At 40.0% G+C, this 121,896-nt stretch overlaps 1 protein-coding gene across 10 annotated transcripts; it reads right to left on the bottom strand.

The window, feature by feature from the left end:
- Nucleotides 1-555: 555 nt before the first annotated feature.
- Nucleotides 556-107,292, bottom strand: ADD3 (adducin 3). 10 transcript variants are annotated; one of them, XM_060274727.1, is made up of 18 exons: nucleotides 104,501-104,916; nucleotides 73,749-73,815; nucleotides 67,098-67,135; nucleotides 60,690-60,714; nucleotides 29,980-30,200; nucleotides 23,724-23,862; nucleotides 22,681-22,832; nucleotides 22,462-22,542; nucleotides 19,895-20,044; nucleotides 17,699-17,842; nucleotides 17,517-17,615; nucleotides 16,954-17,133; nucleotides 15,884-16,141; nucleotides 14,498-14,617; nucleotides 13,005-13,094; nucleotides 11,622-11,745; nucleotides 9,899-9,994; nucleotides 556-4,083 (listed from the first exon to the last, which is right to left on the bottom strand). In XM_060274727.1, exons 5-18 carry the CDS (start codon nucleotides 30,172-30,174, stop codon nucleotides 3,791-3,793), a joined length of 2,121 nt encoding a protein of 706 aa, XP_060130710.1. In that variant the 5' UTR covers nucleotides 30,175-30,200; nucleotides 60,690-60,714; nucleotides 67,098-67,135; nucleotides 73,749-73,815; nucleotides 104,501-104,916; the 3' UTR covers nucleotides 556-3,790. The 10 variants fall into 10 exon arrangements, with proteins under 10 accessions (XP_060130710.1, XP_034990052.1, XP_034990049.1 ...); XM_035134161.2 differs by lacking the exons at nucleotides 73,749-73,815; nucleotides 104,501-104,916 and adding an exon at nucleotides 107,171-107,292; XM_035134158.2 differs by lacking the exons at nucleotides 60,690-60,714; nucleotides 104,501-104,916 and adding an exon at nucleotides 107,171-107,280.
- Nucleotides 107,293-121,896: the final 14,604 nt, after the last annotated feature.

Below are 121,896 nucleotides of genomic sequence, written 5' to 3'. Positions count from 1 at the left end.
AGGGGTCCCCAGACTTACCGTGCGGCGGGCTGGAGGGCAGGGGAGTGCGCGCCCATGCGCATGCGCACACGGGCGGGAAAAAATCGCCGAAAATCGCTTGTGCGCATGCGTATGGGCCTCCCCCGACCCGGAAGTGCACCAGAAATGACCTCTTCCGGGTCGGGAGAGGCCCATACGCATGCGCACAAAGGATTTTCGGCGATTTTTTGTCGATTTTTTAGATCGTCGCTGCGCCGCGCGCCGTGAGAGCGGGCGGCGGCAGCGGGCGGCGGGGGTCGTCGCGGGCCGGATTGGAAGGCCGATTGGGCCGCATCCGGCCCGGGGGCCGTAGTTTGGGAACCCCTGTTCTAGACCTTCTGAGGATAAAACTAAGTATAGAAAAATCACATATTTGTGTTTGCCATATGGTAATTTTGGAGTTCATTTTCTATTTTAAAAATAGAAGTTATTACTCTTAAACTATACAACTCCTGTCTTCTGCTACATATGATTGCTTTAAGCCTACAGGTTATGAAAGTTGAGGAATGCTGTAAATAAGTTAGTTTCCAAAATCCATGTATTTAAAATACTGTTTATTTGTGATTTAACATTAATTAGCATTACATCTATGAGCAATTTCCAACAACATTTATATTTTTTTCCACAGGACACAGAGTTGGCTGGCTCATTCTTTATGCCAAAGCAAGTAAATAGAGGCATTAGCAAAAAAAAAGGTGCAAATAGTTCACGGTTGAATTTTTAAAAAAATATTTACGCACATTGCATTCATTTAGATATATTTTTTTAAAGTTATGAAAAGCATAGTTCACAGGTTACTGTTTCTACATATGTTGTAATACAACACAAAAATGTAGAACATAAACAAAGTTAAGCAACTTATAGATTTCCACTATTTTTTTAAAAAAGAACACACTGATTCGAGTATTTTGAGATATCTAGAACAGGGGTTCCCAACAAAATTTTCTCAAGGACCCCTCATCGAGCCGCTATTGTGACAAGGACCCCCATTAATTCCTAATCCTAAAATTAAAAAGTGAGAGCCAAATTAAGAGTCTTTTTATATTTATACGTTTTTTACAGTTCTTCCTCTTCATCTGTAGGCCTTTGTCGTTTTAACGAACCACTTTTAAACCAATGGTCCATTTTTAACTACGCGAACTGTAGCTTCCGCAAAAAATGCTTTGTTTACAAACACTACTGTTTTGCAAAGAGTAGTACTGTTTTGCAAAAAGTATGCCGTTAGGTGGCGCTTTACAAACACTACTGTTTTGCAAAGAGTAGTACTGTTTTGCAAAAAGTATGCCATTAGGTGGCGCTTTACAAACACTACTGTTTTGCAAAGAGGCAGCGCGGCCAGGGAGGAGGGAGGGGAATGGAGAAGACAGGGTACCTGTGCAGTAGCGCACAAATGAAGCCGACGCGCGCAAAGCATCTTGGGGAGGTGAGCGTTAGTAGAATGCGCGCACTGCCTCTTTGCAAAACAGTAGTGTTTGTAAAGCGCCACCTAACGGCATACAGCAGAACTACTGCCTCTATCTAATTCTAGTTTTGCGCTAGACTCTGCTCATGGAGGAAGCGGCCAAAACAAAAAATCTGTTATCATACAAAATATATTTAATATATTTTTTATTCTAATAGCATATTGCGGACCCCTCTGGCATAGCTCGCGGACCCCTGGGGGTCCCCGGACCACCTGTTGGGAACCACTGATCTAGAATATCGTTTCCAGAGTCACTCCAGCGCTGCATTTTCACACTTACACAGTCAAAGCTAACCAGCCCTGCAACATGCTATAGTCAATTTTTTCATGCCAAACCACAACCCAGCCATATTTTAACAATCTATATACGGTATATATTTCAACTGGCAATCTGGGAGTCACATTGATATTTTGAGGTGTAGTTGCTCTTGTGGCTACTGATGAACAAAGGCTAGTTTAAAGGCCCTAGGCAAATTTCCATGTTAAGCATGTATTTACAGGTTTGAATTTTTCTTTCTTAAGTTTCAAAGCAAAATAAAGCTACCAGCAAAAAGGAGCAAGTGGCAGGATCAGCACCTATAGCGCTTGACTAATTGGTTCTCCTTGAGAAGGCAAAACTCAGATTAAAATTATCCCATTAAAATCAATGATAGCAAGGGGTGAACGTGTGGCGCCCCATATGAAAGCCTATACATTTTATATGAAACGGCTGTTCCATTAATTTAATAAAAAATACCCCCAAATCCATACCATATATTTTATGAAAAATAATCCACAAGCTACTATTCTCTTTACCTCCAACCCCTTATTCTTCCCATTTCACTTTCCCTTTTTCGGTTTTGTCTCCTTCATTTGGTTGTGGGCTTTTCCAGAGGATCAGTTGATAGTGCAACATAGATGCAGTTGCTTCTAAGCTGTTGCATGGAATCTAGACTCCATCCCTTGTGGAAGCACTTTTGCCATGGGCATTTTGCATTTTCCTGCACCTGGATGGCAATGTTCACTCGAACAAAGCAATCTTTGCCATTGGAGTGCTTTCGGAATGTAGCTGCATGAGTTTTACACTCTTCACCCGATGGCCTTGATATTCTGTCAACATGGTACCAGCACTCTATATCTGCAAAGAGGGAGCTCACAGAGGACTTGCAACTGAGTGTCTCAAGGCAAAGAGGGAAAGAAACCCCTTGTGGCTTTATCTTGACCAACAAGTAAGTCCTCAAGACTTTGCCCTGAGAATTTAGTTGGACGTGCTGCAGAAGTAACGCAGAATGGCTAAGGGACATACTTGGAACTGATCTCCTGGATAGGCCATATGTTAACAAGTTTATTTTTCTTCATTCAACAGCAATACCATGAGGAAAAAAATACAGTAAGATTTAAACCTGAATCCAGTTAAGTTTATACGCTTTCAACACCCAATAATCAGAGGTTCTGGATTCCTGAATTATATTTAAGTATACTCTACACCAAGCATCCTTAAATACATTCTATTGTTAAATGCTTGGTTTACATGCCTATAATACTTTATACTGAGTGGTATACAAAAAATTCAACGTATAAAATTCTTTTTCTGTTTTTGCCATAGTTAATCAATGTTAAGCGTATAAAATCCCCTTTATTGAAAAATAAGGGCTTTCTCCCTGCCCCCCCAACTGATAGAATAAAAAAAGTTTTCAAAAATTATATCTTACTAAAATTAAGTATTTGGCAAAAGTTATTATTGATGAATGCAATTTTTACAGAGTCTGTAAAATTCCAAATGCAATTCCTTTTGCAGTTTTCCCCTCTTAATATTATGTGCCAGTGTATCATAAATGACCTATGGTTGAAAAGGTGAGGTGAACAGCACCCTGTGAGGCAGGAGTAAAACAACTGCTATGGTCAAAATCACAATACTAAGAAATATCATCCAATTACAGAGCGAGGCAGTAGATTTAAAAAACAACATTATCTGATAACTCAACAGCTACCTTAGTGACACTGTGCTGAAGGTCTACTAATTGAGAAAACTCTCCATGTGTAACCATAAGGGTATTTGAAATTACAATAGTGCTATATTGGAACACCTGCCAGTGTTAGTTTGTGGTGGACCTATTAAGTATTTCAAACCCTCATAGTAATTCTTACACAAACTAATTAAGAGATGAATTCTTTGCTTCATTAAAATAACATTGTTTCTATTTAATTTTACTTTCCAGTTCTGCTTTTAGGTTAAGGCCCATTTTTCTGCACAACCCTACCTAACGTGACTAAAACGTGAACTAAAGCATGGGTTTGAAATGTGCAATGTAGCCTCGGAATGAACTGCACTCAGGCTTCCACCTTCTCCTTCTTTTTGTTCTTTTTTAGGAAAGATGGAGTACGGAACTTCTTCTTCTTCTTTGATGGTGATTTCGAAGGAGAGCCCTCAGGGGAAAGGGTCTCCTCAATTTTTTCAGAGGCCTTAATGGTGATCTCCACATTCTCTACAGTACTAGTGGTTAACTGGCTGACTCTGTGTGCAAGATCCTCGTCCACATCATGTGAATCTTCTTTGCCATTCATTATAACAGCCGGAATCTCCAGAGAGACGAGGTTAGCATCCTGTTGGTAATCATCATTTTCTGCAAAAAAGAGAGAAAGCAAACGGAGGCATTTTACTCTTTGTTATACTGATGGTTATGCAGCAATCCTGCACAGGTCTAAAATGCAAGCAGCATATTGGGACACTGAGAGAATAACTAGTAAAGCTCTCCTCCTTCCTCTACCAGCATCTTATTTTTGTTTAGGTATTTATATCCCACTTTCCCAGGCAAAATAATCTACAAAGTGATGTTTTCCTCTTGCCCCATGTTTTATTTGAACAAACAAGCCAGTATGTAATTCATTAGCTATATTAATTGTAGGATATGTGGAATCTGTGGGATGGAACACTGGGGCAGACAAGTCACAACAGTTCCTAGAGTGTCCACTAACAGGAACTCACCTGGAGGGACACCTGACTACAGGTCAGTTCCTGTTCCCTCAGACATGCAAATGAGTTGGATTAGACAAAAGCCCTAGCCTGCAATCACTCTCTCTCTTAGCTACTTCCTTCCTCGATGAGAACACATCTCCAGAGAATCTCCAGTTAGCATGGTTCTCACTCTAGGCCTGCAGCCAAGAGTGAGACCAAATGGAGTCTTACTTTACTAAGTAGTCTCTAGATGTATATATACTTGTAACTTTTCTAAGCAAGCCTGCCTTTCTGAGATTATGCTGTAACTCAGGATGAAACTGTAAGTAAACTCTATCTTATTTTATAAACACTGTGTTGTGTATTTCTTTTAAGAGGGACAAAGGGGACCTTTGCCAGGAAGTGTAATATTGAACTATAAAGTGTAATATTGTTATAGAGATTCTAGCGAATCTAACGCACATGCTTTGCTGCGCACAAAAGGGGAATGTCACTCTGCTGATATTGGAAGCTTGCTAACACAAGCTTGGATAGGATCTATCTAATAATATATCCTAATCCACATCCCTAACATTCCCATAAAGGGTTATTACGGCCCAGGACTGCGTATTTTTGTGTATTTTTGAAGGATTGCTTTGGATTGTGATTTTGAACTGAGTAGGATTTTTTCAGTTAGAACTTCCTGGTAAGCACATGGTCTATTGTTCTCCAGTGTGCCTAGGGGATTAGCTACCCCTCCCCTCCCTCAGAGTTTACAGCACTGAGAACTCAGAGGCAGTGAAGATTATTTTGCATTTTGAGATATTTTTAGAGATTTTGATTTTGGAATTTTTGGCAAATTTTTGAATTTTGAGAAATTTTTAGAATTTTGAGATTCCAAGATGGCTTTTGCAGATTTTGATAGTGGAGTTAAGCCAGGATTCATGGCTCTAGATGATGACAATTATGTATTTTGGAAACAACGCCTGATAGCATTTTTAGATGCAAGGAATGTTTTGGATGCCATTGAAAAACCTATGCCTACTGGCACAACAGCAGAGGATTTAGCCAAGATAGCAAATTGGAAACGCATGAACAGCGAGGCCAGATACATAATTTTGAGTGGACTTCGCAACAGGCATCTAACATCAGTTAATAGCAAAGATGATGCAGCTAAAATCTTAAAAGATATTGAGCGCAGGTATGGAGCATCTACTAAGAACTCCTACAGGAATTTGATGAGCAAATTAACTGCGCTGAGGATGAATTCAAGAGAAGAATTCACTGACCATATCAGCAAATTTAGTGAAATTGTTCAGAGGATTGATCTTACTCCTAAAGCCCTTGATGAAGAAACAAAGGTTTCATTTTTGATAGCATCTCTAGGACCAAGCTTCAGTTCATTCAAGAGTTGCATGGATCACAAAAAGGACCTGACTTTTGAAGAACTGATTGATCATTTGAGAGAGGAATGCAGAGATTACCTTGATTCTTTAGAAAGGAATACAGGGAGAAAGGACACTAATTATGCTTCCAAGCATTTCCAAAGGTCCAGACAAACGCCAAAGGAAATAATTTGCTTTAACTGCAGTTTAAAAGGGCACATGGCGAAGGAATGCCGGGCACCTAGGAATAAATCCCGCCCCTTTCCACCAAAAGGCGAAAAGAAGGGGGGTCGTGGGCGTGCAATGATATTGCAAGAAAGAAATGTAGCTTTGAAGGAAAGCGCAATAAGTGGCTTCTGGACAGTGCAGCAAGCAGCCACTTCTGTTATAAAAGGGAATATTTCAATGAAATAGACAATAATAAACAGTCTGAGATTGAAATTGCTGATGGAAATGTTATAAAGTCAATAGGTGCAGGATCTTTGAACTTGAATTTCAAAGTGAACAATGAGTCTTTTGATACTACAGTGAGTAATGTTAAGTATGCACCAAAGCTGAACTGTAATCTAATAAGTGTGTCTAGCTTGGACAAGAAAGGTTTTGAAATTATATTTAAAAATGGACAATGCAATGTGATAAAAGATGGTGAAGTGTTTATTCAAGCCAAACTAATCAATGATGTGTATGAGATTGATATTTCAGAGAATGAGTCTGCAAGGGTTGCACAACCCAGCAGAAAGGATCAACCAGATCTGGAACTCTGGCACAAAAGGCTTGGACACAGGGATACCAACCTTATCCTGAAAATGCAGAAGGAAAATCTGGTAAAAGGTCTACAGGTAAAGAATTGCAGTACACCAATGCCAAACTGTACAACTTGCATAACTGAAAAGGCAGTCAAGCCTTCCTTCCCACGTTGTACAGAGAAGAGAAGCACAAAAGTCATGGACACTGTTCATACTGACCTATGTGGTCCGCTGAATGTACCTTCCCTAGGAAACAATAAGTACATTCTGATATTTATAGATGACTTCTCAAGATATTGTGTTGGATATTTTCTAGAAGAAAAGAGTCAGACACCGGAATTGTTCAAACTGTACTTAAACATGGTGAAGAACAAATTCCAGAGAGCTCCTTCCACCTTAATTTCGGATAATGGTGGAGAGTTTTGCTCACGGCAGATGAAGGCCATCATGGCACAAGAAGGCATAGCACATGTAACTACAGTTGCTTACACGCCTCAACAGAACTCCATTGCTGAGAGAAAGTTTAGGTCTATTATGGAGATGACAAGGTGCATGTTAAAAGAGGCCAACTTGTCACAGAAGCTATGGGGTGAAGCGGCGAATACGGCGATTTATTTGCAAAACAGATTGCCTACAAAGGGTGCAGAACGCACACCATTTGAACTTTGGCACGGGAGAGTCCCAAGTCTGCAGCACATACGTGTGTTTGGAAGTGTCTGTTATTACCACGTGCCCAAAGAGCGCAGACACAAGCTTGACTCCAGAGCAAAAGCAGGTATCCTGGTTGGATATGCTCCTGGAGGAAAGGGATATAGAGTTCTAGATCCAAAGAGTGGCAGAGTAGACCCATACCATGTGGTTCATTTTGATGAACTAGGAAAGTTTGATACAAAGAACACTGTTATTGACTGTTCTAGAGAGTCACCAGATGAAGAGTTTATAAGTTTTCCTTTAGCACAAGGAACTAATATACCTTCTAGTGTCACAACACCCCCTACAGGCGACACCCCAGAAGACGCAGAGGTCCAGACCCCTGGCGGCACCAGAGACGAAGAGGAGGAGCTGTACGTGGACATGCCAGCGTTGGAGGAGGATGAGGATGCTGATGCGGTTGCACAACCAGAGGTCAGATGCTCATCCAGAACCAACAAGGGCGTTCCGCCACTACGACTGTCCTACTTTGCAGGGTCGGCGTCTCCACCAGAACCTTCCACTTGGGAAGAGGTAGAGCAGATGCCAGCCACCGAAGCCAGTCTCTGGAGGAAAGCCGCGCAGGAGGAGATTGACGCACTGCACAAGAACAAGACCTGGACACTCACAGAATTACCTGCTGGTAAGAAAGCAATTGGGAGCAAATGGGTGTTCAAGGTTAAAAGGGGTTCAGAAGGGGAGGTGCAACGTTACAAAGCAAGACTAGTGGCACAAGGTTTTTCACAGCAATATGGCCACGACTATGACCAAGTCTTTGCACCGACAGTAAGATACAGTAGCGTAAGATTACTTTTAAGCATCGCAGCATCAAAAGGGATGGAGGTGAAACACATCGATATAGCTACTGCGTTTTTGCATGGGGAAATTTCTGAAGAAATTTACATGAAGCAGCCTAAAGGTTTTATAAAGCCAAATGAGGCACATTTGGTTTGCAAGCTTCAAAAGGGACTGTATGGTTTAAAACAAGCAGCCAGAGCCTGGAACTTGAAATTGCATGGAATGCTGGTGAAACTTGGGTACAAGCAAGGTGAAGCTGACAAGTGTTTGTACACTAAGCAGAGTAATGGACAATTTTCTTATATTCTTGCCTTCGTTGACGACCTTTTAATCGCAACGTCAAATGACAGGGATTATAAAAATGTAGTCCAGCACCTCAACAAGGAAGTGCAAGTGAAGGAATTAGGACCAGTTGAGTATTACCTTGGGATTCAAGTGGAAAGAGAACAGGATGGTTCATTTCTACTTAATCAGAAGCAAAAGATAATTGAACTGTTGGAGAGTATGCAATTGCAGGATGCAAAACCCGTCGACACCCCGATGGCTACAGACTTCTTAAAGAACCAAGAGGATTCGAAGCTGCTGCCAAACAACACCGAGTATCGTTCAGCGATTGGTAAACTTTTGTATTTAGTTACCACGTGCAGACCTGATTTAGCCAATGCAGTAGGGATTCTCAGCAGGAAAGTGAGTAGTCCCACTGAGCATGATTGGGTTGGTGTGAAGAGGGTGGTTCGATATCTTAAGGGTACAATGGATTGTAAATTAAAGTTACCAGCTGTCAGTGACCCTAAGCTCATTGGGTACACTGATGCTGACTGGGCGGGTGATAATTCTGATTATAAATCCACAAGCGGGCATGTCTTTATGTATGGGGGCGGAGCTATCACATGGGGCAGTTATAAACAGAAATGTATAGCTTTATCGTCTACAGAATCGGAATATGTTGCGGCTACAGAAGCGTGCAGAGAGATTTCCTGGCTGGACCAACTCCTAACAGACTTTGGCGTGGAGAGAAAGGAACCTATAAGCCTGCTGGAGGACAACCAAAGCTGTCTAAAGCTGGCGCAGAATGAGAAGTTCCTAGCACGCTCAAAACACATTGGGGTCAGGTACCACTACGTTCGCCAGATGATACAAGATGGACTTGTCGAACTGTCGTACTGCTGCACATCGGAGATGACAGCAGACATCCTAACAAAACCCCTGCCAAGACAGAGTTTCCAGAACCTGCGTGTCAAGCTGGGACTCTTGGGTGGTTGAATAAAGTTGCTTATGTTTTGTTTTGTATGTAATGAATGTTGTGAATTGCCTGAGAAGGGGTTTGTGGGATGGAACACTTGGATAGGATCTATCTAATAATATATCCTAATCCACATCCCTAACATTCCCATAGAATCAAGGTTTCCAGCTATGTCCTAGCCACAACTGGACACTTACAGACAGTGTATCTGAATAGAATGTGATGCAGTGACAATTCCAACAGAGCAACAGCATAGACTGTTATGTTAGCCTTGTATTATGAGCCAATGCACACATATAACCCTGGGAAAGAAATGCGAGTGCTTTCTCCAAATGATATGAACACAAATTGTTGCAGGAACAGGAGATCAACATGGTGTTGAAACTGTTCTGAAGTGACCTGTTCTGAAGAATGAATGAGATTATAGGTAAACCTACCCTATTTAGAGAGAAGATATTGGATTTTTAACTTTTGATAAATCCGGTAGGATTCTTAAAAGATGTAGCTCAAGAAAATAAATCATAGTCTTCACATATTGGCAAGATGACTATATTTTCATTTCCTGATCTAAGTAATTAAAAGTAATTGGCAAGGAAGCGTGTAACAGGCTTACGATACTGCATAGGACATTACATTGTATACCTTCTACTTTTTCAGGGACATTTTGTGGGGACTGAGTTTGAGAATTAATTTGTGAAACAGATGACCCATCATCTGAGAATAATTCCTGATCAGCATCTGTAGGACAAGAGCTTGAATTAGTAAAAGCCATGCCAAAATGAAATAAATGCAAAGAGATCAGTGTACGTTAGTGCATACAAAACACAAGCAACTTCACTAGCACTGACCTGATTAGTATAATTATATGTGTTAACATTAGTATAATTTCATCCTATTAATAACCCAAACTTAGTATATTATAACACACTCTATATGGTCCCAATTATTTAGAAGTTTTCCATGCAAACATATGTTGGTTACTATACAAAATAGACAGAACAAACTATGCAACGTTAGTGTTGAAAATGCTAGTGTTAGACAACAGCAAATTAGCAATTAAAGTTCCTTATCAGATGCTTTGAATGAAGATGGGTGGAAAAGTTTTTGTAATGCAATATTTTTACCTTTGAATCTTTATGCTTTCAAAAATAAGAAATGGGCAAGTTAGAAGTTTGCTAGCAATAATATCAAGATTGAAGACAAGAGAAAATACTACTGTCAGACTGTTTTAGCTTGAGAAATTATGATTTAAAGATACTTACCTTTAACCCTGCTGATTGTACTACTTTATTGACCTGATACTAATTTCTAAGGCAAGGAGACAATCCTTTGTTTTCAGATGCCGACATAACAGCAACATGAGAAAGCAATACAACTGTGTAACAGATGCCACCCTTCCTTTCTATATAAGCCCTTTTATAGGACTATGAAATTTAACAAGGGTCCAGTTTTAAAATTTACCTAAGACTACTAGAAGTAGTGAGAGTAAAATTAGGGCTGCCATACGTCCGGTTTTTTTCTGGACACTACCAGGATTTCAAAGGTGGAATTAACATCCGGGGGGAATTTCCGAAAGGCAGCACTTTCTGGTGGATCTTAGGCAATTCTGAGAAAAGCTCAACAACTTTCGGGGTGTCCTGGTTTTTACTTTTTGAAATATGGGAATCTTAGTAAAATAGCATGTTTAAAGGGTTTGGTGGCGAAGGGTAAAAAAAGATGGCCGTCCAGTCCTAAAGAAACTGCCCTGGTCCCCTTGGATTGGAGCAACTATTGGCCAGTTGTAAATACTCTCCTCCTTGGGGAAGGTGGTTGAGAGTGCAGTGGCTGGGAAAACTGCAAGCATTCTTGGAGGACAGGTTATTCACATCCATTCCAATCCGGGTCCAGGCTTGGCCATAGGACTGAGTTGTCTTTGGCCACCCTGATGGACAGTAAGCAAAGGGGAGTGCAATCTTGCTCCTTCATCTCTCTGTGACTTTCAATACTACTGAGCACAGTATCCTCCTGGATTGGCTCCATGGAATGGAGTGAACCCTGATCAAGTCAAGATTAGATTCCCTTAGAACTACAAATCACATAGATCAATGGATATTAAAACACAAAATGAATCAAAGTAAGGGGCAGCATAACATTCAAGATTTTACTGGTCACAACACAGCATAGCACTACAGAGAAGAAAGTTGTGAGAAACAAATTCTTGCCAGAAGAGATTCAGGCCTTTAAAAAGTGGAGTTATTGAAGCTTCCATTGATATTATTGAATGTAATGGCTCTTAGTTTAAAAATTTAAATCATTTTTGGTGAATTTAAACTTCACTAAATCTTTACCTGAATATTCTCCATCACCACTTTATCAGAACACTCACCATCTACTCCTTGTTGCTTGCGTTCGATTGTCCGCTTGTACTCTTCCAGTTCCTTTTCAGTGAGATGACTGAATGGGTTGGGAGGGGCTGGTGGGGCATGCTCATCTTCTTCAAACTGCATTGGCTGGAAGAAAAAAAAATAAAATAAATTAAAGGGGATAAAGTCAATAAAAAAACAAGCACATTAAACAATTACAAATGAGCCTTTTGCTGGTAATAGGATCCTTCAAAATAAGAATCTGAAAGAAGTGCAGCATTTTTTAAAACCATCAGCAGAACAGAGAATTGTAGAGTTAGAAGGTACCATGAGGGTCATCTAGTCCAACCCCCTGCAATGCAGGAATATTTTGCCCAACATGGGGCTCGAACCCATGGCCCTGAGATCAAAATCTCATGCTCTACCAACTGAGCTACCATATTTTTCTGTGTATAAGACTAGGTTTTTACCCTAAAAATAATGTCAAAAATTTGGGGCGTCTTATACACGGATACATCTCCCCCCATTTTCTTAAATTGGAGTCCCCCAAAATCTTATACATGGGGGCATCTTATAGACGGAAAAATATGGTAATTGCTTCAATTACTAGGTTAGTGAACTTACAGAAAGCGGCTTTAATCAATACCAGGTTCCAGTCAAAACAAACTTTAAAGACTTGTAGAAAGCTTGCCCAGCATTGTTGTTTCAAGAATCCTACAATTTTCATAGCAGTTGTCCACCTGATCTCATAATACATCTACCTCATGTTGCGTACAAGATCCGTTCCGGAGCCCCGTATGCAACATGAGAAGTCCTGAACATGAAGCGCCACGTCTGCGCATGTGCACGGCATGATTTGGCGCTTCTGCGCATTACATCAATCGTCGCATCTGTGCATGCGCAAACTGCCGAACCTGGAAGTAACCCGTTCCGGTACTTCCGGGTTCGGCGCATACGTATCCCATGTCGTACGCAACCTGAAGCATATGTAACTAGAGGTATGACTGTATGTATTATGGTTAAGATGAAAACGGGGGCACAATCCTATCTTCAGTGAAAAATCAAATCACATAAATTATTGCTTCTCTAAAAACTCTTTACAAATATTTTAAATAGGACTGGTGGTTTTAAAATCTGCTTCTGCTTTGTATGAAGAGTATTACAAAAGCAAGGAGAGAATCATATAAAATGTGGAGAATCATATAAATGCTGAACATGCTTTAGATCAGGCTTCCTCAACCTCAGCCCTCCAGATGTTTTTGGCCTACAACTCCCACGATCCCTAGCTAGCAGGACCAGTGGTCAGGGATGATGGGAATTGTAGTCTCAAAACATCTGAAGGGCCAAGGTTGAGGAAGCCTGCTTTAGATGTTATATGCTTAACTCAGACAATGGATAACACTTACAACACTGGGCTTTTTATCCACTACGATTCCAGCAAGCAACTGAGACTGTGGACCTGCAGTTTTTAAGTCATACCGATTTTGCTCCCGAATCTGGAAGGGGGGAAAGCAGAAGGGTTTTGAAAAGCCTTTTCACAAGCACACTGATGTATCAGGAACCTCAAACTTCATATGGGTCACAGAAAACAGATACTATAGTTAATCTATTACTTTACTGTTATTTGTTTTCATTCTAGTCAATCTGCTCTAAAATGGTTACATAGTCATTTTAGAAAAAGCCAATGCCAAGTGTATTTACATTTTTGCTTCAACACGCATGAAATATTATCTATATCCAAATTGCATGCTATTATTAACCCGGCGTTTTAGTCTTCCTTTCCATATAGTTAGATTTAGGAATCAAGAGTAGAAAGTTTGATTAAAAAGCAGGGAGTTCTCAGGCAAGACATATACATTTACAACGTTGAATTTTTACTAAGTTGGCAAATTATCAGTCTGCTCTTCTTTTGTTCCAGAATATCTATTATGACCCAGCTTCAATGTCATGCCATGGCACTGCTGTAGTCTAACATTATTTCTCCTCCTGCTGCTGCTTATGTTGTCAGTAGAGTACGTGTAAATCGAGATAGAACCTCTGTGATTATTCTCTGTCTCCTGTTGCACCAGCTGCCCTGACAATACAGCTCCATGGTGCACAGCTAGGGACACAATGAAAGTTAACTGAAACATAGCCTCCCACTTTGACACTCCTCTACCTCAAGTTTGCCAGAGAAAGTTGCATGCCTAGAACAGATAATTCCTTTTTAAGCCAATGTCTGAGTGACACTGCCATACTGATCTTTTCCAAGAAAAAAGTGATCTCTTCTGAACTAAGTTGACTTGCTCAGGATAGTGGCAAACTCTTTTGATTACAAGCAGATGTGAAGTAAGAAATTCCCAGAACTTCTGCACGAAACATTTTGTGTCTGGCAGGACAATAATTTCCCAGGGTGGAGCTTGAATTAGTATGAAAACAGAAAAATGAATTGGGGAGTGAAAGCAGCCAACAGTCTGCATTTACAAAGAGCCTCTTGTCATTATTCCTCATTGCCATTGTTAAATGCATTGGCTCACTGGGAAATAAGCAGGCAGAAGAGTGTGAGGTTTCTGGCTACCACAGCAGGCTCTTTCTAAAAACTTATAAAGAAGGAATCTCCAAAATAGTGTAATGTTAAAAATAGCACAGAAGAAAATCCCACCTTAAACATTTTTCTTCTGATCAAAATATGGTTTTTGATGGGCATTTAAAAGCAATTTTTCAGAACCAAACTAAGGACAATTTTAGCAAGTTCCTGTTCCACTTAAAGCTACCTTTAAGCTACCAGTAATATTGCATTATATTTTAGATGTTACTGAAAAGTTTTGTAATGCTTCTCAAACAAGCAGAGTAAGTTAGGTACTGATTATTTTCAAGAAGCAAATAAGCTTATGTCTTCAAGAAACCTGCCTTGCCTTACCTTATTCCTCTTTTCCAGTACATCACTTGGATTTGTATTCATTGGAACAAACTGGTTTGGATCCTCAATTTTGATTGGAGTTCCTCCACTAAGCTTAGATGAATCTTCAGCTTTTATCCACTTGGAAAGAAAAAGAGAAATAAGGAAGAATGTTATTGGAAGCGAGGATATTGCAATTTAGTAGTTGGTAAAGGCTAGGGGACATTTCAGGGCAATGGGGTTTATATTAAATTATCCAAGTGACCTAATAATAATCCATTGCCATGCCACTTAGCTTTTCAGTATATCATTTCATCAGGATATTTATATGTGTAATGGTCCTCTAGCTTGAATAGCATTTAGGTATTTTTAATTAAGTACCTGAAAAGGACTGACATTTGAATACTGACGTAGCAAGGATACTTGCTACAGTACTTCCGCTGCCAAAAATACTATAATGAAGGACTGAACATCCACTTTATTTCTTAATTACCTGGATAACTATCCCTCCTAACCAGGGATTTTTATCATTCCTTTCAAGCAGTACTTCTCATAATGAAAATTGCTGATAGAAACTACAAGGCATTGTTGCATTTGTTAAGCCACCACTGGGTGGAGCTGATCTTTTAAAGTTGAATTTATGTTGTGGTCAGATGCCTTGCATAATACTTGTTTTTCATACATGCGCTCTGGAAATTATTCATTTTATTAAATTTATATCCTGTCTTTCCTCCCAAGGACCCCAGGGTTAGAAACAATGAAAACAACTTTTTAAAAAATCCAATATGGATACAGACTGGGGAAGGCTCATTGAAGAAGGAAAGTCTTCAGCAAGTGCTAAAAACACAGCAGAGATGGCTTCTGTGCAATGTTCACAGGGAGGGAATTCCAAAAGGTGTAGGTGCTGTCACACCAAAGGCCTAATTCCTGCTTTGTGCAGGACGGAGATCCAGTGATAATGGTATCTGCAATAGGCTTCACCTGCAGAGCACAGGGTTAAGACCATCTTTCATGTATCCTGGTCTCCAGCTATATAGGGCTTTATGCATCAAAACCAGCACCCTGAACTTGGCAGGGAATTGAAGAGAATAAAATACCATATTTGGGACAGTGCACAGGAATACTATTCTTTTTACCACAACACAGAATCATAGAACTGGAAAGGTTCCTCTTTTTGAAGATGGAGACAACATTTGCCCGCCTGATTATTGGCAGAACTGCTGTCAAAATATGCCATCCACACTTACTGCTCCTTGTTTATCAAAGTAGGCTGGCTCTTTCAAAATTGTAGCTCATTCATGGAATCCACCACAGAATCATAACTTCTATCATACAGGTCACTGTATGGGCCTATTCCCACCCACCCCTTTTGGTATATTCCATCCCCATCACTAGGGAGCTGCTTACTGTGGTTTTAGTCCGGGGACTTGTTTCCCCATTCCGGGATTCTTCGGGAACATCTACTTTCAAATATGTATTTGGAGAATTCAACCATCTTGTCTTCTCCCGCTGCTGCTTTTGTGCTAGGAATTTGAGAGGGGAAATTGGAACTGAATCGTCATCAAAGGAAAAGGCAGTCACGGTGGCTGGGATCTCAACATCACTCTTGTGCCTGGGCTTCTCCCTCACAAGAGGCTGTCGATAAGCATAGCCTGTTCTGTAACCCTGTGCAAGAGGGGGAAAGTTTTATACACTGCGCCTGGACAATAAAATCTTTGGCATAAAATTAATCCTAAATCATAATTAATTTTCAGGTGGTAATTTCAACCTCACCCCCATCCCAACTCAAACTGTGACAATATATGTTAACAGTTTCAACACCTTTGTATCCTAACACTAAATGCCAAACAATTATTTAAAGACTGCAGAACAAGTATGGTATGGCAGCACAGTAGCTCTACATCATAGGCCCCACAGAAAGCGAGTAACTCCTTATACAGAGATAGCAGAGTCCAATAAATAAAAAGTGGGTAGGAGATCAGAGATTCTCTATTATGGACCAAACCACTACCTCACTACCTTAGCCAATCTAGTGTGTCCTAGTTCACATATAATGCTAAACAAAACTATGGCTAAGCATGGACATACAAGTGTATGATACTCTCTGGAAAACTCATTGCCACTTAGCTCCTCCTCAGTCCTGCTGCCACTGGGCTACTCGGAGCTCAACCATGGTTTAGCTTAGTGTTACATCTGAACCCAAGCTCCTGGTTTGTGTCACTCCAGAGAAACCAGAAGCTGTAGCTAAGGTTTGGACTCTGCTTACCTCCTGTGGTTTGTCTGGGAGGAGTTTGTCATGAGCATGGATATAAATTGAACTTGAATGTTGACTTATAAACCTACTTCATGTTGCTATTTCTTTTTCAGGTGTCTTATTTACAGGAAAAAAGTGACAGCATAATTTCTTATGGAACAATCCCATGGGGAGCAACTTGTTCAAAGTACTGAGAACTTGTAGATTAGACAGATGAACGCACCAGGTTGTCCAGCATTCTCATCAGTGCTTCAAACTCCTGTTCTCCAACTTTCCACTTGAACTGAGAGGCCATATTAACTCCTCCTCCTCCAGATGCTACCAGATTGTGTGTGAAAGGTTTATACTTCTGTAAGTCTAGGATAAGAAGATTGTCTACGCCGCCTGCAGCCAGTGCATGTACCTGTGACATAAAGGACTCAGTTATTACAAATTTTTCCAAGTACTATTTGAAGGGTGAATATATAGCCTTCTTGAATTTTCTGGAAAGAAAATGCATGCTAATATTCTTCTTTTCAATATGTTAACATGTACAAACATGATAGCTATCTTGCAAAGTGCATTACCCACTACTAGATACTAGGACAAGGGCTGTGTAGCTTCTGTGTACAGCTCACTGTTGGTGTTCCTAGTATATGTTAAACATAGATTTCATTTTCTCTCCTGGATTTCCAGTAAGTAGCTGTTAGTAGCAAGCATCCTATTAAAACACACACAAACAATATTTTTTAGAAGCCAGCATTTATATAGCATTTAAAATGCTTCACATCTCTCTGTCTCTCTCACCTGTGTTTCACAAGCTATTTGCACATTATAGATGTAGTGGAAAGCTTCCTCTAAAGTCTCTCCGAGTGCTACTACCCCATGGTTTCTCAAGACCAGCACCTAAGGAATGGAGACACTTGTAAGTGACAGAAACTGAGTAAGGTTAGAAACCTTGAACAAAAACATTAACTAGAGTGGAATACCTTACAGCTTGGCCCAAGAACTTTCTGGAGTTGAAGTCTTTCTTCTGCTTCATCCAGAGATCCTTGATAATTGTAGTATGCAATATCTCCTAGAATGAGAGCCTCCTGAGAGATAGGAAGTATACCACACTTCATGGAAGAAACCTGTTTCAAAGAAATAACGCTTGTAACATGGAACAAATGTGAAAACTCTTTAATTTTCAAGTGACACTGAAAGTACCTGTTTAATAACTTTAGTTCACCACTATCTGAAAATTAGGAGAACAAGGATTCCTACCTAGTTGATAGCAGACTATCAATAGTTTGTGGGAGTTTTATGGATGGATTGCCATCATATGGATTTTGAAGCAAATGTGGACAAGGCAGATGGTTTCAGAATTATATAGTTCAAGTAAATGGGGAGTTCTAAAAAAAAAGACTAAGGGTTGTATCTAATGGTGTCCCTCTGCTCATGTAAAGCTCTTTGATCCAACAGATGTTTCTGCCAATGAAGGATGTGTGTGTGATTGTTGCGTATTCATACTCCACCCATAGGACTGATCATTCTCATCCCTAAACCTGTTCTTGAGGGTCAAAGGATACTTCAGAACAGAATAGAAGGTGGCATAGAAGAGAATGAATCCAAAAAATACCCTCCATCTCTATTCTGCATATAGGAACCTCTTTGGCAGTGAAAAGAAAACACTGGATACTAGTTATGACCAATCCTGAACTAAGATAACTTGCTCTCAGTTGTCAATGCTCTAATCACCTCCTATCTGGACTAGTGGGGCTGCTTTTGAAGGCTGTGTGGAAACCGCAGCTAGCGTAGTTCGCAGCTGCAAGACTGGTTAAGTGGGGCAGCCTGATGGGACAATGTGTCACCAGTCCCAAAAGTGCTGCACTGGTTGTCAGTGAGTGGCCCGGGCCCAATTCAAGGTGTTAGTACTAGCATACAAGGCTCTAAATGATCAACTATATTGGGGCTTTGTTGGTGCTGCTTCTGTGTACTGCTGTTAACATTCAGGAGGAATTTTTAAACATTCCCATTTACCTAGGCATTGGATGGCTGAAATACATTGTACCTGGCAACCTTGAAATTATTAGCTGTGGTTGTTTTCAAACATTTTAATTTTATTATTACGGTAATAGTATTGTTTTGTTGTTTGAATGTCTGGAAAACTTTGTACTTTTCAGCTATGCTGTACATTCAGCTATTTGTTAATTGGATGCTTCTATAATAATGTAGTTGTTTCATCCAAATACTGCAGGGGTCAGCAAACTTTTTCAGCAGGGGGCCGGTCCATTGTCCCTCAGACCGTGTGGGGGGCCGGACTATATTTTGAAAGAAGAATGAATTCCTATGCCCCACAAATAACCCAGAGATGCATTTTAAATAAAAGGACACATTCTACTCATGTAAAAACATGCTGATTCCTGGACCGTCCGCAGGCCAGATTTAGAAGGCAATTGGGCCGCATCCGGCCCCCGGGCCTTAGCTGAAATACTGAGTCTGGGTGAGCCTAAGTGATTATTAATACATGTATTAATTAATTTATATCAATCTGATGGGTCATTTTAAGTTAAAATTTTGTACTACCGGTATTAACGTCTTCTTTACTGCCTTGCTTTTGAACGGCTATGCATAGCATAACAGCTGAAGTGTCAAACTTAACAAAGGTTAATAATGCAAAACATGAAAATACAGATTATTGCTATATTTACTGCTTTGATCCTATGCAGGAACAGCTTTCATCTTTAATCTCTAGAGTGTGCAGTGTTGGTGTGTATCTGAAGTAGACAAAGACTTGATTTTGATGGTATTGTATGCATATTGTATACATTTTGATGTATTGTACACATTATAGTTAATAGGAATAAAGCTACTTTGATAGGAAAAGCAGACTCAAGAATTTGAGAAATAAAAGAGCACTAAGTATAGCACTTCTATATAACTTGTGTTATTCTCAAGATGAATTAATCAAATGTCAACAACAGGCTGTTTTTGTGCCTGTTTAAATTTGTAAGCATCTGAGAATTACCTTGCTTGCAAAGAGCAGTTGATCCATACCTTGAAGAGCAACAACGTATTAATAGACTTGCTGGAGCTTTGAAGATTCTCAACACAAATCAATCCTGAGCTTCAGTCAATCCTGTAATGGTGTACTATTGGAACATTTTCCTCCTTATGCCACATTAAGAAGAGAACAGACTTACAGCTGCTGTTGCTGGAGTGTGTATGTGGATCACACATCGAACATCAGGGCGCATGGAGTAGATGGCTGCATGAGGGCTGAATCCTGAACTGTCAATGCTGAGATTGGTGCTTCCCTGGTCAACCACGTCTCCCAGTATGTTTACTTTTACCTGAAAAGCCAAGTCAGAGAAACAACACTAATTATATTTCAGTCTTGACTGAGAGTAACCAAAGAACATAGAATTGGCTTTTATAGCTCCTCAACTTTCAGGAGAAACATGGAGTATAGTGTTAGAATTACTACAATATTTAAATGAGTGTGATATGGTATTTTTAAAGCCATTTCAGTCGGCTCTGTTGAACTTCAGCTCTAGGTAAAGGGTAAAGGGACCCCTGACCATTAGGTCCAGTCGTGACCAACTCTGGGGTTGCACGCTCATCTCGCATTAGGCGTACAGCTTCCAGGAGCCGGCGTACAGCTTCCAGGTCATGTGGCCAGCATGACAAAGCTGCTTCTGGCGAACCAGAGCAGCACATGGAAACGCCGTTTACCTTCCCGCTGTAGCGGTACCTATTTATCTACTTGCACTTTGACATGCTTTCGAACTGCTAGGTTGGCAGGAGCTAGGACCAAGCAACGGGAGCTCACCCTGTCACAGGGATTCGAACCGCCGACCTTCTGATCAGTAAGCCCTAGGCTCAGTGGTTTAACCCACAGCGCCACCTGAGTCCCCCACAGCGCCACCTGGGTCCAAAGATATGGTATTTTTAAAGCCATTTCAGTCGGCTCTGTTGTACTTCAGCTCTAAGTTGTCTACTAAACATTGAAGAAAAAAGTACAAACCCTCAGGAGATGCTGCTGTAGTTAGTAAATTACCTTGCTTGCAAATATGGATTTGACAAGCTCTTAATACTCCTTTATAGGTATTAATATTCCTTTATTGAGGTATTTGATTAGGTAACGAGTAAAGGTAAAGGGACCCCAGAACATTAGGTCCAGTCATGACCGACTCTGGGGTTGCGGCACTCATCTCACATTATTGGCCGAGGGAGCCTGTGTACAGCTTCTAGGTTGGCAGGAGCTGGGACCGAACAATGGGACTCAACAATGGGGATTCGAACTGCCAACCTTCTGATCAGCAACCCTAGGCTCTGTGGTTAACCCACAGCGCCACCTGCGTCCCTTTAATACTCCTTTATATTATGAAGCAAATACTGTGCCTATTAAAGTAGTTCTTATAGCTCAGATTACTACCAAGCCTTAAGTGTCAAGCACCTGTGCTTCCCTGTAACCTTGCATGCTGCATACACAGTCTCAGGCTATTTCCTTCCAGGACAATATTCAGGAGCTCCAGGACATGTTGTTTCCAGGACACATGACATCAAAACAATGGACTTAGGCACCGACTTTCACACTTGGTTTGCTGCCATCGCAGCATGTAAAATGCCAGATAGTGAATGTAGCCTCCATGAGACTTCTCTGCTGTTACAGCCACCAAATAAGTAGGAAGGGAAGCAAACAGCTGCAATGAGGGAAGCCATTAAGATTCCCATCACATTTCTGATTATGTCACTCTCAGTGTGATGCATGTTGAATTTCCTAACAGTGGCTTAAGGGAGGAAAAAGACAATTTCCCAATAAAACGGATGGAATTGTTCAGTGTGCCAACTCCAAGCTCAAATTGTGGGGCAGGGATAGGTGTGCTACACTTTTTCTAAAGGAGACTATCTCAAATAGGATAGGAGTTGTTTTGCTTAATGAAGTGTTTCTTTAGGTACAGGGAGGCTTTCTGGCTCACTCCATCCATGTTCTCCCACTATATGCACCTGGATACAAACAGCCAAGTTTAATTTAAGGTACTTAAGAGGCACAGGATCAGGCATAAACATGAGTGGGAGAGACAACAGAGAACAAGGAGGAGGATCATATGGTAAGAAGCAGCAGATAAATTTTGGCAGAGGACTAGTTAAAAATGCAAGTGCTTGTTCAGCAGAAAGCTGCAGGTGAAAGGTAATATAAACCTGAATAGAAACCTGAAGATTGACACTTGCAATAAAGTAGCTGCGTTTTAGCAACTGGGGGAAAAATGTAACCTTTGTTTTGGTTGTTTGCTCAAAGAAAAGCATTAGGCACATACAGGCATCAACCCACATGCAGGGGCTACGTTCCAGGCCCCTGGGCGCTTAAGTGAAATCATGTAAAGTGTGAAACCCCCTTTAAAGAGACACTAAATGCCTATTCTCCGTGCTCTCCAGCTCTCTCTCCAATCCAGTTGAATCTCTGGGGCTGGCTGGAGGATGAGCGGTAAAGGGGCTGCTACTGCTGCATTACCCCCCCCCCCCACATCAGCTGTTGGCTAGGGAGGCTCTCTCCTGCCATTTCCTTGTACGATTCCTTCCTTCCTTCCTTCTTTCTATCATTTCCTGGCTCCATGCATATATGTGTGAATATAACACGCCTAAGTGGGGGGATGCCTGTATGTCCTAAAGGTTCTGAAATGTCTTTTGGGGTCAACAGTAAATGAAACAGAACAACATTCTCAACATAATTAAGTGTATAACATTATTCCCTATGTTAAGTACATACCAAATTGGAGGCAGAAGCTTCAGAAAATGATAGGCCTCTTGGAATGATAAGAATATGATCATGTTCTTTGCTTACTCTTACCTGGAAATTGAGAGGAAAAGGTTACTGTGATGCTAACAAAACTGTATGTTTAATCCTGGGGTAATATGCAATTTATAGGGCAGATATATCTTCCAATATGCAAAGAAGTAATAGAAATGCTGACTTCAGGGTACTTACTGTGATATATGAATTGGGCAGGTGTGCCCATCCAAACAGATCTGTCAGCCTATACAAACTGGCTAATTTACAACGAGTAAGTTTTTCGCCCTTTACATATGTAGTGGTATCTATCCCAGGAAGGTCATTGATAGGTGTAACCAATCCAGAGCCTAAATTATATTATAAAAAAAATCATTAGAACATTCTCTTCAAAGCAACCATATAGTAACATTTTAGACTGAACTGGAAACTGCTAACATTGTGGTTATTTCCATTACCTTCCCAACAACCTTTAGTATTTAAACTACTGAACTTTGCACCTGAGAAATGTTCATTTTCTGACTTTCAAAAGAGAAGGCAGAACCAAGTTGGTGACACAGGCAGGTACTTGAAACACCACCTGAAGCAGAATTTCGCAACAAAATGTCACTTTTTATATTTTCCTGCTACCTCAATTAACAATTAAATAAAAAAGCTAGCTATTAACATAGCAGTTCTTTTTTAGAAGAAAGCATTATATTTGCCATATATAAACTAGAGGTTAAAGCAGGTATAGGCAACGTGGCCCTCTAGATCAGGCATCCCCAAACTTCGGCCCTCCAGATGTTTTGGCCTACAACTCCCATGATCCCTAGCTAACAGGACCAGTGGTTGGAGAAGATGGGAATTGTAGTCCAAAACATCTGGAGGGCCGAAGTTTGGGGATGCCTGCTCTAGATGCTGCTAGACTACAACTCCCACCATGCTTGACCACTGCCATTGTGGCTGGGGCTGATAGGAGTGGTAGTTCAATAGCGTCTGGAGGGCAGCACATTGGCTATCTGGGTTATAGGGAGTGGTATTGCTTGTATGCAGCAGAACACTGGATCGTTTTGATATCTCATATATACATGTATATGTAATCACAAACAGAAATCAGTAGAAGCAAAAGTGAATCTATCAGCAGTTTATCAAGGTCAGGTTTTCCATAAGGTAATCCAGGAACAAGGATAGGCATTCTCTATAAAGGTCATTTTAGTTATTAGAAAGGATTAATATTAATTGTACATCCTTTTACTTACTTAGAGGAGATGAAGAAAATCCTGCAAAAGAGCTTGCCATAATGTAGTCAGCAATTTGCTGTAAGGCAAGCAACCCAGTTGGGTTATTGCCTTTCTTCATTTGCTCTTGAATAAGTGATTCCAGGTCTTCCCGAAAAGCCTGTGAAGATATAAAACAAGAAGAATCAGCAGCTAGTTGTTGTTGTTACCATCCAAGATAGTTACTTATTAAAGAGCAGTTCATTTTTTAAAACTTAAGTTTGAAATATTTTGGAACTGGAATCTCTGTACTGAACTTCAGAACAACTACATCAATTTAGCATAAATAGCCCATAGCAGAAATAACCCTGAGTTGCACTTTCTCTAGTGCCTGTTTGTGGATTTTTTAGAGCTAGGAAATGAAAGGAGCATGCATGCATGCATGCATGTGTGTGTGCACATGCGCGCGCACCCACCCACCCACCATTCCCCCATCTTCTCCCACTAATGTCACTCCCCCACAAGCTTGCTTCTTGCCTTGATGTGTCCCACTCTGACATGCAACACATTTACTTCAAAATTATTTTAATCAAGTATTGGTAACCATTCGTGCAAACCCAACAGCAGCTGATGAAATACTGGGGACATTCCTACCTGAAGCCATTTCTTAGAAAAACAACTTTTTCAAACAGGAAGACTAATCGGATGTTTGACCCAACTGAGCTAAATTCCATGGTGTGTGTGTGTTTTCCAACTCACTATGGATTTTACTAATTAACATCTTATTTTGTTACATATTATAGCATATAGTATAGAATGTCTGAATGTCTGATCGTCTTTGAAGTCGACCGTGGCAGGACATTCTACAAAGCTTTCTAAGCTGAACACTACTGTGTCATAATACATACGCTAAGAGGTGCAATATAAGGCCAGGAAGTTATTTTTATTCTTTATATAAGCATTTCTGGAAGCAGCGGACATCACCCTAGTCTCTCACTCTAGACTTGACTCAATTACAAAATGCCTTGAGGAAACCAGAGCTGACAGCAACCAGGTGATCAGATTTCCCCCAATAAGGAATAATGTTTTATACATCAACAACCAAAAAGTGCAACCCAACAGTGGATGAAACTATATATTAGATATTGTGATACATCTGGATTTAGTTTTTTAAAATTACACAATGTCTCTATAACTGGCTATACTGTATTATTACATAAAACTATGGGGAAACCACAAATAAGGGATGGTAAGTGGAAAATGCTGAAGGAATTAATGGTTTGGGGTCTTAATTTATCTGCACTGCAATACCATTAAAACTGCTAGACTATTATAAATGTGGGGAAGGTGAGGTTAGGAACATGGGGGGGTGGGGGAAGCCCAGTGAATTCTTGCCAATAGTGTACCACTATATTAGCAATACTAGCCTCAAGCTCTGCATGTCTGGAAACTGCTGATAAGCAGCTCCCACTAGCCAATATAAAATTAGAGCTAACTGAAAGTTCTTTACTCAGTATTTCATGCAACACACACAAACACACAAATAGACCTTAACTGACATGAAAAAAGCTAACAGGAACATTAACTACTTACAGATGTAAACAATTTGCTATTTCCTTACCTTACCCTGAAATGTTTTTAATCTGTCTATTCACACATTGACCCGGGCAGAAGTATCTGTCCCACCCCAGGAAGTCTCTTTCTGCTCTACTACATTTGTGCGTATGATACAGTTATGCAATGATGTGGCTTACTTCTGCTATCTCTGACTCAATAGTTCTATGCAACAGTACCTCAACACACAGCTATCATTCTCTCGGTGCTTCAGAAAGACTCCTCTCGATGGTTCAAACGCCTGTTTTGTATTTTTACCCAGAGCTTTCTGGCATTGTGCGCTGCCTAAAGCAGCATCTGTTTCCCCATAATACGATGTAAACAAAACGCAATGCTATTCATAGCTGCAGAAACGATTCTGATATGATCAAAAGGGGACAAAAAATGAGGTGCTATGGTCACCATGACAAGGCTAAGAGGAAACTCTCCAACACCAAATACCAAAAGGAACAACACAAACTGCTGAACAAATTTCACCAAGATCAGGAACACCCAGGAGCCCTGATCAGGGATTTGCTACGAGGCACCAAACAACCAGGAATGCCATTTGACCTGTCAATTATTGTTAAACAGTGGTCAAGTGTCAGAACAATAAAAGTACATTTTATCTTATAGCATTTTAATACTATTATTGTGAAGCATTTAAATTTATTTCTGTGTGTGTGTGTGTGTGTGTTAATATGAATATTAACTTCTAACAGTTAGGTAGCCGTGTTGGTCTGGATCGAAGTAAAATAAAAAAATTCCTTCAGTAGCACCTTAAAGACCAACTAAGTTTTTATTTTGGTATGAGCTTTCGTGTGCATGCACACTTCTTCAGAAGTGTGCATGCACACGAAAGCTCATACCAAAATAAAAACTTAGTTGGTCTTTAAGGTGCTACTGAAGGAATTTTTTTATTTAACTTCTAACAGTGTTTGGTGCTGTTTCTATAAATGTGAATGTTTCTTTTCTCTGGCTTTTATCTAGAATACTAGGATCAACCATTGCTATTTTTCTAGAAAATGTTTGCCCTGTTCTCTTAAAATGGCAATGGTGCCCACCTGAGAGGTGACGGAACAGACTATTCAACAAAATTTGATCAATGTTAAACAATAGGTGGTCAACTGAACAGTGTGCTAAGCCTATTACAAAGCAGCGATTCTACTGCCCTGGTCACTCATGCACTCACTGTGGAGTTTTCTAATTACCGTATATGCTGGCGTATAAGGCGACTGGGCGTATAAGATGACCCCTTACTTTTCAAGTTAAAATATAGAATTTGGGATGTACTCCAGCCCTTTTTTGGCGGGGAGGGGAGGGGAGGGGAGGGGAGGCTGTCTTCTCCAGCACTCAAGTCTGCAGCCGGGGAAATGGTGGTTTGTTTGTTTGCTTAGTTATTGAGAGGGGGAAAGAAGCCAGAGAGAGGAGAGATAGAGAAGCAGAGAAATCGAGCAAAAGGGGGGAAAGAAACCATAGAGAGGATAGCGATAGAGGGGCAGAGACATCGGAGGCTCACACAGCCAGCGAAAGACGCTGAGCAGCAGTGAAAGAGAGAGCGGAGAGAGAGACAACGAGGCTGGCTCAGTGAGCAAAAGGGGAATAGAAGCCAGGGAGAGGGAGAGGGAGAGGGAGAGGGAGGCAGAGAAATCGAGCAAAAGGGGGGAAAGAAACCATAGAGAGGATAGCGATAGAGGGGCAGAGACATCGGAGGCTCACACAGCCAGCGAAAGACGCTGAGCAGCAATGAAAGAGAGAGCGGAGAGAGAGAGAGAGAGAGACGGAGAGATCCCTTTGCTTTGCGCTGACAAAAAGAGAAGAGGCAGCAGCTTGACACCAATGAAATACACAAAACTGTATCTCTGCGCTGATCCAGGTGACAAAGCCATGAGGGAGCCATTCTCCCTGGCGGGGAGCAGCCCCCTCACGAGCACGCTTCTTTGCGTTCATATGGTCACTGCATACAGTGGGGATGCAGCAGTTTTTGAGCTCCCCCCACCGTATGCGGTGACCGCAGATTCTTGGACCCGGCGTATAAGACGGGCCCCCAACTTTTGAAAAAAATTTCCTGGGTTCAAAAGCCGTCTAATACGCCAGTATATACGGTATGTGGATTCTGCCCTCAGGAGTTATGCCAGAAGGTCCTGCAACCTTCCAGCAGTTTGACTTCACCCTGAAAGGCGCATTCCTCCCAAGACAGACGCTAACCAACAGAGTACCATTATTATGGACACCTGGTAAAGTAGCACCTTTGAAATTAGCAGCACAGATACTACTAATTAAACATGTACTTATTTATACACAACAGTGTAGACAGTACAGTAAGCCCACAACTTGCAAACACTTAACTTGTGAGATTAATGTGCATGGCAATTAAAAATAAATAAATAGAAAAGAGGTGGGGTTCTGGGAAGTATGAGTTTGGCAATCCCAACCACCTTTAAACCCAATGGGTTTTGATGATACACAATTTTGGCTTTAGGCGTGATCCCCTGCATAAGTTGTGGGTCTACTTTACTGTATAATACAAAAACCACAGTTCCTTCTCTTGTTTAAAAACCAGCACAACTATCCTATTAGAGCAAGTTGCTTGCTGTAGTGATAGTTTGCATTTTAGTGAGCATGCCTGAAATACTATATGAAATAAACTATGTAACACACAAGCTGTATAAACAGCATGTATTTTCCTAGTGCAGCATTATAGAACTGAAGTTGACTCAAGATAGGGGCTACCTATTTATTTATTTGTATATTTAGCAAGCACATGACATGTATATGCTATGTCTTACACAGGATTTCTGTTCCACAGTGACAGAACTAGTAATGTCATATGTTTACTGAATTCACAAAGTACAATATTGGCTCCAGGCTGACACTGTATATGGATTAGCTTAGGGTCAGTTTTGGTCGCATGAAACTATTCTTGAATGATATTTTTACAGTATTGACAGACACTTCACATAAAGGTAGAAAAAAGCAATACAGAAAAAACAGAATGTGACAGTTTCACAGGAAGGCAACACTTAAAATGGAAAATGTAGAATCACATCTGAAATAGGTGCCCATGCTTTTAAACATGAAGGATTTCTTTCAGGTAGACAAATTCTATTAAAAAAAAATGTAGAATTTTGCTACGACCAATTAAATGTAAGAGTCCTCACTGAATAGCACAATACATTTACTTTAGCTTTACAGTATCTAATAACAAGTATTTGACTAAAAAAAGTAGTGTATACATTTCAGATATAGTGCAAACCATAAAATTCCACTGTAAGTGCCCACTGTTCACACTAACCCATACTGTGTGTAACTCAAATATCATCACCTTCCTCTGGACCACTATTCTGCCTTTGAAGTACACAGCCTACCAAACACAGCTTCCCAATTAGCCCATATGCAAGCAACTTTGTATGTGTTGTCTTCAGTCTCTGTTCACTAGGAGCTCTTCTAAGCTGTATACAGCCTTTAAAAATGCCTCTTCTAGCATGCTGAGTTCCTCTGAATTACAGGCTTGGAGCAGGATGAATCTGTTACAGAATTAATCCATGGTAGGTTTAATCCACTAGTTGTTTTATTTGGAACTTGCAATGAGGAGCACATAGCAAAGTCACCCTTTTAGTAATTTATTTGGAGCCATGATAGCCAGAAACTTACAACTAATAGATGGTTTGAATAATATAGAAACTGGAGGAAGCAGAACATATGCCTTTCAATTGTCATTCAGGCATAAATCCTACACCAACCTTCCATAAAGGATTAACTTGTATTACTAGCTTTAGACGTTTTCATACTGAAGTTAAAAGGGGCACAGACACACCTACACCTATCCTCTAGCTCAGGACAGAAGTTTCATTTTTAAAATGTCCACATAGAGATGCTACCTGAATATTCTAAACACATTTACACATAAGCCAGTCTCATGGAGTCACACTGTCCATTTAGGATGCAATCCGATGAATATGGGTTTACTGCCTAAACAGATTGTGCACTGCTTTCTTGTAGACTGGCCCTGTTTCCTTGGCACGCAGACCTATGAGCAGACATGGATTATAAAAAGCAAAACTAGCTCTATTCTGGGTTGTTTTTGGACAAATTACAATCTCCCTTGGACTCATGAAGAAGTTTGACAGTTTTAACTACATAACTACTATTATGAGATGCACTGAACTCACAAACAAGTGTATGCTAAGCTGGTGTTCTAAAACATTATTTTATGTAAAATACAGTTTACCTTTTCCAACAAACCAAATCACATGGAGGCATTCGAGGCAGCTTTTAAGTACAGAATTCAAAATAAGAGCGGAATGCCGATCTGCATGTAAATGTCCCAATAGTTTGTATCTGGGCAGTGACTTCCCCTTTCTTCCCTGTGTCTAAGCAGCAATCAAATGCCATGTAGCTGGGAAGCTACTTTTGTGCAGTGTTAATGAAGCATAGCATTAAAAAAAAAAGGGGGGGGGAGAGAGCCAAACTCCACATAAAGGGCTGTTTGTTCGCACAAGAAACAAATACTGTACAAACCACCCATCGATGATTTTCATGAAATGTTACGCACTCCTGAGTTATTCTTTATCGCAATCTTGTAGTCCAAGAGTTTCTCTCCCATGTCCATTATTTTTAAATGAAGACATAACAACACAAGTCTCTGCAAATGAAGAAACACAGTTTTGTCTCCCCACAACCCCACCCCCTGAATCCTACTCACAGGACTTTGTAGTATCTGGGTGACTCTTTTCCTTTGTTCCATCATGTTGAAGTCTTGCCTGAGGTCAGGAGACATGTTTCTTTCGCGGATGTAGTCAGGGTCATTTTCATTGATGCGGTCAAAATATCTCTCTTTGTGAGGCATGCTGGGGGGTGGAGGGGTTGTGATTACCCCCTGGTTGGTCTCAGCACTCATGCTTCAATCTGGATTATTCTCTTCACCTGGAACAATAAGAAGCCAGGAGAGATTTAATGGCATTTAAGAACAAGCCATCAAATTGACCTTACAAGGATGGACAATTACAGAGAAGACGTGGATTTAGAATCCTGTGACATGACAAAGAGCAATCAAGGGTGGGGGACAGTTGTACAATATGCACATTTTCATGCCTTTTAAAAGGATTATTAGCTTTTCAGTTTTTGTTTTTATTTATTTAATGTGATTTCTTTAGGACATCAATCACTTAAAAGTCTACATCCATATAATCACATAAAATTAATCAAGATTTAAGATTTAGATGAACTTTTTTTCAGCCTCTAGTCTTTTTTTTTTTTGGTATGTTATACTTATTGTCATTGCTTTATTGTTGGTCTTAATTGCATCTTGGGATTTCTGTAAATCTTACGTTCATTTTAATCAAACCACTTGGAGAGCATGCCAGATGAAAAATGTTCAAAAAATAAAACAACAATTTATGACAATCCATTCACTTTCTACTTGCAGTATGGTCAGAATATAAATGACGTAGGTATACCAAATGTCGAACTTTTTTTGGCTGTCTGAAATACCTACTGCAAATTAGCAATCACTGAGAAGGGCCACCTCAGCCAATCTTGTCCTAAGTATCTTTCACATCTGTTTGGGTCTCAATCTAAAATCTGCATTTCAGTGACAATCAGCTTTCTCCCCTCTGGTGACCACAACTGGCCTGGCACAAAATTCCCATAAGTTCTTTATGTATTGCAAAAAAAAACTCTGTAAGGAAGATCTTTGTGCTAGGTAAGCTCAGCACAAACTGAGAAAAGACCTTCTAATTCTTCAAGCACTCTGTATGTAACCACAGAATTTAGGGGAAGACTAGGAGATTGCCTAGTGAGGAAGAGTCATACTACTTTTGCCTCTCTATAAAGCAGCGTTTCTCAAACTTGGGACCCCAGCTGTTGTTGGGAGTACCAATTCCCACCATCCCTAGCTAACAGGATCAGAGGTCAGAAATAACAGGAGTTGTAGTCCAACAACAGCTAGAGGTCCAAGTTTGAGAAACACTGCTCTAAAGCCTAGTGCTAAGTGAAAGACCAACTCCACCACATCTCAAAGTTCCCTGTGTTTTTGACGAGTGAGAAGGAGGGGATTGGTCATCTGCAATCACAATTAATAGTTGGCTAGTAAATCAAGGCAACATTGGGGGACCATCAATGTACCGTATTTTTTGTCTATAAGGCGCCCCCATGTATAAGACGCCCCCTATTTAAGAAAATGGGGGGAGATACTATCCGTGTATAAGATGAGCCCAGATTTTGAATATTATTTTAGAGTAAAAAAAAACCATAGTCTTATACACGGAAAAGTACGGTAATATGTAATTTCTAATTGCATGTTGCAAGGTATACACTTGTATAAGAATCATCACTTCTGAGTCAGATGTTAGCTTGGGTTGGTAACACTTTAGTTGCTTCTAGTAGATCTCAATAGACCACCAGGTGGTGTCTAAATCCTGAAGTGGTCTTAAACTGAAAACAGTTCAGAGGGCCACATGATTAGTTTCCCTGGACTGTAAATAGATTTCTTAGAATATCTTCATACTGCAGTTTCTTCCCCAGCTATGTATTTGTGACACAGGTATTAAATATGCCCCCCCCCCGATGAAACAAAAAACATAGCTTGAATTTTAAATAACCTATTGAGAAAGTGAGACACAATATTATCAATACTGTTAAAGAACATTGCTCTGAACAAGAAAATGTGTTTCAAAATTCATTTAAGTCTTGTTCACATACTATTTATTTTCAGCTTGTGACTAAATACCACACTGGATACAATTTATAATGGTCACCTTGCAGTTTGTACACAAACAAGATCAAAGTGATTTTCTATACAAGACCCTGCCTGTAAAGTATTGCTGCACTCTATGCGCTGCCTAGGGGAATTGGAAAAGCGACCACTTTCCAGTGGCCCAATACCATTTCTAACATATCCGCATAATACACAAAGCTATCTCCCCTTCCATGGCTGAAAATGGGAAAACTCCGTTTGAATGTGTGGGACTGTCTTACTGGATTGCAGCCAATCTATGGTGGCGTAAACTCCCTTGTAAACAAGAGGGTGGACACAAAGGCTTGAATACTAATACTTAACTGCTTTTTCTCTGTTACATAAATAGGCAGTTTTTACATGGTGGTCTTGTCTTCAGGGTTAATACTTTGCCCTCCTGCAGCTGGCTGACCTACAAACATCAATAAATGGATAAACAAATAACTTTAGGGACTCCCCAACCTGGTAGGAAGTAGAAAACAACTTGGCCAGATTTGGATCCATAACCCTTACAATCTGCCTACTTCTGGTTATTTGACTCCCGATATGGGTAAGTTTCTTTAGAGCACCATATGCCACAGCAGGGTCCCCAAACTAAGGCCCGGGGGCCGGATGCGGCCCAATCACCTTTTAAATCCGGCCCACGGACGGTCTGGAAATCAGCATGTTTTTACATGAGTAAAATTTGTCCTTTTATTTAAAATGCATCTCTGGGTTATTTGTGTGTTTTTACATGAGTAGAATGTGTCCTTTTATTTAAATGCATCTCTGGGTTAATTGTTGGGCATAGGAATTCGTTCATATTTTTTTCAAAATATAGTCCGGCCCCCCACAAGGTCTGAGGGACCGTGGACCGGCCCCCTGCTGAAAATGTTTGCTGACCCCTGTCACAGCATATTAGTGGAATGGGAGAAATGGAATATTCCTTAAAGCCCAAAGCACCCAAAGAAACCAGTCTGTGTTTCTGCATGGAGGGGGATGGATTTACCTCTTCCTACCCTACCCCAAGCTCTGAACTGAAGTGAAATAATTTTTTTAATGCTTGCTGTTTTGAACACCGCAGCCAGCCAAGTTTTCATCCTTAACAGCATAGCAGCAAAGAACAATATTTTGTGAACAGGAATGATGTTCTCCTTTTGGCAGTATATATTCCTTTTACTCTGCCCGCCCTTGCCATCTGTGCTTCTTGCTTCAGAATGCAACTGGTTATGATGAAAGTCACTGGTTACTAAAAGCTCCAGTGAAGTTCAGGGACCGGACAAATTGCACGGCATTGAAAAGAGGAGGGGGAATTGGAAGCAGTTGATAAAACATGCATACTATTTGCAAAAGCATGCTTGGATGCCAAATCATAGCAGGAAGAGATGTTCCACTAATTCTACATTTATATTTTGGATTTGTTACAAATTGATGCTGCTTGAGAAACTAAGACTACGTACTAGAAACTATAATTTGGAATTTTAAAAGCATGCTTTTCATAATTGAATAATTACTTTCCTTAACCTTTTAGAATATAATATTCTAAAACTTACATTCTCAATAGTCAACCAAGACTATTGGAATGTTGCAATTTCTTAAAACCTCAGACTCACAGCTCACAGACCTAGTTACAGGTAGGTAGCCGTGTTGGTCTGAGTCGAAGCAAAATAAAAAAAATCCTTCAGTAGCACCTTAAAGACCAACTAAGTTTTTATTTTGGTATGAGCTTTCGTGTGGATGCACACGAAAGAAGAAGTATGCATGCACACGAAAGCTCATACCAAAATAAAAACTTAGTTGGTCTTTAAGGTGCTACTGAAGGAATTTTTTTTTATTTTGCTCACAGACCTATTACTGTAGTTGTAACTTCATTGCAGAAGAACAAAGGTGCTTGTGGCAGCAGGGGACATAAAATTGTGCAAAAAAAGAAAGAGTATCTGAGTATCTAACAAAACCAGAGCTTATGCAATATTAATTCTTTTACAGCAGCACATAAACTGAACATTGTCAGTGATAGGTCCTTTCCCCCCCCCCCCCACCACCTCTTACATTTTTTCCTTCACCAACTTCCCTCCAGGGTAAAAATTTCCCTTTAAGCTTTGGTGCCTGCTGAGCAAACAAAAGCAGGCAAACATTTCCAACAATCAGGACTGCAGCACATACTGTTACAAAACAGCCATTAATCAGGTGAGGAGCTTTCAGGAACTCTGTTCCAGCATCAACCATCAAAGTACTTTGCTCTCTTCCCAACTACTTCATGAAACTGTTCACAGAGACAGGTTAAGCAAAGAAGGGATGTGTCAGCAGGGAGGTTTTGTTCTCTGGTAACCTCCTGCTTCCCTCATCTCCAGCTGGCACCCAAATAATAGAGATTCTTGATTTCCTGCATAATGGAACTTGAGTCTTACTATTTATATTTGGCTTCAGCCAACTAATCCCAACAAGAATCAATCGCCTCCCTAGCTCTACTACTACAAAGGTGTTCCATGTTAGCTGCTCTGCAAACACATACAGAACTACTTCATAAATCCTGAAAGCACTTGTTGCCTGATAAAAAATAAAGTGGCTATTCAATTCCCTTCAAGTACACTCTACACAGTAGATGGAGGTTTATAAATAAGTCCTTTAAGATGCTATAGAAATGCTGCAGTCCTAAGCACGGTTACTAGGAAGCAACTCCTTCACTGGAACTTACTACTTATCAAACATGCATGTGTAATAGCAAACAAAAATAGTTTATTCTATTTTACACATGGAAAACCATGATAGACCACATGGACTTCATACTTTTTACTTAATTAGATTACCTGTGCTAGAAGAGAGATTGGGCAGTGAGACCTTATTGATTCTCCTGGCCCTCTCAACAGTCATTGCTACCATAGATCTTACTATCCTCCTGGACTGGCTAGATTAATTGAGGCATGGTAATAGTTACGAGTCTGCTCCTCGTTGTATGGCTAGTCCCAAAGGGTAGTTTTTTGGGAGGTTAGTGTGCCAACCTACAGCACTTATATTATGAGGTCCCAAAGGGTTCCCTCTTGCACACAATATTATTTTATTATTTATTAAATTCATATCCTTGCCTCCCTCTTGCACACAATATTATTTTATTATTTATTAAATTCATATCCTTGCCTCCCTTCCAAAGCAGTCATGGGCGGCAAAAACATCAATATTTTTAATTGTAAATTTTTAAACTGCATTTAGTTGCATTTTAAATTGTTGTAACCTATCCTAGAACCTTAAGGTGAAGGGCAGGTAACAAACTGAAATAATAATAATAATAATAATAGGCAGATCATAACAAAGGTACGTATGGTATGTATGGTCATGGTGCAAAGCTACCCATTCACTCCCCCAACTGAATTATTTCAGAGTTGACACTGTTATTGAGCTTGATCTTCTAGCTGGCGTTTTTGGTTATTTGTTCATTTGCATTCTCCTAGAACAAAACAAACAGATTGAGCAAAAGAACAGGAATCCATTTATATATTATTTTACCATTTATTTAAAGAACTTGTGAACCAGTCACAATTCAAACATATTGCAGTGGTGTACAAAAAAGAGAGAAATAAATACCATTACAATACAAAATCTGAACACTATGAATACATTAAAGCCATCTGTAAAAATAGATGGAACCATATGGAACTGAAGTAAACACTACCTTCCTTTTCTGCTGATCTGAACAAAAAATGGCTTTAAACATCAGGCATAATTTCACCCCTTTTTAACACCCCCAATAAGGCTAGCACAGACATCCTGGGCGAGAAAATCATGAGGGCAGTGCTATAGATCAACAAAGGGCTCAAACTTATTTTACAAACAACAACATGGCAACCAAATCTGTGATGTGAGAGCAATATGAGGCATCTGAAGATTCAAGAATGCTTATTTTGAAGGAAAAAACCAGTTTGAAAAGCTTTTCACAGATGACAGCATTTTTCTGTGCTTGGTCTGAAAGATTTTGCTGCAGTCTTGGCAGTCTAGGTACTGCTGCACTGAAACTGGCAATTTCAATTTTGGTTTTCATGACTTAGCTTATCTTCACTATACTTAATTCAGCTTGGACGAAGCAAACGTCAGCTGAAAAGAAAGAGAAAAAAATGGACTGGGTCGCCCCCTCCTTAGCAAGTGGGTAAAATCCCATGGTGGTTCAAAATGTTACCAACTTTCTGCATACCATATTCGATAACATTTAGAACTTAAAACTGAAATATTCACATTGTTGTAGTACTGTACTTGACATATATTTTAAAAAATACCAGTTTCTAATCTGACAGTATTGTGAAATTTCTCATTATTACAAAGCAACATAACTGGCCAGGGATATTCTTTATTTACTATAAGCTGGCAGTTGTGTGTAATTTATTGTATTCACTGTGGATCAACTTGTAGTCATGGAACTATTTTCTTCACTTTTTATGAGCTGTAAACTGTTTCTATGGTTCCACTGAGATAACCATGACAAGTAAAAGAAACAATTGTACAATACATTTGGTTTTAATCATACAAAGTGTTCTTAAGTGCCAAGAGCTTGTAATTTTGTAAATATTTCCTCTCTTGCAGCACCTCCTAGGCTCCCAACTTCTTTTGCACAACCAAAATTTGTTCTTTTGGTTCACTCCAAAGTTTCCTCATGCAGCAGGAGAAAAAGTTAAATTTTGTTGTTGAGATACAAAAATGATAGACTACTGTAAATACTAGCTGAAGGGAGTCAATCAGGAATTTCGTTTTTCTTTTGCACATACACCTCTCTTTCTACTGGGAATACCTCCGAAGATCATGATTTCTCTGATGACTTTTAGCAGTATGGAACCACACACTGTATTCATATCATATCATAAGTCATTCTTGATTTATGGCAGTTTTGCCCATCCTTAAAAATGTCAAGAGGAGAAACAGCTGCCACTTTGCTCTGAGTGTAGGTTCAAAAGTTGGGAAGGCGAGCAACTCAAGTGACAGACGGGCAGCAACTGGTAGATTTTACAAATGTTTACATGAACAACTGATCTTGCACCACACTGCTGTAGTATGTGCCCAACCCTTTTCCTAGTGCAAGCCATTGCAGCTCCTCCTCTTTGTCCACATTCTATCAAGGCTAACCTTTAATTCTTACAAGTCAACAATGCTATTATCAAGAAGTCAAAAGGTTATCAAGTTGTCTGAAATTCTGCCAACTGGTGAGCACTTCCCATTATCAGTCTATTCCATCTTGAAGGTCAGACATATGCTCTGGTGAGAAAAATGGAACTGAAGATCAGTAGCAGAGACAGAAGTTCACAAAGTTTTAGACAGCACCCTGAGAAGAACTAGCCAAAAACATTAAAGCCCAGCATGAAGGAACTGCCTTATATTATTCTAAAATCCGCATTAGGCAAAACCTTTATTAGGTGAACAAAAGTGTCACAAAATAGTGTGCAAGATTTCAAATTCTCCAGAACTCTGTAGAAGATCACAAGAAGACCCCTGCTGGGTCATATAAAAGGCATCCTGCTCTTAGAATGGCTAACCAGATATCTATGAGAAGACAGCAAGAAGGACCCAAATGCATCAGTAGTCTCCTCAATTCTGATTCCCATACAACTTCTGACAGTGAAGGGCTATCCCTTCATAGCCATAGTGGTCTAGTACATAGCTGCCAAGTTTTCCCTTTTCTCGCGAGGAAGCCTATTCAGCATAAGGGAATTTCCCTTTAAAAAACGGATAACTTGGCAGCTATGGTCTAGTAGCAACTGATAGACATAGCCTCCATGAATCTGTCTAATGCTTTTAAAAAACCATCCATTTTGAAAGCCATCATGACATCTTGTGGTGGGAGTGAATTCCATAGTTTAACTATGCAACTGTGTTTAGTACTCTGTCCTGAATCTTCCAAAATGCAGTTTTGTTGGATAGCCCAACTTGTTGGCTCTAGTGTTACAGAAGAGGAAGAAAAACTGCTATTTACAGTACTTTCCCCACACCATGCATAATTCTATATAGCTCTTACTCCATTTTCTCCATAAAAAGTTCCCAATGTTTTAACTTTTCCTCATATGGGAATTGCTCCAACCCCTTGATCATTTTTGTTGCCCTTTTCTGAATTTTTTTTCTAGCTCTGGAATATTCTTTTTGAGGTGAGCTTACCAGAAGTGTGGTTGAAAGTGTGGTTGCATCATAGATGCGTATAGTGGTATTATGACACTGGCAGTTTTATTTTCACTCTTTCCTAATGATTCCAAACATCAACCTTTTTCACAGCTGCTTCATAATGGATTGGCTATTTACTAATGCTGCAGGGTCTCGTTCCTGGTCAGTCACTAGCATATATGTGAAATTTCTTGCTACAATGTGCAAGCACTGTAAATTTCACATTAATAGGGACATTATGTAAAATTTTGCTTGGGGGCCTCAAGTAATGATAATAAATAGGTAATCGTGTCATTAAAATGCACCAAACTGACAGTTTCCAAAGAACCAAGGTCCATCCAAAATTCATGTGACAATAAAGTGATGGGTCACCATACTAAGTAAATTTGAACTTGTGGCTCACCATAGCAAAAAGGTTGGGAACCTCTGCTTTAAGCCTTTGTGGCACCCAACTGCTGGCATTATGTCATTTCCCTTTCCATTGCTCAGCTGAGAGAGAGAGAGAAATGTGAACATCATCTTTGATGTTCTTTGATGTCCCCAAAGAAAACAATATCCATTCTCCTTTATAGCTTCAATAATAATAATAATAATAATAATAATAATAATAATAATAATTTATTATTTGTACCCTGCCCATCCGGCTGGGTTTCCCCAGCCACTCTGGACGGCTTCCAACAAAGATTAAAATACCATTAAAATGTTACACATTAAAAACTTCCTTAAACAGGGCTGCCTTCAGATGTCTTCTAAAAGTCTGGTAGTTGTTTTTCTCTTTGACATCTGATGGGAGGGCGTTCCACAGGGCGGGCGTCACTACCGAGAAGGCCCTCTGCCTGGTTCCCTGGTTCGTAGTGAGGCAACTGCCAGAAGGCCCTTGGCGCTGGACCTCAGTGTCCGGGCAGAATGATGGGGGTGGAGACGCTCCTTCAGGTATACTGGGCCAAGGCCGTTTAGGGCTTTAAAGATAAGCACCAACACTTTGAATTGTGCTTGGAAACATACTGAGAGCCAATGTAGGTCTTTCAGGATTGATGTTATATGGTCTTGGCGGCAGCTCCCAGTCACCAGTCTAGCTGCCACATTCTGGGTTAGTTGTAGTTTCTGAGTCACCTTCAAAGGTAGCCCTACGTAGAGCGCATTGCAGTAGTCCAAGCGGGAGATAACTAGAGCATGCACCACTCTGGCAAGACAGTCGGCGGGTAGGTAGGGTATCAGCCTGCATACCAGATGGAGCTGGTAAACAGCTCCCCTGGATACAGAACTGACCTGCGCCTCCATGGACAGCTGTGAGCCCAAAATGACTCCCAGGCTGCGCACCTGGTTCTTCAGGGGCACAGTTACCCCATTCAGGACCTAGAAGTCCTCCACACCAGTCCGCCCCCTGTCCCCCAAGAACAGTACTTCTGTCTTGTCAGGATTCAACCTCAACCCATTAGCCGTCATCCATCCTCCAACCGCCTCCAGGCACTCACACAGGACCTTCACTGTTTCCGATTTAAAAGAGAGGTTATTTAGTAAGATTTTAGTTATTTAACTCTTTTCTTCCACTCCTCCACTCCACATCCACTCGTTTTTTACTTCCCCCTCCTCCAAAACTATCAGTCAATACTGTGAATTTATCCTTTGATTCTAGGAAGCATAATGTATATTGCAGGCACCACCACCTATGCTGTTAAGTAGTAGCTTCATCTGTTAAATAGTTATAATCCTCAGTTAGGAACATAACTCCACTAGAAATGCCCTTCTATTTCTGTATTTTATTTCTGGACTTTGTTATTAAAAGTGTAAAATTATTCCTGCTGTGAGATGGACAAACTTGGGAGAAAGTGCATTTCAACACCACCCCTTCCTTTCCATGTCTTTACTCCACAACCCATCCATGCAACCCTTAATTTTTCTATTTCTATGTGATAAAATGCAAGTCTGTTCCAGCTGCGCAAACCTGTCTGGTAAAATCCCAACCACATTAAACTCTGCAGCAGTGTGTTTATCCATCTGCTTTAACCCACCCCACAAACAGCACAAATATAAAACAAACCTCTCTCTCTCTCAAAAAAAGCTTGAAAATTACAGAAAACAAATGCAGCCTAAAATCCTTACATATAAGCAAGAGAAGGTGTGCATGTGTGCTTGTCAAGCAGGTGTGCTGCAAAATCTGCAAGTCTGACATATCAGCAACATCAGCTTCAGGAAAAGTGCCAGCAAGAATAGCTAAGTGTGGCTTCTGTTTCCAGCTGCTCTTGCCTAGCAACTCCACTACCTTGTGGGAGGGGTGATAAAACAAACCACACTTAAACCATAGTTAAAGAAAAAGCCTGTCTATGCATCTAACACCAAACCACACGTAAGATCACGAAGCCAACAACAGACCTAGTTCCACAAACAAACCATAGGGTACTGTGTTGGCTCAGGCATAAGGTTTATTTAAACTGTGGTTTAATTGTTGCAAGGCAGTAACAACAAAAATTCTAAGAAAAATAAAATTTCTTTTGAGGACAATGAAGTAATGCAAAGCCTAGAATTTGCTTGTGCTCTTTGTAATTTGCTTGGACTCACCACAAAATTGAATAAAAGTTGAAGGACTTTTTTACTGAAAGATGTTTACTCGTTTAATTTTGATGATCAAACTTGAGGAGAGCAATTACACTGTATAAGTGATCTTCATTAGATTTAAACTGCATGATTTCAAGGCATACTGATCTTGTTTACAATTTAAAGTTGATTTCCAGATAAATGTAGGAGGATGACTACTAGCTTCACTGAAAATAAATGTCCATGAAGTGATGGAAATAGAGATTTAAATGTGAATGAGTGTAAATATGAGATAAGTCACTAAACTGGTTAACATCTGTATTATACATGGAGCCAGGAAACTGCTCATATCTCACTTGGCAAACATAAATTGCCTGAGAGGTCACTACATCTTAATTTATTCATCTAATCTTTCATTGGATGCGATACATAAAAAGCCTGTCTCCTAGAATGAAGAAGGGGTGAAGACTATTTTGTAGTGAATGCCTCTAGAATTCTTTAGAAGCCTTTTGTTTTAAGCCAGTTTCCAATTGTACAATCAGGGTTTTTTTTTTAAGAGAGAGACAAAAGATAGACAAAACCCCTTTATATTTGTTGAAATGGATAAAGTAAGTGCTTGTCCATGACTCTTAGCTTGCTGCAGAGACAATTAGGATTAAACGTTACACAGAGACAATATTCGTGGGGTGGGGATGTTATCACCTCACCAACTGATTAAAGTGGTCAAGAACAAAAAGAGTGGGTCCAGAAACCATAGCAGTGTTACCATATTCTGCAGAACAGTCCAGACCATAATTGTTTACTTTTTTAACTGCAGGATGCAACATTTCAGCCTTGGAATAGGATGCAACTGTGGTAAAGTTAGTTCAAAAGGTACACACCCCACCAACTTTGAAGACCCACCCAGAGGGCTTATGGGTTCCTGGCGAAGGTGTGATGTTGGGTGCCCTGCTACTGCTCTCAGCAAGGACCCATGCACATGTGTACAAAACTGAGGGTTAAATGTGAGAATTACTGTATGCACAGACTATGAATTCTTGCCTGTAGCTCCTCTTTGCCCTGGGATCAAGTAAAATGATAGATGTGCTTCCTTTTTTCTTATATAGGGAAAAGGGAATAGAGATGTGGTCGCACTTTCCTGGAGTGCCTCCACTAAATTCCCTTTCTGTCAGAGCTTCTTTTTAGCTTCCTGGGGCCCAGTTTCAAAGGTCTTCTGGTTGTGGCCTCCTGCTGGCAGTGATGTCATTGTCATGTGGCATGGGTGGCTCTCAAATGATGACTCTCATGGTGTGGTAGGCCAATATTATTTATGTTCAGCACACATACAGAGTGGTTCCTGTTGCAAGCACTCCTCCCAGAGCAGTATCACACCCCAATCAGCTACAAGTAGTAGTCACTCTGTTGGAGTGGCATAGTCATACAGGGACAGTATCAACCTATACTATGGTCTCCAAGGCTAGAGTTTCTATAGCAGGGGTCAGCAAACTTTTTCAGCAGGGGGCCGGTCCGCTGTCCCTCAGACCTTGTTGGGGGGGGGATATATCTATATCTATAAATATATATCTTTTGGGGGGGGGAACGAATTCCTATGCCCCACAAATAACCCAGAGATGCATTTTAAATAAAATGATACATTCTACTCATGTAAAAACACGCTGATTCACGTCCGTGGACCAGATTTAGAAGGCGATTGGGCCGGCCCCGGCTCCCGGGCCTTAATTTGCCTACCCATGTTCTATAGTCTTCTTCCCTTGCTTTTTTTTTTACTTTGAAAGTTACCATTGCCACCACATATAGAGCTGTAGTAATCAAGTGACCAAGCCTAGCAGCTACCATATAACTTTTTGTTGTTTTTTAGCCGTTTCAGTTTTGCTGCAGAACATTCAACATCCTGGCAGCTCTGTATCAGTGGAAGCACGGAAAATTTGTAGTCTGGTAGATTTACAGTTGCCTTCACAAAACAACTCTTCAGTATTTTTTTCATGGTTGCCACTTTCCTTGGCACCCTGTTGCTTTCACACATGCCTCTGTTGGCCTCCAACTTTCTGCACTCTTCCTTTCCTAGGCTGTGCTTATCTTCTATTTGCTGCTTTGTGCACACCTCACCTCTTGTTCTCTCTCTCATCTTCACATCCATGACATTCCATTCCAATTGCATGCCACCTATCAAATCCTTCCCCCCAGTTCCCAGCCCTGCATTTCCATTTCCTCTCAAGCCTTCTGTGATATAATAATAACCACTCAATTACTGAAAAGGGGGGGGGTGAATTAAAAGGCTCAGGTACCGCGAGTGAACAAAAGATTTCTGTCTAGACGAATCATGAAACAGCTTTGAACTTTTTTAAGTATCTCCAGATATGCATGGGTTTAACTTTTTTTCAGAAAATCAATTCATGCATTGCTGATAGTTGAAGAGAAACATGATTTTATGCCTGTGATAATAGTTTGAAATGCATGCAAAAGATTACAGAAGTTGCTGCATGTAAGATCCACAAAATATCACTTAACTTGGCACTTTCAGGATCATCATTAACATATTGTTTACCATCTGAAGTTGCTCAACAGGAACTTTTATCTTGGCGTGATAATAGTGGCATGGACTTAAGGCTCATGAAAGGAAGGTGTGGGAAGTTACTAAAATGATTATCTACTCAGCTGAAAAATACTCTTGTTTTTCTTGCATTACAGTTTATCCACCCAGGCATACCGATGGTGAGCTTGGCTATGAGGTAAGGAGAAAAATCCTGTTATGTAGAATCAGAAGTACAAACTTTGCAACACTGTGAGAACAGAGAACTTTCGCCATTATGAAATCATGCCTTCTGCCTGTTCACATTAGTTTACAAAGCTGCTATGGAAACTGGTTGCAAACATATGAGTTTTCTAGCTATGTTAGATTCTGAACAGAAATTCTTTTGTGAGAACCCATGAGGATCAACAGCCAGTGCCAGCCACGTAATGAAATTCTAATTACTTCCATCGTGTCCAACACAGTGAAGGCCTGCCAGTCACTCATCTTCCTCAGCAACAAAAAAGATTTTAAAGAGAAATGTTTTTAACTTCAACACTTATACATCACTAGCTAGTCATGGCAAGCAAATTAACTCAACAGATTGATTTGAACAGCCTTTGAATTAGGTTCAATAACAGAAGGGTATTCAAAGGGTCACTTTGCGCAATACATGTTTTTCATCTATGCAAGCAGTCCTGAGCAAACTGGTGTGTATGTTCATACAGACAAATATTCCAGTGCCTTTAAGTTGGTGACGGTATCACCTTAAAGTCACTGGGATCACTACCAGTGATATCCAAGCCTACACAGCTCACATAGTCAAAATTCCTGCAAAATGTGACATGTGGTATAACCTGGAGCTTATTGACAATTATGCATACTACTCAGACATATGTCTAGGTCTGATTCACATATGCATCTACATCGCTTTAGAAAACACCACTATATTATTGAAAAATTAATGTCTAGAAGCAGTATTTGGGAAAACACTCCAGTGGAAAGTATTACACTGTTAACATCAGATATTATAATAAAATATGAAACATGAAAGTTATCTGTAATTCATACATACAAGTCATTAAGTAATGAAAATGCATGTATCAAGCAAAGTTTAACAGAAAAAGACAGACACAAGTCCCTATCCAAATCTAAAATCTGAGGCAGAGTTGGGAACTGGTAGCCTGAACGTGGCCCACAATACATTTGGGATGAGGTCACCCACCTCTCCTTTGCCCAAGCAGAACTGCAAAAGTGCTCTCTTCCGCAACCACAACTTCAAGCAGTAGCTGAAGAAGGTGGGGAGAGTTTTGCTTCCCTCACCTTTCCTGTTGCATGTATGTGCATGATGAGTGTATGCGTAAATGTAGAGTGGTTGTGCATGCTGTACATGTGCACTGTTTGCATGTACAGTGTGTGCTGAGAGTGTGTGTGGTGTAGCCCCACCTATTGTCTGTGCTGGCTATGCCCACTTTGGTTTTGACCACACCCACCATTGGCACATGGCCCTGGAAGGTTGGCCTTAAAAAAATATGGCCCTCTGAGTAAAGAAAGGTTTCCCAGACATGGTCCAAGGTAAGATTAGGTTAAGGAGAAAGGACTAGCCTGACACCAGGGTTTATCTTTTTTTTAAATGATAATATGTACAAAATGGTGGCAAACATGTAAGTACTTCTTTTAGAGCTATTATAATGTTAGGAGGCACATTATATGTTCTGAATGGTTTAATTGCTAGAGTTTAACTATGACACATGTATATTGCAGTAAAATACAATTTTAATACTGTACTTTGAAATTGACGGAAATTATACCCTTATGGAATAGTAGCTATTACCCAGAACACCACCTCAGAATTACATTTTTAGGTTTTTCAATAGGCACTCAGAGTGCCAAGTTTTCAAGAGAAGTGATTTTAGCATTCTGAATATGAAGTACCATTAAAACTAGTACATTTATTTTTGTCTCTTTTACTACAGGAAACAGTGGCAGGAAGCTCTGCAGGTTAAGTACAGCACTAGGCTTTTGGCTAAAATAAAAAATAAAAAAAATCAGAAAATAGCCAGACCCTAAGTTCAATACAACTGCCAATTACTTAACCCATTCTAAAAACCAGCCAATACTTTCTTTTAGGACAGTACTGTGAACAAAATAAATATTGGCTTAGTTATGACACTTGTTATTTTTAAGCTTTAATAGCCTATTGTTCACTCATGGTTGCCTCAACAAGATAAAACACTGAAAACAGCATTTCCTGACAGGAAGTGAATTCCCACTGTGTATCACAGGATTTCAGCCAAGCTCTCAGTTCTAGAAAAGGAATGGGACTCCAAGTCCAAACCATTGACAATTGACACAATTTCTCTCTTTCTCCTCCACCTTTCTTTTAAAAAGGTGATTTATTTTATTTTAATTTTTGCCACTATCTTGCAATGAGATCCCATCTCATCACAATAATGCTCTTAACAAGCACACAATGGCACTGGATGCAACTTTACCCTCTCCACCGATTGCCAAGAAACTGATCAGCAGTCTGGAAGAAGGCTGGAGGTTTTTGGCCACTGTATTCCTAAGGTGCCTGGCTGTGCAAAAGTCAGAAGAGCAAACTCCCTATGACAGAAGGAGATGGGCAGCTTCCTTTGTTACTGGGGAACCAAAGCACCTGGAATGTTGCAGCTGAAAGGGCAAGCTTCCTTGTGTCTTCCTTTCTCACAGAAATATGAGCCGTCAGAGAAAGGGATGCAGAGGTTCTCTCTTACAATAAATGTGGGGCAGGTGACCACGATTTTTCTGCTACAAAAGATTTATATCCCAGGATTCCAAAATAGCTTGGCTGCTAGCACATAATTTGCAGTCACCTGGAACAATTAGTCAACTGTGTATTTGACCACATACCAGGATCATAGCTGATAAAAACTATGCAGAAGCCCTTCATTCTGGGCACCTCTTTTTGGCAATCATACGTAATCAAATGGGACGCGGGTGGTGCTGTGGGTTAAACCACAGAGCCTAGGGCTTGCCAATCGGAAGGTTGGCGGTTTGAATCCCCGCGATGGGGTGAGCTCCCGTTGTTCGGTCCCAGCTCCTGCCAACCTAGCAGTTTGAAAGCACATCAAAGTGCAAGTAGATAAATAGGTACCACTACAGTGGGAAGGTAAATGGCATTTCCGTGCGCTGCTCTGGTTCGCCAGAAGCGGCTTTGTCATGCTGGCCACATGACCTGGAAGCTGTACACCGGCTCCCTCGGCCAATAACGCGAGATGAGCGCCACAACCCCAGTCGGTCACGACTGGACCTAATGGTCGGAGTCCCGTTACCTTATCAAATACCTCAATATACGTAGTCCAGTTTTTTTGTTTTGTTTTTTTAAATACTATCCTATCCTTAACATTAAGTGAATTTCTGCTTCTACAGCAATGGACATTTGCTGGCAGGATGGCAGATTAAAGTTCATCTCTCATTCTGTTTCCTAGACATCACATAGAATTGTATGTCAGGTCAATATATGTCATTTTCAGTATTCAATGAAGCAAGGAATAGGATTATAGGACTAAAATGTGGAAAGAGCACAAGAAAACATGCAAATTTTCAGCATCAATTGTCAATGCTTTGTTTTATATCAAAACTGAGATGTAGGTACTTTCAGATATCAAAATTTAAAAAATGTGTGTTAGAAACAAGGTAGATTTAATAAAACTTGCCAAAATGTAAGTGAATATAAACAGAAAAGATCCTAAAGATTTTAAGCATATGTTGCTTTTATAAGGTTGAAAAGATACTTAGGCTGCAATGCAATCCTGCTGATCTGAAAGTAAGCTCTACTGAACTCAGTGGGACTTATTTTTGGGTAGGCATGCATATGATTGTACTGTTAAGAGTCATTCAACTCTGGCAATATCAGAGACTTAGCTCACCACTTTTTCATCTTTGGATAAAGGACCATGTTAACAATTATAGGGTTATAATCTTTAATATGTGAAGCTCACAATTCTCCATGGAAGCACAGTGTATCTATCCTAAAATAATTAGCAAGGAGGTACAACTGAAATGATTTCGGGATTACCTCTGAAATTTTGAAATCAGTGTTCTTTCAGCTGTCCAGAAAGTATAGTGATAAGATAGCACGTCACAGCCAGGCACTTTATGACTCCAGTGTGCAAAGCCCATGCACAAATGCCTAACAGAATTTTCAGGCAAGATCTGAACATGATGCCAGAATCTGCTTAGAAGTCAGAAGTATTCACTTTACAGATCTGGATTAATTTGTGCCTATTTCTAGTTTTAGACATGCTTCATTTTCTTCTTACTATGTACCTTTAGATTTAATGATTTATCATTTGTATGCCCTTAATATTCAGAAGAAACCATAGTGTAATTTATGTGAGGGGGAAATTAGAAAACTTACTGTTGAAAACACAGAATTGAAGACACAAGATTTTTAATTGGGTTAGGGTTAGGGTTAGGATTACATACCAGAAGTTAAAACTTGCTCCTAGTCCAACCACATCAAACTCTTGGCTAACTGCAAACACTTCAAAATTGAAAGATCTAATATCCCCCCAAGAACCCACTATGAACAATAATATAGAAGGAAAAAACAATTTGCAAGAGAAGAGATTTGCATGGATAGGAACCCTGCCTGCAGAGGAAATAGAATAATTCACACAAGTTTAAACTCACCATTCACATTGCTAAACCAAAGATGAAGGCAAAGTTCTTAGCATAAGAGCATTGAAATATGCTTCAAAACAGTCTTTGGCTGTGTCTCTCCCCAATTGGTCCGCCAAATACACAGCAGCTACAGCACAAAGCATCTTTATGGGTGGAATAAAAGGCTCTTTAAATGCTCCTTTTTTATTGAATGAACCCACTCTTACACAAAGTTCATGCCACGATGTCTCGAAGAGCAGAATTACCAGATCACAAGTTATCATCCAATTCTGGTAAATTACATACTGTAAACATGCAAGTATTTATTTGTTATACAGTTAGTAAATAAATGTTTAATCATTGCTTAGCAACATTTTAACATTTCAAAGCCTTATTTACAATGTCCATGATACTGAAGTCTCGTTAAGGTTACATTCAGGGTGGGTTTTTTTTTCCAAATTAAAAACTTCATTAAACATTTGTTTACTCTGGGAATTCCAAATATGTTTGAGCCATCCTTCATTACCTTCTTTCCTGTCTTAAGTCACTCTGTAATTGTCTAAATTATGAACTTCATGCTCTGCCTGTACAAAACCAATGATCATGGTGACATTTATTTTGGCAAGGTGTAAACAATAAGATACCCCTTGAGCAGAGGTTAGAACCTTGTGGACTATTGTTGAACTACAATTCCCAATCAGTCCCAGTCAGCATGGCCAAATATTTTTGCTAAATGCATGAAATCTACAGCAGAAAAGCACTATATTTTCTTCCTCCAACAGACTGTAGCAGCTGCCCAACTGCCTTATAAAAAACCCCCTAAAACAGGAAACTGAAGCTGATCACATATGGCAAAGCTGAAGAAATCTTGCCCTGGAGGTGACCCTTCTTTTTCATCATGTTCTTTATAATACATGTGGTAAAGATCAAGGGTGGAGCTCTTTCTGTGGACAAAATTACTATACAAAACTGTTGAAAGCATGTACTTTGCACTGGCCAAGTCTACAAATTCTGTTATCTGAGGGTTTGGGAGGAATTGTTAATGTTTTCCTTATCATAAATTCTGATAAATATGAATACAGTTTACATAAAAAGCTATGGGCCTAGAGGGACATGCACAGAAAGAAGACTTTGAGTTTTGGATGCTAGTCTATAGCATCCTGCCAACTGATGTTTTAAAGAGACCTATCGGAACATTAGCCAATTTGCTCTCCCACCAAATAGAGGAACTCCTGGCATTTAAGAGGTGTGTGTTCTCTTGCTTCAAATAGTGAATGAAAACAAAATCTGGGCATTTGTAGCTGCCCTGGAGTCACAGAATGGCACATAGAAGAGATGAAACTGTCTAATGTTATCAACAGGTTGTTCTGAGATGCCAAACCTTGATATCCTTGTAATTTGTCACTTGTTCACTCACCTCTGGTAAGCAGTAATTGGCTATTGCTGAGCACCTATATGCAATGTGCCTTTTCTCTTTCAAATATCGGAAGTTCAAAACCTTAAAAGGGTTTAGTATTGGGTGATTCTTTATGATAGCCCCCCTCCCAAATAGCCAAAAAAATGGTGGTCTAGACAAGAGTGATTAGTCATTTTATGCTCTCCTGCCTTGAATACTCTGTATTCAAAATTTCAACACTTGAAAAAAGCCATATGGTGGAAACCCAGGGATGGGTGGAGCTTACAAAGTCATTTTTATCACATACAAAATACTTAGCTTCATCATTCATATTCACCCATACGTGTTCTGCTTCACTCTCTAACCTACTTTGTAAATACCATTACTCTCTCACTTATATGAAGTAGAAACAGACTGCTCAAAAGAGATGGGAGTGCACTTTATAATTTCCCCTTTCCTCATGGAATTCTTAGAGTACATAAGGGCAGGAATGAAGTTCCTAGTTCTCTTCCCTTCCCTTCCAACTTCACTGGATTTTCCCTTTCTAAAGCTGTCTTTACATGCACAGCCTTGGCTCCCACAATGAGGTGTGCTATGAAATGAGGCAGAAAATATTTCATTACTTCACTACAGGAATAGTATAGCCAGGTGAAAAAGTGAAGACCACATTCCTCATGGTGTGTAGAGGCAAATTGAATGATGCCTTTTCCTTGCATTCTCATTTGTCACAAAATATTTCACTTAAGTGAAGGTGATCTTGCCTCCCTCCAATCATTCTAGTCATCAGTCTCCTCACAGCTGCACCTGTTAATTTATAGCTGCTGAAACCATTGAAGACTCATCTAACTCAGACTGAATGAATGCTTTATCCAGAACCCAATTCCTAGTTTAACTCTAAATTTTCCTGACTACCCAGCTTAAATGGTTAAGAAAAGACAATTAGAAGACCCATGATACCAATGTGTTTTGGTTCGAATTTTTACTGCAGTCACTGCAGAATTCACTTCTCTTGAGTACTCCTCAGTCAAGTCATGAAGTCAAGTACTAGCAACAGAAAGCGCTGTTGACACCTTCAACATACTTGGTCAATGAATGCATGCACCTGCAGGACCTACCCTCCATATATTCAGTAGTGTATGAAGAATGCATTTGTATGCACACTGCTGTAAAACATAGAAGTCCATTTCCTATCTTGAGGTGAGCAATATGGAAACTGAATGTGGGGTAAATTGCCTACACCAGGCATGGCCGTTTTGGGGGCTAAAAAAAGCCCAACTACTCCAATCCTTTAAAAAAGCTCAACAACTTTGGTCGGCCCTTACGCATGTTCACTTCATCAAATCTGGACCTCTTTGAAAAAGTTTGGGTGTCCCTGGCCTACACAGAAAGTGAGAACAGGGCTATAGTGTTGGCTTATATCTGTCCCAGTGTTATCTTACAATTACAACTTTGGCTGAAGACTTGCCAATGCATGAGAAAATAGTTTAGGGGAATGTGCATAAATTAAAGGTGTTTTTTTTTAGAATCTTGCGTACATTTCTTGTTCACTAGCAAAGATGGCGGGAGCATACCTGGTAATTTCACATTCTTATCCATGAAACTTAACTTTTTCTATTATTTATTTTTTATTTTAAATCTCATAAAATGATATATGTTATTTATTTTAATCAGATTAGATTTGTCAAGAACATTCATTAGGATGTGTAAGGGGAGTGAGATACATGGGATAGTATCAGCCAGTATGGTTTGTTGTTAATTACTATTTGTAAAAGTATTTTTTATAAACTTAAAACAAATTTGTTAATACTTTAAAAGGTAACTCCTAAATCCTCAAAACTTGCCAAAATTGAGTAAGCTCAAATGTATTTTTGTCCAAATTATCAAATCAGTCCCCGAATATGTTGCCTTAATCAGAGCAAATACTTGCATCATCATATCAGTTATTGAGAAGTTCTATTATATAGTTAATAAGAAATAAAAAGTCATCTAGGCAGTAGTCCATCAACTGTAGCTGAATGAATTGTAGCAGAACCCTTTTTATTGAACCAGTAAAACCAAAAGAAAAACAAGAATGCTTACATTAACTAAAGTGGATATTTGATATGTACATTTAAAGCTTAATCCAGTCCTATGATGGGTGTAGCACCTGTATTAAATCCCTATAGGGTAGGGGTGGAAAGTCTCTGGCCTTCCAAGTGCTGATAGACTACAATTCCTGTTATCACTGACCACTGGCTATGTTGGCTGATGGGAGTTGGAGTTCAATGGAGAGCCACAGGTTCCTCACCCCTGCTTTAGGGCAAAAATAGACACCTGCCCTCCTACCTCCCATTTCCATGCACCACAGCTTCCTACCTATTTCTATGGTACTCATGCATACCAAGGGGAAAGAAAAACCAGAGGTCTCGTGCTTGTGGAGATTCTTCTGCATAAACACTGCACACTCCAAGTATGATTAGATCAAACCATTGTTTTATTCTATATTTTCATCCGTAGGAAATAAACGAGCATTTGAACTTTATTTCTACGCTAAACCATAATCCAATTACAAATCAGTATTGTATCACTGCTTGTCAGAATATTTTGAATGTGTTTGACCTAGTAGTGTCAATGCTCAGTTTGACAGAAAGCTGAAAACTTATACAAGACACTGACGTTTTTTCCTTGAAAAAGTCCTCTCCAAAGCAAATTACTTTTGTTTTAAAGCAAGGCTCTGCCCTTTATTTCCCAACCACCACCCACTCTTCCAAATAAACAAGTGAGACAATGTTTCATAGGAATTTTAATTGTTTCCATAACTCTCATTGTCTGCCAAAAACCACTTAATCTGAGATAGCTGAGGGAGGACACACAAATACGTGCACATAATTGTGTAATGAATGAAAGAACATGAGGAGTTTTAAACTTCTGCTTCAGTTAATCTTAGTTTGAAAAAGAAAAACAGACACAAAAAAATGTGGAGCATCATTTAAGATGCTCATCCCTGGACTCATATTCAGAATGCCATATGCTGGTGGTCACTGAGCTTCAAAGAGGGATGCTTTGGCAGGGTGGTAAAGGAGTGTGGGACTGAAATGGAGGTGTGGATTATCTTAGACTTGTTACACTGAGACAGCATCCTCTAGATTTAATATTCCTATTAGATTAGCCTACAAAATAATAGACTCTGAAAGGTAGTCAGGTTATGGCAAGTGTGAGGGAAATGGAATATTTAATGTTAAACTAAAACATGTAATGCTCAAGAAAGTAAAACTATGCTCAAAATAAAAGACTAAACACATACAAAACCATCTGTTTAGCCAATCTATGAGAGCACTCCGAAGAGGTAAAACTCCTGTTTATCTATACACATCCCAAGTATAGCTGATTCTTCTAAGGCAACATTTACTTACTTATTTTGACAGTCCTGTTCTATGTGTTGTGTATTTGAAGGTCACACTGAACTCAATTGACTTACACCCAAGCAAGCATGCACTGAGTTGCAACATAAAGTTCAATATACAGTGGTGCCTCGCTTAACGAATGCCCTGCTTAACGAAATTTCCGCTTAACGAAAGGATTTTTCAAGTGGAGGTTGCCTCGCTAGACGAATTCGTTTTATGAAAAATTCATCTAGCGAATCGCGGTTTCACATAGGAATGCATTGAAATTCAATTAATGTGTTCCTATGGGCAAAAAAAAAATTCAAAAAAAATTCAATGCATTCCTATGGGATTCGCTAGACGAATTTTTCGTTATAAGAAAAGACCCATGGAACGAATTAAATTTGTCTAGCGAGGCACCACTGTATACTATTCTATCCTTGGTGGTACTTCCCCACCACCACCACAATTCCCTACAGTTTTTTTCTCACTGAAACATTAACTTCAGTGTTTTTAAAAATCTATCCTCTATTATTTTTCAGTCGTGCCACTGTGAATTCTTGCTTTCTACATTTCTCTTGTACTTTTCCACTGAAATATATAAGCTGGGGAGAACAAAGATGGTGAGGATAAATAGGAATGGGGAGTGATGGCACATTAAGCTCCTCTAGGTGGTGTGAGGCACTATCAAGTCCTTAAGAGTTTTGTTGTTTTTCACTTGTAGCTCCTTGATGGACAGCGGAGTTTGGGAATGAAACTTTCCTCATGAAACTGAATTGTGGTTCAAAACACTTAGCATTTGCTTCTAAATTTGTCTGCTGATAGGCATGCGATTGCAGAGCCTGGCAGGGATGGACAACAAGCAACCCAGAGTGTAGAATCAGACCATCAGTCCATACTTGCAGGGACTCCTGCTACATTCCAGGTACTAGATGACTTCAACAATGATATAAAACCACTTGATTTAGACACAGGCAGGAAGCTACGGGTACCTTGCCATGAGCAAATAGCCAATGAAATAGGAAACCAGCAGCCTGAGTCTTGGGTGAGTAGCACTGAGGCCACTCTTCTAGTGTGTGAAGTCTGCTACAAAGTGGCCTCTTTAATTTCCACCACTGTAACCAAGGTATTTCTTCCAATGAACTAAGAAATATGTGGGTGAAGACAAAGTACTGTTAACAGTGCAGTTTGCCTCAGGACATTAACAGTAAACCAGTAGCTTAACTGTCACACCTTTCAAATGTTAGAAATGGTTCTTGAATGCAGCTGATGATTTGTGATATGACGAAAGAGCAAGATTTGACACGATTCTGACAAAACAGCAATTCTGATCATTATAAAAATATGTACTTTTCTGTCTAAATCAACCTTTTGGAATTTATCTCAGTGTTACCAATGGTTAAAAGCAATAAAAACAATAGTCAGCTTTGTAGGTGATTATTTTACTTAATTGCAGGGAAATAAGCCTGACACACTAGAGTACTACTGCTGGAAATGTCCATGCTGCTTTCAGGTCTAAAAACTTGCCTTTCACAGCTGCAAAGGAAATGACAAGAGAAGAAAAACACAGGCAGCAGAGATCAGCAATTAATTCCATCCACAATTGGCCAGATGTTTGCTCACGGAGGAATCAGTCTGTTTCCTTTAGGGGCTGTTGCCACTGAAAACTGATCTTGTGCTTTCAGAGACACAAACTGTTTGTAACATGTTAGGAATGCATACTGGATCACATAGAGATGAAGAAATAAAATCCAGATCGGGCTGTCTGCAGCGTGCGTTGCATATCTCGACTAAGAGGATCAAGTTATTCTATCCCCTCCCTTCCCCCACTCTCTTGATAACAATGGACAACTGCCAGCTCAGTCAGATTAAGTACGCAGAGTGGACGCAGTTGTGCTTTACTGGCAAAAGAAAGGTGAAACATTCTTAGGGCTCTATCTTTTGTGGCATGTTAAAGTCATCCAAGGCATTATGTATTTTAGGAGGTGCTTGCCAAACAAACAGAATCAAGGGCACACACTATTACTTGTGCTGGCTGGTTTCATGACACTACTTCGAACAGCGCAACATATCTGGTCAGGAATAACACAAGGTAAATTTTAGTTCTCAGTGGTATGCTGAACATATAACTAACTACAGGAGCTTTCCACATTCTGTATCCCTACACTGTGACATAAAAGCAGAAGCTTATCCAGAAAAACAGGTAAAGCAAAGCGTGTACATTTTATCAAATAGCACACCACCCCTTAGTAGCTGCAGGCAGCCGTTCAGCCCACAATCTCTCACATGCATTGCATCTTACAAGAACATGCATTTAACATGCCCCAGCTCAGATGACACTGTGCTATCCCACATAGCTCACGTACTAACCTTCAGTTAATGATTAAAATAAACCCATGCATACAGTTGTTCAAAGCCAGTGCACTGTCCAATTCATATGCTCCTGAACTTCAATTATTCATGGTCAATCAATCATACCCTAAATATACTCAGATTAAACAACACCCTATCTGCTTTTGGTTATACAAACTCTGAAGATGAGGTGCTGCCTTCTGCACACTCTCTTAAGTGAAAAAATGCTTCTGGTATCTTGCCAGCTCAAACTAGCACAAACAAATACTACAGCACATGCCAGACCTGTGCCAAAATGAATCACTGAGCAATACAGATGCTTTGTATATTTAAATAGTACAGGTGTCTGTCAATGACAATGTTACGTAGTACTTAAGCGAGGAAGAAATATGGGATCAACTCACAATCAAGAGGTGTTTGTGGTTAGTGTTCTAAGTAAGGTATTTGGTTAGCACTCAAGGAGTTTTTAACTGTTTTTAAAAGCTTTCAGTGTACAGTGGTACCTCGGGTTAAGAACTTAATTCATTCTGGAGGTCCGTTCTTAAACTGAAACTGTTCTTAACCTGAGGTACCACTTCAGCTAATGGGGCCTCCCGCTGCCGCCACTGTTCTCATCCTGAAGCAACGTTCTTAACCCGAGGTACTATTTCTGGGTTAGAGGAGTCTGTAACCTGAAGCGTCTGTAACCCGAGGTACCACTGTATTGTTTTAGTATTGATATGTTTAATCCTTTGGAGAAAGGTGCAATATATAATAAATAATAATAGTGCACACTTCACACAATCAGGTGCACCTGCTTTAAAAGCCCAGATATTTGAAGGAAAGACCTGTGTTGGTAAATATGCAGAGATACATATATGTTTTACCTTAGTAATAGAACAGCTAGCTGTTTAATACATACATACATATGTCCCTTGTCAGTACGAATAAAGGTAAAGATAAAGGGAGACCCCTGACCATTAGGTCCAGTCGTGACCGACTCTGGGGTTGCAGCGCTCATCTCACGTTATTGGCCAAGGGAGCCAGTGTACAGCTTCCAGGCCATGTGGCCAGCATGACAAAGCCACTTCTGGCGAACCAGAGCAGCACACAGAAACACCGTTTACCTTCCCGATGGAGTGGTACCTATCTACTTGCACTTTGCCAGAAGCTGGGACCGAGCAACGGAGCTCACCCCATCGCAGGGATTCGAAACCGCTGACCTTCTGATCGGCAAGCTCTAGGCTCAGTGGTTTAACCCACAGCGCCACCCGCGTACAAACCTTTAAATAGCTGTGCAAACTGATCGTTCTTATTAATGGTATCTCTTTTCTTTTTTTAGAATAGATAATGGATTTCAGTATTCCTCTTGCAGCTGCTAATTGCCTTTCTGAAATATACATCAAAGCAGGAAGCTGCATTCATCACCCTACTTCAGGTGTTAAAAGTTTCTAATATTTCAGAAGAAACATTAGCTATGTTTGCACATAACAATAAGCTGGACTTTTGGGCTTTATTGTAGTTTATTTTGAATGAGCAACATCCCGGTACCCAATGGCCTGCACTTCACTCCTCCCCTGGTGTGAGCAGCTTCCCATTACTACTAAACTAACAAGCCACAATCACTAGCCAGCCTTAATCAATGGTTTGTTGGCATGCTGATTTTTGGCTTGTTGGGAAGCAACAAACCATGACCCCTGGGTTTGGATGAAATGAAAAGCCAAGGCTTCCTGCTTTGTGCTGGGGGAGAGCAAAGCAGGAGCAATTAGGCAGCATGGCTTATCACTGCATGTGTACACAGCTTGTAACTTCTAAGTACTTTTTGTACGATTGAGATTCCTCCCCTCCTGCACCTCCAAATCCCTGCAATTAATATTTATTTACTCGGAATCCTCTACAGCCTGAAAAGCCTCAAGGGTAACTAACAATCGAAAAGATACAAAACTAAATAAACTATTAAAACAGTTACAGGTAGGTAGCCGTGTTGGTCTGACGTAGTCAAAACAAAATAAAAAAATCCTTCCAGTAGCACCTTAGAGACCAACTAAGTTTGTCATAGGTATGAGCTTTTGTGTGCATGCACACGAAAGCTCATACCTATGACAAACTTAGTTGGTCCCTAAGGTGCTACTGGAAGAATTTTTTTATTTTGTATTAAAACAGTGTAACTGCATAGTTATAAACAAAGCCAAAACCAGTATCAAACTCAGTTTAAAAAACCAAGCTAAAACATGAAGATCAAAAAGCCTGTGAAAAGAGAAAGATACCCACCTGTTGCCAAAAAAAGACATTAGATCGGTGCCAGATGAACCTCTGGGGGAAATGTACTGCAAAGACAGGGTGGCACAACTGAAAAGGCTCTGGTCACTAACCATCTTAATTATAAAGGTCTCAGATGTAGACCTAAACTTCTGGGCATTTTCATGTGGGAACAGGTGGTCTTTAAAATAGAAATGCCTGCAAATGCTTTCTGACTTTTAAGGAAGTTATGAGAGATGCACATTTTATAGCTGATCCATTTCTTAACACTAACTGCTGCTGACTCAGCAGCAGAAGGCTTACTCAGATCAATTTCCTAGACTGTTATCTTGTTTTCCTTAAGAAATTCCTGTCTGCAGCCTGCTAATTCACACTGGACTCTGGGAACCTAAATATATACAAGTTTTCTCTGTACATGCAAGCAGTAGTGAATTTCCTTAGGTATGGATTCATGTTGACAAAACAATGAAGGTCTGGCAGTTATCCATTAACATACTCCCCCAGGAGGATGGGAAGAGAGAGGACAAATGGTCTTGACATTACAGTGGTACCTCAGGTTACAAACGCTTCAGGTTACAAACTCCGCTAACCCAGAAATAGTACCTCAGGTTAAGAACTTTGATTCAGGATGAGAACAGAAATCGTATTCCGGCGGCAACGGGAGGCCCCATTAGCTAAAGTGGTGCTTCAGGTTAAGAACAGTTTCAGGTTAAGAACAGACCTCCGGAACGAATTAAGTTCTTAACCAGAGGTACCACTGTACTAGCAAATTAAGGCAGTGAAATTAATTCAGTGGTCTAGCTTCAATTTATTCCACACTGGAGAGCCATGTTATTAGTTTGAGATGAGCCGCTGGTGCGTAGTGTCTTGTTGAATTGTAGCAGGGTATGCAGTTGGTTCCTACTCAGGATACCTTCCACTTTACTTAGTGCACATTATATAATTTGTGTTTGATGTATTTGAGCTAATGGAATATATTTACTTTTATTCTTTGGAACAGACAGGTTGTTTCATATTTTGTCTACATAGTTTTGTTTTTGTATGTACATGCAAAATGGTTTAAATCCATAACCTTATAATATGAAGCTCAAAGCCACTTTGCTCATTCCCATTACTGCTGTAAAGTACAATCCAAGATAGAGACCCTGTGCTGCAATCTCAGTTGATGTTGGTTCTAATATCCCTGCAGACTAAATCACTAAGAGACAGCTCCCAGCATCATCATACAGTAAAGATGTTGAACAACAGGAGGTATAACACTGAGCTCTATAGGACTCCATAGCATAAATGTCATAGGTTCAAGTAATAGTCCCTGCAATGCTATTCTCTGGAAGTGACCTTGCAGGTATTTTGAACATGATGAAACAATGAAATGAACATTATTTCTAACCTGGAGAAGATCAAAATGTTTAACATCTGTGAGAAAATGAAGGACAATCTGTATTCTACAGGAATGCCATTCTCTACTCAGTAGTCCACTGATCCAAGAATCCTAACACACAAATTTTCTATGGGCTTACTAAGAGTTTACTAAACTTGACAAGACACACTTTACACAACCTTTAGAGAAGAGAGAGGTGGGAAGGATGAGCTATAGGAAAAGAAATAAGATATGTTGATATGGTTAGAGTGTCATGATAAAACAGTAGCTCTGGAGTCATTGTGAGTTATTGTAGAATGGGAGGCCATGAGTAATGGGATTAGGTATCATACTGAGGACAAAGATGAGCATAGCTGAACTATTCAAAAGTAGTAAAGGTAAAGGGACCCCTGACCATTAGGTCCAGTCGTGACCGACTCTGGGGTTGCGGTGCTCATCTCGCTCTATAGGCCAAGGGAGCCGGCGTACAGCTTCCAGGTCATGTGGCCAGCATGACTAAGCCGCTTCTGGCGAACCAGAGCAGCGCACAGAAAACACAGTTTACCTTCCCGCTTGGAGCGGTACCTATTTATCTACTTGCACTTTGATGTGCTTTCAAACGGCTAGGTTGGCAGGAGCTGGGACCAAGCAACGGGAGCTCACCCCGTTGCGGGGATTCGAACCGCCGACCTTCTGATCGGCAAGCCCTAGGCTCTGTGGTTTAACCCACAGCGCCACCCGCGTCCCTATTCAAAAGTAGTACAAGGCTATTATTCCTAAACAGTCACCCACTCATTACACTAACCTGGAATCACTGAGATCTTTAGTTAAGCCTATATTTATTGCCATAAAAACACTCAAAATACGTAATGCCATTCTTTTACAACATGTAACTCCTTCATCTAACATTGACCCTTTTTTCAGTGACCACAAGGTTATTACAAGCAATGCGCACATGCCTATACATAAGCTGCAAATGCAAATGGAATGTTTGCTCTCCTATTAAAAATGGTAACGGGCAAGGGCACACAATTTTGGGGAAAAGGAAATAATAAGGAAGTGACAAGTCCTGCCATTTTTGACAGCTAGTCAAAATATGTTTGTAAAGGCAAATGAACTGACCTATACTGGATCAGAAGCACTGTTCCCCAAAATGGTTGTTTATTCATTTGATTAAATTTATGAATCACTTTCAATAAAATATCTCAAAGAGATTTCACAATAAAAATGTCAACAATTAAAACAATTACATGTGCAAAAGCAATAAAAAATAATTCCATATATAAAACACTTAAGAGGTGCACCCAAGGTTTCACTATCAATTCACCTTAATATATTTCCAAACTCTGATATAGATAGCATAAAACCAGAACAGAAAGGAAATGGGATGAAAAAAATTACAACTTTTCAGAGGAAAACCTCAGTAACTGTGAGGCATCCAGCGGTGACTAAATAAAAAAAATAAAGCTTACAAAAATGACATCAGTTTCAGCTGGCATGCCAATATACTACACTAGCACAAATAATAAAGTTCTTAATAACATATCATATTTTTAAAGCCAGTTTTTGGCCACATGCATATTTCAAATCCTCATGTTATTAAAAATGCACAATGAGGTTGATAAAATTGCTTGAGAATATATTTATACAGTCTCTTTTCGGAATATGTTTGCAATAGATGTTGTCAAGATTATCAAATGTTCAAGTATATCAAAATGGTGCAAAGGACAAACATGACATCTATTGATGATTTACAACTCTGCTGGTTAAAAAGTGAAGGTTTGTGGGATAAACGTTTGTTTCCCAACAGTTACTTTTCATTTCCAACGTTCCAACAAGTTTATAAAAGCAAGTTTGTCTGAGTTGGTTACTTCTAAGATAGCAAAACAGGAGGGAAGAAGTTAGAATTAAGTGCTGCAACATTAGAGTGAATAGTTTCTTAGAACACTTTATTCTGGTTTATTTCAAACCCAGTTTGAGAATTCTTGTATGACAGCAAAATATAATATGCTTTAATTCCCCTCCCCCCCCCACTTGCAAAACTAAAGTAAGCTTTCGTGAAATGGTTCAGGAAAAAAACATGTCTCAGAAACTAAACATGCAATTCTCTTAAACCTGAACCACCCTACAACTGAATGTGCAAGGAAAAGAACAGATTGTGATGCTTACCTTAAATGAGGCCCCTAGAACTGAACTGGAAAACACCATCCATGTTGGGGGAGAGAGGAGAAAAACAGTAACATTTCAACTCCCACCAGAACTCACTCCTGCATAATTTCTTTTAAAAGTCATAGCCAAGTTTTTCTTACCCATAAGTGCAATCAAAAACTTTACATTAACCTTCTCCTTTTTGTGTTGTATGAAACCACTTTATCTCATAGCCCAGGAATCTGACAGGGAAAGCGATATGGAAATTTATCTGCTGCCAGAAAACGGCCTTCATGCTTGCGTATGGTACTGGGAAGAGGAGGGAACGTTGGGCAGATAAGGAAGAGCATTTTAACACTCTGCTGACGCTGTAAGTAAAATAACAGCTACTTGATATATTTTAAAACACAAGATTTGTTTTCAAAAGGTATTCCTTAAGATACTTTCTAGGCAAATTCATTAATCTGCCCAGAAAATATAGGAAACTCCTTATTTAGATACTTGTGAGGTAATAAGATTGTACAAAGTTGTGTGGAGTTAAGAGTTAAGAGTCAACTCGGCATATTTGTCATCAAACAAATGTAGATTAACCTAATTAGCCTATTAAATTTTGCAGGCTGGCTCTGTAGTAAGCCTCATGGACAGGGATGTTCACAATTTGAATCTGTGTCAAAAAGTTCACATTCTGGTGCAAGAAAACCAAAATGTGACACTAAAGTTATGCAAACACAGTTGAGGGCAGTGGCTATGTATTTCCTTATTTTAGTCCCACCTTGCATTATGTAGTCCTATACGACTTCCTTAAAAGATAGGTTTAAACTATGTTAGTAAAAAATGAAATACAGTGGATGCTCGGGTTGCGAACGTGATCCATGCGGGAGGCACGCAACCCGCAACGCTGTGTCTGCACATGCGCAAAGCGTTATTTAGCACTTCTGTGCATGCACTGAAACCCGGAAGTAACCCGTTCGGATTCTTCCAGCTTCTGTGCGGGGTGCAACCTGAAAAGACACAACCTGAAGCGTCTGTAACCCGAGGTATGACTGTTCAAAAGACTTTTGGAATAATGAACAGAGATTGTATATAGGTTGAGACAAGAACAAACCTATCTTCACAGAAGGGTCCTCATAGTGTTAACTCTGCCAATGTTCTTGTTCAGCTGACTTGAGTTAGCTTTTCTATGCTAACTGAAAATGGCAAATCCTCATTTTACTGGTATTAGGATTTATATGGATTTTTAGCCTCCCCCATTATAAAAGCTCAGGACAGATTTGAAAACAAATACCTTCTCCAACAGAATGGATTAAAAGCAGACAACTGAACTGAAGTTTGATATACTAAGGGATTCTGCTGTGAGTATTTCTCTCTATATATTCCGTTATAATTGCCTACCTATTATTTTGTAGAATTGAACAAGTATTTTAAGGGTGCAGAAGCAAGCGCACAGCAGGTGAACCCAAGTTAAAACCAACATTTTGTAAACTCCCAAACAGCTTCTTGGCAGTTGTTTCAATGAGCTCCAAAATGCAACCTAATAAAATTATTACTACTACTATTATTACTGCTTAACAGGAGGTAGAGGGGCTGCACTGCACTAACGTTCCCCCTCTACCTCCTGGTTTGCTGCAGCAGCAAGAACAACAACAGTATGTGAGCACTGATAAGCACTGCTGGCTTTCATAATTTCCAAAACTTTAATTTAATTTGTTGAGATGGGGTGTTAAGGTCATTACTGTACAGGATACAAGTAAACACTATTTTAATCTACAAATGCCATGATTTCACACTCCTTCTTAAGTTAATTTTTAACTGAAAACTACCACGTTGCTTGAAGATAATATTCACATATTGTTTGCACTAGCATCTGGGCAGCATTCCAATTCATCATTTTAGTAAAAACTATAGTTTGATACATTAGCACAATCAGCAATGAAGAGTGGCTGGGAAAGAGAGAGAAGAGACACAAAGCCATTTCCTTGCACAGTTGTGAACACTCAGGCAAAAGAGGGACTATCTTACTAAAGCATTTCCTGTGATCAACAGGAAAAAGAAGCTACAGTAAAAAAAGAAGCTACAGTGAAAACAGCACTTCTTTCCTTTCCAGAGTAGATAACACCATTAGCACATCCTGTTTTTACTGTGGGATCTGAACTAAAGTAAAGCAAATCACAGGAATCATACATAACTGTAGCAAATATACAGCAAGCAGACCTTGGGACAGTATGATACTATACTTAAGAATGTTGGACTAGTACTGGGGAGATTTGGGTTCTGATCCCTATTCTGTCATGATGATCCCTGGGTGCTCTTGGAACAGTCACTATATCATAGGATTGTTATGAGAACAAACAGGCAGAGCACAACATATGTTGCTTTGAGATTGCTGGTGGGAGAGTAGGATATCAAAGCAAACCAACAATATAGGAGAAAAAAATACCATTACTATTCACAAGTACAGTAATAATTCAAGATCCCACACATCGCAGAATCAGTTCTAAAAATCTCTAATGTATATCTGTCAAGAGAGGGCCATAAGATTTCTGACTGGGATTTGATGAAAGATTTAGAAGACTCAAAAGAAGACAACCCAGACACCCAATTAGAAAAAAAGTATCCAATGGAAAACAGAACTTATCTAAAGGTTCTTTCACTTCACTTGAAGGTACTTAAGTTCTACCTCTTCATCATAAACCAAGTTCCACATACAACAGATTCTGATTCCCAGATCTCTTTAAGATAGCACATCACAATTTTGAGTACTTTAACACACAGTACTGTATCCCAACTTTTTGTCTAAATGTTCAGCAATGTCCTTTGCAGTTCTGATAAAATTTACCTAAGATAAGAATGAAGAACAAAATGTTGGATTTCGTCTTCTATGAGCCCTAGCCAAGATGGGCAATGGTCAGGGATAATGACAGCTGGTCCAACAATATCTGGAGAGCCAGAATCCTCATCCCCTGCTTAAGAGGACCAGTAATTCTAGCTTTAAGATAGCATTAATACTTCAACCTGATTCCATTATGTTCCTTTCTGGATGTTCCAAAAAGTACCATTAACATCCCTGTGTATCCAAATTGTTGATTTATTTAGGCCTCGTTCCTGCTCCTGCTCCTCCTCTTCCTCATACTCCTCTTGCCCCTGCTAATCCCCTTCCACTTTTCTCACTTACTTTTTGTTTTGCTTTAACAATGCCTTAGTGGTGGCAGCACTGGTGGTCTCTCTCTTTCCCCTCCCTACCCTGGTCAGAGGAAATGCCAAGTGGATTGTCCCCCAGAGCCCAGTATTCTGAACATTGGCCAGGAACCCCTGTGCTGCCACCACTTTGCTGTAGGGGCTGGACATTCTGAGTTTAAAAACAGAGCTAGGCAAGGAAGAGGAGAAGGGGGAAGAGCCCACTGGAGCCTCACTGGGTGGGTGGCCTGCAAGCAAGCAAGCAAGCAAGCAGAGCCCAGAGGACACCAATTCACTGCCCACGCATCCAGAGACAATTGTCTAAGCTTGGCTCATGGAAGTGCTGGCCCTGTGTTTATTTATTCATGCTAAGTGTTTATATTCCCACGCTAACAAAAATTCACAGGGCAGCTTGCAATTCAAAATACCATACAATTTAACAGACATACATCAAACAAAACCAATATTAACATGCAATAGCAGCATACAATTATTTGGCAGAGATTTAAAAACTAGATTGGAGTTTAACAGATTTAAAAGCAGGAGAGAAATAAAATGATTTCTGCCTTGTGCCAAAATGATATCAAGTTCAAGCTACTCTGGGGACATGGTTTTAAAGATGCAGGGGGCACCACTTCGAAAGTCCTCTGTGATAATGTTTTGCTACATCTCACCTGTGGTGGCATCAGAGAAGGATTTAAGATGGTGGTCTTATTGGATAGGCATAAATGGAGACAAGTGATATCTAAACTATGGACAGCACACAGACCAGGGGCTCCAAATCATTTTCCTAGTTGCCACTTCACATATTACACATTTCTAAAACAGACCTCAAAGATTCTAAAACAGACCCTGTGTTCATACTGTAAAAGACACATGCACAAATGCACCAGTGACACATAAGGATGTTCACACAGGATACGTGCTGTTTCCTACACAGGCAATTGTGTTGAAAATGTGTTGTGCTCAATTACAGAATTTTATTTTTGTTCAGAAGCTAAGTGTTCCAACTTCTGATCTAAAGTGAAAGCTTACTAGATACCTGGGTTTTACTGCCCTTAATCTTTGCTGTGATTTTTTTGCTAACAAGCTCAACCAAGGTTGTGGAAACCAAATGACAAATCCTGACTCAACATTCGAGGAACATTAATTCAAACAAATCTCCCTGGATAATTGTCTGTAGTCATACATGTGGGGGATAGTTCTTAGATTGCCTCCTCCCACACTGGCTTCAGAAAAATTGACAGGCAAAAGAAAGTAACCATTTGCCATTTGGAGACAGTTGTGTGTTATCAGTTTCAGCTCTAGGGTGACAATTCCCATCGGATTCCTCTTCCTTTGGGATATGGGAAATTCGCCTTTGAAATCTTTTTAGGGAATGAGCCATGACAGCTGGAGAGAAAGTGTCATGGACAATTGACAAACTGCTGCATAGCTGGGACAAGTCATATTCACAAACGTATTTTACCCAGGTGAATTGGAGAGTTCTACAAATAGTAAATTGGACTGAATTCAGTCTACACTCAGCCTCTGACAGATTACCCGAGAGGGAAAGTAATCCTCAAGTAGGTTGTTCACGCTTTGACTAGGGCAAAGTGAAGGTCATGCAGAAACAAATGAGGTAATTTATGTAAGAAAGAGAATAATTCCCACCCACCCCCAATAATCAGGTAGGGTATACCAGACGTGCTTTTCTGGCAAATCATCAGCTAAAATTTGACAACAGAAAACAACCTATGCAGTTCACTGAAATTCATACAGCACCACCCCAGCCATTGGTTCAGCTGCTTATGCATTATAAACTGTTTTATTAACTGCTCAGAAGTTTTAAAAATTGCAGACATACAACGCCTAATGACAGGTGGTTAGTAGAAAGGGGTGTAGAGAAGAGGCAGCAGTATCAACCGTTAGTTATCTGTTCTACAGAGTTACTGTGCTTGGGTAAATAGACAAGAGATAAATAAAGTAAAGCAAAAATAAAAAATAGCAGCAATGTCAACTCTGTTAACAATATCCATATGGGATGGGAAAAGCACTGGAGCTAGATGGACTTACTGCAATTTATTATAAAAAGTTTAAGGATGCACTTATAGGACCACTTAAGGACACCATTAACAGAATTCTGGGGATGGGAGTAGTCCCAGCTTCATGGAAAGACACATTCATTACTCTGATCCCTAAACAAGGCAGTGACTTAACAAAGACTAAAAATTACAGACCTATTTCATTATTGAACTGTGACTATAAACTATTTGCTACAATCCTGGCTATTACACTGAAAATGACACTGACTAAGTCAGTCCACGAACACCAGGCCGGGTTTTTACCAGGCCGACAAATGAAAGTCAATGTAAGAAATGTAATCAATTTAATAAAGTACCTGGAAGTAAGAAACAGGCCGTGTTAATCTTTCTACATGCAGAGAAAGCTTTTGACAATAGTTCATAATCATTTATGATTAAGGTTGTAGAGAAAATGGAAATAGGTACATCTTTCCTAGCAGGAGTTAAAGCAATCTATACTGATCAATCTGCAAATATATTGGTAAACACTATTCTTTCAGACAAATGCCAAGTAGAAAAAGGAATGAGACAAGGCTGTCCCCTATCTCCACTGTTTATTATGAGTCTGAAATATTGCATCCGAATATAAGGTGAAATAGGGAAATTAAAGGTATTGAGGTGGGATGTAGAATCTATAAATTAAGGGCATTTGCTGAAGATGTGTTGTTGACCTTAGAACAACTTTGGAGAGTGTTCCCAAAGCATTAGAAAAATTAAAAGCTTTGGAGAAGAGCAATACTGTGAGAGTAAGAAGAACATATATTTAAAGAAGAGTGGAAAACATTTATTGTTTATATGGAAAATAACTGTACACAGCTGAAAACGCTAGCAGCATTAAGATAAATTAAACAGTGTAAATAATATTTGATTGATGTAAAAGTGGAAAACTGATTTGAATGGTTATATTAAAATATGCAGGAATGTATGATATGCAAAATGAACCATGGAAGGAGAAGAATGGAAGTACTGGATATTTTAAAGTTTGCAAAATGTTTTTTTGAAATGTAAAATTGAAAACTTAATAAATTATGTGGAAAAACTCACCAATATCCATGTATTGGTGTTAAAATTCACCAATAATTTTCAGAAGTACTATCAATCTTTGTTAATGGTACAATCTTATTCCTAATCATCCAGCAAAAAAATAATATTCATTTTTTACTAATATTTTCCACAAAATCACATTTGTTACCTGGATGTTATTTTCACAGTTCTCCTCTCCCTTCTGACCTGCAAACAAAAATAAAGCAAAGCATGTCAGCTCCAGACAGAACTTGCAGATTGTAAATTTCAGTATAATTTTACATGACCAAATAAAGGTAAAGGGACCCCTGACTGTTAGGTCCAGTTGTGGACGACTCTGGGGTTGTGGCGCTCATCTCGCTTTACTGGCCGAGGGAGCTGGCGTACAGCTTCCAGGTCATGTGGCCAGCATGACTAAGCCGCTTCTGGCGAACCAGAGCAGCACGCAGAAATGCCGTTTACCTTCCCGCTGTAGCCATACCTATTTATCTACTTGCACTTTGTGCTTTCGAACTGCTAGGTTGGCAGGAACATGACCAAATACAGCCACTCAAAAACACTGTATTGTTGATTTATTTTTTAAAAAATAAATCAACATTACCAGGTGTTCAGGAAAGTGAACTCAACTCTTCTGGTTCCTCAAAATTGGCTGCAATAGGGATGGACAACTGAAATCAAAAGGACTTCAGTGTGTTTAATGATATAATGGATTCTAGCCAATGTTTATATGAAGTTTGCTCTTTACGAATCTTTGATTACAAATCAAAATTGCTCTTAGAAAGTAAGGTTAGATAGTGCCTAACTGGACATTCAAAAAGCACCGTAAAATCAGTTTGTCATCGAGTTCTAATTGCCAAGACTTCTCAAATCAAATTAGCAGGACACCAAGACAGTAATCTCCTCTCCTCCTGAAGTTTTTCATATACTGCAAAGAACCCTGAGGAGGAAACAGTCGAATCTCTCACCATTCTGACTGCAAAAGGCAGAAGCAGCACAACAGGTTTGTACGGTTTCTGCAAATGGCCTGTCCAAAGAGAAGCAAAGTCCAACCCCTCCCATTCATTTTATAGCACATGCAGAGAACAGTACATTTGCAGGCTTTGTCCTGGTGGCCGCCATTTACCCCCACAAAATATTCTGGCCATAGCATTCATTCTGACACATTCTGTGGGAAATTATGTCCACCCCCACTTGCAGTCCTCCCCGCTCCCGTCACAGAACAATACAATGTAGAGGGAAATAGCAATCACCATGAAGCAACCCAAAAGAAAACCACCTGTACAGATTTAAGCTTTAAAAATAAAAATGACATTGGGTGGGATCCAACTAATGAGTCCTGTCAGTGGATGCCCACACAATAATAATAATAATAATAATTTATTATTTATACCCCGCCCATCTGGCCGGGTTCCCCCAGCCACTCTGGGCGGCTTCCAACAAAACAGTAAAATACAGAGATCCTTCAAACATTAAAAGCTTCCCTAAACAGGGCTGCCTTGAGATGCCTTCTAAAGGTCTGGTAATTGTTGTTCTCTTTGACCTCTAGTGGGAGGGCATTCCACAGGGTGGGTGCCACTACCGAGAAGGCCCTCTGCCTGGTTCCCTGTAACTTGGCTTCTCGTAGCGAGGGAACCGCCAGAAGGCCCTCGGCGCTGGACCTCAGCAACGACTTGCACAAAAGGGCATTCCTCTGCATTCCCTTGAAATTGGCGGTGGGGCTGGTTTCAGGAAACTCCCCAGAACAGTACACAAGAGGAGGGGGGAATCAAGCTGTCAGTGGTCTGAGTGAAATGCTTGCTCTGATGGAACACTTGACATAGTGTGACGTTGAATTTCTTTCACTACAACAGAATGCATGCACCAATTTTTGAAGACTTGTGTGCCTCACAATTATCCAGAAATACCAAAATTTGCTGCCAGAGAATGGTACGGGAAATCTGGACACTATTTTTGATTCATTTTTTCTTAACACCTTTATCAGGAAAAGAACAGCAAAAATTGTGTGGCGTCGCTGTGGAAGGGAGAAGTCTTTCCATCTCCTAATCCCATTATGGAATGAGAATACAAACCATAATTTGCTGTCTCAGTCTTACTGCTGTTTTGCAATATCAGACTGTTGGAAAGCTCTTCCTGATATTTAGTCAGAATCCCCTTCCTTGTAATGTGTGCTTGCTCTGCAAGCAACAACCATTTAGAATGGTTGCTTTCATATCTTCTCTCAGTCTCCTCTTTACCAGGCAAAACATACTCAATTCCCTCAACAGTTCCCCATAAGACTTGGTTTCCAGACCCTTTATCACAGGGGTAGGCAACCTAAGGCCCGTGGGCCGGATGTGGCCCAATCACCTTCTAAATCCAGCCCGTGCACGGTCCGGGAATCAAGTGTGTTTTTCCATGAGTAGAATGTGTGCTTTTATTTGAAATGCATCTCTGGGTTATTTGTGGGGCATAGGAATTCGTTCATTTTTTTCCTTCAAAATATAGTCTGGCCTGAGCCATGGAGGGACAGTGGACCAGCCACTGCTGAAAAAGGTTGCTGACCCCTGCTTTATCATCTTGGTCACCCTCCTCTGCACACATTCCAGCTTTCAATATGCTTCTTAAATTGTGGTTCCCCGAACTGGACACAGTGTTCTCACTATCTCTAACATACAAAAGTAACCATGTATCAAAGGATTTACAGTACAGTACTGTACATTCAAAGTTGCATTGCATGCTTTTTTCTGAAGTAAAAAAATATTCTCTCACAGTTATTAGCTTATAATGTTTGATGAAATTAAGGGAAGCATCTCTGGTACAATTCATGACCTTGGGTTATAAAAATAAAGATAAAACTAGAATATGTTAACAAAGCTTGAGGTTGCATACTAATGGCTTAGAAACCAGATTTCTGTGTTTTTTACTTCACTTCCAACTCCCACCTCCAAGGCATCAAAGGATTTAGAAAAGAGATCCTTAGGGAAATAATTGGGAATTTTTATAGCATGATATTTCCTTATACCACAGGCCACAGGAATGCAAACAGCTTTACCAAGCAGTGATTTCCTCATTGGAAACAACTGACAATAACTCAACAATTCTTCCATCCCTAAATATTGCCAAAGCCTTAAGCACATACCGTAGAATGCTAGAAGGATAAAATAATTTTACAAAAATTCTCAACAGCCAGACAAGTCTCAAGCATTTTGATGGCAATGGAAAGTTAACACAGGAGAGACTTGCATGATAATTCTTATGACACATTTTCACTTAAAAAACAAAGCTTTTCTTGTAGTAATTTATCAGTTACATGGGCCACAGCTACATTTCCTTGCTTCAGTCCAAACAATTCTGTCTTAGCTCACATACAGGATACTAGTGGGGAGCGTCCAGTGCTTACTTTTTAGTAAATAATAATAATAATAATAATAATAATAATAATAATAATAATAATAATAATAATGGGTTTTCTTAATGGATAGTTTTGTGACTTTGGACCCAACACATCAAAAATTGTATGAAGTCATACCAAAGTCATGTTTCAGTTCGTTATCTTTATTCAAAATGGCATATGGTGTCCAAACATTGACCCCCCCCCCATCCCAACCTCAGGAACCATTGTGCCTGAAAATGGCACCCAGGTTCCAAATGGCAACAAAGTCTGCCACCCTACTCAGGAACCCTCGTGCCAAGTTTCACAACAATATCTTGATAGGCGTTCAAATATTTAGAAAACAAACAGGCAGACAATCCACTTTCCAAAATATATAGTTGAAGAGAACATGCAACCAACTCAACTGAAGTCAACAGAATATTCCCATTTAGTAGAGCAAGTGGCTTGCTCTAGGACTTGCTCTAGCTTTTGAGTGCTTGCTCTATATCCATGCAAGCAAAAACACTAGCAAAGACAGATCAAGCTTGGCACCGACTAGATATTAATGCTTGCTAACACATTTTCCTTGCTCTGCCATTAGCCCGCCCCCCCTTGTGGCTCTTGTTTTTTAGACTGTTAGTCTACGCAGAGTCTAGGACACTTTGACATGTGTACAGCACATGGTTAATGTAAATGTTCTAGAAATCAAGTAACCATGCAACTCCTTCTGCCGTCTTTAGGGTATCAGGTCAGGAAAAAAAGAAGAAAATTGCTGGACAGCTGCAGTATGTGTCCTGAGCAACTTAAGACCCTTTCTATTGATTAACTGATCTATGACACAGCTTAAAAAGGCATTGCTGCTTTTGTTCCAGGTCACCAAGGTGCTAGAAATGAATATGTTACTGTATACCATATACACTCAAGTATAAGCCTACTTTTTCAGCACAAAAATGTGATGAAAAAGCCGCCCTTGGCTTATATTCAGGGGGGGGGCAGAGAAAGGCACAGGACCGGTGGTTCGGAGAAGCGCTCCGCTGAGACTCTCCGAACCCCCGTCCTATGCCTGCTCTGTGCAAGGTGGCGGGGAGGGAGAAGTGGCGAGGAAGGGATTCTTCCTCACCGTTTCTTCCCCACCCCGCCGCCGACAGCTGGGAAAGGCATAGGATGGTATTTATTTTTATTTTTGAAATTTACCAGTAGCTGCTGCATTTCCCACCCTCGGCTTATACTCGAGTCAATAAGTTTTCCCAGTTTTTTTGAGGTAAAATTAGGTGCCTCGGCTTATATTCAGGTCGGCTTATACTCGAGTATATACGGTGGTTTTGGGGCATTCCTATCTTCAAATCTCCAGTAATTACTAGTTTAATACTATTCTGTATTATATCTGTAATGCCTAATAAAGGTTTGGTGAAAGAAAGACTATTTCAAAGTAATATATTCCATCCAGTCATCATTCATCCAGTTTGCCTTCTCATAAGGGGGTCTACATATTCAAAGAAGCAAACACCTTAAATTTCAACTGGATAAAATATTCCAATGACAAAAAGCCCCAACATGAAACTTAAGCACACTATTGATGTATATTTAGGAACTAAGCCAAATGCATAATTTTAATTTGGAATCAGAATATGAGGATATAATGTTTAAAAAGACTCCACCAAATCATTACCACATTCCATGGAATTTGAATTGTTTCAAACATTTAAAAACCTGTCCAAGTTTTAATTTTTTAAAACCATTTCACATATAGAAAGTTTTTTAAGAGGCAAGAGCAGGAAGAACTTTCTGACAGTAAGAGGTGTTCAACAGTGGAATGGGCTCCCTCGGAAGGTTGTGGGGTCTCATTCCTTGAGGGTTTTAAAGCAGAGGTTGGATGGCCATCTGTCCTGGATGTTTCAGTTGAGAATCCTGCACCACAGGGGGTTGGACTAGATGACCCTTGGGGCCCCTTCCAACTCTACAAGTGTATGAAGTGGTGTGTTTTTTAACTGCATCTGTTTTCTGGAAGTGGATAGAGGAATAAGGAAGTGGGAAACTTAAAATCACCTCCAGTCACAATAAAGGTAAAATAAAACAGGAAAACATAGTGTGTGGGGCGGGAATCAACAATCAGGTTTAACGTATTTCTACTTTATCATATCTTTATCATATCTACAACAAAACAAAACAAAGGTGGAACATCTGCATTTTTATATTGTGATTTTATAACAATATTGCAAATTCAATTGTTGTAAGCTGCCTTTAGTGATGAGCACACATTAGTTGTACGATGTACAACACTTGGGAATCCATCACAATGAAGTGTGCCTTAGTGTTTTTTAATAGTAATTTTAATATACATTAAATAAATGTTTTGTGTTTTCTTTTCCAGAGTCCTTCAGCTTATGTCAGTATTAAACATTTATTCTATTATGTGCCATGATCAACAAAAATATTGTATAGCCTTTATTCTACCTAAACTGTGTAGAGCAATCCTATGCATGTCTACTGAGAACCAAGTTCACTGAGGCTTACTTTCAGGATAAGTGAGCTCACCATCATAAATCTGACTGACTCAACACACCCAGTTACATTTTCCTTGCTGTTGTGAATAGAAAAGAAAGCATAATCCTATAGCTTGCACCTGCTGAGCCTCTCACCATCCAGCAATCTGGCACCAGAAGATGACAGCAGTAGTCCTGTGACTTCTATACCTATAGCAAATTTACATCTTCTGGCTGCAGCACCAGCTACAAAACAGAGACAGGGCCACTGCTACAACTTTTCTAACTGTTGTATGTTTTTATTGAGGGAGGGGAGATGTGTCTGGGAGGAGAGGAGCTGGAGAGAGTGGGGGGAGGCAATTGCAGTATGGTGGGGTAAGCCAGGTAAAGAGCACATGGCACAGACAGTGACTGCCATGTGCCAGTCCCTCCTCCAACCTGGGAAACTGTGGTTATTCCATCAGTCATGCCCTCAGATCTGTGGCTGCTGTAAATTCTCCTCAACCTCTTGGCGGCTTTCAATACCATCAACCATGGTATCCATCTGGGGAGGCTTGCCTGGCACATTTGTTGCATATCTTTAGGCGCTGGGTAAAAACATTACTCTTCTCCCTCGCCTTCGGCTAATTAAATAATCTATGTCCTTTTAAACTGGGGGATGGGTATTGTTTTGTTTGTTATTATGGTATTTTTGTGTTTTTATATTGTAAACTCCCCTGTGATCTTCGGATGAAGGGCAATATAGAAATTTTATAAAAGTTTCCATTCCTTTCTTAGAAGTTTGCCTAATTAAGGGCTAAGATTTTGGCAGTTAGACAGACAAATGTTTGAGATTATAGGAGGATTTTATAACAGATTTTAAGATTAGTTTAAGATAATTCTTTAGCTGCTTACTCTAAACTTTTGGAATCAACTATACTTTTTTTATAACAAACTGCAGAGTTATTTCATTTCAGACCTAATACTCAGAGTTAACTCTACTTGCCTTAACAGCTGTCAAGTTCTTTCCAAGTGTTTAGTCAAAAAGTGAAGCTGATTGGAATTGCTTCTAACTGTAAAAAAAAAAAATATTTTGGTTTCAAAAGGCACACTTGTTCCTTGTCAAACATATCTACCTGGAACCAAAAGACCTATTACCTTTTCTTTGAGAGACAGATTTCTGTGTTTTATCTTCTTAATTTCAAAAGTGGCTTGCTTGGTGCAGAACATGAGGCAAAAGTCTTACTGATAATTACATTTACCATCGCACATTCATTTTCCAAATTAGATTCCTTAAAATAATTAACAACCTACAGGTTATTATAGTATTGCTACGGCTACAAAAGCAAATATGTAGTCTGCTCATTAGTCATGACGATAAATGTATCAAATCATCACAAGTAGTGTTTGGTAATCAGCAGCCCACCTACAGCGTTTAAAGATGGGTGCTACACATTGCATTATGCAGTTCTACTAATTGTTTTGATTTATGTTCCATTTCCCCCCAGTAGTACTATATTGTCCAATCTCTTTTTCTCTATATACTATATCTGCACTACATTGTCAACATCCTGTGAACTTGGTAGACTAGATTGGCAGCAGATTGACTAGTAGATATGAAGCTCAAATAAAGGTGTGCATTGCTGCCGTGTGAGATTCACTGCATGAGGAGGTGAAGGAAGCAGAGCAAATGCTGGTGGTGCTTCTGTTTTAGCCAATTCCAGCTAGCACTCTGTTCTCTGCTCAGATTCAAACTGCAATTGTTTCTCAGCTCTCATACTAGCTGAAGGGTACTACCATCTAAAGATGAAAAAGATTTAGAACCAATAAGGACTACTGACTTAGAAAATCATTTTTGTCAAGCCATCCATTGCCAGATGATTTGTTCATTTACATTAACTTAGAAAAAACTAAGTAGATGTGACTACTACTAGTATTTTTACTGATATTTTAAACTAAATAATTGTTCAAACTTTTCTGTTGACATTTCATCTATTTCTGGGAATTCTTTCTTCCTTTTTGGAAAAACTACCGGGTACCAATTATAAAATAGATGGGGCTGAGGCAAGAAAGTAGTAGTCTTATACAGAATCTATCTTATAGATGAATTTTTAAAATGGTACGTTGCCTGTGGCTAATTTATCATCAGTTTCAGCCTCTTGTCCTAAACTGTTTGCATTTCTGGCAAGGTCCCTTGGGTCTGCACATGCAAACTATTTCTAGTACAGTTCTGCCCTATGCAAGATGAAAGCTGAATTGTGCTACACAGCTCAATAATTTATCAATGCTAAGAGCACATAGCACTAGTTGCCTCAAAAAAATGGCAGACTCAACTAATGTGTTTACCTGTTCCTGCCTGCAGTAGCCAATTAAAGACAGTGTATATAGTAGTATATATACACTATACACTCTATATATATAGTATATATGCACTATCTATCTATCTATCTATCTATCTATCTATCTATCTATCTAGTGTATATATAGTTTATAGTATATAGTAAGGGTTTCAGAACATTGGAAAAGTTGTGTTAGATATGGCAGGAGAGGAGAGAACTCAACATGAAAGATATAAATAAAAGGAGGTGGGTAGCACAGTGATCTGCAACTTTTTCAACTGAAATAAAAATTCCTGGTCAAAAGCAACACAAATTTACAAAGCTATTCAGTTTTATTATCTTTCACAATTTTAAAAAACAGAAATTTTCAATTTTAACACAATATATACATCAAAAGAATGCAAAAAGAAAAGAACAAATTCTACACAAACTCAAGATACGTAGAGAATGTAAAGTACTGTAAAAGCAAGAAAAGAATCATGAGTTGTTCAAATGCTAATTAACCTGTGTAACAATTGTGTTTCAGGCGTGGGCGCGGGGTGGGATCCAGTTTTCAATCCAGACTCTCATCTTCAGGCTACACTTGGCTAATGAGAATTTCCCCCACTATACATTTTCTGTAGCAGAAGAGACATCCTTATCAGCTTGCAGCAACTTTTGCTCCTTTAATCTATCACTGGTCATTATTCACAAGTAGAGCCAAAAGTTCAGAAATTATCCTTCCCAGGAACTCCATTAGCTTCAAAATAGCATGGTTATAGAAGTTACATGCAAGTTTGTTCAGTGAGATAACTGCAAGCTGTTCACCTTTCCTTGAATGCAAAACAGACCTCTTCATCATTTTAAGTTAGCTGAGCCGGCATGAACAATAACTTGATTATGTAACTGAATATTCCATTCTTGCAACCACAAGCATTCTCCTGAGACATTCTGTAAGTTGTTAAAGTCACTGGACTTCTCGCCAAGCAATGGCAATTCTTACAGTTCATCGGCTCAACTTAATAAATATGACTTAGATGAGATTCATTTAACTCTTCCAGAAATTCTATTAAACTACATAAATTTGTAGAGAAAACAGGCTTTCCTTTAGTTAAATTGATGCACACCTTCCCAATCCAAAACAAAAATGTGCACCTGCAACTGATACAAGATCACTCTCAGGAAAACCAAAGGGAAAAATCTAATTCCCATTACAGGAGTCTTTGAACATCATTAGCAAGAGGTAGGAAGGGGGCAAATGTGAAAGTTCCTATATGGTGGAGGATGGGGACGGACAACCAAAGAGTTCCTACCGTGTTACTACGGTATTTCAAACAATGATTGGATAAAAACATTACAGAAGATGGGGCTGATACTGCTGTTCCTGCTGTTGTTTTTTAGAGGTAGAAGATCAAAAACTTTTTATATCTGACCCATATATACAGTGCTTTTTCTGGGGGGATGTAGGAGGACGCATACCCCTAAACATTTTGTGAATCTTTGTACTTTTGTCCATTTACTGTGTTTATTTCCCCCGATTTGAACCATAAAATGGTGGTTTTCATGAGTCAAAATGAGAGTACCCCTAAAGATTTTTTAAAGAAAAAAAGCACTGCATATATATAACAAGACATCAGAAAACACAATTTTTGTCCTACAAAATTGGTGCAACTGCTTATGCTAATTCACCACCAAAACATTCTTCTGTCCTAAGTATGATATGTAATTTCTCAATTTTCAAGGGGTAGCTAACAAAGGTTCTATCTGTCTCCTCAAGAGATTTTTACCTATCATATTTTTGTTCTTTTTTCAAAAAAAAAAATAGAATCTGAGGGTCCCACCCCCCAAAAAATGTTCCTATGCATGCCTTGCTGTGGTATCCAAAGTTTTTTATGGTTTTTCCAAGCTCCCCAGATTTGTGTGTTTATTTTTGCCATACTCATTGTTATATTTCATCCCACCCACCACTGAGGGTTCAACATGGGGCAATGTGGCTCTCAGATATAAAAAAAATTAACCATCCCTGTAGTAAACCAACCCATAAGGCTGTCCAAAGGAGGAGTAAACAGGCACCTTTACTATACTGTAACACAGCACAACAACACATCATAGAAAATAAATTCTTCTCGGTATTTATTGTTCTTTTATTTTAAGAGAAGGTAAGATGATCTGCTACATGACCATTAAATTCTACATTTTCAGTTTCTGGGATAGGCCTCTCAAGAAGGCAGGAATGCTGGGGCTCCAGTAACAACCAGCAGATATGCCAGACGTACAACAGCATATACATGTATATACTCTCTATATATGGGTCAGATATATACTCTGTGCTCAGAAGCAGAACCCAGCACAAACAGGGCAAAAGGGAAAGTGCTGGGGTCATGACAGGGAATTTAGCAGAACTGAATGGTGAAATAATAATCTCAGTTTGTTTCAGTGGAAGTAGTAATGGAAATGCAGTCTGAAGTGTTTTACAATGGTTTAAATAAAGCCTTTCTAAACAAAATAAAATGCATGGCTATTTCTACTCCAGATGAATTGCATTCCAAACCTAATTTCAAGTTTTGTATTTGCACACTAACCTCAGTGCTAACATTGTGTGGGTGGGATGAATCCTATTCATTCACACATTCCTAAGGAACCTGACAATGTTGGTGATAACATTCTATTTCCAGAAGAGTGGCTGAGAGAACAGATCAACAGTTCAAGACTAAGCCTAGTCGTGTGCAGCTATTTGCCAGGGCTTTTCTCAGGATACTATTCCATTTACAAAGCAGGATAGTTTGATAATGTGAATGCACATTCAAGCTGATGACCTCCAATAATCTATTTTTAGATATTAAATGTCCACTTGATTTCCAACAACTAAGCAGATTAGCATAACCGCGCAAATTTTCTTTTGCTACAGTACAATTTGACAAAAATGCCAAATAATACAGATCCTGGTCTTAATCTGAATGCAAATTAGAAAAATCTGTTCAAATAGGACAGCAATTTGTATATTATTATCTCTGCCTATGCTCAGGTGTGCAACATATATATTACAATTTTAAATATATGAAAAGGCTCATGTACATTATCTTATTATGGAGTTTACAATGACCCTGCAAGAAAGAGGTGGAGAACCTGTGGTCTTTCCAGATGTCGTTGGATTCCAACTCCTTCCCACCTTCTAAACAACAGCAACAATGAAAGCATGACCCGAAGGCATGGCCTCAGTACCCCCTTGCATCTGCACCCCATCACTTGTGCATTGTCTTATAGTCTAGAAACTAAAAACAGATTTGTTACTGAAAAAGGATTTTTATTGACCAGTATAATACACAACAGTGGGCAAGACCAAGTATGCAGCCCAACGGGTCTAACTATCAAAACAGCTACAACTTCAAATATGCCAATGCAGCACTTTCATGAGAATGGGGAGGGAAACCTCTTTTAAAATGAACAAAGGCAAAAGTTGAAAGTATCAATCCATATTAGCTATCTAGTTAGGAGAGAGACAGACCGAGCCAGGAGTAAAAGATGATTGATTCATCAGCACCCACGTATAATGTTTGAACTGCACTTTGCCTTTTAGATGTTATTGCTAGAAATAAATGGCCTATGTGTCTGATGTGAGTCTTTGATGTTAAGCAGAAGATTGAACCAAACCACTAAGAACATGAAAAAAGGCTTTTTAAAAGAGATTAATTCCTCATCTCTTGGAATATTTTCCATCAGCAAGCACATAACATGAAAGTAAAACATTATGTCTAAGCAACACTCCATCCCTATTTACTTTATCTCTGAATGAATACTCCAGGGGTTCAGGGTTTGACAGACATCTCTGTTCTCACAGTAACAGTATATCCTGATAATCTTATTTTTTAGTTTTGTTTAGCAATTTTTGTTTCCCTGATTCCTTATGGATCCAACAGTTTTTGAGCAATTCCAAAGTTGAGGACTCTTTTGTTAGATGAGCAATACATGTTCATGATCATTCAAATAGAGATTGAAATGTCTTTCTTTCTAGCTTGACTAGAGGACTCATTCCAAAAGAAGAGAAACTTTTTTCACCCTTCCACTAGTAACCAGTACAAGGGGAAAGGGCAGGATATTTCCAAGTCTGGTTTGTTTACTTTTTGCCTTGCCCGAGATCAACAAAAAGCAGTTCTAAGTGTGTACACCACAAGAGAAGGAGGCATTCATTGTGGGTGTGGCTGCTCTCCCTGGTAAGGGCTGTCTGTTCCCAGAGTAAGAAAGGAAAAACTGGGCTGGCAAAAATTATTACAGCTTCTCCTTTCAGGGCAAGGTGAGCTCCACATAAATAAACTGATGGTGAAAGGGAGCGTGCTAGTGTACAAAGTACTAACTATAGAAAATTACTATTTTCAGTTGTCTGAACACCTGTTTGCATTGCTATAATATGTACACAGATTTCTCTCTCTCTCAGTGAAATACAGAAGAAAGGCAAGACAGGTTTTATTATTATAGCTTCTCATTGATAATGAGGATGAATACTAGTACCGTATAACTTCATTACATGCATGTATTACAGAAGTAATTTTTTTCGTGTGTGTGTGTTCGTGTGTGTATACACCCACACAGTTTGTTTGTTTATTTATTTATTTTCATAAAATTTATTGTTTCACTGTTAAAGAAACCTTCATAGCAGTTTACAAAAAGATAAAACAGGAAAATCAAGAAAAAATTAAAACCTTACCTTAAAACATACAAAAGTTAAAATGCTAAAACAGATTAACATTGTCTCTACTTTCTAAGCATCTAGGTAGGCTTGTCTAAACAATAAAGTTTTTAAGAAGTGCTAAAAAGAGTACAGAGAAGGTGCCTGCTTGATCTCAATAGGCAGGGAGTTCCAAAGGGCAGGTGCTGCCACACTAAATGACCAAGTTTTTACAAATGCGAAACAGGTATTATGTGGCACTTGTAGTAGTGTCAATTCTGCAGACTGAAGCGACCGAACAGACGGATGTGGGGTAAGGCAATTTTGTACATAAATTGGTCCCAAATTGTTAAGGGCTTTATATTCTAATAGTAACACTTTGAATTTGGGCTGGTAGCAAATTGGTGCTATTTGCTACCACAGCCTCACTCCTGTCAGCAATCGTGCTGAAGCATTTGACACTAATTGCCGCTTCCACATCAAGTGCAAGGGGAGCCTCAAATAGAGTGCAATGCAGTAAACCAGTCTTGAAGTAACCAACGCATGAACTACTGCGGGAAGGCTTTCCCAGCACAGGAAACAATCATTCAATACTCCTGGGCTCTCACATATGGTTGCTCCTCAGCAACCATGCCATCCATCCACTTGGTAGACTCTACTTTGGTCACAACTCGCATATAAATTACAACACTCATTCAACATACAATTCTTCCACTACAAAGAGTGTTGTACCATTGCCACACATTGTTCTGTATGTTTTATTCAAGCATTCACACACTACAAAAAAAATAACGCTATATTCATTTATAGTTAAAGCACAATTTTTTGACCAGGATGAAAACTCTAATGCAGGGTTGCAGAATGTCTGGTCTCTCTCTCCCCTCCCCCCCTTTCTGCCCTGCAGCTCATCCAAAGCTCCTTTAGGCAATTCCACAGCTCTTTCCATAACATCAAATGGTGAGAATTCCAACACAGAGTTAAGAGAGAAGGGACACCAGGGGCAGAGAGCTGTGGAGCCTCTTCCTAGCATATGCTAGTCAAAACACTTAATCTTCAGAACAGACATCTAAAACAGCAATTGATAATTACAACAAGTGTTAATATTTCAAACTGTTGCATAAAATGTTGTTAAATAATAATTATTAATGTGCATGCAGTGACACTTCTTTCCAAGAAAAGCTTCTCATTTCCAATAAACAGGAAGTCATCATACTGGAAAAGTAAACTATTGATGTAAGTATTGCAAAAAAAATAACTGGGTGGTCTCAAACCAGATATTCAAAGATAGGGGCTCATAATATATCAACTACTACTGTAGCTTTTTTTCATGCCTTCTGAGACAGTCATACTAATCTGACATTTTTGGAGTCAGAATGCATACAGAATGCACACTTCCCATTCTAGCCCATCTGGTTTCAATCTGTCTTTCAATAATTGTCTTCTCTGAATTTTATTACAGAGGTGCAAATGGTGTTTATATACAAGGAAGTGTTACAGACAAATGGCTTGACACATTTTCAACCCTTCTAAAAGTACACGTGTCAGCAGGAAAGAAATGAGCCTCTGTTGTGGGTTTAATGAAATATTTCCAATTAACTCAGTTTCATTTGAGAAATACTTTTAAACAACTAACTCTTCTGCAAACTGAATTCTTGTGCACATGCACATCAGTTAACATCAGTTAACATGTACTTGTAAATAAGCCCACAAAAGCTAGTAGCCTGCACACAAACATGTCAATTTCAGGGCTGGAGGACATGACTGGAAATGCTACACCAGGTCTTTTGGTCCTGTGACAGTGAGTCAGTATGGTCAGCCTTTTTAACTGAATTTTGACTCAGTGGCAAATTATGCCACTATGTTAAAAAAAATAAGATTCCTCTCTAGAGCTGGGTGGCATGTGGCCCAAGGGTTGGACCAAGTTGATTATAAATGAATATTAAAATACAAAGTCTCACCTAAATAGTTTGCTCAAAACCGTACAAAGGTTTGTTGGCAGTCCCTGCATAGCTCATCCTTGTAAAGTCGGTACAGTACTGTAGAACCTCGACTTACCACTGCCCCTACTCGTGAACAATTCAATTTGCGACCGCAGCAAACCCAGAAGTAAATACCGGCTTTGCCACAGTTTGAGCACGCGCAGAACCGGCTTCTGCCATCTGCACATGCACAGAAGCAGCTGCCACCGAATGCAGACACGCAGAACAGCGCTTCTACCAGCGACCCAGATTGACTCACGAATGGACCTCCGGAATGGATTCCATACGTGAGTAGAGGTTCCACTGTATACTGAATTAAATTAAATAAATGTCTGGACATCTCCAATGCCATTAACTGATTATGAAGCTAAGAAATACTCCAAGCCCAGGTCAAAGGTAGCCACTCCTACCAAATAACCACTCATTCCAAACATAGGCAACATACTCTACATCCATGTCTCATGTTTTGATTCAAAGATTATGCATTTAAGGCATTACTAATACAAGCTGTAACAATCTACTGTCCTGACACCGACCATGCCTGTTTGTAATACTGACCTGCCAGTTGGATGAAATTGCAAATGGCTTTTAAAGAGTTACACTCTCAAGAAAAGCTAGTACTTGGCTGTCTAAGCAACTTATGAGTCATTGTGAATAATGATACTGTTCATTTTATCTATCAGATGGAAAACAGTAAACTATTTAATCTGGCACTTAATTTACTGAATTGTAAAATAAGCATCCATAGAATTATCTTGCTTTCAATTTTTTAAATTCTAAAACTAAAAACTTCTGCAATGCTCAAAACATTTTTTGAAAAATAGATAACTATTTTAATTGTTTGAAAGAGAGGAAACTGGCTATATTTCTTGAGCTAATATTCAAGAGTCAAAATTAATAATGAAATAGGCATGTGTTAGTTTGTATGGTTGAAGTTTTCCTTGTGAAAATAAGAACAGATAATTCTACGTTCGAAGATGATACAGCCCTGAATAAACTTAAACAGGGTGGATAAATATGTGTATATTACCTGTGTGTAGAGAGTCTGCAGTGTAAACACTTCCAGCTAAATAAAGATGTGTGTTACAGTTTGTTGTTTTTGAGGTTAAAAAACAAACAAAATGTTTTTAGTGATACAAAGATGTACAGCCAGATTTTTTTTTGCCAAATTTGCTTTAAAAGAAGATTGCTGTATTACTGCAAAATGTGGTCTTTCTCATGACCAATGTATCAGAAACAGATTCTCTTAATACTGTATGCTTCTACTATTATTCCTACCTTCAGTCCTACCAAGAGATGGATACAATGCTTCCACATGAGTTGGAGAGCAAGGCTGGAACTGGTTGCTATTGGATAAACTTACTGGAAGCACCCATGCTGATTCAGTTTGAAATGACACTTAAGGGAAAAGAAAAAGTAAAGCCTACAAATAAATTGCTGAAAACACCATCTATAGCCAAACATGCCATTGCTTGCTTCAATTATGTAGAACTATTCTATCTACTCAATGCCTCTTAATTATACAATTGTTTCCAGCTGAATGAAGATTCCTTGATACTAGAAACTCCCCAAAGAGCCATAAATTCAGGGGAAGTACCTTAACAGGGTACAATGGATTGTGTGTGGTTGAAGCCAGTAAGTACAGATTTGGCTGAAGGAATCTTAATAAATTAATGCCAAGCATTCAATTTGCAACAAGAAGGGGGTGGGGAAGAAGAGAAAGTTTCCAGGCTCTATAAAACCATACATAAGCGGAAAAGGATTCTTCTATAAATGGAAAGGGACCACAGATGCTACTTGAAAATAAAGCATTAAGGAATAAAACCTCTACAGTTCAGTCACGTTTCTAAGACAGAAACAAAACACATGAACATCTAATGCATAGACTTTGTAGGATCTGTATTAACTTCCAAAAATGTCCTGCCACCTGCTTCCCAGCACTGGAACTTAGGACCACTAGGAAAAGTACTCTGCAGTTTAGAGTAGGTACAAAGGTGTTTTAAAGGAGAAAGACATTATTTCTGAAGTGACTATTCAAGCATTAAAACAAAACAAAACAAAACACACAACCCACTCATTTTCTAATTTGCAAGTGCATTCAAACAAAACTAAAGCTCACTTATTATTTTTTACAAAAATATCATTTGTTTTATATGACCAATTAATTTTCCTAATGCATTACAGCTCCTGCAGAAGTAGTTTTAAATTCAACATTTCATATATAAACAAGTATCAGTTATAATCCATGTATAAAAAGGTACTATTGTAATAATTTAGTTACAAAAAACTCATTTAAGTACACCATTACTCCACTGCACTGAGAACAATAATACAGTTTATACATACATAGTGAAATGCACAAGCTTTACTGGCCTTAGCAGCTACAGCCAATATGTGTGATTGTCAGGCTCTTGTCCTTACCTAAATGGTGGAGAAGTAGGGGTCTTATCTGACAACAAACTGAGCTTTAGACGTGCTCAGAGTACCTCTGAAAGGTTAAGAACAATCTCCCTTTTTAAACACAGGAGAACAGTTGGAGCCTGTCCACGTCATGCTTTACTTCAGAAGAATTCTGAATACCTCCAAAGCACAGAGTGAAATAGACAAGTTCCAGCCCTCCATCTAAGCCTGGAGGAGGGAAGAAGAGGATTTTCCCAGCAATTGCTATATGAGCGCCTTGGAAGTGTAGCAGATCTGCTGGGAGAATTCTCAACCCCCTCCCCCAACTCTAGGCTTAACAGGAGACATGTGTAAACAGTGCTTCAATCTGTAACCAGAAGATTAAATCAGTGGGACTGTTTAAGGGCACACTTGCTTCCCTATGACGATTAAAGGAGAAAAAAAATAAAAACCCTTCTAGAAAGAGTATCAAATTGCAACATATCCTGAAGTATTCTCAAAAAAGGAAATATACTGAGAAACTCATAATATCCCAATTAGTTTTAGCAATTGCACAGAAGCTTAAAAACCAGATGATTAATCAAGTAAGAATCTTAGTGTAGAACCCTAATAGCCAGAATTATCCCATCTTAACAATTTATTATCAAATCTTTCAGACTTATTTTTATGAGTAGACTGCAAGGAATAAATATTCAGCATTCTGTAAGGTTTATCCAACTGCCTGTATTGCAATGTTAATGAGTAAGGCTTATAATCCTGACTTGAAACACTATATTCCCATTATCAACTGTCCCTTGGCTGCTGAGAAACATTTTGCTAGGACAGTTTGGTGTGATACAAAGATATGTCCGCTCCACACCCCCATTGGTGAAAGCTCTTCTGTATAATTCTGTGACCTTCCACTGCAAATGAAACATCCGCCCCTGAACTTGGCTTTGTCAACATTCCCATGGCTGCATTCAATCAAGTAACCATAGCAAAGTCTTAATATTTTAGTAAAGTGTCCAGACTTCTTTAAAGAGTTCAATTTCAGTACAAAACAAAACAACTTAGTAGAAATAAAAGTCCAAGTAAGCCCTCTAAAACACTTTCCAGCAACTATTATCTTACACATATAGAAATCAAGGAAGGATTTACAAATACTATAATAAAGAAAAACAGAGAAAACTGCATTATAATGGGTATTTTTAAAGAAGACACTGTGATAGTTTTTATTTTACCTTATTCTGACAACACTTACCCAAGCTAGCAACATACAGTATGCCAAAAGATGAAACATTAAATATATAGGTTTGTAATCACTTGATAAATTCACATTTGAAATTCATTATTAATCAAGTTATGGAAATGACCAACTTCTGAAAGTGTTTTTTTCTTTCCTTTGGATGCCACTGTAGGTAAACACATTTTTTGTCAAGCTTCAAGTCCATACAAAATATTTTCTCTCTATTGCAGATGTTTGATGCAGCCAAGAAATCAAACCTGATCTGATCTTAAACAATTTGTACTGCAATCTAAATCTATGCATTTTAAATAATATGGATGCATTATAGTAACTGTTACCTAGGAGACACTCTTCAAACAAGTGAATGGACCCCAAGGTTATGTTACATTTTATTTTCTTGAATGATAAACTATACAGCAAACTCAACAAAAGCAAAACTGAAGGCCTTGAAGTAAAATGTATGTGTACATTAATCATAACTGATTATTTTTAAAGTGAGCATTGACATGCTACAAATTCAAACCAAAGTATGGTTTTTCACCAAATGCCAAAAACAAACAATAAAATCATAGTTATGTACTGTTGGATATATAATGCAGCAAAGAACATAATAAATATAATATAGTAAGTCTCCTTACTTTCAGAAATAATATCATCTGAAACCTTGTATGCTAGACATAGAATTTTTATGTTGAAGATTGCGTTTATTTCTGCTATTCCCTGCGCCATTTGAGTTCCTACATCTATCTCCAACCCCACGCATACCATCATAATTTGTCTAGACTCAAAGCTTGTCTGGCATTTATTCATCTCACATCCAACTCAAGTTGCCTTGGCTAATGTCAATTTTTCTTCCATTATCTACCTGTAAAAAAAAAAAAAAGGTAAAGGACCCCTGACAATTAAGTCCAGTCGCAGACGACTCTGGGGTTGCGGAACTCATCTCACTTTACAGGCTGAAGGAGCCAGTGTTTGTCTGCAGACAGTTTTTCTGGGTCAAGTGGCCAGCATGACTAAGGCGCTTCTGGCGCAATGGAACACTGAAACCAGAGCAGCGCACAGAAATGCCATTTACCTTCCCGCCGGAACGGTACCTATTTATCTACTTGCACTTTTGGGTGTGCTTTCGAACTGCTAGGTTGGCAGGAGCTGGGACCGAGCAATGGGAGCTCACCCCGCTGCAGGGATTCGAACCACCGACCTTCTGATCGGCAAGCCCAAGAGGCTCAGCGGTTTAGGCAATAGTGCCACCCGCGTCCCCATTATCTACCTGTACTCTCCTCAATTACCGGTATCTATTTCACTTTCTAGATCAGTTCTTAAGCTGCGAAGATTCACTACAAATCTGCCCTGGCAACATCTGTTTTCACCCCCACCCCACCCCCATTGCATATACCTTCTCATGTAAAGCCTTAACAGCTACTCTACTTCAGCCTTCCTTAACCTATTGACATTCAGATGTTTTGGACTACACTTTCCATCATCCCTGCCCTGCTGATCGGACCTGGTGGGATCTGGGAGTCCAAAATATCTGGAGGGTACCAATCCAGGCTGCTTTACTTTATCCATGTTGCCTTTCTCAAACCCTATGCTCTTTTGGACACTTTTGCTTTGTCCACCATATTTATCCACCACTAAGACAAGACACAACTAAACATGGATTTAAGAAAAATGTTTTAAATTTGAACACACAGATATGCCTCAAGTCTTAATCAGGATGGCCCAGTTGAAGCACTATTCAAAGCCACACCCCAATGTCTTGTTGTCACACTCAGTTGTGACAACAAGAACCAAAGCTAAACTAAGTGCCAAACTGCATGTTACATGAGAGATCTGTGCTTAGATGGTATGACATTTTGTTTTTAAATGAAATATAGGTTCAAGAATTAGCTAACTTGAATGCATCAGTAATGCAGGGGAAAGATATGCTTCACCCATGCAACATGCCATTTTTTTCAAATCAAAATCCTCCTTCCCAAGCTGCTCTTTGTCCTATGAGGACAAAATACAGGCACCCATAATTTTTGATCAAATGAGGTCAATTGCAAGTAAAGTGATGTTGGAGATTCAATCATGGATCTCTTGCATACCATGTAACTTTGCACTAAATTAGGTCCAGCAACCAAATATTGAATGTGTGAATGACCCTCATTGGTGGTCTTAATAGATTAAAAGTACAGTCATACCTCGGCTCCTGAACACCTTGGGAGTCGAACCTTCTGGCTCCCGATCGAAAACCGGAAATGAGTGTTCCGGTTTTTGAATGTTCTTTTGGAAGCTGAACATCCGGCGGGGCTTCTGTGGCTTCCAATTGGCTGCAGGAACTTCTTGCAGCCAATCAGAAGCCACACTTTGGAAGTCGAACATTTCGAAGTCAAACATAACTTCCGGAACAGATTCTGTTCGACTTCCAAGGTACGACTGTATTTTGTTCTTAAGTGGTAGAAGCCAGCTCCAGAACCTGAGTAACACAAGACATGTTGTGGATTTTCCAAGTAAACAACCTCCAGGTCAGAAACTGTTGTACAAGACCAGATGTTACAGTACAATACTTGAATTTACTGGAATGGCATCTGACCTTGAGAAGGTGACAGATCTCTCAGTAACTGAAATTAAGTTTCCTTGCTCATTTGCACAGAACAGCATTCTTAATGCAGTTCTTATTTCTACATGGAAGTAAAAAAGCATGCCTGCTAGTTAGCCTTGAGAAGGGCATGCAGATCAGAAAAGTAACTTAAGCACACGGAAATAACCAGAGTCAAGCTACATTGTAATCATGTCATGGTTTTGCCCTCATTTGACTCTCCCTATAATCCTCTTACGACTCTCACTTATTCAGTCATGGTGAATTTTGTTTACATGTCTGGAAAGACACTGTCATTGTTTAGTTTTGTGGCAAAATTAGATAATAAAATTTAAATAATCAAACATTAAAAGTAGCAAGCTATACTACTTTTATACTTTTCTCAATTATTTATTTTCCCTTGTCACATATTAATTTTGGTAACTTCCCATACAGTACTTTCATTCCCACATTTAGATTCACATTTGAAATTGAGCAATTACTATCCATTTCAGTTTGAATTTCTAGTATAACCAATCCTGAGAGACTGGGATGAGTAATAGAAGTTTAATGGATTGTACAACATATTGAAATCATACCATGGGCATTACATACACAGTTTATCATGCATTCTGATTTTGAACAAAATGAGAAGAAAATACTAACCTATTTACCTCCTTGCCTACTCACCAGATTTAGTGGTGGGCACCAGAAACTTCTCAAAAACATACTTCTAAAAATACAGGGACAAGTTTCAAGGGAAAGAGTGAACCTTAATTTTGTGGCAGGTATGAATCCCAGATAAGTGAGGGGGTGGCAAAAAAGGAGACCTGTTTTGTTAAAATGGTTCCAGGCTGCAAGAAAATGGATCAAATGGCACATGTGTTGCTCATCATTGTACTTGATTATTATGTCAAGAAAGCATGAGTAATTGCTTCCATTCTCCTAACCCTCAGAAAGTATGTATTTGGTTGCCACGGCACATATACTGCAGTCACCTATTAAGCAGCATGTGATTGGAGAAACTGTTTCTTTTATCCAATGAGGACAATTTAATAGCTGTGAGAGAACTAAATGGTAGCCAGCAAGTTTTCTAGGCTTCGGAGAATAAGGATTCCCTGTCACTTGCTCTTTTCAGTTTATAAAAGAGTTGCAGTCTGCATGCTTCAATATACTAGTTCTCAGATAAAATTTTCCCAACTCAAACAAATCCAGAGTGTCACAAATCTTTAACTTTAAGTTCATAACTATCTCAAGCATTGAGTGAACTAGTTCACAGCTTTACATTTAGGCATTAAACATGCACTGCTGAGAAGATGAAGAACATGGCTACATCAGTTAGGATAATGATACCTGTAACAATATATGCAATTATGTTTCAAAAGAAAGCAGCTTTTTATGTTTCCAGCAGTAGTTACATTTTCTTAGCCTTGACTAGCACATAAAGTCTCTTCCTCCCATTTCAGCAGTTTTCAGCTCTGCTGCTCATGCTAGCTTGCCCTCTACCACTGTAGTGGTGAACTGTGTTTTCCAGCTAAGGGAATAATATCTAGCATAGTGGTAACTTTGCTCACACTTTGACACTTTAAGCTCAAAAGGCAAATAACCTTTTGCAGATGTAACAGAACTATGGGAAGAAATTGCTAATATTTTCATAGCCAAGTATCATAATTTCAATGTCCCTGCATGCCACTGTCATGTGTTCTGTGGGCAAAATATTAATTCAATAGCATCTGTGTGATTAGGTTTTCATACTGAATTTTACTATATTACCCAGTGTCCAAACAATATTTTATGTGTAGTGATCACAAACCCCACACCTGAGCCCTTTGGAATGTACAGAGAATTCTGGAAAGAAGACCTAGGGTAGACTTCATAGACTGCCAAAAATTTGTGGCAGCCACCAACTCTGCCCTTTCTCTAAGGGGGAAGGAACAAGTCTTACCTGCAACATCACACTGAGTTTTGGGGTCACTCCAGCTTCACATTCACATTGTGAGCCATGAAGGGAGATATCTTACTGCTTGGAAGCCTATTGGTAGCTTAGCAAAAGATGGAGTCATTCCTCTAATTTCCAGAGCCCGAAAAAGGCAGGTGGTGGTGAAGGATCTCTCTTTGATTTCTGATGAGCCTCAGCATGAGATCTGACAGATCCTGAGGAAAGTCACAAGGATGACAGATGCATTCACCAGGAGTGTGCATAACTGTGGTCCCTTGAGCAAAGATGATTGCAAGTTGATAGCTCAACCCCCATCTTCAATTCTCTTTGCACATGTTGGGGACTTTGAAGGAGCTGAGGTTAGCCTCTTGCATTTATCATGATGCTGTTAAAGTTTATGTAACCAGCAGTGGGATTTGCGAGAAATGTTTATATAATATAATCCTATTTTCAGAAGAGGCCAAAATGCATAATATCAGCGGTACCTGCTCTTTATTTCTTGTTTGGAATGTAAGATGAGGAACTATGATTGCATCATCATGGAGACGACGCAGAACTGAAGTAGAAATGAAAACAGGTCATATTTAAGCTACGAACATGAGTTTGACCAAACTGCGGGAGGCAGTGCAAGACAGGAGTGCCTGGCGTGCTCTGGTCCATGGGGTCACGAAGAGTCGGACACGACTAAACAACAATGTTCCCAGAAGGCCCTTTCATATTCAACTCCCTAAGAATGTAGTCATGTTCAAAGTCCTAATGAACACAGTGGGATTTAATTCTGCATTTAAAGAATGCATAGAAGTGGATGTGAAATCTTGACAGCCAAAGATGAATACTAGCACATACATCTACTCAATCAGAAATCCATATCTTGTCCTCTTCCCCATACCACACAATATACTGTACATTACTGTATGGTAATGTAAAATATAAGCAGAAGTTTAGGTTGATTAAAACTCCTTCTGCCTATGGTGTCTAGGCTGCGTAGGGCACACAAACCTAATTGGATATTGGACATACCTCCTCAGCAGTGCTACATTAAACCTGCCTTCTTAACAACTTGCTTTAACACTTCCTACCGCAGCCATTTTGTGTTTGCATTGCCCCCTCCCTGGTAGCCATTTTGTGACAGGCATGCCAAACACACCCTCGAAATTTGAAAAGTTGTCCACTAGTCTAAAAGGGCTGGTGACCCCTGCAACAAAATTTCATTAGCCTATTATCTTTTTTTGGGGGGGGGTGTCTTTAACAGAAGCTTAGAAAAAATCTGGGTCATCTTGTATTGTTTTACTCACACACAAATTGTCAGTTTGAAAAATTGTTGCCAGATAATGAAAGTCTGGAAAAGTATATTTAAAATGATGCAGAATATATGAAAATAAATATAGGTCTATTTAGGTTGACATTTTTACAGAACTACCCTAGTATACTGTATAAAGCTACTAAAGGTAAAGGTAAAGGGACCCCTGACCATTAGGTCCAGTCGTGACCGACTCTGGGGTTGTGCGCTCATCTCGCATTATTGGCCGAGGGAGCCGGCGTATAGCTTCCAGGTCATGTGGCCAGCATGACAAAGCCACTTCTGGCAAACCAGAGCAGCACATGGAAATGCCGTTTACCTTCCCGCTGTAGCGGTTCCTATTTATCTACTTGCATTTTGACGTGCTTTCGAACTGCTAGGTTGGCAGGAACTGGGACCAAGCAACGGGAGCTCACCCCGTCACAGGGATTCGAACCGCCGACCTTCTGATCAGCAAGCCCTAAACTCAGTGGTTTAACCACAGCACCACCTAAATCAGCTGACTGAGAAGTATAAAGCTACTAGTTTGCTATTAATCTTTTCAGCCCTCTACATATTATATTATATTATATTATATTATATTATAAATTTGTATACCGCCTTATACCCACAGGTCTCAGGGTTGTTCACAGGATAAAAGCAGAATACAAAACCACAAAATACATAATCAAAACAAAAATAACCCAGTAAAATACTTCTAGAAGTAATAAATATCATAAATTTGGAAGGAAAACTGAGGAAGACTGTAATCAAAATACAAGATTAAAATACAGTTTTTTGGTTCTATATGACTAAGCCATATTGAACAGCAGATCCACTGAAATCAATAGATTTAATTTAGTCATGATTAACTTGATTGATATACTCACAGGTATGAGTAAGTCACATACAACCTTTTTGCCATTTATTCTGACCTTTGTAGACTACACCCCATCAAATTAAGACAGATAAAGCAAATATAAATTTGCTGAATAAAGGTTTATAGATATAATTACAATAGTAAAGAAATACTTGGTTTAACTAAATCCTGAAGGCTAAATCAGCTGACTGAGAAGTATACAGATGTTATGGACTGGCTGGATTCAGAAGAGTGGTGGGAGGCACCAGCTGGGGAACCACCAAGGGGAACCCCCAGGGGAAGAAGGCTCAGAGTCAGGGTTGGGGGTTCCCCAGCTGGGGATGATGATGAGTAGTCAGAGGGAGAAGATGGAGCAGATTGGGAAGAGGAGCTGTCGGAAGATGAAAAGGCAACAGGATTTGGTGAGCAGGAAGAAGCTGGGGCAGAGAGCAGTTCTGATTCAGAGACTGGAGAGGAGGAAGGCCAGGAGACAAAGATTAGGCTGGCTGCTGAAGAGTCCAGGGACTCTCCCCCTCCTGCTGTGACCAGCTCCCTTCCCCCCTGGTCTCCCAGAATACACAGAGAAATGAAGAGGGTGGAGCAACAAAAGGCAAAGCAATGGAGCCTTAGGCAGCTGGGGAAGGAACCGAGGGAAGCACCTTAGAGAATGGTGGGAAAGCAGAGACCTTCAGTCCTCGCAACTATTTAACTGGGGCAAGACCTACTGGGAAGGGTTACTATGATCAGTAGGAGTAAGCTGTTTTGTTTCTTTGCATAGAGAGTTAACTTCACTGACATCAGCTGCTCTGTTGTTTTATTGCTGACCTACTCCTGACTCCAGCTCCTGACAACAGACCACGTAGGGCAAAAATAGGCATATCTCTGAAAAAACACAATTGTTTCTCTTAATACAGTATTCAATACTCTAATATTAAAAGATTAATTTAAAACTGATCAGACTAGTCAGCTTTGCAAATATCTGTAAACACTATTAGTCCAAGAAATTTTACTAATCCGAGTCCCCCCACATATCTCCATTTGTCATTCAACACTACTGAAATGCAAACTAAATTAAAGCACTGCTTATCATATGTTCATTAATATTTGTCCTTAATGTAGCAGGTTAATGAATAAGATATGCCTTACATTAAGCTTTGTTGAGGGCAGAGTAATGACGTTTAGAAGCACATTGGAGAAAATAATTCACCTTTGACATACAATAATCCACCCTCTAGGTTTTGGAAGGCCTAAAGGTTCTTGCTAAAAACACATGGGGGTGTGTTGCTTTCTGAGCTTATAGAAAGATATATGAAACCAAGAGAGCACATAATCTGAAAGGATTAATTAATTACAAGTAAAAATAATAATAAAACTTTTCATTTATTATTGTTGCAGTCCTATGTTTACTCAGATGTATGTATACCATGGTTGGGAAACCTGTGGTCCTCCAGATGTTGTTAGATTATACAACAGCCCAGCAACAGAACTCCATAATCAGGGATCATGGGAGCTTCAATCAAACAACATCTGGATGGTCAAAGGTTCCCCACTCCAGTAACAGAGAATTCCACTCCTATATATCAAACCTCATGATTTCTAGATGGTCCTTCTTGATTTGAACAGACTGCCCCAGGAGCCTAAAAATGTGGGTTAGCAATACTAGATATATAAAGGTCTCCAAGGTACATAAGAGTCAAGGTACTTGGCAGAGGAATGCTCACTATGGTATGCCAAATGTGTATGCAAATCAGCCTACCCTCTGGCAATAATGTGGTCCTTGGCCACATTGCTCACCCCTGTCCTTGACAGTCCTCAATTTAGAAATATATGCAGGGTACACATTCCTCCAAGTTAATCAATAAGTAAAGCACTCTTGGATTTATTTTTATTGTGCAGTAAAAGGAGTTACCCTTGACAACTCTGTATTTAGTAAAATGTAAATATCAGGCAGCTTTTTGCTCTACCAATCAATAGATTATTAAGAATTGTGCAAGTATCACAAGGTAAAAGATTCAATCATCTCCACTTTACTCGATGAGGCAACCATGCTTTGCTTTTCAACTTCAAACATGTTTTGACAATTAACCACCAACATATTATAGTCAGGTGAGGGTTGTAACCAAAATCTTTTACAACAGGTCCTTGTGAAATCTGAAGCCAAAATATATCAAAGGTCACCTTGTATAAAAGAGAGCCTTATTGTTTTTCTAAGCACTCTAACAAAACCTTTGTTCAAGTAGAAGGAACTCAAGAGAGTAGTTTATTTAACCCTAGGCAATGGAAGCAGCATACAATTTATATTACAAAGGTGGAAGATGAGATTACCTGATGAAGTAAGGTTGTTTTATGTTGGAATACTGGGTGGAGGCCTCTCTCAAAAGTAAAGCTTCAGGCTATTATTTCACCTTTATGAACTAAACCAGACATTACATAATTCAGCTATCCTTTGTTCGAATGCTATGTTAAATGTTTTTATTAATGGTTTAAATATTAATACTAATGCACAGCCTTAGGCTAAGACCAAGGGCAAAACTGAAGGTAAATGTTTTGCTGAAGTTTGATTCAGGAAATTCAATAGATATGTTGCAAACCCCTGAAAAAGGAGAAATGGTATGCAAACCACATTGGTTATTCTCTCTTCACTATCCTTCTATTCATATTTTGAGGATAAAGATAATGGTCAAATCTACTTTGACTTAATCAAATAGGTATGGAGAAAAAACATACCAGTTGCCATAAATTACGCTAAAAAGGAAGTGTGTCATGCCTGAGTTAGAGCCATCTAACTTTGCTCAACTACATCCCTTGAGCTCAAACCAAAAGCATGTGGGAAGATGTCTGCGCAAAAAAAAGTGTTTTAAACAGCAGGTGCCTCCCACAATCGATCCCCTCCATTCAAGCCAGGTCTGTACCAGGGGAGGCAGAAGCTGGGTTACACTTGCCCCAGGCCTTGGGGGGCTAAGTTGGTGGAGGTACCCGACTCGGACTGGCTGCCCTGGACCTCAGACAAACTCTCTACGGGCCTGATACAGGCTCAGCTACCGGTATTTCAACTCCCAAAGTTCAAAGACCGTTTTCAATGTGACAAATGCTACTGCTGCTGCAAGCTCACATATGCAAATACAATCGCACCTCGGGTTAAGAACTTAATTCGTTCTGGAGGTCTGTTCTTAAACCGAAATTGTTCTTAACCTGAGGTACCACTTTAGCTAATGGGGCCTCCTGCTGCCGCTACGTGATTTCTGTTCTCATCCTGAAGCAAAGTTCTTAACCCGAGGTACTATTTCTGGGTTAGCAGAGTCTGTAACCTGAAGCATCTGTAACCTGAAGCATCTGTAACCCGAGGTACCACTGCACAAGCAGTCACACACATCTCATGGTATGGAATGTAGGCACATGAGGTGACCAACTTGGCGGTATTAAGTGAGTTTGGGTCTGGTCAGTGCCAAAGGAAGGTTACCTACAGGGCCGTCTTAAGCATATCGGGGGCCGGGGGCCATGGTGTGACGATCCCTCCAGCGCCCCCCCGCCCCGTTTCTAAGCTCCCGCCGCGCGGCAGCATTACTCCCCTGGCGCCCTGCGCCACCCAGCCTTGCCGTAGGGCCGACCCTGCTTACCTAGTAAAACATGTATGCTCCCTGGTATTTCATGACAGAAGGCAGGCTATATGTGTAAACAGATCAATGCACAAGTAAAAAAGGCTCCATGGATAAAGGCCCAGTGAGTTGATAAGTTTTCATCATATTATGACAACCTGATAGATAATACAATACAATATACTTTGTATTATTGAAAGAACTAAAGAAATAATTAATTACCTACATATTGTGGACACAGTTTGGGGTAAGAGATTTAGACCAGTGGTTCCCAGTTAGGGGTCCACGGAACGCACCCAGGGAGTCTGCAGCCCAATCCCTTGCCTCCACCCCAACTAATTTTTTGTCATTTCTGCATGCTAATATCACAAATTTTATGGTCTGCTTTAGTGCTGTGCGATTTTTCCATATGTTGGCCTAAATCGGTTTTGAAATCACTCTGCAATAATGATTTTGACCCAGCAATACACAGCAATATTTTGCTCCTCACGCAAGTCAGCAGGAAAGCAGCAGCAGCCACAGTGGATGTCCATCTTCACTGGCTGCCACCGCTGTCTTCCCTGCTGTTAGCAGCTTGATGCACCCCCCCAACCCCATTCCCTCCCACTCAAACCAAGCAGTAGAGGTGACTCCGCTTCCTCTTCTCCCCCTACCCGTCCAACCTCTGTGACTGCTCCTTCCCTCACCGCCACATCTGATCTTCAATTTCAGACATTGTGATATATCAGAATATCACAATGTATGGCCACTGATATATCACGGTGTTGAAAACCAGGTATCACTCAGCCCTAGTCTGTTTTTATTTTTTTGTATACCTTTGCTTATTAAGGTCTACCCCACATTCTGTCCAAAAAATTGCTTTGCAAAGGTAACTACCACGGAGTCATCAAAATTTTCAAAAGTAGGGGGTCCGTGGCTTGACTTTCAAAAAATAGGGGGTCCTCAGTAATTAGCTAATTGGGAACCACTTATCTAGACTCTGTGCCTTTGCACAATGGCAACCTGCAACATTCCTTTTCTCTGCCTTTGAGGTCCTATTGCCAGGGGGGAAACACAGGGTTTCATTGAGCTCACAAATGGGCACTACGCCTGTACTCAACTGGAACAACATAATTCTATTTTTTCTAAAAACCTATGCAAACAGTTCTGAAAAGAATGTTATGATCATCCTTTCAATCTGTTATATGCCATACATGAGTCATACCTATTTTGAAAGCCAAGTCGCACAAAGAAAAAAGAGTGAGATCAATCTTTCACCATTAGAAATCCATAAGGTTTCTAATTTAAGTCACTTCCATCACACTGAAAACAGAATATTCCATGTGTCCCTCCCCCACACCAGAAGCAGATAGTTTTCTGCAGGATTAACATATATTTTATTAAAATAAGACATTGCACATAATACTATGCAAGTTTTAAGCCAAGCCAAAGTTTCAACTGCAGAAGCATTTACTAAGATCCTTGTTGGGCTGCTTGTTTACTATGTGTTGCCAACAAAGATTATTTTATTTTTAAATTTACAAATACCTCTGTGGCTAGGAAATCACCTGTGCATGCAGAAACCTTATTTTGAAGTGTTTCCATTTCATTTACAAACTAATAAACATCTAACAGAGTTAGATGTGGAGAGAAGGGAAAATAAAGTTTGAGATAGTTAACTGTCCTACTGGCTCAATATTTCAGGTACTTGCCAAACACACTGTGATGAAGTACATACATTATACTAATAAACTGTGGCAAACATTGGTAGAGAGGCTGTTGATTTCCATTCTATTACAGTACTTTAAAAGGTGGGGAAATACAGAGATGTAAAAAAAGGGGCTTAAGCAATGACAAACTGTTAATGATAAAAATTCTGAAGGGCAGAGGCCCTTCTCAGTAGTGGCGCCCACCCTTGTGGAACATCCTTCCATCAAACAGAAAGGAGAGAAACAACTATAGAACCTTCAAAAGATAACTTGTTCAAAGGCAGTTAAAGAACCATAAGTAGCAAATAGCTCAATTTAGAAATAGACTAAAGATAGTAGTCAAAATCCTCAATTCATATCACAGGGATTATAATCTAATTCACACAAGAATTCTGTCAAAATTAAAAAGTACATATTAATTTAATCAGAATATTGCATGACAAGCAAGGAAGTAGTTGTAGAACTATTAAGCACTCTTGAAGCATAGCAAGAAATGGGTAACTGAACTTGAAATCATCACAAACTAGGTCTGTAATTGCTCTGGATTAGACAGATAAATACAGAGTTGTTGCAGAGTAGGGCTGGGAGATATCCAGCTATATCACAATGTCTGGAAATAGAATGGAGCTATGTAGAGGCATTGGCCATCTTCATGGTTTTCCCCACATTGTGACTTTTGCATAGCACATGCACAGATCATGATTCACAATATATTGCCAGGTAAAAAATTAGGAAACCAGTATCATATGGACTTGAAACCTGTTTTGGGGTTATTTATCACCCAGCTCTAACACACATCATGATTCACAATATATTGCCAAGTCAAAATCCGATATCATGATATGTACTTCAAACCAGTTTTGGACGATATATATCGTCCAACCCTATTGCAGAGTGATCCCAGGTTCCTAACCTCACCTTGTCTGGAGGAACACTTGATCCTCCCTTATTAGATTGGGGTGAGAGTGGGTGATAAAGTCACCCTAAGCAACTTCAGAAGCTCACACCCTTCACTGTTCTTCTGAGATTAATACAGTATACAAAGTGCCACAGAGCATGAGGTAGAAATAGTCTGAAAATAAGTAATCTTGTGATGCTTGAAAATAACCCAAGATACTAGAAATGTTACATCATGTGAGGTAACTACCGTATATTCCGGCGTATAAGACAACTGGGCATATAAGATGACCCCCAACTTTTCCAGTTAAAATATAGAGTTTGGGATATACTCGCCGTATTAATAAAACGACCCGGCGTATAAGACTACTCCCGACTTTTGAAAAGATTTTCCTGGGTTAAAAAGTAGTCTTATACGCAGGAATATACTGTAATAGATCACTATCTTAAAATTATAGACAATTTTGAAAGATTGAGATCAAAGTTCTGCATGGCACTCTTTGTAGACACGACACTGATGATCCAGAGATTTTTGGATGACTTTATAAAAGACACAGTGCTTGAATCAGCATGGAAGTTTTGAAGGGCAACTTGAATCCAAGTTGAAATTGGATGCTTCCAATCTCCTCCTTGCAGCCATGCCAGAGTTTGTTCGCAAAGAACTAAAAGATCACTTAATATATTAAATCCAAGCACAGTCATAATGGTTAAGCAAATAGATGTGGTGAAACTTTACTAGTCAGGTATGTATTCAAAAGTGCCTCTCTTGGGGATCTACAGATGTGCAAGTCAATAATACAAAATATGTCTCACTTATTATTTATGAATAATGGTTGTGTTCTTGCTGTTTGAGTCACTCACTGGGTGCATCTTTTAATCCTGAAACATTCGGAAGAGACCATGATCCTTGCTTTAGGTTTACTGTGTCAAATAGCACCAGTTGTGCTGCATAGCTGCCAAGTTTTCCCTTTTCTCGCGAGGAAGCCTATTCAGCATAAGGGAAAATCCCTTTAAAAAAGGGATAACTTGGCAGCTATGTTGTGCTGTGAGGAGTATTTATAGCTTTAAAAAGAAACTGCTACACAAGGTAGCCAAACATTTTCCATGTATCTTAAAAAACAAAAACAAATTGATGGCAGATATTATTTCAGTCTGTAAACCTCCTTTAGATTGCAAGTTCTCAGTAACCAACTTCTAAGTCATGTTTTGATTTCGATGATTCCTGAACACCTAGAAATGAATTATGGCAGTTTGAGACCTTTTATGTAGGAATAGCAGTATAAAGCGTATTTCAAAAAGCTGAATATTTTGTGAAATATTTTATATTATTATTTTGAGCTGTGTCCTTAAAAAACCCAAACTATAGGGCAGAAAGATACCTCAGTACAGTATACAGTACTGCAAACTTTCAAACAAGACCAAAATAGCTAAATCAATGGTGTGCAGTTGACAGAAATCTACCAGCAGATCCTAATCTGCAAGGATTTCTGCCTCTCAGTAATGTCAACATAACCAATAATAAAGTGACACCCATCCTCCCCCAAAAGGAAAGACTGCTGAAATGAAGAAAACTTGAGGTAACCAGGAATTGATAATTGTGTAGAAGGGTGGTGAGCTCAGCTTGGTTCTGATTCTGACAAAAAAAACCAGCATATTATATTATTAATATATATTAAGAAAAAAACAATATATTTTGGTACTTTGCTCCAGTTGGTGGATCTCATAGTTCTAGTAAAACACAAGACAGATCTCGCAAGTCTAAAGTCTGCCCTCCACAGATCTAACACCTGACGTAATGTATTTTAATTCACCTTCATAAATCCAACAATTGGCATAACACAACCTCACTTTGAAGCTTGCACTGCTGCTTAACTATCCATTTATTTTCTCTTAGCTTACAGCAAAGTACCAAATAGTACCAAGAAACCTGGCAGGAAAACAGAACAATAACAGAGTGATTCATCCTTTGCCATTCAATCCCAGCTTCCATCAATCAGAGGCTCATGGACACCTGCAGAGTAAGGATGAATGCCATATCTTGGCCAACAGCCACTGGCATGGTGTCTGAACATCTGCATGGCTGTGATTGCAATGCAAATAACATAAAGAAGTACAGAATACTGGAGGCTTAGAACTATAACACATTCTTTTGAAGAGCAGGTTTCTCCTTTTCATTGTTGCAGAGAACTTGAAGATGTGTTAACACTGGCCAGGATCCAAAAGGGGCATATGGGGAAATCCAAATTAATCCTTCCTTCAGAACCCTTACACCACCTCATCTGTACCCCAATACACACACAGCATTTCTGGATATTGTTCTTTCAAGGACTTAGGAACTAACCATGTAGGAAAGGAATATATAGCATTTCCAGCAATCAAAGAAGAGAGAGGGGAATATAATACTGCTATGAGTGAAAGCGCTCAATCACGCCGCATGCGCGTGCAGAAGCAGCGCCTCTGCCTTCAGACTTTTCGGGTTGTGGACGGACCCCCAGAATGAATTTAATTTGTATCCGGAGGGTCCACTGTAAACATTTCCCCCTTGCCTTTTTCTCAGGAAAGAACCAGTATCAAAATTCATTTCATTACTTTAGGAATCTTAATAGGTAAAGGTAATCCCTGTGACGGGGTGAGCTCCTGTTGCTAGGTCCCAGCTCCATCAACCTAGCAGTTCAAAAGCACGTCAAAGTGCAAGTAGATAAATAGGTACCGCTACAGCGGGAAGGTAAATGGCGTTTCCGTGTGCTGCTCTGGTTCCCCAGAAGCGGCTTTGTCATGCTGGCCACATAACCTGGAAGCAGTACGCTGGCTCCCTCGGCCAATAACGCAAGGTGAGCGTCACAACCCCAGAGTCGGACACGACTGGACCTAATGGTCAGGGGTCCCCTTTACCCCTTTTATCACATGTACTAGCAGCACAGGTACATTTTTTCAGTAACTCTGTTGCATGAGGCATATGCTTGTGAGAATCCCACAATGTATTCCTTGGCCAAATGACTGAAGGTGTTCTGTACCCTGCAACATTTGAAAGTACCTTTCTAACATCAAGCCCTAAATACACTGCTTGTTTTATAATCCAGTCAAATACAAAAGCATCATCACTTACATATCTGCTTTTGAATCCTGGATGCAACAGATTTGCATCAGCATCAATTGGTCTAGCAACAAAATTATGTTGCCCTGTACTTTCTCCCACTCTCAGTACAGTGGTACCTTGGTTTACGAACTTAATCTGTTCCGTAAGTCCATTTTTAAACCAAAGCATTCCTAAACCAATGCGTGCTTTCCCATAGAAAGTAATGGAAAACAACCCCTAAAACAGCAATTTAACATGAATTTTACTATCTAACGAGATCATTGATCCATAAAGTGAAGGCAATAATCAATGTACTGTACTATAAAATAAATAAGATAGTATTGTAGATGATAAAAATAAAAATTACATTTTTTCTTACGTGCACTGATAGTCATTGTTTGGATGGGGGGCTTTTATCCATTTCTGCAGTCACACAATCAACCAGTAGCTGAACTGGGTTCCACACAGACACAAAAATAAGTCACAAAAACGAAGTAACAAGCCACAGTCACGAGTCAGTCCCATAAAACGAAGAACAAGTCACAGTAAAAATAAAAAAACACGCAAAAAAATATAGCAAAAACAAAAGCTCCAAATACCACCTCTGTGTTGCGTGGGTGTCAGGACTCAATAGCTGACAGATTGAACAGGAAGCCTCTGATTAGCAGCGGGGGACTCAATTTACAAATGGAACACACTCAACAGGAAGCGGAACATGTTCTGCTTACAAGGCAAAGTTCACAAACCAAAACACCTACTTCCGGGTTTGCAGCGTTCTTAATCCAAGTTGTTCATAAACTAAAGTGTTCTTAAACCAAGGTACAACTGTACTTTAAGGCCTAGTAAAGAGAGCAGAAACAGATCCACCAACTATGCCAACAAGAGGAAGACCACCAAGCAAAGAAGACACTGAATAATTGCAAGGAGAAGGGAATGTGGGTTTATTTTAGCTCCGTGGAACTCAGTTACAGATAACTGCACTTCAACCTGTCATGAAACTAGAAAGGGAAAATGAAAAGCAGAAATTTATCAGTGAAGCACTTTAATGTTCTACCCTTCTATGCAAAATGATCTCCCCTATAGGTTTAAGCATCATGGATAAAATATCTGTACTGTATATTTCTGCATACAAATTACTTTCACTGTGGTAATATTTATAAGTCAACAATGACTTATTATGATATGTCCTAAATGAACATGCAGCTTCCTAAAACACAGTAGCCATAGTGCATGCCCATATTCATGCACTCGAGCAGAAAATTCACAGGAGTATGCAAAACACACAAGATAATACAATATTAGGGTTGCCATATTTTTGAAGAGCAAAAAAGAGGACACACTTGCCGACTTCTATTTTTAACTATGGATCACTATGACGACTCTACCATGGAAAAGAGGACGAATGGCAACTCTATAACAGTTCTTACCATGTGCCTTATCAAAAGCAGCTCAATTACTGTAGTGTAAAGCAGTGTTTCCCAATGTCGGGTCTTCAGCTGTTTTTGAACTACAACTCCCATCGTCCCTACCTAGCAAGACCAGTGAAAACAGCTAGAGAACCAAGGTTGGGAAACACTGGTGTAGAGCAAGCACCTGCAATGAATGACCTACCAAGCCAAATGCTGATCTCCTACGGTATGTATGACAACCCCCTGAAATTGTATAAACTTTTTTTTTTGCTATATGCCTAGCATTATTTTAAAAATGTTTGGGTTTTCAAGTATTTGGGAGACCACAATGCATGGCTAATAAACTCTGTTTGACTTGTGAGTTATAGACTGTGCAGGCCTATAGACTTACGTTTTGGATTTTTATTACCGTAATAAAGGATCTCAAAGGAAAGAAATCAAAAAGTTTCACTCACGTTTATCTAATATCACTTCACTCATCAAATCATAATAACAATGAAGCCCATGTCACGAAGGTTGGCATACCTGGAGGTTACCAATTCGGCTAACTATGATGTACAGTATTTGGAACAGAGCTACAGTAACAATAAAAGGAAACCCAGATAATCTGAATGGTCATAGAAAGCTATTCTTCTCTCTACCTACAAGTCCTCTTATGAAATTTCATCCAAAGAAACAAGCCACCAAATATAGAACAAAGTAAATATAATAATTTGTGGCAATATAGGCAGAGACAGTTGAGGAATATCTTGTCTGCACTGCCAATATCCATGAAAGGGTGCTCTCCAAAAAATATAGCTCAGAACACAACATTAATAGCAGCGTACACTTCTAAAAGACAAACAGCTCAAGCAATCTGCTCCATGTTTACAAGCAACAGCAGTATGAACACCTAGTATGTGTCAATGTAAGATACCCAAGACAGTCTTTGGGAGATGATGGAAAACACACCCCAGTGGGGAGCCACAGAAAACACAGATGATTAACTGGCAGAGTATCAGTGGAACAGGACCTCACATAAAGTGAAGGATGCAATGGCAATTAGCTGGAGGACAGAACACTTAGGAAACTGACTAGTTTGCACAAGCTGCAAGTAAACATGGCAGCCATTCTGGATGCAGCAAACCATTTGGCTACAACTCAGGAAGGATGCATAAAGGTGAGCCCAAGCCTCATTAGCCCATTCAGCATTGTTCACCCCAAGGAAACAAAAAGTGTCAGCATGGCCCCTAAATCTAAACGGCTTAAAAAAAACTTTTGAAGTTTCAACCCGTCCCCCGGTCTGAATGAACTCTCAGGTCTAGATGGCACTCAACTCCCCCCCTCCCCACAGCGGAAAACAAGGTGAACGCGAGTACTGTATTCACAAATTCACTCTGTTAGGCGGTGTTACACACCTAGTGCTCAGACGTAGGTACAGTATAAGTAACTCCAAAGTTAGGATGAGCAAAAGGCCCTCCCCTTCCACGGAAGGTTCATTGGTGACGCCCCACCCCCTACACGGTGCCCAAAACAATAAACGGAGTGATATCTCGTATCATGAATCGGGAAGATGGGTGAGGGGGGGGGGGGAGGCTGGACTCCCTTTGAATTAAACATGGCTCAGGATGTGGGCGGACCTAGCGGCGGGAGACGTACAAATACCCCCCCAGAACATCTTCCCTCCAAAAAGAAAGTGTGCGCGAGGGAGGAAGGAGAGAAAAATCCCCCCAAGAGCAACTGGGACACTTTGAATCTCCCACCCCTGAGCGAGAAACGTATGAGGGCTAAAGTAAATGAACAACCAGCCGCCCTTCCCGGACTCCCAGAGCCCAGGATACCACCCACTGCACCCCTCGGAGGAGAAGGGTGCAAGGAGCCAGCTTACCTCAGCAGCGCCCGCGCCTTTGTGTTTCCCTCTTGCCGCCTCGGCTGCTCTGGCTGGCTCGCAGGAGCAGCAGCACCTCCTACGGGGAATGAAGGCGGGGCGGGCCTGGCTGGAGTGACGAAAGAGGAGGGGCGGGGCGTAGCTACCCCACTATCTGGCAGGAAGGGTCGAGCGGGCTCCTCCCCCCCGCACTTAACAGCACACTATCTGGCAGCGCCCCTCCCGTGCCCCATTGATTCTCCCGCGCCTGCCCTCCCCTAAGCCGAGAGGCGCGCCAACGTTCGCCCAAGTTTGAATCCTCCCCGCCCCCACATCCCCCCTCGGAACAGCGGGGTGGAGGGAAGGAGGTCAGGTGGGCCGCCGCGGCCGCCGGAGCTTCAGGGTTGCTATGCGGCAGGCGCGAGGAGGAGGGGAGGGGTAACTTCGTTGCTCCGCAGCCGGAGGGGAACCGGCCAAAGGGGGCGGTTTGTTGTTACCTCGCAGCGGCTGCGGGCGACGCCTGAGGGGCGGAGGCTCCACAGTGTCCGGGCCCGAGGGGCGGGTCTGTTGGCGAGCGAGGGCCCGGCCAACCGCCCGTCATCCCTGCCGCCGCCGCCGCCGCCACCACTCGCACTCCCGGGTAGGTCGCCTTCGTCTCCAGGATGTGAAGCCCCACTCCCTGCCCTCCATCTCCACGCAGAAATATTGGATCTGCTTCCCGCTCCCCATATGCACCCAAGAGGGAGAGGAGCGGGGGCTCCTGGTCGGTTTCCACACGTGACAGGGTGTCTTTTCTTGTCGCGTGTCTACCTTCGAAGACCAGGATCTGCACGCTCACATTGAAGATTGCCTGGATTAGGAACACCGTCCACACGTGGCGCACGCAGCCCAAGTCCCTCAAGCAGCTGAGCCGCCTTGATTTTATTTTATATTTTATTTTTACTATATATTTTGTTAAACCTATATAAAAAAACGGCGGGCTCTCGCAAGCAGCTTTGGATGTTTTCCTCCGCGTTGTGCTCCCTATCCAGGCTGCGGCGCGCGCCTTCGCGTGTGTGTCTGCTAGCACGTCTGCAAATACCACGCCTGGGGGTAAATCCCCCCCCCAAACTGCGCAGTTCAGTGCAAACTTACGGGGCAGGACGAAATAACTTGAGAATAAGCTAAGCGAGATCATTTCTAAACCCTTTCTACAGGTCCCTGCAGCCCCTCGGGACTTGCTCGATTCCTTTCCCCCTTTCGTTCTGCAGTCACCTCTCATCTCAGTTGAGTTCTGCTACTCCATATTCCCTTCACGTTCTCCACACAACTCTTCCATTCTCTACATTGCATTACAAATTCCAGTTTATCTCCCCGATTATGTTGCTGCAAAGACAACGTGTAACTTTAGCCTTCCTTCCCGCATTCCTTTACATTCACATTCCAGAACCAGATAGGCTGCAATCCCTAACTAGCTGCTACAAACTGACTTCAATAGGACTACTTTGGTATGGGGTTTGAGAATCAGCCCGCTTCAGTATATATTACCGTCTCCTGTGTTTCTTAAATAGATTGGCCACTCCTTTCAAACTCGTACCTTCCTTCATTTCAGACTTTCTCCCAAGCCCGCAGACACCTGTTTCCTCCATGACAACCCGACTCTACACGTTTGCTCAAAAGTCCCACTGTGTTCAATACTGATTCCTTTAAAGTAAGCATGGGAAAGAGTGCCGCCTTAAAAGAGATCTCACTCCTTGCTGTTCACAGCCCAATCCTTCTCAGGTTTGCTCAAGAGAAAAATCCAGTGATTTCAGTGGGTTTTAATTGCAATTCAATATGCTTGGAATTACAGGTTTTTTCTCCTCAAAATTAAGTCCATGACAGCCCTTTTTACAGACACACATCATAGCTGCCAAGTTTTCCCTTTTCTCGGGAGGAAGCCTATTCAGCATAAGGGAAAATCCCTTAAAAAAGGGGATAACTTGGCAGCTATGACACACATTTTTGCTCCGATTTCCAGCCCTTCCAGTATGCACTCACTTAACATGCTTTCCATTTCTCTCTCAAGCTCCCACTCACCTCACTCAGCCAGACACACCCACACCTCCTACTACCGGTACCTATGTTCAATATTCCCTCCCCCCCTTCCCCCACATAATAAATATTTTTAGCTAATTGGAAGGTTCTTCTATCAACCAATATGGCTCTTTTTTTCCTCAAAAAAAAAGAGCCTTAATAATGCTTGAAAGATCCAAGACTGCAGATTTCAACTATCCATGGCTCTCCTTACTCTCCGGGATTATTTCATCACCATGATATGCTTTTAGATTCAGAAGTACAGTCTTGTAGTGCTTGAGGATATGGGGATTTTGCCAGCTCCATTATGGCAATATGTCATCCGATATTTGCTGTACTTGGATCTTCAATATGGAAGGGAGAGGTTGCATATTTCTGTGTCATTAAAGAGAGAAAATGCAATCCTAATTACTTCCCTTCTTGCATGAAAGTTTATGTTAATTTACTGTGCAAAAGCACTCTGAGGGCAGGGAAAGGGGAGGCGTCTCTTGCAGTCAGACCATCAGATCATCATCCAAGTCTGCAACCCTTACATAAAAAGCATGCAGCAGAATAGATACCAAGCATGGCTGAGTATTCCTTCGGCTTTCCATACCACAACTTAAATATGTTATAAAATAATAGAAGCTTGCTTACCAGATAGTGTCCCTGTTTTTCTTGTGCGTATGCCTTTTCCTTTTGTAGGAGTGTTAAATCGTGCAATGCTGCATAGAGAGTCACAGCACACACACTGCAGCGGCTCTAAAGCTAAAAGGACAGGAAAGTATGTTACTTCCTAGAGAGGCTCTATATTGCCACTAGGCGCTGGCAGAAGCAAAAAGCATTCCCTCTCTCTCAAAGCTTATTGATTCATCCCCAACTGTTTCCTGCCATCTAGGCTACACGAAAGCTTATTTTATAAAAAATGTACTGGCAAGATTGTATATAAAGTTCAAACTCGGGGGGGGGGGGGAGATTGCAACCTGATATTTAGCAAAACAATGGACAAACTTCCAAGTTTCTAAAGTAGAAATAGACAGTAGAAATAGAGAGTAGAAATAGACAGTACTCCCAATGGAGGGTTGTTGTAGGAAGTGGAGTCCCCCAAGGATTGGTGTCTGAGCCTGTGATTTTTAGCTTGTTCATAAGGGGTTAGCAACTAATGATCCCAAATAGCTTGGGGTGGTTAAAACAAAAAAAGGATTCTGAGGAGCACCAAAAAGGTATCTCCAAATTGTGTAATGGGCATTAAAATGGCAAATGCAATTCAGTGTAAGCAAGTGCAAAGTGATGCTCATTGGGGCAACAAATCATAATTTCACATATATGTTAATGGGGGGGGGGAGAGACATTGGTGTTACAGTGGACAGCATACTGAAAATGTTGACAGTGTGTGACAACTGTAAACACACACAAATTGTCTGCATAGCTGCCAAGTTTTCCCTTTTCTCGCGAGGAAGCCTATTCAGCATAAGGGAAAATCCCTGTAAAAAAGGGATAACTTGGCAGCTATGATTGTCTGTTGGGTGTCACCTGAAAAAGGGTTTGAAAATAAAACTGCCAACTTTGGTAGAGCATGAGACTCTTAATCTCAGGGTTGTGAGTTCGAGCCCCACATTGGGCAAAAGATTCCTGCATTGCAGGGGGTTGGACTAGATGACTCGCATGGTCCCTTCCAACTCTACAGTTCAATTATTCTAAATCTATTATGCAACCTCAATTGGAATACTGTCAGAAAAAATATTTCAAAAAATTATACATTGCTTCGTTGTTTAAAAAAGCCTCAAAGCAGTTTAGAAAAATATAAAACAATAAAATTATCAATAAGAAGAATCAACAAAAAATTGAAACATTTAAAACAATAAACTAAAAATAAGCATATCTGGGTAAGACTGACTAAACAAAAATATTCTTAGGCACTGAAAGAGTACAGTGAAGGTGTCTGCCTCATATCTATAGGCAGGAAGTTCTGAAGTCTAGGTGCTGCTGTACTAAAAGACTGGGTTCTTACAATGTGGAACTGGTATTATATGGCACATGTAACAGTGCCAGTTCTGCAAATCGAAACAGTCAAATGGGCATATATGGGGTAAGGTGCTCTCACAGGTAAACAGTTCCCAAGTTTATATACTTTGTATACTAGTAGTAACAACTTGGACTTGGACCTGCAACTAATTGGTAACCAGTGCAGATCTCTGAGCACAGGTGTTTTATGCCAGCAAGGTGCCACTCCTGTCAGCAGTCTGAACTAACTGCAGTTTCTGGATCAAGCACAAGGGAAGTCCCACATGGAGCACATTGCAGGAATCCAGGATTGATGTAATGGATGCATGAACTACTGTGGCCAGGCTTTCCCAGTCCAGAAATGGCCATATCTAAAAAACCAATTACATTTGGTAAAAGGCACTTCTAGCCAATGAGACTACCAGTGACCGAGCTGAATCCAGAATAACCCCCAAACTCTGAACTTGCTCCTTCAGAGTAAGAACAACCCTATCCAGGGTTGTAGGGTTGCCATATCTTGAGCAAAAAAGAGGACAGTGGGAGCCACTGCCAGCCTGAGCCGGGGAAACAAGTACCTGAGCTCTTTCCCTAGCTTGGGCTGGCAGTAGCCGCAGTGTGCAGAGCAGCCTGAGCCCGAGCCGCCTGAGCCACCCCCCCTCCCTGAAAGAAACCCGGACATTTCCTTTAAAATGTAAAAATCCACCCAGATGGGCATGTTGGCCCCCCAAAAGGTTTTCCCTGGATGGAGTGCTTTCTCCCTAATCTTAGTCCATCTCTCATCAAATTTGGGACAAGGAAAGTGTCCTGCCTGATGTGCTGGGCTGATGACCATTTGAGAGAGACCCATGGTTGTCATGGAGGCCATGAAGTCTCAAGCTGGCCCAGCAGCAGCCTCTAAGACGAAAGTACCGTACTTCTGTCACAGGATATAGTAATGGCTACCAACTCGGATTACAGTGGTACCTCGGTTTACAAACACAATTGGTTCCAGAAGTCCGTACTTAACCTGAAGCGTACTTAACCTGAAGTGAACTTTCCCATTGAAAGTAATGGAAAGTGGATTAATTCATTCCAGACAGGTCTGCAGAGTACTTAAACTGAAAATACTCAAACCGAGGCGTACTTAAACCGAGGTATGACTGTACTTTAAAAAAGGATTAGACATGCACAAGCCATGATAGCTATGTGCTACCTCCATTAAAAGCACACCAGGTTACAGCCATAGTTGTATAGCAAGAAACTTCAAAATCTACTTCATGCAAAAGTTTCATATTTTGTGTGAATGCATGTTGTAACTGCTAGTTAAATGTGCATTGTAGCTGGGTTCCCCCAGAGTGGCTGGGAAAACCCAGCCAGATGGATGGGGTATAAGTAATAAATTATTAATGTTAATGATAATATATAAGTAGAAATACTGTAAAGCAGTTATGGGAAATATTACATTTAATTATATGTTATAGCATTTTTAAGGAGGCTAAGAAAGACACATAATTTTGACATTAACGTATGAATACCAGGTCTGCAATATTTTCCTGAAAATCATGAACAGAAGAAGAAAAAATAATAATGGGAAGAAAAAAATCAAGCTTAGTCCCACTGAACTCAACCATAAGATTTCTGTTAGTGTCTATTAATCAGAGAACCTCAAATATCTGTAGCTGATAATAAAGAGGGAGTAGGATGCTGCTCCAGTTAAGAAGTGTGAAACACGTTTTTCTATTAATGAGAGCAGGAAATGGGAGGTGTAGATCACAAAGGTGTTAAATATGCTAAATATGTAGGAATCTGCATAAAGAAAAATGTTATTTATATATACAGTAAATATTGCATGCTAATCTTAAAACTAAACATCAAAGTGATTTTGAAAGCTTGGTTCTAGTTTCAGAAGTAACTCATAGAGTGATCTGGTACTATTTAAACCCACTTAGCACCAGTTTACACAATCATTAGAAGCAGTAGTTATCAAATCACTTTATCACAGGATAACACTTTAACACTTTTACAATCTGTGTTAATTAATCTGAAAGAACTATTACACCCCCTTGTTCTGCATTTATTTCACATAACAGAGTGGCTAACATGGCAAACCTACATATTCCTACTTAGAAGTAAACCCCATTAAGTTCAATTTATGCTTCAAAGGTCAACACCAGCACCTTAGACTGGAAATGGAAACTAACAGGCAGCCAATGTAACCAGTGTACGTTAGTTGCAACGTGAGCATCTTGCTCTCACAAACATTTCAGTTGCTGTACTCTGCACAAACTGAAGTTTCCAAACCGACTATAATGACAGTGAGTAGAGCACATTGCAGTAATTTCATCTGGGTGTGGCCAAAGCATGCATCACAGAGGCAAGACCTGCCTGCTTCTGATAAGGACACACTTGATGAACGAGTCCAATCTGGTAAACAGCACTTCTGGTCTTTTGTTCCTCAATCAGTGGCTGTGTTGGTGTAAAATGCTGCACATCAATGGGCTGTGAAATGGACCAAAGGCCTTTTAAACACCACATACATCCTGTGGAGTTCCTATGCAGTATCTTTTGGCAGCATCCTTTTGGTGGCTTCTAATTAACACACACAGGATTTGGTTGCATGTCCCATGTACTTAATATGTGCTGTAAAATTCATGGCACATTGTTTGTGCAATTACTGTACTCCTGACATTTCTAAAGAGAAGATTGACACACTAATGCTTCATGCTAATAAGGTGAGTAACTATTTGTACACATTGCAGAAAGCTAGACAGATCTGCATCATTCTCTTTCTTATAAAAAAATAGTCAGAACATAATCCAAAGATTTTTGCTATCAGTTTAATAGATTGCTAATAGATTTGCTTCAGCAAAATAACTTGATATGTCTCCACACAGCTATAGACTAGAAATCAGATATGCCCAACAAATCACGCTAACTTGTTCAATATCAATAAAAATTACCGCAGTGTTTCCTGGCACAAGTTCCTTCCCCACCACCACCACCAAAAAAATCAAGAGCATTATGCGCTCACTTTACTCCTTAATTTTCTGTTCTCTTTTAAAGCCATTTCAGCGTCAAGAAGAGATAGGGAAACTTGCCAGATTGCAATGTTGTAAAATGTGTTCTTCGTGCAAATGATCCCAAGAACTTTCCGAGAATGATACATGTTGTGGCTAATGGCTATATGTTCCTAAGGAACATCAGGTTGCTAAAAAAACTATCAGATAATAGCTCCAGGCTTTCACAATTTGCTGCATTATCTATTTGCCAGATCAAGATTCAGCTTCTCAACTCAAGTAAGTAGTTGTAGATAAGGTCTCTTCTCTCCCTGCTTCCTCATCCTTGCGTATTGGCTTTATAGATTCCCAACTATATGATTACTTTCTAAGGCTTTAAGATTAACTTTTCATGTCGCAAAACATTTCAGATTTAGCCCAAAACATGGAGGGTGGGATTTTCTGGAACAAGCATGCATTTGGGAAGGGAGCAAGGTAAGAGAAAACAGATACAATCCTAGTCACTTGCTCATCTCACAATCGTTCCATCGCCCCAGATTTGTATTTACTTCTTGTACGTTGAGCCTGGACCTGAGGCATGCATGTTTGGAGTTGATTCTTGGATAATGTAATGAAGCCAGGAAGTCTGAAAATGGGGCTGGGCTTGCAAATCCCTACAATGCGCACAAAAACATAACATAGCTACTTACTAAGCAGATTTTTATTCTGAGGCTGGATTGCAGTATCTGGCAGCTTGTTTGCTAATGTCTCTCTCATGATTCTGTGGGGGACTGGAGAAATATGCATAGGCTTATATAAAAACCAACAGGAGAAGAGGAAACCTTTGAAAGAGCAATAGGAGAAGACTACGACTCTCATCAACCCTAACCATAGGTAATGCTAGCTGGAAATGATAGGCGTTAAGAGTTCAACAACATTTGTTGAACATTTGTAGATTGCGAGATCAATAAATAATTTTAGATGGTAATAGTGATGATTGGTGTTTATACATGCCAACCAACATTAATGCTGCATTAGTTGAGCTATACAATTGTTATTGTGTTGATGGTTATTAGAGGAACTTTTCTCATGAAACCTACCAGGAAATCTGTAAGAACTTCATCCTCCAGGGATCATATGTTTGCTCTATGACTACCGAATGTCTAGAGCCTAAAACTGACCCTGGAGTGGTCTTGAGCTCAAAAGAATTTGAACATGCAATAATGCACTAAGAACAAAATCTTCTTCACTGGAGATACACAAATAGCTGCACTCATTTCATATACAGTAAACTTGCGATAGCCTTCTGGTCTGGGCTTGAGCCAGGCAGTTCTATACCCTCCAGTCCAGTGTGTTGACTTGTTCACAACTGCTGCTGCCCTTTGCAGCACAATCCTATGCATGTTTGCTCAGAGGTGAGCCACTACATCCAAAACACATTAGTCCCTAGTAAGTAGGTATAGAATTGCTGTCCTGGCACTTACTCCAAAGCAACATCAATAAACTTAATGCAATGAGTAAAGGGCAGTAGTTAAGTGACCTTATTCAAGCCACTCAAAAATTGTATGTAGCAGTCTTATCCCTTGCATTAAAAAGTAAAACTTCCTGTGCAGATGACTGTAAACAGGGTCAATCAGTGTATGCAGAAATTGCCACTCGATGGGAAACAGACCAAAATGTTCTCATTGGCTGCTCGGAACCACTCATTCTGGAATATAGCTGTAATGGAGAAAATTATGCATAATTAGAGTTTTCAACAAGGATTAGACCCTCCAGACTCTTTTTATATTGTTTAGCTTCCCATAAAGCAGAAGCCTCATTTTCAAGACAACCCCAACACAAGCTGGGCAAAGCTGGAACTGTACTTGACAATCAAGTAACTTTTTTATGTGAAGATAACTTTTATTCTGATGTTTTTTGTTCATGACTTGGACTTTTTTTTACTTCAGACTTAACCCATATGCAACTGTACTTACTCTATGTGCCTATTTTATGGGTTTTTTAAAAAAATCTTCTAATTTTCATCTGTTGTTACTTCTTACTGCAGGCAAAGCATCAGGCTTCTTTATCACTGGCTGGGTAGAGAACACTCCTGAAACTGAAAAGCAAAGCAAAGGAAAATCCATGGGGTAGAGTCCAACTCTAGCCCATAAAATAAAGTTCTTCAAGGGTCATGTTACTATACAGGCTGTTTTTGGTTCCCAGGATCACTTAAGTAATTATAGGGTAATTGTGATAATGAAAAATCCACCCATTGTCAGAGACTGAGAAGCCGGTTGAGGCCTCTTCCAGATGAGGCTTTTGTTGTGCTCTCACCTTGCCTTAGATAGTTAGTCACTGCATTTTCCAGGTTCCTATTCTTAAATTGTTCAGCTTCTTTGAACAAGTTGCCATTCTTTAAATGTAGTAAGCCGACTGGACTGGCAGCTAAACCCTACTTCAACCCTGGTGACAGGATAGAATCCCCCAATGCACTCGAGGCAGCCGGCTAATTTGTGGGGGACAAGCCATGTTGCATACACAGCTCTGTCTTCAAACAGAGGGCAATGACTAGGGAGAAATGGCAAGGAAAGGCAGTTTGCCCTCAGCTTCTGCTGCTACCTGAGGTGGTTTCCTTACTTTGCCTAATGGTAGGACTGGCCCTCACTGCAATCGAAGTTCACTATTCTAGTCTGACTGCAAGCAAAAGCCTCTGCTGCTCTCATGAAACATAAGAATGATAATCTATTAAAGAGAAGAGGGGAAAACTGTTAGCAAAGTGGGGAAAGGAGCTGAATGCCAATTCACTTACAGTTGAGAGAGCTTTTCATCCTTCCAGGCCCAATGACCACTGCTAGTACTTCATACAGCTTTGCTCTGTTTTGCATCTTCTCTCTGCCTGTTTCTTGATTTGGGGTATCTCTCTACCTCCCACTTTCTGTCCTATGGGGAAGAAGGAGCAACGGTTTAAGGAGAAGAGCCCCAGTCTCTTTCTCCCCTTACTTCCCACCCATCTCTGTCTTCCCAGTGCCTGCTGCTGTCTCCAGCCATGAATTGTTTTTGTCCAGTGGGAGACCCATCTTTGGGTCAGGTTGGCATCCCCCCTCCCCGTGGGGCAAGGCCCGTTGACTGAAACACCAGTACCTACTGAGGTTAACACAAAGGAAGCGGACAATGCTGTAACTCTTAAAGCTTTGGTCCTCAATTCTTATCATCCCTGACCATTGGCTATGGTGGCTGGGGCTGAGGGAGTACAACATCTGGAGGACTAAAGTTGCCTCATCCCTCCCTTTAAGTATGATTCTCTGTATTCTAAGGCTCCTCCAACCATCTTCTATTGGGCAAGAAAAATAATCTGCTATCTTGTTTGAAACTTGTAAGGAGTGGGGAACCATAAGTTGCTGAACTACAGCTACCACTAGCCCTATCAAGCATTGCCAATGGTCAGGGATTATGCAAATTGTATTTCAGCAACATCTGGAAGGCCAAATGTTCCCCACACCTGTTATAAGTAGTTTCTAAGGAAGCAACAATTTGTATAGTTCTTACTCGGTTACCGTAAAAGAAATGAAAGTAAGTCTCCTATTGTGTGGTCCTGAACATGTCTATTTAGAAGTAAACCTCCCTGAGTTCAATACTTTCTAGAATGATTGCAACCATCATTTTCCCATCTCAGCAGAAATGGAACCAGGCTCACATTCTTGGGATTAAAACTCCAGGATTACAAAAATAATCAAGCAAACAGCTTCCTCTTATGTTGTACTAATATTGTCCCAATAGTATTACAGCTCATATCATGCCAGAAAACCTAGTTCTCATTTCCTGCTAGTCCCCTCAGGGCAAGAAAGAACATCCTGTTCTTCTAATAGCATGAGCCAAGCAACAACTATTTTTTTAGGGGAGAAGGGGAAGGAATAAAATCAATTTGAAAGTACGGTATATGAAAAGACAAGACAATGCTAATCCTGGATTCAGATTACATAAATGCAATAAGAGCAAAACAGATCTTTTCGAATCCATGATTTATAAACTCCAGCCTCATGGAAGCTTAGCAGGGAGTTCATATCAGTTCAACAGTGAAAATATCCAGGTGTTATCATATGAGCGATAGCTTATGATGCAGAAAGAAGGAAACACCCAAAGTTTAGGGTGTGTTTTATGCAGTCCTTCACCCAGGGACCCATTTTTGTCTTTTTGGAGGGGGAGTACATTACAACTTGGGGGTGAAAGAGGTGATAACAAATACTGTTCCAATGTGAAAGGTTGCAGGCTGGGTAGTCAAATTCATGCTATTTCAGTGACTTCGCAGGGAAAATGTTAAAGTTCATTTTAATCACTTTTGTTTTCCATATGTCTGCAAAGAAAAGGGTGAATTCTTTGGAGGCTACATATGTCTCTCTTACACACAATATGATTCTTTAAGGGTACTTCCAGACAGTCACGAGTTTATTGAGGGAAACACACTGCTCAGGCATGCAAGTTTTTCACAGTGTCCTCACAATGTTGGTAGCATAAAAATGACAACCAGTATTTTCCCACACTACATTTAATTAGGATTTACCTATTCCATTAAAATTAAAAAACCTGTTGCCATGTATGAGAAGCATGCTAGCTAAATGGTCTGTTAGCGATTTTATGCACCATCTGGAAGCACCCTAAAAAGATGGACTAAATCACTCTTAATTTTTTCCAGGTACGTACATACTGGGAGGGTGGAAATAAAATGTTCAAGGAATAGGTCATCTGGATCCTCTGGCCACTTCTGGCCTCACCATAATTTGAGGATGGAGGTGATTAGCTATTCCAAGTTGGGAAAGTGCTCTTCCAGGAGTTTGCAACAAGGTAAGTAGCATGGTTTGGTGGCAAGGAGTTCGTGGCACCCGTGTAAATATGTGGGTAATGTTGGATAGAAAATGGAAGAGAGGTTTTAAATAATTTACTATTTGAGCCATTATGAGATTTACATTCAGATTACATAAGCATGAAATTTAAAAAAGCATTTCTAGTATCATTTGTAAACATGCCCTGGAATACACCGTGGGACGCGGGTGGCGCTGTGGTCTAAACCACTGAGCCTAGGGCTTGCCAATCGGAAGGTTGGTGGTTTGAATCCCTGAGACGGGGTGAGCTCCCATTGCTCTGTCCCAGCTCCTGCCCACCTAGCAGTTCGAAAGCACGTCAAAGTGCAAGTAGGTACTAGTCTGGCGGGGAGGTAAACGGCGTTTCCTTGCGCTGTTCTGGTTCATCAGAAGCGGCTTTGTCATGTTGGCCACATGACCTGGAAGCTGTACGCTGGCTCCCGTGGCCAGTAAAGTGAGATGAGCGCCACAACCCCAGAGTCATGTGCGACTGGACCTTATGGTCAGGGGTACCTTTACCTTTACATTTACCTGGAATACAGACCTAAACTGCTTCCTTGGGAACTCAGCACATTGAAAGCACTGGTGTGTACTTCTACATATTAAGTTCAGGTGACAGACTGCAAAATGAAGTTCTGGGTCATTCTGAAACATAAATTCCAAGTTGGCAAATATTTAAATTATCTTTCTCCTTAAATATGCTTAAATCTTTGGACACAATCTGCTAATCTAAGTATATTTATAAATATACATGTAGACAATTACTGAGAGAATAATTCTCTCTACACACACATTGATAAAGAAATACCATTTTTGTTTATCTTGTTGGATTTCACCTCAGTCAATAAGGTTTATCTTCTAAGAAATTACCGTATTTTTCCGTGTATAAGACTAGGTTTTTTTAAATTAAAAAAATAGGTTTAAAGTTGGGGCTCGTCTTATACTCGGGTAGTGCTGAGGGGTGTTTTCCCATAGGGTGGGTGTCTTATACATGGAAAAATACGGTTCCTCACGTCCCACTATAAAGCAACACTTGCTGTGGATTTTTTTGCTTCTGTAACATAGGAAGCATGGTGTTCCATGTTGAGTTGAGTTGGATTCTCTGGGTGTTTTCAGGTGAGCTGTTTATTGAGCATTCATCCTGATGTGTTTGCAGGGAGATTAGATGATGTGGGCTGCCTAATGAACCTACGGTAGTCACTCTGGTGTTTTGTTTTGTTTTGTTTTGTTTTAAGGCTGGAAAGCCTTGCATCAGAGCAAGTGTTACCGCACACTTTCCAGTGCGTTTCCCTATCAGTTTCCTAATTGCAAAAAGACTGATATCTTGAGGGAGTGGATTTGTTGCACAAGACTTCCCAAACAACTACTGTATAACTGTGCAACCTTAATTTGCTGGTATGTGATTGAATCTCACCCCAAAATAGCAACAGCCTACAAGAGTCCTTATTATTATTATTATTATTATTATTATTATTATTATTATTATTATTGACTACTGATTATTCAGTTAGCAACAAACCTTCAACTTTTGATTCATCAGATCATTTGAATATAATGTAATAGTTACTGTTATAATCATAAACCTTGGTGAAGCAGGCAAGGGTCCCTTCTCTGTAAAACTGGCCAGTATGAGGAGGAAAAACATTTAACTGCACAGATTACTAATGGACATACCCACTGCCGCTGTGAACCTGGTTATATGAATCCTGAGCGCCTTGTCTAGCAAGCTGAGATTCTCTTATCTTCCATTACTTTGGTTAGACCTAGAGATCCAGGCTTGCTGTGTTTTCTAATGCTGCAATCCATGTTTACCTGGAAGCAAGCCCCGCTGAAGTAAATGGGACTTTCTTCTCATTAGATATTATAGGATTGCATTGTAACTTTCACAGTTTTATTTCATCCCTTGCTAATTAAAACTATATTGCTTTTCTCTACTGATTGATCTATAGACTGAGCCCATTAAAGCTTGCAGAATGTGTTTATAGTTAGCACACAGTATGACATACTTCTTTCAACAGGACCCATAGAGCTCCTTTCAATACCAATATCATATTTCCAGTTTCAACAGTTACCACATTTCAGACGAATGAGGAACATTACACATTTTCCTTAAAGGGTTTACATCACCTGATATCTGCCTAGTCCCTGCTTTCTTTTCTTTCTTGATAAAAAAGATCCCACCTCATTTCCTCCCCCCATTCCTGTTATTGCTCTCTTTTGATTACTACTGTACTTCTTTTAACACTTCTCTTTCCAGCCAGCTAGATGGTACTGTCACAAGCCATCTGTGGTATTCATTTCAGTCAGGTCTAGCCTTCTGTTGCATTGCCTTGGCAACAAGATTTTGCAGTGAGGCAGCAGCTTTGAACTTGTCCAGGTTTATAACAATATGCACCCAGCATGTTTTACTCACTAACACATCGGGTTTCCATGACAACTGCTCACAATACAACCTCACCTCCCTTGCTGCAGCATTTACCAGTTAGTACTGAGATGATCTCAGTCTGCAGACTGTCAATTCTGAGTTCATTAGTCTTTTCCAAATGAGACCAATTGCAAAGCTGCTAAAGAATCAGGAAGGAGCTAAACATATAATGTAGTCATCAGTTCAGCAGATAGAAAGGTAATGTTCATAGAAGAGGAATGAAGAGTGGAAGGAGAGAGCAAATATTTCAAAGTCTAAGTGGGTATTCACAAGATGACAGAATGTGGATTGGTTTCTTTACCTTTACCTTCCTGGCATGTTTTAAAGGGCAATCCTTAAGCCCCATTGTGTCCAAACAGGCTTGCTCTTAGATAAGTCTGTATAGGGTTCCTTTTAGGGAACACTCTTGGGGCATTTTAAGAGTCATGAAATATTGGATTTACACCAACGGATATTCATTAGTTCATGGCTGCAATGGTAACTTTAATATGTTATTTTAAATATGGAAATGGTGCTTATTTATTCAGTTTGGTCAATCTGGAACATGAAGATGTTGATTTAGGGAATACAGTACTCCAACTGCCTTTCAGACAGATATAACTGTGTTCCAGTTTTTCCAACCATGAGACCCACTCCAATTTAAAAACAACCAAGCCGTTTTCTTCTCCTCTTTCTCCATCTTTCTGCTACTTTCCTTCTTATGCAGTTTAGCCAAGATTTACACATCAACAACAGACACACAAGTCTCCAACAGCATCCACATTAGATCTGATATGTGAAGGATCCTGCTTTGCTTTGTAGCATTAGCCCTGATAATGGTCCATAGCTGCATCTAGCTGGAAAATCCTCCCAGGCTGACTCACCACTAGCTTCCAATCATTTTTTTGATATGAAACTCTATTGATTTTTCTGCCTTGAAACTGCCCTTCATGTCTGCTATGCAATCCTCATGAATTCCAATGAATTATGGGGATGTTCTAGGAGAACTTCTTCCAATAGCACCTTAGAGACCAACTAAGTTTGTTATTGGTATGAGCTTTTGTGTGCATGCAGTGTATCTGAAGAAGTGTGCATGCACACGAAAGCTCATACAAATAACAAACTTAGTTGGTCTCTAAGGTGCTACTGGAAGGAATTTTTTTATTTTCTTTCAACTACGGCAGACCAACACAGCTGCCTACCTGTAACTAGAACTGGGAGAACTTGTCCATCATCCCTGATCATCTATTTGAGAAGTTCTGAAAAACTTCAAAGGAACTTCTGGATTCCTTAGAACCCAGAAAGCCATGGCTTAGAGCAGGGAGGTCAAACTTGGCCCTCCAGATGTTTTGGGATTACAACTCCCATCATCCCTAGCTAACAGGACCAGTGGTCAGGGATGATGGGAATTGTAGTTCAAAAACATCTGGAGGGCCAAGTTTGGCCATGCCTGGCTTAGAGGATAGAACAGGTGTAAACAATGTGGTGTCGTCCAGATGTTGTTGCACTCCCAACTCCCATCAGCCACAGGAAACATTGTTGATATATTGTCAAGGACGTTGGGAGCTGTAGTCCAATGGCATCTGGTTGGCTATCCCTGGTATAGAGGATATACAGAAGTGGAACCTGAAACCAAATGTTGATATATGGAATGCTTTTGGTCATAGTTTCAGCTAGCCGTACACTTTTCTCAATTCCACCTCCTCCAGTTTTCTGTCCCTGCTCCAGAGACATTAGTTTTCTATGGTCATTGAGGCTGTTCAGTCTTAATTCAGCTCTTTTGAGAGGTGGGGTGGTTTTATTTCCCCCCTTAGTTTTTTTTTAATAAAAAAAATGTTTTCTACTGCTGCAAACCTTAGGTTTCCCCTCTTGTGCCCTGGTGGTACTGTTCTGGTTGCATAATAATTGGCACTCACCCTACCTAGATCACCTCCAATAGAAGAAACAATGGCTAAGGTTCAAACTGACACATGTGCAATTCCATACATGCATTGGAGGTTTGTGGAAGTCATTCTTCCCTTGTAATGACCAACAGCAGAAGCACCACCCTACCTGTGGCTCCAATTTTGCTGTATAAACCTGAGCACACACCTCTCTCTTTCACTAGGAAATAATAGCTCATCTCTAGTCTTCTGCATCACAGCCTGGACAACAAAGAAGAGTCTTAAGTTCCTATTTCTCTCCCCCTCCCTCTCCTTTCATGGTCTTCCTGTGGTTTTATTCACTTGAGTTGTGTAAAATAATAATGCTTTCACTACTTTTCATAATGGCTAATCCTTATACTTATTTTCCATCTCGATGACCACAGTCAGACTTTTCTTCTAGGGAACATAATTCAAAGGCCAAAATGTTGAACAATGGGGAAGTTTGTTTCAAAATGTAAGGCACCAGCAGAAAGACAGGATGCAGCATGTTTCAAGTGCAGCTTGTGCTTGCAAACAGGAACAGGAAAGAAGCTACAGTTTTTCCTTCTTACTGAACTAACTTATCATCATCCCCAAGGCAAGGCAGGAAACATCCACAGCAATGGGATAATTTAATGTAGGTTTATAAGGACAGATTTCCATGTCAGGCGTATTGCCTATACGAGCAGAAGTATAGGAGCAGTACTCCTAACATCATGAGCCACAATGTATCTACTTGCTATAGATGTGAATGTGCCATTGGATTGAATAAAGCTGAATTCTTTATACCGTAAATATAAAAGAAATGGAGAAAATTAATGGAGAAAAATCTTAGTACACTGACTTGAAATGTATGAGAAAGCCAGTGGGACTTACATTCAAGTAAACATGTTAGGACTTCGTATAGATGGGATTCCCTTAATGTGTATAAAAGTTAGCCCACCCTAAATTTGAGTGGCAAAACCTTGATGGCAGAAAGTGAGGAGGAATTAAAGAACCTTTTAATGAGGGTGAAAGAGGAGAGCGCAAAATATGGTCTGAAGCTCAACATCAAAAAAACCAAGATCATGGCCACTGGTCCCATCACCTCCTGGCAAATAGAAGGGGAAGAAATGGAGGCAGTGAGAGATTTTACTTTCTTGGGCTCCTTGATCACTGCAGATGGTGACAGCAGTCACGAAATTAAAAGACGCCTGCTTCTTGGGAGAAAAGCAATGACAAACCTAGACAGCATCTTAAAAAGCAGAGACATCACCTT

This window comes from Zootoca vivipara, chromosome 5 (genome assembly GCF_963506605.1).
Source record: "Zootoca vivipara chromosome 5, rZooViv1.1, whole genome shotgun sequence".
NCBI classification, from domain to species: Eukaryota; Metazoa; Chordata; class Lepidosauria; order Squamata; family Lacertidae; genus Zootoca; species Zootoca vivipara.
This window is presented reverse-complemented; position numbering and strand designations above follow the sequence as displayed.

Excerpts from the sequence above, each read along its gene's own strand:
- ADD3 (XM_035134161.2), bottom strand. The coding sequence starts at position 30,174 with ATGAGTGCTGAGACCAACCAGGGGGTAATCACAACCCCTCCACCCCCC. Across the intron at positions 17,843-19,894 it reads ACACTCCAGCAACAGCAGCT|GTTTCTTCCATGAAGTGTGG; the intron begins GTAAGTCTGTTC and ends TCTTTGAAACAG. Across the intron at positions 17,134-17,516 it reads AAATAGCTTGTGAAACACAG|GTACATGCACTGGCTGCAGG; the intron begins GTGAGAGAGACA and ends TTTATGTCACAG.